We start from the raw sequence: 129304 nt of genomic DNA on the forward strand, positions 1-129304 counted from the left end.
TTTTTCTTTCTTTCAAATACAATTTTAACTTAATCTAACCTGCAATTTTTCAGGGTTGAGATTTTTAATATAATAAAAAATCAGGCTTAACTTATCTCATTTTTAAACTGATTGAGAACGAATTAGGTTGAATTAACTTTTTCAACACTCTAATCAGAATTGATTTAGTTTGTGATTGATATAAATAAAAAAAAATTAACAAAATTCTAATTCATTAATTCTGTCTTAAAATAAACTAAATGTTTTTTTTTAAATTAAACTCAACCCAATCAGTTTACATCCGTGATTAATAATATCTTCGATTTTTGTTTAAAGATTTCTAAATCATAGTTTGGACAAAATTATAAGAGATAGGTTTCACCCAAATCATATTTGGAACATTTGAAACAAAAAAACCAAACTTACAATAAGTCTTGTAAAAAAAACAAAGTAAAATTATAGCATTATCCTATGAGCGAATCAAGCTACACTGTCTGATTGTGATTGTTTAATTTATTAAAAATTATTCTATGGATTCGATCTTACAACTCATTAATATTTTGAACAGAAACCACATCACAAAAGTAATGGGTGGATGCTTCCGTGAAGAAAGAAAAATCTTCTCCATGAAGAAAGGTTCTCTTTGAATTTGTGTTTAAACAATTTTAAAATGACATGTGTCAACTAAATAAACATTTTACGCGCACTAATAAATGATATATTCCCACAAAAAGAAACAATTAAAAGGAACACATCTTCTTTATTATTATACTATAATATTCATATTCATGTTGCTAACCAACTTTAATTTTATGATTTCACTTGAATTATTGGAGTTACTTAGCACTAAGGCAACGTAATTATTTTTTTTTTTTCCAATGTAAAAGCTCTTAGTGTAGATGTGTTAAGAGATGAAAAATAGTAACTTAATTAACATGTGGGACTCACATTAATAATTATCCTAAAACACTAATTAACAAGGAAAATTAATATTTGGATAGACCTTATCCATATGTCTCTTTCAAAAGAATTATGGTATCTTAAAAATAGTAATTAAAAACTAAAATGATAAAAAGACACGTATAATGGTGTTCTAATATATGGTTTATTTTATTAAATAATTAAGTAATATGAGATATTCTTCAAAAGATGCATGCGTGGTTGTAAAGTAGAGGACCAGTTTTATTTTATTTTTCATATTAATCACATATTGTTTTTGTTAGAAGTAATTTGGTTATTAGAGTAAGGTAAAATCTCATGAATAATATTTTTTTCGGTATTTAATATAATTATATATTTAAAATTTAAATTTAAGATCATAAATTAATTCAGAATAATCTTGTATTATTGTTTCACGTGTTCAATGAATCAGTGGTCCAATACTGCTTTATTATATGAAAAAATTTATTATCTTTTATAAAATTAATTATTAATAACTAAAAAAGTAGTATATTTGATATTATAATTTTAATTCAGTTATAAAGTGGCTGATGAGAAAGAAAAGATATAAAATAAGTATGTTTGAATATAAATTATAAGTATTTTTAAAATTTTTTTACTAAAATAAAAAACAATTTTTTAAAAAACTCTAAAAATATTTATAAATTTATAAGTATAAAAAAATTAATATTCAACACATTATTGGTACTTTCTTGTGCGCAGACGGAACAGTAAAGAAAAACACGTGGGTGGTCGTGCATCAGATACGGCGTCGTTTCAAGGCTGCTGCGCGTTTCTTTCTATTTTATTCAACATTTCAATAATTTTTATCAATTTTAATTTGATTCCCGTTTTACAAAAATTAACATAACATTAAATCATCTATATTTTTTATTATACTCTTAATCATTATTAATAAAATTTTTAATTAATATTTTAAATATTTATTTAATCTTATAACACAAACTTGAGTCAAAAAAATAAATATAATGAGTTAAATTAAATATAGTTCCCTGCAAGTTCAGTTATTGTTCAGTGTCTCTGTCACACACGCACCTAAAACACGCTTTTCTTTATTCCAAACTCCTATTTATATATGCACATCATATTCCAATGCTTCCCACACTTTTCTCTTTGTTTCATATCACAAAAAGATTCAACACCCATTTCATCTAACTATGAATCACCAACAACAAACTCCTGGTAGGTCTTCAATATTTTGTTTCTTTTATACTCAATGATTCAATTATCATCAATATTCTTCCATCACAGTTGATCCATGATTGTTTCTCACTTTCTTGCACCAAATATGCATAATTAATGGATGGTTAATTAAAGATGCATGTTTTATGTTCAAAGGTAGAATAATTGTTAAGTTGTAGATGGAAAACTATTGATGATTTAAATTATATTTAACTGGGATTTTTATTTTTTTTATTTTTTATTTTTTAACAGTGACTGCATATCCAGCAGTTGATCGGAGCAACCTAACAGCACCACCACCTCCGGTGGGTTACCCCACAAAGGATGATGTTTCTGTCAAACAAACTGTTCCAATCAAAACCACTAGTAGGGGTGATGGCTTCTGGAAGGGATGGTTAGTTTATACCCTAATTCTCTTCTCTTAACTACTATAATTTGATTTAAACTAATAATTTGTTAATAAAATTGGTTAATTATACGTACACTAAATTTGTAATTCAAAACTATCTTTAATATTGGATTAAGATTAAATAATTTTTAATTAAGAATATATTTTATAAAAAAAATAAATAATACAAGAGATATTATATAAACAAACACTTAATTAAGAAAAATAGGAGGAAGTATGATATTAATGTTTTTATGTATATAAAAAACAAATGAACTTTAACTCCTTGATGAGTAGTATATTTTGGCATGCTTTGGTTTCTCAAAGTAATTACTTTTTTTTTTTATTTAATTTTTTTACTTGCAGCTGTGCTGGATTGTGTTGTTGCTGTGCCCTGGATTGTTGTCTCTGATCTAATATGTGGAATTGGCCTTCTCCTCTCTTTCTTTTGTGATTTTCTTTACCAAATTAATTTTGTATTTGTCTAATAAGGATATTTGTGGGACAGCAACAAATTATTTATGTGGAGGAATTTGCATCTTGTTGATCTTTTTGTAATTTGGAGAGGGAATTAATTACTTGGATCAATATTGCAGTTGAAGACCAAAATGTCTAGTTTGAGATCCTTAAACTATATATTCAATCAAAATGACATGTTGTTGTGAGATTTTGACCAACATCTTATCAAAGTCGCGTGGCCATTAGATAAATTCTTTTTAGGAATTTAAAGGATTTGAAATTTTTAAAATTTGAGTTCTTTTGATTTTAATTTTTATTAATTATTAAATGTTTTGTTTGAATAAATTAATTTAAATATTAAAATTTTAATTTAGATAAGATAATTTAATTTACATTTAAGAGAAATTGATTTAAATAAATAAATAAATAAATATATATATATATATATATTAAAATTTTAAAAAATTAGTTAATTTTTAAATATTTAATAATTAAAAATTAATATTAAAAATATTTAATAAATAATAAAAATTAAAATTCATTAAAAAATTACCTTATTAAAATCTCTCATCCAAACACACTAATATAGTTATAGATTAGGTGGTTTCATAGTTAAATGGGAACCACAATATTGGGTGTAACGACCAGCTATGACTATTACACTTATGAATTACAATTACTAGTAGCAAAACTAACTCATACAGAAGGATTTATACTCAAAATAACTGGATATGCAAACTAATACTTATATATAAATATAATCAACTAAAACAACTCTACAAATATATACAATACATATATAGTCATCCAGTTTAAAACATTACAAAATCCTAAGTGTTAGTCAAGCACAACTAATATATATAAATATAAGCAACTAAAACAACTCTACAAATGTTGGGATGCAAGCAAAGTCCCACATCGTTCAAACAAGAGGATGGACATGGGTTTATATACACACAATTGTCTCCATTGGTTGAGAGACCTTTTGAGTGATGTCCAAAAGTAAAACCGTGAGGATTGGACCCAAAGCAGACAATATCTCACCAATGTGGAGACATGTGTATGTGTGTGGTAACCCTCAGTGCTCAACAAGTGGTATCAGAGCCGATGGTTTGATTAGGTCACCGGCTCGACGAGTATGATGGCTGGCAGGTGGATCTAAGTTTGAGATCCCTTGTGTTGAAAATCTTCCTAAATAGTGGAGGGTTAGGAGGCGTGTCCCGCTGTCATGAGGTCATGATGGAGTGGCGGTACAAGTACTTAAAGCGTGAGTGAGCTCTATGGACCACAATAAGATAAATACTCGTGGATTAATAGTTTCCGCTGCAGGGGGTAAACTGTGGTCCTTTGTTTGAGGGGAGGATTGTTGGAATGCAAGCAAAGTCCCACATCGTTCAAACAAGAGGATGGACATGAGTTTATATACACACAATTGTCTCCATTGGTTGAAATGTCTTTTGGGTGATGCCCAAAAGCAAAACCGTGAGGGCTGGGCCCAAAGCGAACAATATCTCACCAATGTGGAGACATGTGTATGTGTGTGGTAACCCCCAGTGCTCAATAACAAATATATACAGTACATGTATCATCATTCAGTTTAAAAACAATACAAAATCCTTAAGTGTTATTCAAGCACAATTATATACAAGTACCACATGGGCTTGCCTAAAAAATCCATAAACACTACCATCCCCCCTAATAGCCTCCACTACTTGCCTTTGCCTACCTATCCCTACTCTACTCTCATACAAAATATGATCATCATAACTCACCCACATGGAAAACATGCAAGGGTAAGCTAGATTTAAAAAAAAAAGAGAATGAAACATGGAAACCAACATGGAAAGTATTGGAATGAAACATCTATAAACCTCACCAATATGCAAACCATAAAAAATTACCACTTGGTTTACAACATACAACAATCGACATGTTTGAAAACTAAGCACCCAAGCAATTAAAAAATTTTGCCATGATAATATAGCATAAAAATATGCCCATCCAATGCATATGAACAACAATAATAACACACCACATCATATGTATACTTAACAACTATTATACCATTACGCATTTACAAACAGATATCTCCTACCACACTAACACAGTCTAAGTAGCTTGATCCTATTAAACTAACATGATCACTTTCATGCCCAATGTGTCCGTTAGATTGACAGCTAAAATGGGATATCAATCCCTCCTTTGATTTCTCGAGTGTTTTCACTTACACTAGAAAAGTTCAGTTCCACCATTAGGACTGGTATAGCTGGGTATAGGCATATCATAACCTTGACATGCATTACCAAGTGACATATGAAATTAGCCCACTAACTATTTGCAAAGAACTACACAACCTTTCCAGTAATCAATTAAGGATTGTAGCCCTCGACTTCATACTTTACTCTACATTGACTAAGGACCTAGGAGACTCAACAAAATCTACTCCAAGAGTTTCACAACTACTTAAGGAAGGTTTTCAACAATTGGTATCCCAAAATGCCAAAACAAGATTCCTATTATGGGATCTTCAACTTTCAAACAACACCCTCTCCTCTAGTCCTAAGTCAATCAACATGCTTTAATGCCTACAACATTCTTAGCATCAATGACTCAACATACATCATCTATCTATACTACCCCAAGTCAATGCATATAAAGATCAAATCACACCAATCATAATTAGCATACCAATGTTATACACCTCATCCAAGACTAGCATACCAATGCTCAATTACTTATTCAATAATAACATACCGATGTTCAACTCATAGTTCAACCATACAAAAGGGTAGCATTCCAATGCTTATCAACATTTTAATTAGACAAGAAATAACATATCAATACTCATCATCGTAATACACCATGCAACATCTACATATATCGACATAGATTAACATATATAGACTCAATATTTATCATACATCATACAACATGCAATAGACTCTATAACTTTATTCATGATCATCAGTTCATCCATCAAATAACAGGTATCATCAACACAACTCGCGCTTGGCACAACTTACCTCGCACCCGATGCCACTGAGGCAGGGAGCTCTCTACCTCATCCACACCTGGTGCCACTCTACTCGTTCCCAATGTGAATGAGATAGGGATTCCTTAGGTCCTCATGCTTGGCGTGGAAAAATCCATGCCCGACCTCATATTAATTAAAGAGTCTTTGCTTGACTCATGCTTGACATCACCTCATTAGCGTCCGGTGTCGTCTAGGAAGGGAGCCTCTGTCTTGATCATGCTTAATGCCATCTAATTTGGGACACATCGTCACCAAGTCAAAAAAATTTTAATGCTCTCACGTTTGACGCCATTCAAATCACATCTGATGCCATCCCAACCTAAGATGAGTCTCTCCTCACACATGACACCACTGATCATGTGCCGATGTGAATGAGACAAAGACCCTTGGTTAGAATTGAAGGCTTGCCCAATGCGACATCAGAAATCTACAATTGTAGACTTCGAAAATTGCCTCAATCCACTTGAAACACAAGCCACTACAAAAAAAAGTCATTTTAGCCACCGAAATTAGCGACCGAATTATTTTCGTCGCTAATAGCGACTTAATTAGCGACCGAACTTGATTTGGTAGCAAATTTTATTTAGCAACCGAAATAGCGACCGAAATTTGTAGTGGCTAAAAATCGGTCGCTAAATCGGTCGCTAACATAACAAATGTTGGTTAAATTAGCGACGGAACGGTTTCAGTCGCTAACAAAATTAAAATAATATTATTTATGATAATTTTAGCGACCAACTAGAAAATCGGTCGCTAAAAAAATAAAATAATATTATTTTATAACAATTTTAGCGACCAACTAAAATCGGTGGCTAAAAAATGAAAAAAAAATTATTATTTATAATAAGTTTAGCGACTGAAATAGAATCGGTCGCTAATTATATAAAAAATAATATTATTTATAATAATTTTAGCGACCAAACTAAAATCGGTCGCTAAAAAAATAAAAAAAAAAATTATTTAAAATAGAGTTAGCGACCAACTCACAATCGGTCGCTAAAAAAAATATATTTATTATTTATAATAACTTTAGCGACCAAATTGCAATCGGTGGCTAAAAAATATTAATATTTTTGAAATAATTTTAGCGACCGAATTTATATCGGTCGCAAAAAAAAATAAAAAATTATTATTTATAATAATAGCGACGAAAATAGGATCGGTCGCTAAAGGAATAAAAAAATATTATTATTTTACAATAATTTTAGCGACCAAAGGTAAATCGGTCGCTAAGTGAATAAAAATATTATAATTTATAATAATTTTAGCGACCGAATTAAAATCGGTCGCAAAAAGAATAAAAATATTATTATTTATAATAATTTATAAAAAATGTTTTCATTTTAATTTCTTGTAAAATAATTATAATATTTAATTTTCATCATTAAAAAATTACCATTATAAGATTTATTTTTTTTAATTTAATCAGTTATTATAATACTCTTAGCCACCATATTGACACTACAACAAAATTTAGTATTATTGACAATCATTAAATTTTTTGATTTAATACTGGAATTCTTTTGATTATAATATTTTAATATATTTTATTTGAAATATCAGTTAAAATATTTTATTATCTTTTTATTTTAATTTATTGTAAAATAATTAGAATATTTAATTTATTATCAGTAAAAAAATAACTATTATAAGATTTAATTTATTTAATTTTATTATTTATTATAATACTTTTAGTCACTGTATTGATAAAAAAATATTTGTAATTAAAATATATTTTAAAATTTTAATTAATTCATTATCATTCACTCACTTTATTAAATATTGATAAAATATAATTAATTTTCAATTAATTTAATTTAATAAAAAATTTAAAATACATATGTAAAATTTGCAACAATTTCTTAAATACAAATATTTAATTAATTTTAATATAAACTAAATTTAATATTAAAAAATTTATTATGATTTTAGTTATCATTTTTATTATCTTATAATCAAATGTTGGATTTCTTTTGATTATAAAACATAGTAAATAAAATCTAAAATCTGTATTAGTTTCTCTGATAAACTTTTTTAATTAATTTTAATATAAAATAAATTTAATATCAAAATATTTATCAAGATTTGAGTTATAATTATTATAATCTTTTGATTTAATATTAGATATCTTTTGATTATAAAACATAATAAATAAAATCTAAAATGTGTAGCAATTTCTTTGATACAAATATTTATTATAATTTTAGTTATGACTTTTATAATCTTTTGATTTAATACTGGATTTCTTTTGATTATAATATTTTAATGTAGTTTATTTGAAATATCAGTTAGAATATTTTATTATATTTTCATTTTAATTTATTGTAAAATAATTAGAATATTTAATTTAGTATCAGTAAAAAAATAACTATTAATAGATTTAATATATTTAAATTTATTATTTATTATAATACTTTTAGTCACTGTATTGATAAAAAAATATTTGTAATTTAAATATATTTTAAAATTTTAGTTAATTCATTATCCTTCACTCACTTTATTAAAAATTGATAAAATATAATTAATTTTCAATTAATTTAATATAATAAAAAATTTAAAATACATATATAAAATTTGCAACAATTTCTTAAATACAAATATATAATTAATTTTAATATATACTAAATGTAATATTAGAAAATTTATTATGATTTTAGTTATCATTTTTATTATCTTGTAATCAAATATTGGATTTCTTTTGATTATAAAACATAGTAAATAAAATCTAAAATCTGTATTAGTTTCTTTGATAAATTTTTTTAATTAATTTTAATATATAATAAATTTAATATCAAAATATTTATCTGAATTTGAGTTATAATTATTATAATCTTTTGATTTAATATTAGATATCTTTTGATTATAAAACATAATAAATAAAATCTAAAATGTGTAGTAATATCTTTGATACAAATATTTATTATAATTTTAGTTATGACTTTTATAATCTTTTGATTTAATACTAGATTTCTTTTGATTATAATATTTTAATGTATTTTATTTGAAATATCGGTTAGAATATTTTATTATATTTTCATTTTAATTTATTGTAAAATAATTAGAATATTTAATTTAGTATCACTAAAAAAATAACTATTATTAGATTTAATTTATTTAATTTTATTATTTATTATAATACTTTAGTCACTGTTTTGATAAAAAAATATTTGTAATTAAAATATATTTTAAAATTTTAATTAATTCATTATCCTTCACTCACTTTATTAAAAATTGATAAAATATAATTAATTTTCAATTAATTTAATATAATAAAAAATTTAAAATACATATATAAAATTTGCAACAATTTCTTAAATACAAATATATAATTAATTTTAATATATACTAAATTTAATATTAGAAAATTTATTGTGATTTTAGTTATCATTTTTATTATCTTGTAATCAAATATTGGATTTCTTTTGATTATAAAACATAGTAAATAAAATCTAAAATCTGTATTAGTTTCTTTGATAAATTTTTTTAATTAATTTTAATATAAAATAAATTTAATATCAACATATTTATCTGGATTTGAGTTATAATTATTATAATCTTTTGATTTAATATTAGATATCTTTTGATTATAAAACATAATAAATAAAATCTAAAATGTGTAGCCATTTCTTTGATACAAATATTTATGATAATTTTAGTTATGACTTTTATAATCTTTTGATTTAATACTAGATTTCTTTTGATTATAATATTTTAATGTATTTTATTTGAAATATCAGTTAGAATATTTTATTATCTTTTCATTTTAATTTTTTGTAAAATAATTAGAATATTTAATTTAGTATCATTAAAAAAATAACTATTATAAGATTTAATTTATTTAATTTTATGATTTATTATAATTCTTTTAGTCACTGTATTGAGAAAAAAAATATTTTTAATTAAATTATATTTTAAAATTTTAATTAATTCATTATCATTGACTCACTTTATGAAAAAGTGATAAAATATAATTAATTTTCAATTAATTTAATATAATAAAAAGTTTAAAATATATATATAAAATTTGCAACAATTTCTTAAATACAAATATTTAATTAATTTTAATATATACTAAATTTAATATTAGAAAATTTATTATGATTTTAGTTATCATTTTTATTATCTTGGTAATTTAATATTGGATTTCATTTTATTATAAAACATAGTAAATAAAATCTAAAATCTGTATTAGTTTTTTTGATAAAAATATTTAATTAATTTTAATATATAATAAATTTAATATCAAAATATTTATCTGGATTTGAGTTATAATTATTATAATCTTTTGATTTAATGTTAGATATCTTTTGATTATAAAACATAATAAATAAAATCTAAAATGTGTAGCAATTTCTTTGATACAAATATTTATTATAATTTTAGTTATGAATTTTATAATCTTTTGATTTAATATTGAATTTATTTTGATTATAATATTTTAATATATTTTATTTGAAATATCAGTTCAAATATTTTATTATCTTTTTATTTTAATTTATTGTAAAATAATTATAATATTTAATTTAGTATCATTAAAAAAATAACTATTATAAGATTTAATTTTATTATTTATTATAATACTTTTAGTCATTATATTGTTAAAAAAATATTTTTAAATAAAATATGTTTTAGAATTTTAATTAATTCATTATTATTCACTCACTTTATTAAAAAGTGATAAAATATAATTAATTTTCAATATTATATTTTATTATGATTTTAGTTATAATTTTTATTATCTTTTGATATAATATTAAATTTTTTTTATTATAAAACATAGTAAATAAAATTTAAAATCTATAGTAATTTCTTTGATAAAAATATTTAATTAATTTTAAAATAAAATAAATTTAATATTAAAATATTTATTATAATTTGAGTTATAATGTTTTATAATTTTTTTTTACTTTCGGGCTCATAAACTCAGAGCAACCCAGGGCTAAGGGTTTTAAAACGCCACTCCCTCCTAATATTTCCCTTTCCTTATATTCGCGCCGCTAGGGTTTCAGCCATTGTCACTCATTTTCAACTCCAAACATTTCGGTCTGCTCCTGTAGATCCATGGCGGGATTCTGAGAACTTGGAATTCGGTGGCTGAGAAAGAAAAAGGGGTTCGACTCCAAACATTTTGCTCTGCTTTTTCTCCCAACATTTTTGCTCTGCTTTGAATTTTGATGTTGCTTTACTTAACTAAAGAAAGAAATTCTTGTTTATGCTACAGTCAGGCGGGTTGCTAAAGAAATTCTTAGTTCCAAATTATTTGTTTTAGGGCATAGAAAAGAAGACTGCCAAGTTACGAGGAAGTGAGAAGGCTGTAGTTGCACGACATGAGGCTGGTCATGCTGTGGTAGGTACTGCAGTTGCAAAGCTGCTTCCTGGACAGCCACGTGTTGAGGTAAACCATTGAAGATTCTCTATTACTGGAAACTAAAATATGTCACTGCCTTTACAGATATGCAGATTGAGCTTGTATTACGCATATTTGCCTATTTTAATTTTTGGAATTTGCTTGCTATGCTTTTGGGATTCTTAGTACATTAGCATGTGACTAGAAATTGTTTTGCTTACCTTTAGGTGGTTGGGGATGAGAGAGATGAGGTGGATGGGTTAATTTTCATATTCATGTTTGCATTGGTTATGTTTGGAAATTATATCTGTTTTGGTGAATAAAAACAAGGTGGAAATCTTAAATAGGAGGCTTCTGGAAGCAAAGTATTATACCACACTCCATTAAGTTTAGGTGGTTCATTTTGCTTATCGATCATCATATTATTGGTAAATGAATATCTTCACTTGTAGTTGTAGAAGTTACTCTTTAAAATTTGGTGCTTACTTGTGTATTAAGTTGTATTTATTCCATTTCACAGTAAGTGTTGTGTTGTGTAAGAAGGAAAAATAAGTTTCATTTTAGTTTATTTTAATGCAATATATATTACCTTACCTTCTAATAATATTTTTTAGAAAGCTATTGTGTTTCATTGTTTATTTAAAAAATGATTAATAAGGTTACTTAACTGAAGAAAGAAATTCTTGGTAATCTTTACTTAACTGGTTAAGCTCGTAGCTGAAAGATTGTTGTGCTACTCACAAGCTTAGTTGTGAGAAAAGAGCACACTGACTGGAGGGTAACGGAAACACTTTAGACATTTTCCCCTTAAACTTGGGCTTTCTTGATCCCAGTACAACTGGCATCAATGGCTTTATCATATACATACTTCATATTTGATTTGGTCTTTATATCATTCGTTTTGTTACTGCACTTTTTTTTATCTTGGACTTGCTTTATGCTTTGCAATTGTCTACTTGTTTTGATTTAATTGTTGTGAAGGTGTCAATGTGTACTTGATCTGCTTGTGCTGTTCATATGTATCTTTTCAGTAAATTTGTAATTTGTAACTTTACATGAGTCAGAATAAGTCAGAATGATAGGAAAAGAGAAAAATTGAGGTGATGATTGAGTATTTGCTTGTCATACTTTTCAATTTTAATATTTTTCACTTTTTTATACTGTATTTATCGTTGTTTCTTATGGATTGGATGCGTGCATAAACTAGTTAACAAGAAATAATTGGATGCTTTAACAGTAGATTCTGATCCAATTGTAGGGTAGTTTTTATTTGGTACAAATGGTCCACTTTACCTTTTTAACGTTTTAGATTTGTCTTCTTTTCATGAAGTTAACCTGATATCATTTGTTGGCGAAATACTATTAGCTAGGAGGAGTCTGCAAAAAGTTGTACAGGTTAGCAAATAGAAAACAGAATTCAAACAAATGAGATATGATTTAGGTGTTCAATCACCGAATTGCTTTATTCAACTTTCGTACTCTTCTTTTCATTAAGGTTATGCTTGTGGTTGTAGGTGGAATGGAAAATAAAGATGGAACGGAAAGACAAAAAAATATTAAAATAGAATGTTTTGGTTTTACTAATTGTTGCCTGGTGAAATCACTTTCATATCTCACTTTCAGCCTGTAAGAGTGGCCAACATTTTATATTGGGATGTGAATCATTTAAGCTTTTCCTCTCTTTCCTTCTTTTTTGTATCATTAAGTTTGAAGTATTTAAAATTTTCACGCCTCGATTTTCCATGTAGTCAAAAAAGCATAACCAAAAATTTCTAGTTTTGGGTTGTGTTTTGATTCCTAATTAGCTTTTATATTAAACGCTTTTGAGAAGAGAAGACCATACTTTTATGTGTTCTATATTCAAATTTCCCTTCTCTCTCTTTTTGGGTCCTGGGGTGGGTAGGGATTTTGAGGCTTATAATTTATCTAATAATAGATAGATTGTCGGGTCCATAAATGAGCTATGATCATAGAAAATATCTTCATATTCAACTTCAGCAAGGAATTAATTATTTACAAACTCTAGCCATCATCATAAGATTAAGAGAGTAAATCAGGGGATCTAATGTTAATCTTGCATCTGATGCCTGTTTTAATATGTTCCAGCTTGTGATTGAAGAAAATCTGATAATCTAATTGGAAAAATAAAAGGATTATTCAAGCAGTTAAACATGCACTAAAAACTTAGTCTTCCTTTATCAAATGCTTTAGATTCAATGATGTTTAAGTTTCTGCTATGTAATTAATATGGCTCAACATAATTCATTCCTATTCCTAACAAACAGGAACAAAATTAACATTGTGGAAGCCGGTGCATTAGAGCCGATAGTTAGTTTCCTCACATCACAAAATCCAAATCTGCAGGAGTATGCAACTGCATCATTGCTCACTCTATCAGCCTCTCCAACCAACAAACCAATCATCAGTGATTGTTTACTAATTAGACTTATTCTGACTCATGTAAACATTTACTTTAAGTAAAAATTTTCTGGTTGGTGGTACATTTGTTTTGTAGCTATGTTTCTCTTTTTCCATCTTGGATAGTTGGATTTTTTTTTTGTATCTTTGTTTCTTTGCTTTACTTTACCTTTACTGTGTACTCTTTCTAAATTATACTTTGGGCAACTTTTCAGGCACAAAAGGGATGTGAATTGATCAGCTTCTTAGAAGCTCAAGTAGGTTTAAGAAGGCACAAAAGGGATGTGTATATTTGAAGACTTATTTTGGATGTTTTATATTAATTCTGGTTTAGAATACTTTATTTGATTTTTACTATTAGTTATCAGTTAAATTTCATTTCTTTTTTGGATTCTTTTTATTAGTTGTGATTTTGTAGATTGTATTATATATTATATATTTTAATTACTTTTATTGTGATATTAGGACTATATATGCATTATCAATTTTAGTGTTATTGTTTGATTGTTAAACAGGTTCAAAATGAAAATTAAAATAAAATAAAATATATAGTATTTCTGTTATAAAATTAACGATCATGTCTAAAAATAAAGTAAGCTTAGCGACCAATATTTTGTCTCTAAAAATAAAAATATACTTAGCGACCACTTTAGCGACTGTAAAAAAGTTAGTTATTTTTTTTTTCAAAAATAAAAATATATTTAGCGACTGATTTAGCGACCGAAATTAAAATTATTTTTTAAAATAATAAAATTTAGCGACCAAACTTTAAATTATATAAAAAAGAAACAACACTTAGCGACCACTTTAGCGACCGAAATTAAAATTAAATTTTTATTAAAAAATATTTTTAGCGACCACTTTAGCGACCAAAATTAAAATCAATTTTTTTAAAAAAAACATTTTTAGCGACCGATTTTAGCGACCGAAATGAAAAATGATTTTTTAAAAAAAATGTTAACGACCGACTTAGCGACGGAAAGGAAAATCATTTTAAAAAAAATAAAAAATAAATTATACATTTAGCGACCGATTTAGCGACGTATAATTCAGTCACTAAATTGGTCCCATTATGGTATGGTGACCATAATCATAGTGACCACTTAGCGACCGAAAATTCAGTCGCTAATTAGCGACCAACCGTATTTCCGTCGCTAAAAAACTTTGCGACCAGGGTTTTTGCAACCACTTCAAATCGGTCGCTAATTCGGTCGCTAAATTAAATAGCGACCGATTTAAGCATTTTAGCGACCGATTTTGTTGGTCGCTAAAATCCTTTTTTTTTGTAGTGAGCATCTCCAACATGCAACATATAAACAAGTACATAATTGCTTCAAACAATCCAATTATATGTCCAAAACACACATGCAACCACCAAAAAGGATCAATTCATCAATTCACCATTTTTCCACTCTTGCACCAAAACTCATCTAACACAACATTCAATCCAAATCCATTCAAAATGGAAAAATTTGATAAATCAATCAACATCAACAAAACATTCATGGCTTCCCTTACCTCACAATCAAACCAAAAAAAGAGGAATAAGGAAGTAGAAAACTCTAAGCTTTGGGGAAGCTCTACACCAAACCACTTACTTGATTCTAAGCTTTAAGCTTTGCATCTACAACCCAACAATGATCCTTATGCACTAGAGGAACGAAGAAGAGAAGAAGAATGCTTCAGGTCAGAGCTCCTCTCTCTAGAATTTTCTTTCCTTAAGGTTCTAAAGGACATGAATTTATGAGACTCAATCCTAAACAAAAATCTTACATACCTTTCTCTTTCAGGATCAACTGGATCTCTGACCAAAGACCCTTAGAACTAATCAGACTCTTCAGAGTTCCTTAACTTTCAGAGTCCCACAACACACTTTAAACACTAGATACACAATTATTTCTAAAAGACCAATAATTAAAAACTTGTAGTGTTACATTGAGTACGAGTAAAATTTTGTAATCAACCATGTTCATTAGCCTCAAAATATTAATTGATTATATTTTATAATACATTTCTCGAGTTTTTTACTCAAATAATACTATTTTAAAAAATATTTACCCAAATAGTAACGGTGCAAATTTATTTTTCCAACTAGCACTTTTTACTGTTCACATTCCAGAACGGGCCGTTCCAGATTAAAAAATAACACATGATGAATGGATCAGAACGGGCCGTTTCGGATTCAAAAAATTCACATAAAAAATTGAACCAGAACGTGCCGTTCTGAATCCGGAAAGGGCCGTTCTAGCCTATAAATTAAGGTTTTTTGTTTTTTTTATTTTTTTTTTCCGATTTTCACTTATCAAATACCAAAACTCAGAGACTACCATCAAGTGATTAAATTTATTGAATATTAACATTATAAATATAACTATATAAATTTATTAAAATTCATTACAACAATAAAGATCAATGGTGGCGTGACCAGGAGTGTGACAATAGGAACAATTTTTTACACAATTATGTTATTCTCTAATTTCCATCTCTATTCTAATTCTGCTGGACTTTGGCCAACCCTTCAAAGTTCATATCCCTTGCTCGCATGTACTCGCTTCATACTTACATGCACATCACGACTATCAAACTTACATATCTCTCATATATACCTTACAATAAGTTGCAAAAGTATAAGAATGACAGTTTGGAGAGCTCCGACATGAAGATTATTGGCCTACTTACACTGGTCCAACTTTGTGGCCAGATCTAGAATTCAAGAGAACTTTCAAGGGTGGCCAAAGTCCAGCAGGATTAAAACAGATATGAACATTATAGAACAACATAATCAGTTTCTGCCACCATTGATCTTTATTGTTGTAATGAATTTTAATAAATTTATTTAGTTATATTTATAATGTTAATATTCAATAAATTTAATCACTTGATGGTAGTCTCTGAGTTTTGGTATTTGATAAGTGAAAATCGGGAAAAAAAACCTGAATCTGTAGGCCAGAACGGCCCGTTCGAAATTCAAAACGACCCATTCTAGTTCCACTTTTTATGTGCATTTTTTGAATTCGAAACGGCCTGTTCTGATCCATTCGTCATGTATTATTTTTTTAATCTAGAACGGCCTGTTCTAGAACGTGAACAGTAAAAAGTGCTAGTTGAGAAAATAAATTTGCATCTTTGCTATTTGGGTAAATATTTTTTAAAATAATATTATTTGAGTAAAAAACTTACATTTCTCATAAATTAATTATTTTATTTGTAAGTAAAAATACCAAAATATCTAATTTCAATATAGGTTACCGGTCGTAAATCTCAACTATTAATTTTTTAATATATTTTAACAGTTGAAATAATTGTTTCATAGGTGAATCACCTAATTAGATGCGAATTAGGTGCTTCATTTTATACTTATTCTAATTATAAATAAACATGATGATTAAATTCGAACTTGTAAAAACATCATTGAGTGTTGGAATGTAAACCCCTTCCAATCACGCCCCACTACCTTTCTGTCCACTATATCCTTCCTTTATTATTAATTAAAGATATTAATATCGGAGATTTTTTCTCTCCCAAAAAGTCTACCTAAATTATGAACAATTTAGTGAATTAAATTAAATTAAATTATCGATTCTTATCATATTTAATGACATTTAAAAAGAATACCAATAATTGGTTTTTTCTGTTTATGTGACACTAATAACAATTTAAATTGCATCAACTTTTTAATCACATTTTAAATAGAAATTAGAGTAGGAAGAATTTGTTTCTTCTTTCTCTATACTTAAACAACATTGTTTTGAAAAATAGGTTTGTAGCCATTGAAGGGCTGAATGCATTATATTAAACTATCTAGAAAAGAAATCCTTTTATTTCCTCTATTTAAAATTATAATTTTAAATTTTGGATCAATTGACTTAATAGAAGTACTCAATTAATAAATTATTAGTCAGATCAGTGAGTTATTAGTTAAATTGTACGAACCAATATAATAAAATACAACATCCGATCCTTTTTATAAAAAAAATTATAATATAAAATACAATACAATTTTATTTTATTTTTTTAAAAACTATGCATTAATTAGCGGTGATAGATCCAAAGATTTTAAGTTGTGTGGACAACTCAACCAAATGTATTTATTTGTAATACCAATAATTTAATATGAAATAGAAACTAAAACATGATATTACTTTATTATAGGTATAAATATATAACCAAAAAATTACTTAACTATTTATCTCTCATTCATTTTCTCATCCCATTTTTTATGATATTCATAAAGAAGATAACTCTTTTATGAAAATTAGAAAAAGAAAAAAAGGCATCGTGTGCCTCTCTCTTTAAAAGAAGAAAGAAAAAAAATAATGAATAGTTATTTAAAATGCGAGAGTTTAAATACTGCTAAATATCACAATCAAGTAAAAATAAGAGAAAATAAATAAATAAATAAAAGAAAAACTAATTAAAGGTAATTATAAGGATAAATTAGTTCAAAATTTGTATAAACCAAAAAGAGATATCTCATTTATTAATAATATAGATATTCAACAACAAAAGTGAGCACAAGTGAAACATGGACCTTAGAGTGAACAATTATTTTTTCTTAATTTTTAATTATATATTACTTTTGGTGTGATAATTATTATATATATATTTTTATTTTTTATACAATAACTAATTCGATAATTTTTTAAAACTAAAATATAAAATAGTAACAAAAACAAATATAGTAACAATTATAGCATACAAAATTAAAAAATTAAAATAAAAACAAAACAAAAAAAACTCAAAGCAACTTTTTCTTTTCTTTAATAAACTAAATCATGTTATCTTTAATTATTATAAAACCAATGAATAAAAAGTGAAAGGTAATTGTTTATTAGAATAAAAAGTGACTAAAATACTAATATATACAATATATTAAATGTATAATGTGGAAAATTAAAATATAATATTAATACATACATACAAAAATAAGAAAGTGTGAAATGTTAGTGGGGACTGTGTTTGTTGTAAATTCATCTTTATTAATTGGTGTAATGACTTAATAGGTCATTACACTTTGTATAGTATAATTACAATGCAAAGAAAAATATAAATATTCAACTACATTAAGGTTCTCATGCAACGATACCTAAATATTCATGTAAATGATATATGTATATGGTACATAAAACATAAAACAATTCCTGCCAATATAACTGAAAAACATAAAGTTTCTTAGGGGGTTACATATACACCATGTACATATATACAATATACATCAACTATACACAACTTCTAACTTGTCTTCTCTAGGTCAAGTATAGACAACTTTAGGTCACTCAAGCACCTATTTAAAAATTTATTTTGGTTTATCAGATTTTGTCACTTAAATTAGAAAAATTTAGTATTTTTGTTAGGGATAAAACAACTTGGGTGTGAGTTTACCACAACTTTAGCATGCATAATTAAACATATATGGAATTAGTTCTATGACTATCCTCCAAATATTACACACCCTTCCAGTATTTAGTTAGGAATTTTCGCCCCCGACCTTATACCTTATTCAATGGTCACTTATGACAAGTATGGTTCAGCTTCCACCATATTGTTCAACATAAAAACCTAGAGGAGACGACTTAAAAATAACTTTTTATTCAAGAGGCAACTTATCGCTAAAGGATTCTTAACTTTGAGCTTTCTAAGCACCATAACTTATATCCACACAATAGATATTTTAATTTCTAAAACACTTTCCTTCTCCTCTAGTTTTTATGCAACTTAACTTAAAACATGTGTCACATGTATAATGCAACTTAACAACTTAAGCAACTTACTTCATACAACTTAATCAACTTCCAACAATAAGCAACTTTCAAATTAAACAACTTAAAATACATTATATATCATCATAAATCAATACATAATGAACCAGAATCAATTATAAACACACACACACACACACACACACACACACACACACACACACACACACATATATATATATATATATATATATATATGATGAAAACCATCAACATACTTCAACATTTAATCAACTAAGTTACAGATTTCATTCAATATAACCATGCATGCCCAACGCCATTTTCTTTACATCCCAATGTGAGTGAAGCAAAGAACCTCTGGCTTGCATCACGCTCAATGTCATTCTACTTGCACTCGACATACATGAGATGAGGAGTCTTTGTGTACATATGCTCTACGCTACAAAATCTACGTTTATTGTTGTCTAGGGTTTAAGGTTTAGGATAGAGAGTGACTAACTTGATCCCAATTGACGCTACCAATCCTGTGCCCAACACCATTAATCCTATGGTCGGTGTCACCAAGTCAAATAATTCCTCAAGTAATCATGCCCAATGCCTCTAATTTCATGCACAACATCATCCAATCAGGGAGCTCTTAACTAATTGACGCTCAATGCTACTTATCTTGCGTCCAACGTCATTCAAGTAAAGAGTCCTTAACTTGCATTACACTCGGTGTCATAAAGTTGCACCCAATGTCATTTACGAAATAAAGATCTATTTAAATTTAATAATTTAATTTAATCACAATATATATTTATTATAGACATCTTTATTATTATAAGTAAATGTAATAATATATCTTTATTAATTATAAAAACAATAAAATTTAGGAAAAATGATATAATAATACTATGTGTGACATATGTCAACTGATGTGTGAAAAACCGCAAGTGTACGGTTGTCGTCAAGTAATAAATATCGAATCACAGGGACTACGTGTTTGACCTAGAATTACTAGTATTTTAATTTGAATTTTAAAACAGATGGAATTTCTGTTTTGAGATGATAAGATCAGATTTGATGGTAAAAGAGATAGTAATGCAATTAATGAATAAGATAAAACTTTAAGATAAGATAAGGAGATTTCCGGGAATCTAGGGTTCGCACAAAGAGTTCCAACATTATTGAATTATTATTTTCATTAATTAATTCTATTCCATCTTGAAGGTAGTCTTAACCTAATTTAATCCTTGCACCTTCTCAGGCTACGAGGACGTGTTTAATTAAAATTAATCCCTACTCTCGTGGTAATTGCGTTCAATTAAACCCGTTAAGATCTTTGTTAATCTATTGCTCCTCGAAAGCTTAAATCTACTCTCGTGATTTAACACTCAAGTCTATTCCTTTAGGTTCCGATAATTAGGTTCTCCTCTCAGTTCATCCCTAATTATCTATGATTATGAAAATTAAGATTAATTGTTTATCATAATTATAATCAAGTTCTCCTCTCAGTTCATCCTTAATTAATGTTATTATGAAAACAATAATATTAAAGTTCATATATAAAATATAAAAGAACAGATCAAGAATTGGAATAAAATTAAGAAACTGAATAATGCATTAATAAAGAGGTTCTCGGAGGCTAAGCCCTGATCCCAGAAAAAGGGAAACTACTCACAGGAGTTCATAGTAGTTCTCCAAGAAAAGAAGAATAAAAGAAAAGCAAACCTTAGAGTCGATGGCACAGGCGCCCAACCTTCTCTAAGTGTCAAAAACTAAAAAACTGTCTCCGAAAACAAAAGTGCTGTTCTAGGCTAACCTCATCTAATTTATAACCTAAAAGGGTAAAAAGGTAAAACTACCAAGATAAAAATTACAAAAATAAAAATAAAACATAAAACTTAAAAAGCTGGGACGCGAAGTGAATCACGGCCGTGACTGAGAATCACGATCGTGATCTTCTCTGGAGCACATCTATGAAGGGTCAGTGGCGTTCACGGGTGTGATTGGGAGTCACGGCCGTGATTTTCTCTGGTGAATCACGGGCGTGATTTAGAATCACGGCCGTGATTTTCCCTGTAGCTCAGCATTTCCTCTTTAATTCTTAAATCTTGATCCTGCTCAGAGAAAACACAACACATACCAAGAAAAGCATAAAATAGGAAAATGATATAAAAATTTATTAAAAACATGAAAGATATGCATGATTATGCTATGAATTCTTGTGAATTAAAGTGCTAAAATACGAGTAAAATACACAACATCAAATAACCCCAAACTTGAACTTTTGTTTGTCCTCAAACAATAATTAGCACTTTGAAATGTAATAATATATCTTTATTAATTATAAAAACAATAAAATTTAGGAAAAATGATATAATAATACTATGTGTGACATATGTCAACACAGTAAAATTTTCTATAATAATAAAAAATAAACTAGAATTTAGTATCACTTAAAAATTTTTATTATATTATTAGATTATTTAAATAGTAAGATTGTTTAAAAAATTATATTTAAAAATAGTTTTATTATTATGGCACAGGGAGATATTTAGCTATCTAAAGGACTGAATATAGAACAAAATCCAAAATCGATCTTGTAAGCACTTCTCCAAAACAAGATATGAGATACTCATCAAATCCATTACCATTTCTATATCGACCTACTGCATGATTGTCTTTATACTGCCAACTTCACTCATAGGAATCCATTGACTAAATTGGGATAAACTATCCATGAGGAAAGAGTATGGTGGCATAGGATTTTCCACCTACACGATTTCAACTTAGTCAAGTTAGGGTAGCAGGGTATTGGAAACTTACAACTGACAACGATGCTATTACTTCTCGCATCTTCAAAGCAAAATGCTATGCCAAACTATACCTCTCCCAAACTACACTGATGTAGATAAGTAAATATGAAACTTTAGCAAAAATGGGATGTATTCGATTAGATTTGCATACTACTATATTATGGAAAATCTCATAGACAATAAACCTTTATAGTGTGTTTGAATAGAGAATTTAAATGAAGTAATTCATTTATTTGAAGAATTTCAAATTCTTTGAGGTGAAATACCTTGTTTGGATGGATAATTTATAAGGAATTTGAAATTGAAGCATTTGTGAAATTTCTTGAAATAGTAGAATTTCAAATTCTCTCAAAAAAGTAAGAATTTGAAATTCCTCATATTTTCTTCTTCTTATTTCACTTATATATTTTATCTTATCTCTTATCTCTTCATGTTTTTAATTATTGAATATTCATAAATATTTTTAAAATTATTAAATATTATCTAATATTAATTTTTAAAATTAAATTTTTAAAAATTAACTAATATTTATTTTTATAAAATTTAATTTAAAAATCACAACATATAAATATATTTTTAAAATCAATTTTACCATGGTGGAATCAAATTATCATATCTAACCCAACAATTTAAAATTTGAGAAATTTGAATTGACTTATCCAAACAAAATATTTTAAAAATGATAGAAATTAAAATTAAAGTAATTCAAATACCAAAAATTTAAAATTTCTTGAGTTTGTAAAATTCCTCATCCAAGCACACCATTAGATTTTAAGGAAGTGGCTCTTGATCTAGAAATTGAAAGTCCCAAACAAAATAAAGCACTTCATGTGGAGGTTGACTAGAGGTTGCTTACCATCGAGACACAAACTTCAATCAAGAGGCATCACATTCCCCATCTCTTGCTCCTTGTGCATCTCGAATATTGAAAATGATTGACACATCTTCTTTGGCCGCAGTCACGCAACATGACTATAGAAACATGTTGGATTATGGAATATCATCAATAATAATGTTAAAATACCAAATGATATTACTTCTCTTATTTTCAAAATTTTGATAATAGGACAATATTTATTCATATATTTGTAGTATTAAAAATTTTATATATAACTTTTAAAAGTATAAATATATATCATAACTATTTTTTTTATAAACTTTTATATCTACTATTACAATTAAGGATGAAAATAAATTAGATCAGATTAGGTTAGAGCGGTGTAATAGTTAATAAAAGTTACAATGATGTCATTTAACCTTTCTTTATATATATATATATATATATATATATATATATATATATATATATATTATAATTCAACTTAAAAAAATGATTTGTTATTAAGGAATATTCTTTATTACATATGAGAACTAATATCTTTTGAAAATTTAACAAATATCAAATAAATTAACATCTCTTCCAAAAATTTATATTATATATATACGATAATTTAATTATATATGTTTATTTTATTACAATACAACTTATTTTTTTTTAAAATGTATTATTTTTTTTGGATAAAAAAACATGTATGTGTAAAATGGTAGTGAGGATAAATGCCTTTACTATCCTCCATGTAGATCGGTCCTTGCATTTACATAAGTAACATAACCAATACCGAACATGAACATAGTGACTGACAACATGTTAGAAATAAGAAAATTAGCATAAGAATCCACGCCTTTGATCAACAAAACCTTACTTGGAAGAAACCCAACAACAAGGAACTAAAATGCAACATTGCTGCCACCATTTTTATGAACCAAACATCTGTTGGACTAAGCATGTGCCTCTATAATGATCAAGGTGAATTCTTAAAAGCGAAAACAACATGGCAACCAGGAACTCCTTATGCACACGAAGTTGAAGCCCTTGGCTTATTATAAGCTATCAATCGGTTAGAAGAGCAAGGGATTGCCAAAGTATATATTGAACTAGACTATAAGCCAATAGTGAATGGTATTTTAAGTAGAGCTATCAAAACGGATTACAAACCATGAACTAACCTAACCCACCACAGGTTCGAATCGGGTTAGGTTCAAAAAAACTTGCAAATTTTAGTACTACTGGAAATTTAGCCTAAGTCACTAAGAATTTGACTCACCCGGATTGAATCCGTGATGAATCAGACTAACTCACCTATCCACTAACACAAAAAATTAAAATTAAAAATGAATCTATAAACCATAGCCCACTAACATAAAAAAAATCCACAACAAGCCCAACTGATGAAGATCACACACACGAGGAAGGGAGGGATGAACTTCATTCACATTCATTTAAGGTTTCCTTTCCACGTTAATGACTTAGCCACTTAGGGTTTTCTCTTTTGTCATTTTTTGCCTCTTCAACATCTTTATCGTGATTGCACAATCGCACAACCACCACCATGTGACCGCCACCTCACGACCACCACATGCCACACACACAGACCACGCACTAGGCCTGAGCACGGGAAGGGTTCGGACGGATTCAGGTCGAAAATATTCAACCCAACCCAAATTGACCAAAAAAAATTAACTCATTTTCGATTGCTATAGTGTTTCGGGTTTATCAGGTTCGGGTTGGTCGGGTCTCGGATCAGGTGGGTTAGTTTAATTAGGTTGGGCCATATTGGACCCAATATTTTGATTTGTTATTTTTTCAAAATCTAAACAACTATTTAATTAACTTGGGCTGGACCTAAATTTTTTCTCTCTCTTTTATTCTTAGCTATTTAAATCAGTGGAGGTTGGCCTTATTTTAGGGCATTATGGAGCATTTTTAAGGGATTATAGGCCTTTTCTATAGACTTTAGTACTTAATAAATATATTACAGAAAAAGTAAATAAATAAATCACATTTAAATTTTTTGTAAGTATAATTATAACAATTTTAAGCCAATTTTTTTTTATAATAATTGTTACAAAATTTAAATGCAAATCAATAAAAAAGATGACTGCAAATCACATACATATACATTGTCTTACTATTTTTAAGGTTTGTCTATAATCCTTCAAGTCTTGGATGATATTTCATCATAAAACAAGCAAATATGATCATTCTCTGGAACTTAATACTTATCAATCCTATCTGTTACTTCTTTTCTGCTCAAAGCTTCATCTTTTTGCCTTAACTATTTGTGCTTCAATGTTAGCCAATAGCTCAGAAGGATCAACCAGGCCTATACAAAAAATAGTAAGGTTCAATTATTCAATAATATTATACCAGAAAAAAGCGTTGAAAAATCAACCTATTTTAGAGACATGATCCCTTATTTTCATTAGCTTCCTAAGAGAGCGTTGAAAAATAAACAATTATTTCAAAAAAAAATGTTTTCAAACACATGCCAAGAGTTATTTATTAATGCAATGGAACATACCAGAATTTATTAAAGCACTAGCTTTCTCGGCAGTAGTACTTGTATCTGGTTCAATGTGAGTCAATCTACATATTTCTTCTAACTCTGACCTCTTCTTAAAAATAGGTTCTTTCATTCTGCTTGCTTTTAGTTTGGCAACCCTTTCCACTTCTACTGAAGCCTACAAAAGGACTTTTCAGTCTAGGAAGTCTATAAACAAAGATTCAAAAAAAAAATGGTGAGGGAAGTAGGGAAGCGAAAGAAGCTTTCCAGACCTTTTCTATCATCTTTGCTGAGAGAACACCTCATTTAGTGATTTGTCATTCCATGGTACCAATAATAGAAGTAATCCTTATAAAACAATTTTTCTCTTCTTTTAATGAATCCATCAAATTCCAAAGTTCAAATAGATTAGCTACAACATCCTTTACCTGCATTTATAAAAAAAGTATGTAAGTATTAGGGTAGAGTAAAGGAGGGGAATAAATTACAACAAAAAACTTTAGAAGCAATAAATTATGGTACAAACGAATCATCTTCTGGATTCTAGCTTTCTTTTCTATTTTTAACTTGACAATGGTCTATTGTAGACCTTCTAATGTGCTATTGCTAATATTAGTTGATTGTTCCACTTGAGTCCCATGCAAACTTGGATGTACATCACCCACAGTCTAGCCAAGATCCAACCTAAGCACACTATAGAGAAAATGTACCTCGTTCACACATTGCAAGACCTTTTGAAGGCAATCAGACTGAAACAAAAAGGATAGAAAAATACAAAAAAAAAAAGTTAAAAAAGGACAGAATTAGAAGATGAAGAAAAAAGAGAGGAAAGAGTAGGCATATTATAAACAAATCATCACAAGCAGACTCTTCATTAAGAAAGAGAAACAACCATTCTAGGTGCTCCAATGGATCCTTTTGGTTTGACTACCTCCCAAATTTTAGCTAATAACTCCCTATCATAAATCAAAAACCCAAAAGTTTACAAGAGAGATTCAAACAAAATACAAAACTAATATTTGATTGTAAATCTACAAGATCTTACCCCGTCAATTCTGAATACAAAACAACCAATACACAAAAAGAAGACAAAAGGGTTCTTCCAATCAGCAAGGCAATAAAACAAAAACTAGTACACAAAGATGTAACAACAAAATACCTATAAAAAAACATTTATATACACATCAACAAAATCATATTTATAAAATTTTGTCGCTATTTTTAAAAAACACAATTGAAAAATTATTTAAAAATTTACCCCAAAAAAGATCCAAGTTGCAAGTGATCAATAACATTGATAGCAAAATAAGTGTCATAGGGATCATTTAGGACAAATTCTCCAAAAGGAATACAATATCCATGTCTATAACAAATGGCTTCAAAATGGTAAAAAGGACAATCTGAAAAAAAAAATGAGAATAAATTAGCAAGAAACATAAACAACATAAATTATTAAATAAAATATAAAAAAAGGTTCATTTAAATTACAAACATCTTAAGTATGACCAATCACAACAATGGCTATGATTGAGATGATGGACCAACTGTGACACTTCATCCATCTCCTCCTTGAATTTCATTGACACTTGCTAAAATTACCTGAAATTCTACAATATATTTAAAAACAAGATAGTTAACTCATGTACAACACAAATATTAAATAATTTTCATAGCAAAAGAATATTGTGATACCTATAACAATCTTTTCTGAAATTTCAAACTCTTCATTGATATTAGGATCTTTGAATTGGATTATAGTTGACCTCAACTAGTTTTGAGCACAAATTAGTGTCTCTACCATTTATGGGTTTAAAGAGCTTCTAAAAATACCTAAAACTCTACCCCCTATACTAAATGCACTTTCCGAAGAAACTATGGAAACTAGGGTGGCTAGAACATCTCTAACCATTTTTTATAGTATAGGAAACCTTAAAGAGTTTTGTTTCCACCAAACAAGAATGTCAAATGTATCATCAACATCTATACAAGTTTCATTTAAATACCTTTCAAGTTCATTTTTTTTCTATCAATAGAATTTTTTCCCTCAAGTACTTCTTAAAAGCATCTTTCCTAGCCAAATATGATGGATTTTCAACAAAGACAGATGTTTCACTATGAGAAACACAAAATGTTGAATCATGAGAGGATTGTGCAGATTCATTTTGTTTCTAATAATCTATCTTGTACCAATTATACATGTGGAACAAATTTTCTTTCAAAGAAGTGGAAAATTTTTTAGCAAAATTTGCATCATCTAAATACATTTCTTTAAATGACCAATCCACAAATTCAAATTTGTAACGAGGGTCAAAAATAACTCCAAAATATGACAGTTGGTTGATGTTATTTATATTGCCCCAATACTTTTCATACTTTTTCTTTATATCAAAACCCATCATGGCAAAAATAGTATTTAGATTCATAGCTGATTGCTTAAGTTCAAAATAAATGGATGAAAGTTGATGAAATGCAACATGTAAGCTAACATGTGATGATGTAGAGAAAACCTTAGTGGCCTCATAGAAAATTTTCAAAAAATTTAAAAATGCTCGAACATTCTCCCAATCAACTATAGTTGGAGGACCAGTTATCCCAAAAACTTCCACATAACTTGAGTCTTCAAAGTCAAGCTTTTCAAAGGCAACTTGAAATTTTTCAGCAACATGTAACATCATATATGTGGAATTCCATCTGGTGGGAACATCAAGACATAACAATTTTTTACATTCAGTTTTTGAAAATTAAACACACTCTTTGTGTGACACCCTTATTACCCCCAACATATATATCGTAATAATGTAATTAAATTAAGGAAATAAATTTTTTCAACGTATTGGTAAAAGGTTTCACATAAAAACCTTCACAAATGATCTTCAATGTCCAACATGAATAAAATTTGGAAAATAAAATATAAGAGTTTACAACTTGTTTTTAAAAATAATAACTACAACTCCAAATTCATATAAAAATTCCATATCCTAGAAATTTTCTGCCCCGATGTCACAATACCAGAGCACACACACAATTCAATAGTTGACATTCTAGATGCCACTCAAAGCCGGATCTTCCTCACCTAAAACATCCACAAATTATACGGTGAGAAAAGAAAACATCTATATGTAAAGAACACAAGGAAAAACACAACATAATCTTATCATAACTCATCAATTAATGAAGTCTTTACAAGCATATCCATACATTCTAATTCTATCAATATTGCATCATATTCACATCACAATTTCACAATCACACCAATCTATCACAAATCTTGCAATTAACACTATGTCAATGGTCACGCCACCTCAAGGTCGTGCCACTCTAGACATAAGTGATACGTATTAATTGCCTCACTCATCCCATACTATGCCAAGGGCACGCCATCCATGTAGCATCACTTACCTAGGGTCGTCTCATCCCTGGTCATATGTGTGAGGAACCACAATCACATCACAATCACAATCATCACAAATCTTACTATGTTAAGGTCACGCTACCCTTTTACAGCCTAGGGTCGTGCTCACTCCTGACATAGCTACCCTTTTTAGCAGCCTAGGGCCGTGCTCACCCCTGGTCATCACTACGAGGATCCACAATCACATCTCATTCACATTCCACACATTTCATTTCATAACTCAAATTCCATATTACATACAGATAAGTCCACCCAATACAATGAGTCACATACCCATCAAGAAATTCACCATGAATAGACATCTATAACAATAATATAATAATATTTATAAATTAATATAAAATCTAATAAATTCACCAATTTAATACAATATTAAATCAAATAGTAAAATCTCCAATTTTTCCAAAACCTAATTCACTGACACTTTTCTACAATTTCATTCTCTCTCCCAGATCATCATTTTCACAAATTAAATATATATTTCTAATCCTCAATACATACAGAATCTAATGGGATCATCAATTCCTCAAATAGAAATAATTATAAAATTACCTTCCAAAATCTAATTCACAGACACTTTTCTACAATTTCGTTCTCTCTCCCAGATCATCATTTTCACAAATTAAATATATATTTCTAATCCTTAATACATACATAATCTAATGAGATCATCATTTTCACAAATTAAATATATATTTCTAATCCTTAATACATACATAATCTAATGAGATCATCAATTCCTCAAACAGAAACAATTATAAAATTACCCATAATTCTAAGGGACTCTTTCTCTACCCAATTCCCTCATGTAACTCTACATAAAAATAATCCATTTTTCCCCGTACCTCGATAAGCAGTAGCTGAAACTAGAGCAGGATATGGTTGGTCTCCTCCTCTGGGTTCCCCTCGGTCTTCAAAGAATGTAGAAGGAAAAGAAGTCAGAACAGAAAGGTGTGCTTTTTGTGAGTGTCAGAGCGCTCTATTTATAGGCATCAGGCATCGTCAAAACGACCCGTTTCAAATCCAGAACGACCCGTTCTGGACTCTGATGGCATGTGTAAAATTTCACATCCAGAACGGCCCGTTCTCAAACCAGAACGGCCCGTTCTGGGGTTGCATTTAACCTATAACGGCCATATCTGGAATGGCCCGTTCCCAACTAGGGTTATAGGCCTTTTTGGTGGTTTGGAACGACCCGTTCCAATTTAGGAATGCCCCGTTCCCATCTAAGATTTGTAGGCAATTTTAGTGTTTTGGAACGGCCCGTTCCAGTTTGGGAACGACCCGTTCTGGGCTACTAAATCACTCTCGTTTTACTAGTTTGGAACGGCCCGTTCCAATTTGGGAACGACGCGTTCTGGGCTACTAAATCACCCCTATTGGGCTTTGGGCCATCGTACAATCTGTGAAAATTGGGTTGTTACAATTTGAACTTAGTCAATCTTTAGGGTGAAAACCTTACAAATCTAACAGTTGTTTGGATACTTGCAATTGAATTATGCACATCTTTTAAACCATCATTCACTACTAGATTTAGTATATGGGCACAACACCTCATATGAAAAAATTGACCATCCATCACTAACTCTCCTATATTCTTGATCCTTTTTTTCAAATATGTTACAGCCACATCATTGGCTGAAGCATTGTCAACTGTAATTGTAAACACATTTCTCAAACCCCATTCCTTTAATACCCCCTACACTTTCTTTCCTATGGCTTCCCCTTTATGGTTAGGAACTATTGAGAAACTAATGATTCCTTTTTGATATTTCCAATCATTATCTATAAAATGTGTTGTGAGTGCCAAATAGTTTAAATTTTGAATAGAAGTCCAGTAGTTAGTAGTGAGAGCTAACCTAGCACAATTTGACTTAAAGAAAGCCATTAGCTTATGTTTTTCATCCATATAAAACTAAAAACAAAGCCTTGCTATTGTATGTCTTGATGGTACAATAAATTGTGGTTGTAATTGTCTACAAAAGTGCTTAAAACCCTCACCCTCAACCACCCTAAAAGGTTGTTCATCTAAAATAATAAAGACAATTAATGCCCTCCTACAAGCTTCAACATTGTATCTTTGGCTTACAGCTGTCAAACCACTAACATCTCTCTTCAAGGTAAGGGTTGTTTGGTTAGGGTCATTAATAATAACATTTGGATATTTAGGACATTTTCCTATGTGGTTAAATAAACTTGATGTGCCATGTATCTTTGGATCACACCTATATCATTTACCGCAATGATTACATTCAACCATTTTCTCCTTAGACTCATTTTCAAATAATGTTTTGAAATGTTCCCAAACTATAGAGATTTTTTAAGAACCATTTACATTTAATTTCCTCTTTTTTGTATTAATTGGGAGGGAAACAAACAATATAATCAATTCCTACAGCTTCAACTGTAGTTGTTGGTTGTCTAATAGGTTATGTACCACCACCATCACCTCTTGATGCTGCTGGTTCAATCATGGTGGGAGTTGCAACCTCTTCGGATTGACTAGACCACTCCATTATTGTATAATGAAGTCATAGATAATTTTTAAGTGCTTATGGTTTTTTAACAACTTTTAATTTGTTATTTTAGAATGGTTATAAACTTTAATTCATCATTTAAAATTTCATACAAAATTAGCAAAAAGAAAAAAAAATACAAAAATAGATATAAACTAATGTAAACAATCACAAAAATTTTAATTTAACTAAATAAGTGAAACACATATTTATAACTAAATAAGTTCAACACAAATAGCTATCATAAGAATTTGCAAAACAAAACACAAATCAATTATTAAAAAAATCATAAAATGATAAATGGTAAGTACCTAAATCCTTTTAAATTTAAGATTTTTGTCTTCTTTTTATGCTTTTCTTCCTTTTGTTCTTTCTTCTACCTCTCCTACATTTATCCAAAGTACACATTCAACATAGATTAAAAATTATACCAAATAAATATTATTTTTAATATAAAAATTAACTCAAAACATATTTTTTAATATCTATGTTAACCAGTGTTTTACATTATACTAGTAGAATTAGCTCCAATTCCACCAACTAAATTATTTATGTGAAAAACTTTTTTAAAATTAATGTAAAAAACTAATAAAAACTAAGGTTTTAGAATTATTTAATTTTATTTTTATTCTATTTCTTATCTTTTATTTAAATTTTTATATTTAAATATTTACAAATCCTCCTAAATATATATAAAAAAAATCATTCATACACACTCAACAAATACTAACTAAATAACACAAGTGATAAAAGTTACTACTCGTATCATTCCTTGTCATCTCTATCAATAACTTTTCAAAATTACGATAATATAAAATTAATATATTGATAACATAGGGTTAAAAAAACGCAAATAAACTAGCACTTATAAATTATAATCTAGTGAATATAACTTTTGGCACAAATATGTAAACATAAAACTATCAATATTCTCAAATAAATTGTAGAGATATTTTCTAGAGAATAGGTATTAATCATCCACATCCCCAAGTAGTAAAAAGGATAAATACTCACCAATACTACCAGTCCATCCAAGTATATACTTTTGACCTTTTTCTTTCCATTCTTCTTCAAAGCCAACAAGTTCATCTACAAAATCACAACCCAAAACTTTCAGGAATGTTAAAATATAAGGATACGGAACTTCAAAATTGGATATCAGATCAATTAATTGTTATCAATTCAGGATAGTGGTTCAAAACCACTATAGCAGGATAACAGATATTAGGATGACCATAATTACCAAATTTCTCCATATAAAATAAATAATTAAAGGTATATTCATAATTAATATTTAAGAGTTATAATTTTAGCAAAGCACAAGTTAATATCAATAAGGGTTAAATAAAATATAAGAGAAAACAAAACAAAGACATTTGAAATATGCACACACATATAAAACATAACATAAGTCCCAATGGATGAGAACAAAACAATGTTCCTGAGTTCCACAAAATGTGGGTTGGCAACAAATGCAGCTGAAAGCCTTGGGTCAGATAGAGATCGACTAATAAGAGTATTGCAATAGTTAGCCTTTGAAAGGAAAAGAGATGGAAAATGGGGTTCATAGGGGGAGGAAATCCTAACTTTTACCCACCACAAAAAGCAACAATAGACATTGTTCGATTGACCAAAATGCGGTTGTCACCTTTACAAGATAGGGATTCATGAAAGGATTCTTTTTATGGCAACATTGTACTTTAAAAGAGATTATTCATTTACAAAAGGAAATATCAATGCAAACAAAAACGCCATCTGAACTATTAAAGATTTAATAATGATGCAAGAGAAGAAGAAGATGAACAAACCTGTTCTTCGTGGTGTTAGAAGGAGACAAGCAAATCGCCTTTGTGGCAGTAGACAAAGAGGAGCAAACGATTACACGGTGGTAGACGAAGATGAATGAACTGTGCTAGGGTTCATACAACTACTCTCGTGGCGCTAGCGGCACTAGGGTTTCTAATTTCTACAACTATAAGAAATAAATGAACATACCTTTTAATTGTTATGTGTTGGTCGTGTTTGGATACCGACGGATACAAATATTTTAACCTGAACCCGACCGACAAAACCCATTTAAAACCGAATCAACCAACCCAGAGTCCCAAAAATCTGAGATTAACCATCCAAAGTAAAAAAATTGTACGCGATTACCTTCGATTTCGGTCGATTCGAAGAATTTTGATCACGCCTACCACGCACTACCACCACATGACTCCCATCATGCGACTGTCATTGTGCATCGCCATTGTTCCACACACGGCTCCTCCCACACCACGCATTACCCTCGCCCAATTATCCCCATTCCAACCCTTCCCACAGTTGGAGTGTTAACATTATAAAAAAAATAAGGTTTTTTTTATAATTTTTTTATTAAATGAGTCAATCCGCTTGACCTACAAGCTTGTGGTGGATCAGACCAGACTTATTTTTTTTTGTAAATTTACTAGAAGGTGAGCTAAATTAAGTTGAGTCACCTATTAACCAACTCGTGATGGATTGGAGGTCACCTGTTGTGATAACTCTAATTTTGAAAAATGCTTCATACCAAACATAATTTGATTTTATCATGTCCAAATATAAACTTGACTTAACTCTCTACAAAACTACTCGGTTAACTATATAAGAAATTAAGTCAATTTTATCACATAATTTAACAAAGGCGTCAAAATCCTTTGTTAGCCACCATACCTTTTGTTCTTACCGGAAATCTGCCGTAGAGGTGATTCGCCAGGTAAGATCGGTGAGCCTCCTTCACGGGTACGCTGGTGTTCCAAGATGGGGGTGGTACCTGCAAAAGAGACTCCGATGCTAAAGTTAGTGTTTGTGGGAGTATTAGTCTCGTATAAATAATGCACGAACCTTAGTATGAATTAGGGTTTTACTGGGCCTTGGGCCCGAGATCAGTTATGACCTATTTGGGTGACGAGCTGACGTCACATAGCGCGTGTCCGAGGTCGTCTTGCACTGTGATACTGAGCTGGGAGCTCGGCTTCACAGTACGGATAGTACACCTTTGATTTTTTATCCCCTTATATTGCTGAAACTATTTTGAAGGAAAAGCAATGAGTGTGTTTATTTCAAAAAAAAAAAAAAAAAAGAAAGAAGAGAAATTGAAAATTATCTTTTTATATATATATTGAGAACTAATTTTTCATTATTCTTTTCATACATAAAACTTCAGAAAGTAGACAGATACCATCACTTAAATCAAATGTTATGTTCCTTGCACCTTCTTCGTTCATTGTTCTGTTTCTGTCTGTCTCACCCAAAACGCGCTTTTCTTTATTCCATAAAAGTCGTCGCTGCCGTTCCGAAAATATATTTATATACACATTATCTACTCATGCTTCCCACAGTAACCTAATTCCTACACCCTCTTTTTTGATTTCTCTGCATACTACAAAAAAAATCTAGAGCATTTATATATTTATCCAACCATGAATCACCAACAACAAACTCCTGGTAAGTCTTTTATACATTTATATGTTACACTCAATGAATAAATTATCAATATTCTTTCGTCAAGATTGATCTCCATCATTAAGAAAATTGTTTTTTCTCACTTCTTTTTACATGGCTCGATCATATTTGGGTGCTTGATTAAAACCTCATGTTTTATATTTAAAACTAGAATTGTTAATTTTTTTTTAATTATATTAATAATATGAAGTATTTATTAACTTTATTAATAATTAATTTTTATCTAAAAATTGATTAATCATCTTTAATGAAATTTATCATCTTGATCATGATCGGTTTCAAGTTTCATTCTAACAGAAGTTGTTATTTGTACATAGGAAAGAATTGACCATTTAAGTTATGTTTAACCGGGATTGTATTTTTTTATTTTTATTTTTTACCAGTGACTGCATATCCAGCAGTGGATCGGAGCAACCTAGGAACTCCACCACCACCAGTGGGTTATCCCACAAAGGATGATGTTCCTGCCCAACAACATGTTCCAATCAAAACCACTAACAAGGGTGATGGTTTCTGGAAGGGATGGTTAGTTTATACCCTAATTCTTACTTTATCTAATTAGTTAGGGTACCCTTAGGGAGAACAAGTAACTTTTACATGAGGCCACAAGTTAATTAAAAGAATTAGAAAGTTGTGGTGAAAATCACAATTGAATTGTATTAGAATTTAGAAATAAAGTGAAATATGTTACTAATACTTTTTATATGTATAAAAATTCAATTTCAATTTATTAGCACTTTCCATCTAATTAATTATATATGTTTTGATTTCTCAAAGTATCTATTTTCTTTTCTTGCAGTTGTGCTGGACTGTGTTGTTGCTGTGCCCTGGATTGTTGTCTCTGATTGAATACCTGAGCTAGATTTGGGCTTCTCCTCTCTTTCTTTTATATTTTCTTTTCTTAAATATTTCTTCTAGTCTTTATTATAATACATAATTTGAAAGAGATTTGTAGTCTTTTTTATAAAATATTTTACAATTTCTATAAAATATTAATTTTAGTTTTTCTTTTATGTTCCTAATAAAATTTGTAAGAATATATGTTTGTCTTTCTTACTTCTTAAACTCTTTAATTATCATTTATTATTTTAATTGATATTGATTTTTTTTACTTCTTTGATAAAAATTTAATAATAAATAAGATGCGTAAAATTAATAATAAATCAAAGTTTTATTTTATAAATTTAATAAAATTAATTAACATAATTATTTATATTAATCGTTATAATTTGTTAAAAATATTTCATAATAAAGGCACCAGAAAGTAATAAATTTTTAATTTATAATAAGGATCTTTATGTCCTTTGGGACTGTAAAAATTTAATTGTGATGGAATTTGTTACTTGTTGATGATTTTGTAATTTGGAAAGGGAATTAATTAATCACATGGATGAAGGTATGTTAATGTTATAACTCATAAAATTAGTTGAGTTCCATAAAATTAATTAATCACATGGATAAATGTAAAGATTAGTTGAATAGGTACATATATATATATATATATTCGATGGATTAGCTCAACACTCGTAGTACAACTGTGACTAACTTATATCTTGACCATTGAGGCAATGACATTTTGGTCAACTTTTGGATAAGACTGCATTTTAGGAGTATTAGAAAAGTCACCTAACTAGCATTTTATTTTTAATTATTTTTTATGAAAATAGCAACTTCAATAATTGAAGTTTTGAATTTCAACAAAAAATAATTTCATACTCCATAGACTAAGATTGCGATATGAGTCACGTAGGCCAGTCCAAGTTAAATTAAAAATACTTTTTATAACAAAAAGAACTCATGTATGATTTCATTAAGTCATTTTTATATAATTCATTAATTCACCATCTTGTAAAAATATTAGAAACAAAATTAGGTCAGTGAATGAATGAAACAAAATAAATTTAATAATACATATATTTAAATAAACCATCTATACACAAGAAATTAGATATAGAGAACCTAAAACATGTACACTACACCACTAATTTGGTAGACTTTAACCGAAACACCAAATTTATAATTTTTAGATGATAAAAGTAAGTATAAATAATATGAGTTTCATTCATTAAGAAGCATAAAGATTAGGAAAAAAGTAGGTGAGCAAACTCATAAACCCAATACAATCAGAAGAGATAATTAAAATCATAAGATAAATTAAGAAAAATCACACAAATATGGGATAAAAAAAATCACCAACAAATAAATACGATGACACTATTAAGAAATCCTCCAAATATTGAAAATAAAACAAATAAATTTTTCGAGAGTAATAGCAAACAAAGAAAAGGGGATATCTCAATGTTAATCTTGCATTGCATTAAAGCATCTTTAATGGGAGATGTTTGTTGAGTTGCTTCAACAATGTTTTAGTTGCTTGAGACAACATTGAAGCAATTTTATTTAGTGATGAAAATTGTTTTTTTTTTTAACTGCTTCAATAACTGTTTCTTACAATTGAAAAATAATATTTTGGAGCCAATAAAAACCACCAAACATTAATTGTTACATAATCAAGTCAAAATCAAACAAATATGAAATTATGAGTTTCGTAAAATTTATTTCAATGAAATAAAATTGAGTATGAATTACTTAGCGATGAAATGACATAGCAGAGATCATTAATCATACTTTGTAATAATTAATTTATATGAGTTATTTTCATTAGAGTTGTCCAACCTTATTGATGTGCAAAAGATCAAAATTAAGTATATAATATTAATTATTGATTAACTAAAAAGTATTGAAATCACAATGACTACACATTTAACAAAGAAATTATTACTAATTAAAAGTAAAAGAATTAAAATTAATTTTGGGAATTAGATTTTGGAAATTCAAATGTTGAAGTTTGAATAAGAAAAACAGCAAACAATTTAGGAGATTGAAATTCAATTTATGAATACCTTCATGATTAAGGTTTCAGAACATGAAAATAAACAAATTAATTCAATTTTTCCCTTGTTGTTACAAGTTTCTATTTAAATGCAAATTAACCTTAATTTACTTCAATTCTCTCTTGATATACAAAAGGGGTATCTAATTATACTTTTGTGGTGATTATGTTTAATTAGACTTTTTACACTATTTTGATCTTAGGATTTAACTTACTATTGTGATTTTAAATCTAAGTCCATTTTTATGGTTTCAAAATTATAGGTGTTCTCGATTTATCTTTAAATTTATAAGATAACACCAATCATTAAACTAGTCAAGGTACTAAGGTACTTAAATTAATAGGTTAAAGGTTGAATTAATGAATTACTAATTAAATTATATGATTCAATTTTTATTAATTTTTTAAAAATAATATTCATACATATATATAAATTTTAATTATCACGCCTTAAAAAAGTTTTTTAAAAATATGTAGTCAACCAAAATATAGACCAATTGAAATATATAAATTAATATATAATTTTAAATTAAAATATATTATAAAAGTATTCAAACCATATAATTATCAATCAAATACTCTGGTTTAGAAGTTAGAATGAAATACAATTTGATATATATATATATATATATATATATATATATATATATATATATTATTTGTTAGACGTTTAATTTAACAAAACTTTATATGGAAAAGTGGTTTGGAATGTTATCTTTAACTTTTGTGGGCAAGATCCTTTATAAATATGTTTTTGGTATATTTTATCAAGTAAAGGCACTTCATCAATGCAGACTGACCTGTAGCATGTGGTTTATTGGCTTGACCAAAAAAGGCCGGTTCAAACCGAATCATATGCATATCTGATCGATTAAAGGCTTGGACCGGTTAGATATGACCCATTTTTGGTCAGACAGGTGCAAACCAATTTTTAAAATACTGGCTAAGATAATATCAAATGTTGCTCATCTCATTCAATTAAAACAAATAAAAGCAATATAAAGAAATCAATAAGAATTACATAAACTAATTCATTTAAAGTTCACAAGACTAATGTCGTCCGATCCTAAAAATAAAAAGGGACTACTCACAAATAATCATGGAACAGCTAAAACTAGAAAGGATATACATTTACATGCAACGAGAGAGTGGAGAAGATGATGCCAAGCTATCAATGCTATGAGATATTGGGAAAAATCCAAGTCTCACAGCAACTAGAGATTAGACAATTAAATAATATATAAGTGGAAAGCAACCCTTATCTTACAAGCCGATTTTGTAGGGTTGAGTTAGGGTTAATCCACTATTCTAAGATGGTATCAGAATTATCCTAGATTCTTAAATATGGGTCACCCACCATTGATACATGCACCATGGGCATGAGGGGGTGTATTGAAGTCCTGCCAATCCTAGATCGTTATAAAAAAAAGGTCACCTACCACCATTCATTGATACATCCACCATGGGCATGAAGGAGTGTATTCAAGTCCCGTCAATCCTAGATCATTAAAAAAAGGGTCACCTACCATTTATCCATGTATCAAGCCTAATAGTGCTGGACGTGAGGGGGGTGTATTGAAAAAAACTCAAGTCCTACATCAACTAGAGATTAGGCAATTAAATAGTATATAAGTGAAAAACAACCCTCACCTTACAAGCTAGTTTTGTAGGATTTAGGCTTAATCCACTATTCTAAGATGAGAATTGGGGTTTCTAATCTAATGAACAACTAAGTAGTTAAAGACTACAAGTTCAAAGCTTCATAACCAAAATTCATTAAAAAAAAAAAAAGAAAATTTGCAATTGTTGTTTGGAATTGTCTCACGGGCTTGAGATGAAACTCAATCATGAGATGCTGCCAAATAAATTAGCTCCAAATAGTGAAACTCACTTGAATGTTATTACAGCCATCTTCACAATTGGCTGAGTCACCTTAGCCTTGCAACAAACCTACCAGCTGTCCTTGCTAGCTGTCCTTATTCTGATTATTCCTTCCTGTACTGCATTTCTGTTATTTTTATTCTGCATTCTATTTTTTTCTCTTTCTTATTTTTATTCTCATTTTATGGTATCAGAGCTCTTGATTTTCAAGAGCTCTGTAGACCTCACTTCCAATGGTTCGAGGAAATTCTAGCAGCGGTAACAATGGTGGTGGTGGGAATCCTCCTAACCCCCCTCCATTAGACCCAGCCTTGAATCCACTCAGTGTCTATTACATTGCCCCCGGTGAAAATCCTTCTATGGCCTTAGTATCTCCATTGCTTACAGTCAAGAATTATCACAACTGGTCCATGGGGATGAAGCGCTCTTTAATCTCAAAAAATAAGTTCAAGTTTGTCAATGGCTCTTTACCAATGCCTCATGCCTTTGATCCATCTTTTAATGCCTGGGAACGTTGCAACAATCTGACCCTAAGATCACCACATCAAGTTCTTTATGGTGAGGTCCCTGACATTTCTCACTTAAGAATTTTTGGATGTTTGTGTTATTCTTCTACTCTTTCTTTAAACAGAAGCAAATTTGACCCTAGAGCTCATAAATGTGTTTTTGTTGGTTATAGATCAGGCACTAAAGGTTATTTAGTTTATAATTTGAATACAAAACAGTTACAGGTCTCTAGACATGTAATTTTTGAAGAACTTGTTTTTCCTTACCTATTAAATGCCACAAAGTCCACTAATTTTTCACCTCCACAATGCATCACATGTCCAAATTCCCAATTTCTCACACAACCCAATGTTGTACTTGAACCTATTGTACTTCAACCTGCCCCTCAATGCCAACCCAATGAAGAGCAGATTCCTTCTCATTCAGATTCTGCTCATTCCCCATCTTCTTCACCTGTACCTCTAAGGAGATCCATCAGACACAAACAAAGGCCTGCATACCTTAAGGATTACAATTGCCATACTACCTCTCAACAAGCTAATCAAGGTACTTCTTATCCTATTCATTCATTTGTGTCTTTTGCTCAATTATCTCCTGCTCATGCTGTTTATAGTGCTTCCATTTCTGATTGCAAAGAACCTAATTCCTTTTCTGAGGCTAACAAGTTAGAATGCTGGAAAAGGGCCATGGAAGCTGAGATCTCAGCTCTTGAAAATAACGGCACTTGGACTCTTGTTCACTTACCTCCTGGTATAATTTCCATTGGTAACAAATGGGTATACAAAATTAAGACGAGGTCAGATGGGACTATTGAGAGGTACAAGGCCAGATTGGTAGCTAAGGGATACACACAAATTGAGGGGCTAGACTATTTAGATACTTTTTCTCCTGTTGCAAAGTTAACTACTATCAGAGTTGTGTTGGCTTTGGCAGCAATGCAGAATTGGCATATCCACCAACTAGATGTCAACAATGCTTTCCTTCATGGAGACTTAAGGGAAGACATTTACATGACAATTCCTCAAGGAATGGTTGTCTCAGGTACCAACAGAGTCTGCAAGTTGAGTAAGTCATTATATAGATTGAAGCAAGCAAGTAGACAATGGTTTGAAAAGTTATCTACTTTCCTTTTAAGCCTTGGTTATTCACATTCTGCTGCTGATCATTCTCTCTTCCTCAAATTTTCAAATTCCTCTTTTACTGGGTTGCTTGTCTATGTTGATGATATTCTTCTTTTTGGAAACTGCCTTACAGAGTTTGTTTCTATTAAGAAGAATCTGCATACAGTGTTTGGAATTAAGGATCTAGGCATACTAAAGTATTTTCTTGGGTTAGAAATTGCTCATTCATCTGTTGGCATCTCAATTTCCCAAAGAAAATACTGCTTGGAGCTTTTAACAGATGCTTCCATGCTTGATTGTAAGCCAGCAAATACTCCTTTGGATCCTTCAGTACATCTTCATCAGGACACAGGACAATTATATGATGATGCTGCTTCTTATAGAAGACTAGTTGGTAGACTTCTCTATCTTACTGCCACACGCCCTGACATTACGTTTGCCACTCAGCAAGTGAGTCAGTTTATGAATTCTCTGACTCAAGCTCATTATAAAGCAGCCAACAGAATTCTTAGATATCTCAAGAAGGCTCCTGGACTTGGCCTTTTCTTTCTTAGGAAATCTCATATTCAAGTCAAGGGGTTCTCTGATGCAGATTGGGGTGGGTGCCTGGATACTCGCAGATCCATCTCAGGTTACTGTTTCTTTATAGGAGACGCCTTAGTCAATTGGCGTTCTAAAAAGCAAACCACTGTGGCTCGCTCTTCTGCAGAAGCTGAGTATAGAGCCCTGGCAGCAGCAACTTGTGAACTCCAATGGCTTCATTTTCTTTTGCAGGATCTGCACACTCCTTTGTCCAAGTCTCATGTTTTATTTTGTGATAATCAGAGTGCATTACACATTACACAAAACCCAGTTTTCCATGAACGCACCAAACATTTGGAGCTTGATTGTCACATAGTTCGTGAAAAACTTCAAAGTGGACTTATGCATCTTCTTCCTTTGCCCTCTAAAGATCAACTTGCAGATTTTTTTACCAAAGCTTTGCTGCCTAGACTTTTCCAATCATTCCTGTCCAAGCTTGGTGTGCTCAACATTTTTAGCCTTTCAGCTTGCGGGGGGTATTACAGCCATCTTCACAATTGGCTGAGTCACCTTAGCCTTGCAACAAACCTGCCAGCTGTCCCTGCTAGCTGTCCTTATTCTGATTATTCCTTCCTGTACTGCATTTCTGTTATTTTTATTCTGCATTCTATTTTTTTCTCTTTCTTGTTTTCAGCTGCTATATATATGCAGAGTATTGTATCTTTTCAATTCGCAATGAATTAGCTCACACAAGGCTATTACTCAGAGTCTTTTATCATGATGTTTCTCATTTTAAATGTACTTCAAAAGCTCTTGGCTACACTCCTTGATGACTTTTAATGCATTCTTCAATCAAAATGTGAGTGTTCCAAGAGATAAAAACACCTAAGCCAACAACAAAAGACAACCAAAGCATATCAAATTCTAAAAACAATGAAAATATGCCATGATTCAAACCGAAATGCAAAATATTGAGGGAAAACTAAAATTAAAATGCTAGTTATGAAGGTAGAAAATGTAATAAATCACCTATAGGAGTCATGACAATTAAAGCCTCTAAAAGAATCACATCCCACGCTTGATGAGTTCGTGATAGGGAATCCTTGGAGCTCTAGTGCTTAGCATGACCAAGCTCATGCCCAACATCAACAATGTTACAAGCATTTTATGGCTCTTACATCAGACATGTACCTCCCCATGTCCAATGTGATTGTCACGAAGTCCCTTTATTACTTTCGCGTTCGATGTCTGCTAGGTGGTGTCCGACACAATATCATTAAATTCTTCTTCTTTTTTTTTTTGCATATTTGTGAATTACTCTCATTTTAAATCTCACCACTTACATGGATTCATGTTAAAGAGAGGGTATCTAAATTTTAATAAATTCATTTTTATTAATAGAATTACTATATGAAATTGTTTCTCTAATATAATTTATTTATATTCATTCTTTGGGATTTCCCCCTAGAACCCACATACACTTATAAATTTACAACAAAGGAAACTCACAAATCAACAATACAATTACATGCATGCATATAGGAATCAAGAGACAATAAATACACATTGCAATTACAAAATAATAATTGAATCTTTGATTATCTACTATCCTTGGTCCTTTTCGTATCGAATATTCATTGTGATTTATAGTCTATTAATTACTAATTAATCAAAACCATTATAATAAAATAATGTGCAAAATGTTATAAATAATCTTATAAAGATCTGACAAATAAATCTCTAAAAAAATATAGGGAGAGCCAGGGACGAATCCACTTGTGATATTTTTTTTATAAAATTTATATTTCATTAGAATCATTATATTCTTTAATGACGGATTATTTTATTTTTAATGGAAGATTATTATTTTTGTGTCAAGGTCTAAACGTTTTAGTTGTGAAAATAAAAAAATTTAATTGTTATTTTTTAATATATTTTTAACAAATTAATTTACTTATATTTTTGTAGTGAAAATAATCAATAACATTCTTTTTAAAATAAATACTGTATTTTCCTTTTTGAAGCTTTTATTGTGAAATAATTTTATTTTTCTATATTAATTTAAGACAAATATTTTGTGTATAATTTATTTTAATTTTTATAAATTATTTTTACAATTTTAAAAGTTATAAATGATTTCATCTACATTAAAATAAATTTATTGAATTTCTCCTTTATTAATTTGATTATAAATCGATTTTAAAATTAAAAGTTAGTAGTATTTTATCATATATAATGCACAAACATATTTATTATATATTTAAAATTTAAAATAAATTATATATATATATATTATGTTTTATTATCTAAATTATATTTAAAATAAATATACATAAATATTTTTAAATATATAAATTATACTTTAAACTTATGATAAATAATTCATATTGTAATAAAAAAAATATTTTTATAGAATATTAATATTTAATATAAATAATTATGATAAATAAAAACATAATTAGATAAGTTTCTCATTGAAAAATACTTACAAACCCTATAAATCCTATAAATAAATTAAAAAAAAATTCTACAAATCCTCTCATTGAAAAAAAAACTCTTAAAAATACTCATTTTTTTAATTTAATATATAAGGTTGATTTATATATATATTTTTTGTCAATACGATATATTAACACTATATAAGAGATGGTATAAAAAAAAACACTATATAAAAGACTAACATCTTAAATTTTGCATCTTGCATCAATTATTTTCTCATTTTTTTTTCACAATATTTTTAATATTCTCTTTGTGTTTCTCATATATGTCGTATTAGGCAAATTTATCAAAAAACGTATTTTCCCATTTCCTAACAATCAAAGGTAAATTCTTGTTCAATGATTATTAACTATTATTGTCCCAAAATATAATTCAACGAATAATATAATTTATTTCGATCTAGTAGATTTTATAACATAATTAATAGAATTCTTTTAACAAATTAGGATTAATGTGCATACCCATTTTTATTATAAATTGATTAGTCGAGTTCTTAATGACCTGGAACTAATGATTGAGAGTTGTAATTTAGAGTCTCTAAAATGTTTTCTTTTTTAATTTGTTGTACAAGTAAATATCTTTCCTATTACATATTCTAAAATTATTTTAAAGACATATAATTATAAATATTGTTTATAAATTTTATACTTAAATATTTATTTTTTTTTATTATTATTTTGGCCTTGTCGGGGGAGGTAGTATATGGTACAAAATCATATAACAAATCGATGACGACGCAGCCTAGAAAGACCAAATTAATGTGTCCAAATTAACTACGCGTTGAAGTTGGGAATTTGGAATGAAAAAGACTTGTGACACGTGGCAAGCCACAAGTGGACCCCATTTAGGCTAAAAATGAAAACGCTGTCTTAGTTTTCTTAACTATAATATACTAACGTGTTTGTGTTTGTGTTTGTCCCACACGCCATTCAAATTTCGATTGCATTAAGGAGCATATCTCCCAATTACTATATATACTACACATGCATGCATATTCAAATTTCATATTCTCTTATCGTTAAACCCTTAGAGCAACTTCACCATCACCATCACCATGAGTCACTTCAACAATCACCAAGAGGCCCCTGGTGAGTTTAATTACATCATTCACATAATGACACAAAACTGTTCTTGTTTTGCCACAACAAAACATGGTTTCCTATATTAATTTTTTATTTTATCTAAGTCCATTTACCCCAATTAAAGATGGATTAGCCATGTTTGCATGCTCAAATCAATAGTATTTACTTTCTTTTTCCTCAAATATAATAAATTTATTGACTTTCATAATAACTATGTTAAAAATTATATTAACCTTGTGATTTCTAATTAATAGACAATATATTAAATCCAAATTAATTAGTTAATTTTCATTTAAATTGTAAAAATCTTTCTAAATAGGATTAATGAGATGATATTATATATGCTGCAGAAGTTTCATATCCACCATCAGGTCAAGCTTATCCTGTAGCTCCAAATGTTAGTGCCCCACCTCCTATGGGTTATCCTTCGAAGGATGATCCTGCAGTTGTAGGGTACCCCCAACAAAGGGTTCGACAGGAAACTAAAAGCAGGGGTGAGGGGTTTTGGGAGGGATGGTAAGTTCATTGCCAAAATCAAGATCACTACACCTTATTTTTAGGTATAATTTTTTATAAACATGCACCAAATTATTGTTTTGACTTTTTTTTCTTCTTTATTTTGTTGCAGTTGTGCTGCTTTATGTTGCTGCTGTGTCCTGGATTGTTGCCTCTGATAGAATCATGGCACATATTTGCATGTGTTTTTCACATTGTTACCTTTCTATTGTATTCTCTGCACTATGCAGAAGAATAAGGATCTTTGTCACCTTGGACAGAGTGAATTGTTGATTTTTCCTTGTACTTTGAAATTTTTATGATGTATTATTTAGTCACTATATTGTACGATTTTTTTTATCATAAGTTATTTGTTTGAGAACTTTCTAATGGTTAACCTAACTGGTATTTCAATCTCAAAACACATTTGCCAACATTATAAGTATGTTTTTATACACTTCTTTATAAACACTTCTAAAAAAAATTCATAAATTAAAACTAACTTTTACATGAATTAAAAGACAAGTTTTTTTAAAAAATTAATAAAAAAAATTTATAAATTAATTTAAATTATAAGAAAACTTATTTTATTTTTTCTTCTAAAAATATTTTCAAAGAAATTTATCCAAACAAACGTGATATAATTAACCAATGGATTCAAATTCAAGAAGTAACTTAAATAAATACTACCGTCATAAAAATGACACGAAGAAAATAACATCTCTAAGTCTAAATTAGGCCCTTATTTTTTAAATTAAAATACTAAATTGAACATTGACTAAATTAAATAATAAAAACAAAAAATAATTTAATTTAACATATGATGGAACGAGGTAAGTGAAGTGATTGATGATCTTCCTTTTCCTTCTCCAATGTCACGATCTTCTTCCTTAAGGATCAATTCTGGATTTGAATATCCAGAATTGGACACCAAACAAGTTTTCCTAAGCTAAAGAAGGAAAGCAAACACAAAGGAATGCTCACGAAAGTTTAGAAGCTCTCGAATTTCCTAGATCTAACCAAGGGATTTTGGTGACTTTAGAGGGAGACTTTGCTGAAGCAATGTGTTGAAAATCTCTCATATATCAAAAGTCATTACAATGTGAGAGAATGGCTTGATTTATAGGCAAAGGATTAGCCCAAAATAGCGCCAAATACATGTATAAGCTTGGCGTGGAATTTGAATTCAAATAGCATTTGAATTTCAAATTCTCGGCCATTTCCATGTGCTTACCCATGTGCTTGATTCCAATTTGAGTTAAGGTTGCATTTGGACTTCATTTGAAGTGTATTTGCCTAATCAAGTTTTCTCTATATTTTTCTATTTTAATGACCTAAATACGATGACCTATCAAATACAAACAATAGAAAATAATAAAAGAAGCAAAATGAGCCCAATATTGGGTATCAAAATACCCAAAGTCCATTAAGCTCGAAAACAAACCCAATAAGCTTATGGCCTAAAAATCCTAATCTATGTAATCCAAAATACAAAACTAAAATATATGAAACCTAAACTAATATTATATATACAAATAAAGGACAATGGGAATCTCATGGTATGACCCATGTAAGGAATAATTTGGGTCCACCGAGTTCTGAATAGCTCAAATTTTCATGTCTAACACATTTTTCTTGGGTCCTTTAAGATGTCACTTCATGACTTCCTTAACATGATTTCATCATATTATTAGACTTATACTCCTATAACACATTTAGTTGACTAAAATGTCAGTGATTAATCTAAATATGGCTACCTATAAAAGATATTATGCAATTTTTGAAACTAAGTTTTTTTGAACTAAAATTATAGGAAAAATCTTATAATATCCTATTCAAAAGTTCTCTATTTAATTAAATGAGTTAATTGGAAAGTAATTTCTAACTTTTATCTAATAGAAGTGAGAAGTTATAACTTTGCATCAAACATTCCATTACATCGTCCTGTGTGTTGGATGAGTTTCCAAACACACATCAAGTATCATTACTAGTATTAAAAATAAAAATTGGATAATGAAAAGCTATATATATAGTTTTAAAGTAATAATTAAAAATAAATACTAAAAAAATATATTATATACAATGACATACAAAAAGTGTTATTATAGATTATTATTACATTTATCATCTTTAATAATATTTACTTACAATTATTAAAATATTATTATAAATAAAGTTAATAGGTTATTATAACATTTTTTTTTCAAAAAATGTTACTATAGATAAAGTAATATTTTTATCTTAATATTATTTTTCTAATTAATTGCTTCTCAAAATTAAGTCTCACATCGAGTAAAAAAATGACATATAAAGAGTATACTTCTCCAATTTTAATTATATTCCAAAATTAAAGTCTCTCAACAAGTAAAAGAATAATGCATAAATAATATTTATAATTATAGAGTGAAACTTAAAATGAATAAATTTTGATATGTGATTTAGATTTAATAATGACTAATTTATGATATCTTTATCCTTACAAGACTTATAGCCAAGACTCATACAGTATAAGTGATAAATTGATAATACAATCTACATTAATACTAATTATTATTTTATAAAGTTTACAAAAATATAGCAACAATATTAAAATGTTGCTAAATATCACATTGGTAACAATTTTTAAAATGTCGCCATTAATATGTAAAAATATTGTAAAAAATCTTTGATAACATAAACTTTATCTTATATTTGATAAAATGTCATAAGAGAAAATTAACAACATTTGCTCTTAATTTAACAACATTTTTCTAATGTTGTTAATATACAATATGTAGATATAAATCTATTTAATATATATTTGCATACAATTTTAATGTTTTTTGAATGAGATTAGATAACATATATTATGTGATACTATAACTTTTATCTATACATTTTAACAATTATAAGAATATAATTATAAGTAAAAATGATTTTTAGTGACAAATATTATGTCACTTCAGATAATTTTATTTTGTAAAAATTGATAATCTTACTGTACATACCAATTTATCTTCATGGAGGATTAATCCAAGCTACCAGAAAAGAAGGTCCTGGCGAGTTGTAGAATCTGATTTATAACAAACCACTCTGGCCAGAATTTAGCTTTGAAGATCTATGAGTTCCTTGTTCTCCAAATCCACTAGCAAGTGCAAGCAAAGATATCACTACGTGATCATTTCTCAAATGATGCCTAAACCAAAAATATGCATCCATTGTGTTAAAGCTGCTATCAAGCAGAATACCAATGTTATTTCAAATAATTTAAGGTTTAGCTAGGACTGGCCCGAAGTAAATGAATCCAAGATTTGACTCCCATTTTACACCTGTTACAAAAGGGATCAAAGGAAACATGCCTAATAAATGAAACAAGCTACAAGGAAGGTTATTATGAAGCACAAGCCAAACAAGATGCTTAATCATTTATGGCAATTGGAGTCATAGGTGGGAATTAAAGTAGTATTCACAAAATTTTAAATTTAAACTTTGTTGTTGTTACTGCAATTTTTATAAATAAAAATAAAATCAAGTATAATTTTAGAATGTTGCATAAAAAAAAAAGAGAAAATCTTCGATTCTTGGAAACATAAATAATCATCAACTAATATATAATTTTTAATTTGGAAGTATTTAGTATATGTTAATAAAAATCAGTTTGAATTGCTAAAATTATTGTACTAGATAGGATAGATATAGTTTTTTTTATATTTTGATTTATAAAAAAAGTCATAAGATAAAATAAATTAGATAAAGATAGGGTAAACTTAATTTTTTGTTATGCAGAGATAACTTTTTAAATCAAATTATAAAATATTATTCAAAAGATAAAAGCACTCACCATCAATATTATTATTATTGCACCACCACCACTTTGTCCTATATTATGATCGTTAGTACCTACAACCACCCTACATTGTATTACTACTCCCTCAGTTTTTTTTCATAGTCGTTTAAGGTTTTGCACGGGAATTAAGGAAATCATTGATATTTTAGTTTTCAAAAAATATATATTACTTATTTTCCTATTTTACCCTTTTTTTTTGCATTTTTTAGACTGTTGAACTACTTCATTAAATAGTTGTCCCCTTTTTTTGTTTTTTTATAGTATTTTGTTGGGAACATATTGCTCTTATAAATGCACATTAACTTTATATGAGTAGTTAGAGAAAAATTAGGTAGACATTAAAAATAAATACACACATTGTTCAGGAAACATGTATTAATTATCAAGGGTAAAAATGGAAGAAAAAAATTAATAACTCATTGATTTTAGTAATATGAAAATGAAAAAAAAAATAACAAACTCTGACAAAACGACTATGAAAAAAAAAACGGAGGGAGTATTGTATTTGTCATCAATATCGTCAACATTATAATTATTGTTGTCATCAATATTATTATTTTATTAATATTATCATTGTTATTATCATTATTATCATCATTATCACTACCATCATCACTAGTATTAAGATAATTAATTAGAACTAATTAAGATAACAAATATTTAATAAAAAGTAGTGTAGTAAGTATAATATTATTTTATTTATATTGTCCATTTTTCATCAAATAATATATTAAGTAAAAAAATCGTTTAGTAAGCTAAGCTTTTATTGTATTTATAAATGAAACTTTTTTCAATCAATTATTTTTTCCTCTTAAAAAAATCATTTTCTAATTGTCCTTGCATTAATTATTTTTCTATGAATAACCTTAATTAATTAACAATTTTAGGCAAAAAAATTAATTATGAAAATTAATTAAATAAAAAAATATTTCATATTATAATTGAAGAAGATGAGTAGACATTCTTAGAAATTTTATTTTTAATAATTATTATGAGCTACATATATTATTTATAGTATTTATATTAGTTATTTACATTTAGTTAGGCTCTATAAAGTGATCTAATTTTAGAGAACCTTTAGACTGCCAACAGGAAAAATTGATATGGGCCCAAATAAGTGGAAACCAGATTTGGCCCGTTAGGGGTTAATGGGAACCTTAATAGGTTTAAAATCGTAAAGATGGTCATGGTCCCCAATATGCAAAATCAGAAACACACGTCTCTCTGTCTCCCCATCAGAAGAGTAACATCAAGTCCCGTTAAGGAATCCAGTGATTTGGCAGAGGAAGATCATTGCACCAAAAGACTATTCCGCTGCAACCTTTTGATCAACATCAATGGATACAGGTTCGTGTTATTAACATTAACTTTGTAATCTGAGACAACGGTTCTTAATATTGATTAATGGAAAATATTTATTTGACTTAAGAAATTTATCCCAACAAGTGGTATCAGAGTCACCGTTGTCATTAGGTTATAGGGTTCTAAAGTGTATTATTATAATTTTTATTTTCATTGATAGTACATGTATTTGAATGCGTTGGTCGTATGATAGTTTCTATTTGGTTTAATTGGTCGTATGGATATGAGGATTGATTAAAAAAATTGAATTTTTATTAACGGGATTGATTAAAGTTTTTTTTTTTTTAAAATATTGTGAAATTGTATAATTTTCCATGAATGTTATATATATATATTTATATATAACAATTTTGCAATGATCCAGAAGACATTGTCAAATGAAGAATTTTTAAGCATTTTAATTTTCTCACTAGAAGTGAGATAATTGTGCAACAATGAAATAAAGGAATATTTTCTCACCAGAAGTGAGTTAATTGTGCAATAATAAAATAAAAGAATATTTTTCTCACCGGAAGTGGGAAAATAATATGAACAGTGAAAAGGAAAAGGGTAGATATAAAGACACAAATATAATATGAATATTATGTTTGATCCTTTGAGTGCCACCAGAAGTGAAATAATTTTGTCAAAGTCACTGTTATAATATTAAATGATATTTGGGAAAATTATATGATCAATATATTAAATTTCACATTATCGAAATTTTAATGGCATTCTCGTAAGAATTATTTTCTTGAAATTTAAATGATATTATGTTCAAATTTAAATTGATATTCTTTTTAATATCAAATTTGAGTGCGAATGTTGGCAGAATATAGACCCTCTTTATTAATTAATTTGTCTGGTAATTTTTAATTAAATAAATTTATGTAATATATGTCCAAAGCAATCCCTATTATAGAAATTAATTTGATTAAAATTACAATAGATGTTAATATGAGATTATTTATGCAATTTGTGCTCATCCCAAAGGAAGACACAATTTGGCCAAATAATAACATGTTTGTGATGATAAATATGTGACAATTATAAAGTTACAATCATGTGAATAATAGTCGGTCCAAAGAAAGACTATTATTTGACAGAATTAATTGTCAATATTTGATCGTTGCATTGAGAGTATCACTAACAAGTTAATTTGTATGTCTATAGACGAAGAATTAATGTTGTGTTCGGTCTCTTGTAATGAGTCTATTATGTAAATAGTCTGCATGTTTTATTTATTTTATTTTACTTTGTGAGCATGTAATTAAATTTTTAAAAAAATATGTTCTATTACAATTGTTGTTGCTAGTGCTGTTAACTTATCTACTAAAATTAATTGTATACCCATGCTTAATGGGACAAACTTTAAGGCCTGGAAGGAAGTAGTTGAAATAATTCTTGACTGCATGGATCTTGATCTTGCACTTCGGGCTGAGAAACCAACTCCAACTCCTGAAAACCCGGATGAGGATAAGGTTGAAAAGTGGGAACGCTCAAACCGAATGTGTCTGATGATCATGAAGCGATCTGTTCCAGAAGTTTTTCAGGGCTCTATTTCTGAGAGCCACAATGCTAAAGGTTTCCTTGATGCTGTTGAGCAGTATTTCACCAGTTATGAGAAAATTGATGCAAGTAGTTTGTCTTCTAAACTTATCTCTATGAGATACAAAGGTAAAGGAAACATAAAGGAGTATATTATGGAAATGTCTAATCTCGTGTCAAAACTAAAAGCATTAAAGTTAGAGCTGTCTAATGACTTGCTCGTGCATCTAGTTTTGATTTCCCTTCCTACACACTTTGGACAATTCAAGGTGAGTTATAATACTCAGAAAGATAAATGGACCTTGAATGAATTGATTTCTCACTGTGTGCAAGAGGAGGAAAGGCAGCAAAGAGAAAAGACTGAAAGTGCTCATTTAGCCTCAAGCTCTCAAAATAGGAAGAGAAAGAATAATAAGGATGTTGTAAAAAAGACTTCTCAGCAAAAGAAAGTTAAAAAGGATGAGAACACACCTACTTGCTTCTTCTACAAAAAGTCTGGGCACATGAAGAAAGAGTGTCCCAAGTACGCCTCTTGGCGTGTAAAGAAAGGTAATATTCTCTCTTTTGTTTGTTCTGAAGTTAATTTAGCTTTTGTACCACATGATACTTGGTGGGTAGATTCTGGTGCTACTACTCACATTAGTGTATCCATGTAGGGTTGTCTTTGGAGCCGACTGCCAAGTGATAATGAAAGATTTATCTATGTGGGTGATGGCAACACGGTCACAGTGGAGACTATTGGAATAATTAGATTACAGTTAAAAACTGGATTTCATTTAGATTTATTTGAGACTTTTATTGTACCGTCTTTTAGGCGAAATTTAATTTCTATTTCTAGTTTGGACAAATTTGGTTTTTCTTGTTCATTTGGAAATAATAAATTTAGCCTCTATCAAAATTTAAATGTTGTTGGTTCTGGTTCTTTAATTGATAATTTATACTTACTAGATGTAGTTAATTCCAATAAAGAAAATTTTTATATTGATTCTCGTGGTACAAAACATAAAATAAATGAGAAATCAGCCACCTTATGGCATAAGCGTTTAGGCCATATCTCTAAACAGAGAATTCAGAGGCTTGTGTCGGATGAGATTCTTGAACCCTTTGACTTGTCAGACTTTGAGGTTTGCGTTGAATGTATTAAGGGTGAACAAACAAATTCTAGAAAATTAGGTGCCGAAAGGGCTAAGGACGTTTTGGAATTAACTCACACAGATATTTGTGGACCATTCCCTACGGCATCTTGGAATGGGCAACAATATTTCATTACGTTCATAGATGATTATTCAAGGTACGGCTACCTATTTTTAATTCATGAGAAGTCTCAATCCCTAGATGTTTTCAAATCTTTTAAAGCTGAAGTTGAGCTTCAACTTGGAAAGAAATTAAGGCCATCAAATCTGATCGTGGTGGTGAATATTACGGTAGATATGATGGATCAGGTGAACAACGTCCAGGGTCTTTTGCGCTTTTCCTAAGGGAATGTGGCATCGTTCCCCAGTATACTATGCCTGGGAAACCAAGCATGAACCGTGTTGCAAAACGTAGAAACAGGACTCTTAAGGATATGGTGAGAAGTATGATTAGTCATTCTTCCTTACTAGAGTCACTGTGGGGAGAAGTGCTTAAGACTGTAGTTTACATCCTAAATAGGGTACCAAGTAAAGTAGTTAACAAAACTCCTTATGAGCTATGGACGGGTAAAAGGCCAAGTCTAAAGCATTTACACATTTGGGGTTGTCCGGCTGAAGCGCATCCTTATAGGTAGCATGAAAGCAAGCTGGAGTCAATGACTGTTAGCTGTTATTTGTTAGTTATCCTGAACGCTCTCGGGGTTATAAATTTTACAATCCCACTACTAGATCATTCTTTGGGACGGGGAATGTGAGATTCCTTGAGGATGTTGAGTTTGGGAAGGAAGAGAACATAAGAAATGTTGTCTTTGAGGAAGAACCTGTCATTGACAGTGATCAAGTCCTCGTGCCTATTACTATTGCAGTACCTACCCTAGTAATAGGTGAAAATCATGGAGTTATTCCTGACATTGTCCCAACACAAGACAATATTGAGGTTCTCCCTCAAATACCTATAGAGCAAGCTCAACAACCTCAAGAAGTGTCATTAAGGAGATCCACTAGAGAAAAGAAAAGTGCAATTCCAGATGATTACATTATGTTTCTCCAAGAACATGAGGACTGCGTTGGTTTAACAGAGGATGATCCAATCAACTTCTTTCAAGCTATGCGCAGTTCTAACTCTCAAAAGTGGATTGATGCCATGAAGGATGAGATGAAATCTATGCAAGACAACAATGTTTGGGATCTCGTTGAATTACCTGAAGGTGTGAAACCTATTGGTTGTAAATGGATATTTAAAACCAAGAGGGATTCAAAAAGGTAATATAGAGAGAGATATAAGGCTCGTTTAGTTGCTAAAGGTTTCACTCAAAAGGAAGGCATTGATTACAGTGAAACCTTTTCTCCGGTTTCTTCAAAGGATTCTTTTAGAATAATGATGGCATTCGTAGCTCATTATGATTTAGAGCTCCATCAGATGGATGTTAAAACTGCATTTCTAAATGGTGACATTGAAGAAACGATTTATATGATGCAACCAGAAAATTTTGTGTCTGGTAACTCAAAGTCTATGGTATGCAAACTAAATAAATCCATCTATGGTCTCAAACAAGCTTCCCGTCAATGGTATCACAAGTTCCATCAAGTTATTACCTCATATGATTTTGAGGCAAATATAATTGATGATTATGTTTATCATAAGTTTAGTGGGAGTAAATATATATTCTTGGTGTTATATGTCGATGATATACTGCTTGCCAGTAGCGATATAGGCTTATTGCACGAAACCAAGAGATTTCTAACAAAGAATTTTGAAATGAAAGATCTTGGTGAAGCCTCTTTTGTATTAGGTATTAAGATACTAAGAGATCGTTCTCATGGTATCATAAAGTTATTACAAGAGAACTATATCGATAAAGTTTTAGATAGATTCGGCATGAAAGATAGTAAACCAAGAGATACCCCTATAGCCAAGGGAGACAAATTTAGCCTCAAACAGTGCCCTAATAATGACCTTGAAAGAAATGAGATGCAAAAGATTCCCTATGCTTCAGCTGTGGGAAGTCTAATGTATGCTCAATTTGTACTCGTCCCGATATTGTATTTATAGTGGGAGTTTTGGGAAGATACTTAAGTAATCCTGGGATGTAGCATTGGAAGGAAGTAAAACATGTAATGCGCTATTTGAAGAGGACAAAAGGATATATGTTCACTTATCAGAAGTCTGACAGTTTAGAGATCATTGGATACTCAGACTCTGATTTTGTCGGATGTTAAGACAGTAAATGTTCCACATCTGGATACATCTTTATATTAGTTGGAGGAGCTATCTCTTGAAAGTCTATTAAACAGACTATTATAGCTTCTTCAACCATGGCTGCGGAGTTCATTACTTGTTTTGAGGCATCCAATCATGGGATATGGCTGCGAAATTTTATCACTAATTTACGTGTGGTTAATGGCATTGAAAGGCCATTGAAAATCTATTGTGATAATAACTCTACAGTTCTTTATTCCAATAACAATAGGAGTACAACCAAGTCAAAATTCATTGATATAAAGTTTCTGGTTGTTAAGGAAAGAGTTCAGAATAAGCAAATTTCTATAGAACATATAGGGACTAATTTTATGCTAGTTGATCCACTTATTAAGGGTTTGGTGCCTAAAGTTTTTCATGAGCACACTGCTCATATAGGTGTAATCCCTTATAGTACCCTAGTTTAGTGGGAGTCTCATTTATGTTTTATGTCTTCTTTATTTTTTAATTTTTCTAGATATTTGTATTATTTGGATTTTCTACAGAAATAAAGTTGATGTTCATAATTTTATTCTGAGCTTGTTTGTGTGCAATATATATATGTTGCGTTTTGAATGGATCTCTATAAAGAATAAAGTTTGGACCAGTTGGAAATAGACATGATTGAGATCACGTTGCATGTAATTTCCATGCCACTTATCCATATTTGATCTATGTCATTGAGTGCATACAATTATGGTGATCATTGTGGTTTAGTCACATTAGATAATGATGAAAGCTGTAGTGGTTCCCTGTTGTTGTATGAGATGGACCAGATTGTTTAATGGGAGTCTAAAAGTAAATAGCATACGGTTGCGTGCCTAAAGAATTTTGTGATATAAATACTTAAATGAATATGAAACTCAAGTGGGAGATTGTTAGAAATTTTATTTCTAATAATTATTGTGGGCTGCATATATTATTTGTAGTATTTATATTAGTTATTTACATTTAGTTGAGCTCTATAAAAGTGATCTAATTTTAGTGAGCCTTTAGACTACCAACAGGAAAAATTGATATGGGCCCAAATAAGTAAAAACCAGATTTGGCCCGTTAGGGGTTAATGGGAACCCTAATAAGTTTAAAATCGTAAAAATGGTCATGGTCCCCAATATGCCAAATCAGAAATACACGTCTCTCTGTCTCCCCATCAGAAGAGTAACATCAAGTCTTGTTAAGGAATCTAGTGATTTGGCTGAGAAAGATCATTGCACCAAAAGATTATTCCGCTGCAACCTTTTGATCAACGTCAATGGATATAGGTATGTGTTATTAACATTAACTCTGTAATCTGAGACAACAATTTTTAATATTGATTAATAGAAAATTTCTATTTGCCTTAAGAAATTTATCCCAACAGACACAATATACATGTGATAAATATTTTCTTTCCAAATATTAATTAATTAAGTGAGAAATAATTAAGTGAAAAAACATTTAACTTGAAAATGTTAAGAAAATTATTGATAATTTCATGTTATTAATTATATTGACCTATTTTCTTAAAAGATATGAATTAATTGAAAAAGTTTTAGATATAAAGACAAAGTAGTAATAATAGAAAATTTAAAAGAAAAAATAATCATACTTATTATTATTATTAATATATATATATATATATATATATATATATATATATATACTTGTAACAATTTATACATCAATTTTTATATTTACTTTTCTTCATCATATTATCTATATATTTTAAAATTTTCTTTCTTTTTTTCTCTTGAACTCTCTTAATTTAATAAATTATTATACAACGTATTATTATATAAATATCATTTTCAATAGAAAATACACTTAATATGTTTTCTAACGTGTTAAATCTTTGTCAGATTACTCTAAGATGGAATCTTATAACACTGTTTGCGAAAGAAGAAAAAAATGCTACAAGAGGGAAACAAGGAATTTAGCATTAAATTAAATAATCAATATAATATAATTATATATATGAAAAATCAATAATAGTATTAATTTATTATATTAAATTGTATATTAAAAGCTATTAATTAATATTAATATTAGTTCATATTATTGTTAATATTAATATATCAATTAACATTAATTTATATAATATAAATATTAGTGTTATACATACATTTCACTTTCCAATTTATACTCTGAAAATTTGAATCATCCATCCAATTTCATTTTCACTACATTTTCTCTTTTCTTTTTTAATCGTATTATCCATTCCCTCCCTACTTTTTTTTACTAGCTCTCTCCTGATTTTGGAATGTCCACGTATGTTGAAATGTGAAAACGAACTAGTCGGTCCACGTATTCATGAATTTTCTTGGGCTAGCTAAAAACATTTTGTTCAGTTGTTCTCATTTAATCAATTTTTAGAAGAACCCCAATCAATCATAGGGTTACGTGGTGCAAAACCATATAAAGAATGTGAATTAATTGCATAAAAAAATATCAACGACAACGTAGTCTAGAAGGGTCAAATGTTTCAAAACTACGCGTGGAAGTTGCGAATTTCGAAGGATTACTAATGAAAGAGATTGCAACACGTGGCAGCCACATATAACATGGGAACACCGACATTGTTTTCTTATCTATAAGTCTATAACTGTAACGCGTTTGTAATGTAATTGTCCCACACGACATTAGAATTTCGATTGCTTTAAGGAACCTTCCCACAGCCCCTAATAAACCTATATATATACTACACAACCGTATATTCATTTTCATCATTTCCAACTTCAGATTCTCTTACAGTTGAATCAAAACCATTTTGCTTTGTAAGAAAAACACAACTTCTTCATCATCATCATCACCATGAGTCACTTCAACAATCACCAAGAAGCCCCTGGTGAGTTTTTATCATTCATCATAATGTTCCCTTTTGGGACAACAAAATTTGGTTTCCATTGTGATTTTTTTTTCTTCAAATAAAGATGAATTGACCATGCTTGCATTGTCAATGTTCGTTATCTTAAAATTCTTTTTTTTTTTTCTTCCTTAAATTAATGTCATGTTTAGATTTTGCACAAAGCTTAAGCTAAAATTGATATGTTAATATTTCCATGTGAATGATGAATATGTTTCTAATGAGATGATATTGTGATGCAGCTGTATCATACCCTCCAGCTCCATATATCAGTGCCCCACCACCTATGGGTTACCCTTCGAAGGATGGTCCTACAGCTGTAGGGTACCCCCAACAAAGAGTTCCAGAGGAAACCAAAAGCAGGGGTGATGGGTTTTGGAAGGGATGGTAAGTTCATAGTCAAAATCAATCACTACACCTTATATTGAGTTTTAGTTTTTCATAAGCATGCAGCAAATTAAATCTTTTTTTTGACTCTTTTTTTTTTTTGTTTTCTTGCAGTTGTGCTGCTTTATGTTGCTGCTGGGTCTTGGATTGTTGCTTCTGATTGAATCATTGAATCATAGCACAGATTGTGTTTATCATCATTTGTTTTGCTTCACATTACTAGCTTCCTATTGTATTCTTTGTAGTTTGTAGAAGAATAAGGATCTTTGTCCTCTTGGACAGCGTGTATTATATCCCTTTTGTGGATGCTGTTTTTTATTCCCTATACTTTATGATGTATTTAATCAGTGTATTATTTGATTTTTGTTAATAAAAAAAGTTATGATAAGTTAGTTATCGCGTTTGAGAACATTCTAATGGTTGACATAGCTTGGTGTTTCAATCTCAAACACCTTGATAATTGCATCCAAATTCCGTAAATAATTGTATTGTCTGATTCGCTTTATACCCATATATTATAAATTATATTAATATGGAAAACAAATATTACACAATTGGTCCTACAACTTTGTCTGTATAAAGATGCGCGCAAGTGGCAATGTTGTGAAGTTGTTCTTTAAGTTTGCTAGTTGAGAAACATTGATATCCTTTTATATGGAGGAACATTGATTTTAGTTATTTAATGATTATATTTATAATTAAGAAATAAAATAACAGTTTGGATTTATTAAGTAATAGGTATCAATCTCGATGCAATCATTGTAAAAAAAACAAAAAAAAAACAAAACAAAAGTCATTGACAGGTGTTTAGGTGTAATTGGTATTATTTTATGCTTCAAAATAAAGTTTTGTTTTGATATTATGTGTTTAATGCATGTTTTTATTAATATATATTTATGAATACTATCAAAATAAAACTCTTTATCCAAAAAATTGTATACATGTGTTTTCCTAAAAAAAATTACTAATACTAGAGAGAAAATTTTCAAATGCTAGACTGTACGTGCACAAAAACTCAAGTCTGGATGCATCGACATTGAAAACATCAAACAACAATTCTTTAAGGTCTGCGTTCAAAATTCAAAATTACTCTTCGGTGATGAATGAATGCACTAGAAGTAGAAACAAAATCTAAAAGCGGTGAGAGAATTACAACACTCTTACAGTCTTATTAACATTTACAAATCAAGCAAAATCTTATTCAAATATTTCCCTAAAGGTAACCTTTAAACCTTTTTTTTTAATTCCTTGATTAGAACTATATCATCCAAAAACGTATATGGATTTTGGATATAACCTTTCAAGTATTGTCAATAATTAAATTCCTTTATAAGCATTTCTTAAAAAAAAATTTCTATAAAAAAAAATTATACATGATTTCCCTCAGTTTAGAATTCTCAATCTAGAAGTATATGTCTCAGGCTCACAGCATCAACAAAACATCAATTTAATTACAGGAACAGTTTTGAGATAATAATAATCATAAATCCATTATCGATTATTAAAGCTCAGTATTTTCAATCAATGATTCGATATAAATATAGATCATTTCTATGAAAATCTTTAAAAAATAATAAGAAAATTAAGCTCTTTATAAACATAAACTTCATAAATTAAAAAGTTAAACTTCTAAAGATGTTACTACTATAAAACTTTTACAAATTTACTTAATTTTAACTCCTGAAAAATTTTATTATTTTCACATTTTTTATTTTCTTCTAAGAAAGTGCTTAAGAAAATATTTAACCACCGCAAAACAAAATGCTTCATGGTACACACCAAACCAATAATGCATATTGGTAAGATGGCATGGATTGAAACAAGTGCTTGCTGAGATGCTCACTCCCAGCCTGAACTCAATCAGCATAAGATACACAACTTCAATAATAGGTACAGTGGGGAAAATAAACCAATAACGATGTGAAAACAAAAATAGACAACAATCAAAACGTTTTCTTCTCCACCTCACAAAAATGGTTCCCAACAAGTGTCTCCCTTCCCACATATCTAGATTCATCTCAGATTTTTATAATAACTGATCTTTTACTTCTGGTCTGTCTCTTATCTGTATTCAACTCAAATGGGGAGCAGGAGGGACATCAAGAGTGATTCCTGCTTGAATTTGGCCCCACCCAATAAGACGCCAATGCTTCTCCACACGTCGACTAAGTGCAATCTTCTCACCCTTGCTGGTGCACACAGGGGAAGTAAGTTGTAACTTCGCCAAATCATTCTTCACAGCAATAACTCTAGCCCCCGTTGACATTGATCCTATGTTCAACATTAACATCTCTCCTTTGGCAAGCTTAGATACCTTTCCCTGTCTCTCTGAGCCTTTTGTCCGGACACCAAGAAGCCGTCGAAGCAAGAAAAAGTTAACCTGCAAGACCAACAGGGAGAGGCAGAACTGAATTTCCATCTTTCATGAGTTGTGACAAAATAAAAGTTGACACATGAGACTGAATTAGGAAACATGTAGAGTTTAGAGTAGTGCACACCACTGACCAAATGCCCCCAGATTTTTTGCAAGCAAAAGAAATGAATGAAGATATTATATAAAGTAAGATCTTTATTCACAGTCCTCACTCATCTCATGAATAACAAAATTAGTAAAGTTGATTGATAACTCATTCAATTCATGGCAGGTTGGTATAAATGGATAATTAGACATAGGTTACGTAGCCACCTACCTCAAGTTCAACAAAAACCTCAGGCAGTGATCCAACCTCTCCTAGAACTTGACCTACCAACCTATCAGCACGTGTCAAAGTGGGATCCATTGTTGTCCCAACACCAATTAGGCCTCCAGGCACAGCAAATTGAAGCTCATTTTGTTCAGCATACAATGAAACTATTCTCGAGTATATAGGTGTGCATCTGATATTTCCACTCTCATCTTTAACAACAATTCCAGGTCGAACTTCAATGAATTGATTGACCTTCAAAACACCCTGTAATGAACAAATTGTTAGATGAGTCTGAAAAGAACAGATCAATACATTTGATCCCAAGACTCAGCCTAGAATGTACATGGTCTTTAAGCCACTTGAAAATTTATCATAACAAATTCAATAGATTTACCCACAACAATACCAAAGTTGATTCCCTTATTTTAGTTTGGAAATAAAATGGTATTCCAAGGAATATTGGAAAATTATAGACAAAGATTCCAAAAGAAAAAACAATGCAAATATGAAACAAAACATGGCACTTGTCTAGTGTTCATAATATAGAGCTTGGCATTATTTATAATATCACTTTTGAAATTATAGCATAGATTAAACATTTTAAAAATTATGCATTGAAAACACTAATGGGGATAATAATTTCTGCAAGTCGGTGCAAATCAAACATGATATATGGGGAATTGACCAGAAGGCTTACCCTGAGGATGCTTCCACCAGCCACACCTCCTTTTATCTCATCAACCTCAAAACCAGGCTTATTGACATCAAATGACCGAATTACTATCATATTAGGTGGAGAAATAAAGTTCCTTTCAGGAATTGGAATCTTCTTCACAATATACTCACACACAACATCAATATTATACTTCAACTGTGCTGAAATAGGCACTACTGGTGCACCATCAGCAACAGTTCCCTGGCAAGTCACAAAAGGGAACAATTATTTTGTAAGTTAATGAAAAAAAATTTAACTTGTGTAAAAGAAATCACTCTAAAGAAAACTTACTTGTATAAACTTTGAAATTGCTTCATGCTGATTGATTGCCACATTTTCTTGAATCAAGTCTACCTTATTCTGAAGGATTATTATGTGCTGTAGACGCATAATTTCCACAGCAGCTAAATGCTCAGAGGTTTGTGGTTGTGGGCAGCTTTCATTGGCAGCTATGAGTAGCAAAGCTCCATCCATGATAGCTGCTCCATTAAGCATTGTAGCCATGAGAATATCATGTCCCTAGAGAAATTGGAACAGTAAAAATAAATATCATACAGATGTAAAAGCAAACAAACAAAACATATATTAAATGATTTAGCATTTGATTCAAGACCTGTAATTACCTGACTTATAAAAAGGATACCCATAGAAATATTTTAATGCCACATCATACATAAAAGAGTAAAAGCAAAAAATACGTGAGAAAATCTTGGGTGCTCCATTAAGTAGGCCCACTGGTTGGAATAGTTAGTCAATCAGCTAGTTAGAGATGTGCAAGGATCAGCTATAAATAAGAGAAAGAAGGATTAACACGGGTTACCCCCTAATGTAATAGTTTTCTATCAATACCATAACAATAATAATTTTTCCCCATTAGGTAAGATCAGTTACCTATATCTCATGATCCTGTTGGGCTATGTTAAATATCAAATCCGCAAGGATATTATTCACCACAAGATCCCTCTTAATAATTTCTTCAATGTCTTTGACTCCTTGGTCTCCCTCTACCCCTTTTCACATAACTAAAAAGCATGCAATCTACTTTCCTTACTAGTACTTTGAGTTACTTTCCTTGCACATATCCAAACTACTTTATAACTAATTTTCTGTCATTTTCCTAGATGAGTCATATCAATGTACTCTTATGCACAAGGATTTCATATACTGTACTTTATTGTATGGTCACATTCATCTTTATTCAATAAACACAATTTTTGTTCAGTATTTTGAACCAGTAAATATCATGATCCTAGAGCTTCATATTTTTCTTACTTAATACCATTGAATGTATACAACTTCTATAGCATTATATGAGTGTGTTTGGTCCAACTTATTTTTTACTTTTCCTTAGATAGAGAAATTGGGTCAAAAACTCTTCATATAAAAATACTTCAATAGCTTTTAAAAGAAAAAATACTAAAATGAGTAGCTTTGATAAATATATAATATTATAAATTGGTTAGTGTGTGTTGTGCTGAGGCAATCAGATTAAATATCTTTGATAAATATTATATATTATTTGCAAATTATCATTAAATAAAACTATCAATTAAAGTAATTTTTGACATATTCAAAAATTAAAAGTTTTAAATGCCTATATTTTAATATTTTTATTATCACTTGTAAATATGCTATTTTATTGGACAAGAGAACAAATCTTAAATAACATGTGAAATATTTTACTAAACTTTTAACTTACAAAGAGCTCGAGTTAAAAAACACAAAGTTGACAAGCAGCTTCTAATTTTAAGTTCTTATTTTCAGCATTAATTTAAAAGTAATATTTAAATAAAAAAGCTGGGCTAAATACCCTAAGTGTAATCACAGACAGTAAAGACTAACATAGCTGAGAGAATATATATTTATTGGTACAGAACAAGGGATATCTCATGCTCAGGAACACCGAAGAAATTTTCAATGTGTATATTCATGCATATATCATGCATATATGCACACAATACCCATATCTTCTTGCCATTTAAATTGGGAGCAAATGTGACAAGGAGAGGAGAGATTATGTATATTTTATAAAAGTAAATATGTATTAATATAATGGTTTTGATTTATTTGTCTAAACATTTTTTAAAATAAAACAGTTTTCTTTTTATATCAAAAACGCAACTCCTTCCTGTTTTTTAAAAAATTGTTTATTTTAAGAATCATTTTTTTAAAAAACATTTTTCTATTTAAAAAAAAAATGGCCCTATAACTAACCAGATGTACAGGCATATGAAAGTAAAGTCATTATTATATCTAAAATGTAACAAAATATGCGTAAAACAGCCCTAGATAACAAATGTAAGTTCAGGACATTACTGGGCAATCCACAAATGAAACATGTCTCAGCAATTTCATCTTAGAGTTTTCAAACCCTGGCACATCACACATAGGGTTATCTTCCTTTCCACTTCCATAAGCCCTGTAGAAAAAAAAAATTGATCAGCTCACCAAAAGTTAAAATAACCTGATCATATTGACAAATGCGAAAATACCCACTTGTAGCACATAGGCCTAGAACACCGTTCATCTTCACACTTGTATATTTTTGCATTTGCATAGCCAAGCTTGATTGTAATGTTACGCTCCAACTCATTTTTGAAACGGACAGTCTACATAACATTCATGGATACAACACATGTCAACAGTTTAAAAATCCTTTTGCTAAAAGAAAATGTGTATTAAAAATAAAATATGTCATACTTATGTGTAACCCTTTCTTTTAAAATAGAAAATGGAGAAAAAAATAGTAGCATAGAAAATTTATCTAAATTTTCTCAAACAATATAGCCACTAGAGAATAAGATAACTACTACTTAGAAAAAGGCTTCCATCACCAGAGTTAATCAAGAGAACCTAAGTCCTAAATATACAATTTATAACCCACTAGCTGGATTTCACAAGTTGCATGAAACCATCTACTTATTAGATTGAATAAAATATTTAAATAAGGTCTGTTTGAATAAGTTTCTCCAAAACACTTTCAAAAGAATTAAAAATAAAATAAGTTTCTCCATAAACTAAAATTAGTTTAAACATAAAGTTTAAAAAAAAATTGGAGAAACTTATTTAATTTTTCTTCTAATTTTTCTTCTCCTATAAGTGCTTGTAGATAAATTTATCCAAACAAACATAAGTTAAACACCTACACCCTCACCTCTACAGCCCAAAAGAAGTAAAGAAAAATTTTGAGAAAAAAGAATACCTGCACGCCTGATATTGCTTTCACAACTGTTGACTTGCCATGTGCCACATGACCTATAGTACCTGTTAGAGTGTAATTCATTACATCAGTATCAACAGTGACAAATGGAAAAGGTTACATAATATTTTCAATAAAATAATTATACAGTTCTAGAGTTTAATTTTAATACACTATCAATGTAATGATTTTTACACTGTCAACTAATTAGATATCACACTAGTATGACATCAAAAATAATAATTACAAAAGTCAACAGTTTTACAATATAAGGTAATCTATAATAGGATAATAGTGTAAAAAACTTTTACATTGTCAGTGCATTTTAATTAAATTCCAAGTTCTAATATGAATATAACAAAATTGATATAAATAAATCATAAAACATGGGATAAAATATTACCGATATTAATAGTAGCCTGACGTGATATGACTTCTGGAGAAAGTGGATGCAATTTTGTAACATCCAACTTACTCAGATCTTGTTCCATCAAACCCTTCCGCGACATTTTGACTGCTTTGAATAGAAACTCAAGGGATGAAACTGATTTATGACTTAACAACTAAACTATCTGCATTTACATATCACAGGACAAGAAAAAACTTGCATCAAAATCTACAATCACTTTTCTTTTTTTTGTAAATTAATGTATATAGGCATACAAGACAGAAATCTAATTCTCTATTGTCTTATCATATCATGATGCCTCATCAGGTATAATGTGTATGCTTCACAGATTCATTATTACCATTCTCCATTTTTTTTTTATAATTTTCTAATATAAGAAAAGGGTGGTGCACAGATTTGAAACATTTATAAATAGATTATTCAACTTTCAGTTTAGGCAGTAAAACCCTAGAAGTATAGAAAGCTTGAGAAATAGATAATATACATGTACTAACTTTTCCAAACACAATTTTTGCAAAAGAAGATTGCTAGTTGAAAAACTTAAGCTTGAGAGTAAGAGTAAAGATGAGTTTTTTTAAACAAAATTAAAGTTTCAAAATAGACAATCAATATATTTCTCCATTCACCCTTAACCCATTTCATAATTTCAATTACCAACAGCAATTAACACAATGAGCAACAAAAGAATTGATCATTATATTAAATTTCTGACAAAACCATCATAAAAAAAATTTAATAAGCTATACTAAATCTACCATATTATCTATTTGGTTTCACTGACCGAAGAAGATATCATCATAGTCTAAATCTTACCTATTCCAACTCCCATTACCAAAAGGCATTTTAGATATAGAATGAGCCGCATAATAAATAACAAATATGTTAATGAAATTGAGTTTGAGAAATAGTTTAAATAGTACCATTGGGAATTGCACATGCTAGGAAAGAAAAATATAATACATACAAAATGTTTTATAAGAATCCTTAGACTAAATTGCATAGCAATTAATAACATTCTTTTCATATTCATCCATAACCTCCATACCAGGCATATAAGCCCCATTGTTAACAACTCATACTACATAGTACTAACTCTCCACCACTAACCCAAACCTACCAGCATATGGATACCACGTCAATTAGCAGCAGTTTCTTAGGTAAATCTTCAGAAGGCAGAATCATTTGTAGTATAAAAATGTTGAAATAAAAATAAATAAATTTTTTTTAAAAAAAGTGTAGAGAGGGAAAAGGCAGGTCATGGCAACCAAAAACTGAAAATCACAGAGATAACATCAAATGGCCAATCAAAACTTCAAAAATCAAAACTAATAAATAAAAAAAGGGTGCATCTGTGGACAAAGCTATCAACTAAAGCAGCAACCATATCATCCCATAGCTTTAATTCAGAAAAATATATATTAGGGAAAAGATGCAGAATGCAGTTCTACCACTGGAAAGTAAGTAATGCAGAATAGAGAATCATGTTATCAGTATCTTTATCTTTATCTAGGGTTTTATATTAGATTAGAATTATGCATTGAATTATCTAGAATTTTTCTTATGCTTGGGTTATAAGCGTATTGACACTCTTTAGATGTCTTACGCTGTTAAGACCTATTGCATAATTAAAAAAATATTGTCATCATCATTTTATTTTCTGCAGCATCTAAACACTATTACTGAAACCTTACTGTCAAAAATTGACACTCTTTACAGCACCCATCTCTGGGACTCATACCCAAATCCCTCACATAACATACATACAGACCCCCGCAACGAATCATTACCACACCTCTAAGAGCTAAACCCTATCCAAAGGACACTTTCACAAGACGCTAATTGACATAATTTATAATTTATACCTCACAATTGAAACAAACCACCAGAAAACTCGAATTACAATCACTAACAAATCCATTGATCTCAACACAAACCTAACTTTTCCTTCAAAACACAATGACTTCAAAGGAAAAACGCATTAAAAAAAAGTGTTCGATACGAATTGACAGAGATAAAACAATTTAAAAAAGATAGAAACAAATAAAAGATTACCGATTGGTTCCGAGTGATGCACAGTGCAACTAGAGTGACGAATTTTGCTCGAGCAAAGCACGTTCCTCTCCGGTAAATTGAAGCTCGAACAAATCTTGCTTCGTGGCGTCCTCTTCTTATTTATGGATTCGGAGTAGCTAGGTTTTTCCTTTGCGTTCAGAATCAAGTGGGCCAGTGGATATTGGGCTTGGAATTATTTTGGGCTGTTAATGGGCTTTATTTATAGAGGATAACGGTGGAGAATTTGTTTGGGCTAGATTTTGGACCATGACGCAATGTTTTTTTTGTTGGATACAGAGATTTAAATTAGTTTTTGTTACCTAAATAAAATTAGGTGTCTGAAATTACAAAATTAAGGTAGCTAAGAATAAAGAATGCTTAAAAAAAATATTTATGATTGTTTTAAACAAATTTATTCTAAAAAGTATTTAAAGGATATACAGAGTTTAATTTACCAGTTATACTTATATACTTATATTTATGTCAAATTGTTATTTGTTTTGTAGTGGATATTTCAATTTAATATACTTATTTGTTATAATTATTATCTAAATGTTCAATAATTTTTAGTTTTATAAAATTTTAAAATAATAGATAAATATATTAAAACTCATAATAAAAAATTATATGTTGTAAATCTACTACTAATGGAGATATGTTTATCCGTTGAACATTGAATCAATAATTGAAAATAAAGTAGACTATATATAACAATATAAAAAAATGATGCTTACATGTTGGTGTTTAAGTGAATGTTATTGTTACTATGAAAAAAATTACATATTATTAGTACAAGTTCTTAAAATATATTTGTCAATATAGTATTACCAATCTAATGCAGATATTATCTATAATGTAGTTGATTAGATAAGTTTATTTTAAAATAAAATCAAATAATTTAATTATATGTTTTTTTATAAATTTTCTCAATTTATTTTTATATTTGGAATTATTATACAAACTAAAAAATATATTTTAAAAAATTTATCTTCGTTTTTTTTTTCATTTTATTATAATAATATTAAAATCATCTAATTTAAATATCACAATTCAGTTATATTTAATTGAATATTATTTATGTAAAAAAATCAATTATAAGATATTTATAATACAAATTTTAAATACAATTCAGTATCATTATTTGATTAAATAAGTTTATTTAAATAAATTAAATAAAATTTGTATATTAATTTAGTCCAAATCTAAATTATTTTACATAGTATATATTTTAAATAAGAATGCATATTATTCCTTTTTTGCTACAATAAATATTAAAAACATTTACATTTATATATTATATTGGTATCGAATCCTTACTATTAATAATAAAAATAAATGATGAATAATTTTTATAATGTATTTTTGTATTTCATTTATATTTATTTTTATAAAAAAATAGTTGTTATTTATAATATAGTTGGTTAAATAAGTTTATTTTAGAGAAATCAAAATATATATTTGTATATTTATTTTTTTATAAAATTTCTCTATTTGTAAATATAGTTTTACCAATCCAAATACACATGTTATCTGTAATAAAGTTGATTAAATAAGTTTATTTTTGGAAAATAAAAAAAATCTATATATTTTTATAAGTTTCTCTGTTTATTTAGACTTTTGGATTTACTATACAGAATAAAACATGTATTTTTAAAAATTCTAATGTTCTTGTCTTTCCATTTTATATATTACGATAAATATTAAAATCATCTAATTTTAATATTACAATTCAACAAGTTTATTTTGGATGAATCAAATAAAATTTATTTTATTTAATTGAATATCATTTTCATAAAATATTATAATTCAGTTATATTTAATTAAATATTATTTCATATAAAAAATAATTATTAAATACTTATAATATATATCCTAGAATACAATTCAATATCATTATTCGATTTAATAAGTTTATTTGAATAAATCAAATAAAATTTCTAAATTAATTTTTATCAAATATAAATTATTTTACATTATATATAATATACTGGGGCGATTTGTTAAAATCAGCTAAAGAAATGACGCACATTTGATAATATTTTTTAAATAATTGAATAGAATAGATGTTCCGTGTGAATTTGCAAAAGATATGAATAATATTTACACGACCAAATTGGGTTGTGTTAGGCTACTGGATAGAAAGAAATCAAAATCTAAGGAATGCTAAACAAGAATTGCAATCCAAATTCATCATGCCATTTTCAAAAGAAGTCTGAACAATATAACAAGACTAATATGGGCTTTACATAAGGCTCAACACATGAAAATCCAAATATTTATTGCATTAAGAAGTCTCGGGTCCATTCTGGCAACTTTGTTTTACGCTTCAATCCAGCCTGTTTCCTATCATTACTCTCCGGCCCAACGTGGACCTTGTCTTCAAGGTCAGTCATAGGAACCCCGTGATTGGTTGCTTGGGTAGAGCCATGGATTGACGCGGACGTGGCTGCGGGTGATGCATTTGTGTTTCCTTGTGATGCATCTAATGGTGCTCCCACAATGCACGGGTGAGGCAAACACGTGGTAACAACAACACGTGAGTCATTAGAAAGTGCCACAGACGAGGTTGTCTTGGGAAGAGTTTAAGTACGCGTGGCAAGTGTATTGGAAGACGGAATGTGAGAAGTCCATGTAAATGAAGGGGTCCCCTCTTTGAATTCATTTGAACGAACTAGAAATGGAGGAGATATCGTATCATCAACGTTGTTCTCCCCCTGAAATCCAATCTCTTTATCTAATGGCAAAGGTGTGTGATGGAGCATCGGATCGTCACCCACATATGGTTTCAATCAAGAAACGTGGAACACGGGGTGGAGTCACGAAGTCGTCGGTAGATCTAACTCATAAGCCACAGTTCCGATTCGATGACGGACTTGAAACGGCCCATAAAATCGACGAGCCAACTTCTGACCTTTACGGTGGCAAACAGAGCCTTGGCGGTACGGCTGGAGTCGCAGCAGCACCCAATCCCCTTCGATAAAGGTATGATCCCTCCGCTTTTGGTCAGCCATCGTTTTCATTCTTTGTCTTGTTGCCTGCAAGGCATGTTTGATGTCAGATAACACTTGCTGGTGAAGATGTAGGAGCTCAGCCACCGATGGCGAAGAGTGGTTGTCTGTAAGGAAATCCACCGTGGTAGGCGGACGGCGCCCATACATAACATGAAACGGCGAAGTCCGGATGCTTGAATGGAAGGTCGTATTATACCAGAGCTCCGCTAAGTGAAGATAAGCAAACCACGAACGTGGATTGTCAGCTACAAAACAGCGGAGAAAACCTTGCAATGTACGATTGGTCACCTCGGTTTGGCCATCTGTTTGTGGATGGTATGCAGAGCTAAAGCAAAGTTTAGTCCCACCAGCTTTGAAGAGGGTCTTCCAGAAAGTGCTCAAAGAAATAGGATCTCTATCGGATACAATAGAGCGAGGGAAACCATGAAGTCGAAAAATTTCCTGCATAAAGCGGTGGGCTAGCTGGTTGGCGTTGAAGTGAGTGGGCATGGCAACAAAATGAGCCGCCTTGCTTAAACGGTCACACACAACCCAAATGACAGTATAACCATGAGAACACGGGAGACAGGTAATGAAATTCATACTAAGATCTTCCCAAATTTTGTGAGGTATAGCTAAAGGTTAGAGTAACCCCATCTGTTTCTGTGTAGGGCTCTTCATGTGCTGACAAACTGTGCATCTACGGACAAACTCTTGAAGGTCTTTAGCCATGGTCGGCCAGTAAAATGAAGCTGCTAGACGATACAAGGTGGGCTTGTATCCGGAGTGTCCTGCCATTGGAGAACTATGGAATTCCTCCATAAGCCTTGTTCGACAATCAGCGTGGTCAGGCACATATAAACGATGATGAAAATAGAGTAAGTGATTTTGAACTCTGTAGATATCACTGTTGTCGGTTGACTCCAAACACCGTTTAACTAAATCTTTGCCTGCCTCGTCCTGTGTAAAATACTCGCGCCATTGTTGGAGGTATTAAGGAATGACCGAGGAAATGGCCAACAACATCACATTCGAAAATGGAGGTGGAGGTCAGGACAATGCATCAGCAGCAAGGTTATGTCTGCCAGGCCTATACAGAACCTCAAAATCAAAACCAAGTAACTTGTATAGCCAACGCTGTTGTTCTGGTGTGTGTAGATCTTGAGTGAGCAAATGTTGGAGACTCTGCTGATCCATGATTATCTTAAACTTTCGTCCCAAAAGGTACTGTCTCCATTTCTTTACTGATTCAATAATAGCATACATTTCTCTCACGTAAACTGATTCTGTTTGCATTTTCTTCCCCAACTTCTTGCTAAAAAACGCCACTGGATGATGGTTTTGGGATAATACGACACTGATGGCGACGGCTGAAGCATCAGTTTCGAGGACAAAGGCTTGGTTGAAATCTGGAAGAATTAGAGTAGGACTATTTGTGATTTGTTGTTTAAGCTCTGTAAAAGCCTTTTGGGATGCCTCATTCCATTTGTATATAATAGCCTTTAGGAGGTCGGTGAGAGGAGAGGCTAACGATGCATAACTGCGAATAAATCACCGGTAAAACCCAGTAAGCCCCAAAAATCCACGCAAAGCAGTTAACTTGTGTGGCACGGGCCAGTCTTGAATGGCCTTGATCTTCTCAGGGTCAGGGAGGACCCCTGTCCCAGTGATAATGTGACCTAGGTAAGCAACAGACTGCACTCCAAAAACACACTTAGATAATTTGGCCTGATAATGATTTTCTGATAGTAACTGCAAAACAGAACGTAAGTGAAATAAATGGACCGTAAATGATTCACTATAGACCAATATATCATCAAAAAAGACTAAAACAAATTTTCGTAAAAATGGTCTAAGTAAATCATTCATGGCCGACTGAAAAGTGGAAGGAGCATTTGACAGACCAAATGGCATTACTAAAAATTCATAGTGGCCGTCAAATGTTCTAAAAGCTATTTTTGGAATATCTGGTGGGTAGAGACGAATTTGATGATACCCAAATTGCAAGTCGAGCTTAGTAAACACCTTAGCATGGCCTAACTCATCCAGTAGCTCATCAATAGTTGGGATAGGAAATCTATCTTTAATGGTCAATGCATTAAGAGCTTTGTAATCAACGCAAAAATTCCAAGTGCCATCTTTATTTTTAATAAGTAGGACTGGGGAGGAAAATGGGCTATTGCTGGGTTGAATGATCCCATCTGTGAGCATGTCTGAAATAAGTTGAGTCATAATGTCTTTTTGATAATGAGGATAACGGTAGGGTTTAACATTAACAGGATTAGAGTTAGGGGTGAGGGGAATATGATGATCATGAGGTCGAGTAGGTGGTAAACCGGAAGGTTTGGCAAACACAGAGGCGTAGGAGTGGAGTAAGTGGGAAATGTCGGGGTGAGGATGGTCCAAGGTCGTAGAATCTGTCAAGGTGGAAACGGAGGAGATAGATAACAAATGGAATTGGGATATTGATTGTTGATGAACCAGAGCACAAAATTGGTGAAATGAGGCGGGGCTGAGACTGGTAGAGTCTCCAATGATGGTGAGTTGTTGGTTTTGGTGGGTAAAGGAGAATGAAGGAATGGAAAAATCAGCAGTTACCAGGCCTAGGGTCCGCAACCAGGACAGGCCCAAAACTATATCAACACCTTCAATGGGTAAAACATACAGTGAAACAGCAAACTCATGTGTTTGAATCATAATAGGTACTGAAGGGCAAACATGAGAACAAGAAATATGTTCTCCATTTCCAACCATAACTTTGAATGGAGTTGTAGGAATAGTAACTGTAACGACCCACCCTAGGTCGTCACATTAATAACCAGCCAAAATAAAATAATATAAAATAAAGAAAATAGAGCAAAAGCCAGCTACGATAGAGTGAAAAAATTATTTCATAATATCAAACATAATTATATCAGAGTCATTCTTGGTAAAATTATACAGTAATCCAATAGTAACATCATGAAATATAAGTTAGACACCCTAGGTGCTGGTCAAGCTCTACGTCTAGCCACTTCTCAAAGCAGCTACCCCAAAAGACTCCTTGCTATCCCAAGGCCTCACACCTGATCTGCTCCCCCACATAGTGAGATCATCACAGTCCAAACCACATGGAAACACAAGGGTTAGCACATATAAAACCAACCATAGTATATCATAATAAAATATCATTAAACAAATATTTATCCACAGCATTTATCCAGACCAACAAGTCATTTTCCATTCTAAATATAGACCAACCCAAAATATAATGTATACACGTCCATGCCAATATATACATATTTTATGATAATAAAATAATCCATAACCAATGTATACAATCCATACCATATGTATACAGATTCCATATCCAAAACAAAGTCACACCACTGTATAATCCATGATGTAACCAACACATCCAAACCAAATGTTGGCCTCAACACCATCCAAACCAAGTGTTGATACGGTGAAACATGTCAGCAACCCATATCCCACACCTAACCTCTCATGGAAAATATACAGTTGGATTACGTCGTCACGTAACCCTGGTGATCATGGCCACTTCATCCATCGGTATGACTCGGCCTTGCCCCCATACCGGTAGCAAATAGAATACTTAGAGGAGTACTTCAGAATCCACCTAACATCTGAAGTGGTTTATCATATAACCTTTGGAAAAGTTCCACATTGGAATCCTCACCATGGGATTCCCAAATTTCATATTTTTCCAAAGATTATATCCTGATCTCACCAAAAGATCTAATCCATACCATAACCTTACTCCTTTAAGTCCTATTTACTTTTCCAAACCACATACATAGCATATTCCATAATTAAACATAACCATAACCATGCCAATTTGTCAATATAATAATAATATAAATATCCAAAACAACCATCAATTGATCCAAATTATACTATATGAAATGAAAATCTCCACATAAAATAGCATATTAAAATTATACTATTCCTATCATGCTCATATATACTAGATTAATTTTATAAGCACTACCCTTACTTGGATAAACCTGAACTGAAACTCGGGCAGAATCTCCTCCTCTCTCCTTAAACAAGAACCGAAACTCGGGCAGAACCTCCACCTCTCTCCTTAAGCAAGGGCCGAAACTCGGGCAGAATCTCCTCTTCTCTCCTCTTTTCTCTCCCCTAGCAGAACCTCCTCTACTAGATTCCTCTTTCTCTCTCCTCTTTTCTTTTCTCCTCCCCTCTTTTTCTTTCTCTCTCTCTCCTCTTTCTCTCTCTAGGATTCTCTTTTCTCAGTATATTTTTTTTTCACCCCCCTGGCCCCTATTTATAGGCAACCAGAGTCACCCGGAACGGCCCGTATTGAATTCGGAACGGCCCGTTCCGAATCTTTCAAATGTACGCAAATTTTTAAACTGGAACGGCCCGTTCCAAAATCGGAACGGCCGTTCCCAAAAAGCAGAACGGCCCGTTCTAAAATCAGAACGGCCCGTTCCGAGACTCATCCAGAACGGCCCGTTCTCCTTCCGGAACGACCCGTTCTCCTAGTTGGAACGGCCCGTTCTGGGCCCGTTCTCACTAAAAAAATTTAGTATAATTTTTAAGCTTGGAACGGCCCGTTTTGCTTTTGGAACGGCCCGTTCCAAGTTACCAAAACACCCCTTAAATTTTTTTAAAATTGCGAAAATGCCATCAGTAATAAAATTACAAGAATACCCCTATACCTTTATAAAATTTACGAAAATGCCATTGATAATTAATAATAATAAAAAAAATGGGTATTACAATTCTCTCCAACAACAAAAATTTTCGTCCTCGAAAATTCACTTACTCTAAAAGAGATATGGGTATTGATCCTTCATCCTTTCCTCCAACTCCCAAGTAGCTTCATTAGTAATCTCATCCCAAATAACTTTCACCAAATTGATAGATTTACCTCGCAACTGTTTAACTTTCTTATCTGCCACTGAAACTGGCTGTTTCTCAAAAGTTAAATTCTCCTTAACTTGTACTGCCTCTGATTCCAATACATGATTTGGATCGTGAATATATTTCCTCAGTTGTGAAACATGGAACACATCATGCAGATTAGAAAGGAATGGAGGTAATGCAATCTGATATGCCACTGGTCCAATCCTCTTGAGAATTTGATACGGCCCAATAAACTTAGGATTCAACTTCTTAGCTTTGATAGCTCTTCCCACACCTGTGGTAGGAGTTACTTTCAAAAACACATGTTCTCCTTCTGAAAACTCCAAAAGTTTCCTCCTTTTGTCTGCATAAGACTTTTGCCGACTCTGAGCAGCTCTCATTCTTTCCTGAATTTGTTTCACCTTTTCAGTAGTCTGTAAGATGATCTCTGGCCCCACCATCACTGATTCTCCCTCTTTAAACCAACACAAAGGTGTTCGACATTTCCTCCCATACAGAGCCTCAAATGGTGCCATTCCTATACTTGCATGAAAACTGTTATTATAAGTGAACTCGACCAAAGGCAACATCTCTTCCCAATTCCCTAGATGATCCAAAATACAAGCTCTCAACAAGTCCTCCAAAGATTGGATAGTCCTCTCAGATTGCCCATCAGTTTGTGGGTGATAAGCAGAACTGAGCCTCAACTTAGTCCCTAACGCTTGATGCAAACTTTGCCAAAATCGGGATGTAAAACGAGGATCCCTATCAGAGATGATACTGGAGGGTACACCATGTAATCTAACAATCTCCTTAATATACAATTGAGTTAACTTTTCCAAGGACCACTTTATATTCATTGGAAGGAAATGAGCACACTTAGTTAATCTATCCACGATCACCCAAATAGAATCACAATTCTTAGCAGATCTTGGTAATCCAACAACAAAATCCATGGTTATACTATCCCATTTCCATTCTGGCACTTCCATCATTTGTAACAAACCTCCTGGTTTTTGATGTTCTACTTTAGCTTTTTGACACACAATGCAAGATGCAACATACTCAGCTATCTCCCTCTTCATACCATTCCACCAGAACATTTTCTTCAAATCTTGATACATTTTTGTCATACCCGGATGTACACTCAACTTACTTTTATGACCTTCCTCAAGTATCAACTTCTTCAACTCTTTATCTTGTGGAATACAAATTCTACCCTTGTACCTCAAGATTCCATCCATATCTTGTTCAAATCCTTCAGCTTTCTCAGAACCCAACAACTCTCTAACCTTATTCAATCTCATATCCTGAACTTGTTTTTGTTTCACCATCTCCAAGAAATCACTAGTAATGGTAGTCATACCACAACTAATAAAATCTGAGGCAATCACAACATTAAGATTCATATCCCTGAATTTCTCTACTAACTCCATCTCTTTAACCATCAGGTAAGACATATGAAGAGATTTTCTACTCAAAGCATCTGCCACCACATTTGTTTTACCTGGATGGTACATTAACTGAAAGTCATAATCTTTCAAAAACTCAATCCACCTCCTTTGCCTCATATTTAACTCTTTCTGATCAAACAAATATTTCAAACTCTTATGATCACTAAACACATCAAACTTTGCTCCATAGAGATAATGTCTCCAAATCTTCAAAGCAAAAACCACCGCAGCCAACTCTAGATCATGCGTAGGATAATTTCGTTCATGAGTCTTTAACTGCCTAGATGCATAAGCCACAACCTGTCTATCTTGCATAAGAACACATCCTAAACCTTGATGAGATGCATCACAATAAACCTCAAAAGATTTATTAGGATCTGGCAGAATCAACACTGGAGACGAAGTCAACTTTTCCTTTAACTCTTGAAAACTCCTTTCACACTCCTCCGTCCATATAAAAGGATGATCCTTCCTGGTCAGCTGTGTCAAAGGCATAACTATTTTAGAAAATCCTTCTATGAATCTTCTATAATAGCCAGCCAATCCCACAAAACCTCTAATTTCAGTAACTGATTTTGGACGCTCCCACCTCAAAATCGCTTCCACCTTAGTAGGATCAACTGCAATTCCTTGTGCAGAAATCACATGACCCAAGAACTTAACTTCAGATAACCAAAACTCACATTTTGACAACTTTGCAAATAATTGTTTCTCCTTCAATACCTGCAAAACTATCCTCAGATGTTCTCTATGTTCTTCCATAGATTTAGAATAAACCAGAATATCATCAATGAACACCACCACAAACTTATCCAGAAAGGGTCTGAAAATCCTGTTCATATAATCCATGAAAATAGCTGGAGCATTCGTCACTCCAAAAGGCATGACAACATACTCATAATGGCCATACCGAGTCCTGAAAGCAGTCTTTGGTATGTCCTCTTCCTTTACCCGAATTTGGTGATATCCAGATCTCAAATCAATCTTGGAGAAACTAGTAGCTCCCCTTAACTGATCCATCAAATCATCTATTCTTGGCAATGGATATTTATTCTTGATTGTCAATTTATTTAACTGCCTGTAATCCACACATAACCTCACACCACCATCCTTCTTCTTTACCAATAACACTGGTGCTCCCCACGGAGATACACTAGGTCTGATCATCTGCTTCTCCAAAAGTTCTTCAACCTGCTTCTTCAATTCAGATAACTCCGTTGGTGCCATTCTATAAGGAGAAATGGACACTGGTCCCGCCCCTGGTATAAGATCAATACTAAACTCTAACTCTCGCTTTGGTGGTAATCCCGGAACATCATCCGGAAAAACCTCTGGAAATTCTCTAACAACATCAATACTATTCAACAACTTTTCATTCTCTACACTAATAAAAGATAAGATCATAAACCCAAGAGCTCCATCCTTCAACAATCCATCTACCTGTCTATTAGAAATAAATCTCTCCTGTTCATCAGTAGGAAAGATTAATTTCTTCTCTGAACAATCTATCAAAATCCTATTGGCAGAAAGCCAATCCATCCCTAAAATCACATCCAAATCGGATAGAGGTAAACAAAATAAATTCACTTTATAACAACGCCCTTCCACCTCCACTGGACATCTCAAACAAACCTCAGAAGTCAAAACAGACCCTGAAGCTGGGGTAGAAACAACTAGATCCACACACAAAGAACTCACAACTAAATTTAACCTTGCCACGCATTCATAAGAAATAAAAGAATGTGAAGCACCAGAATCAAATAAAATAGAAATATCATTACCATCAGCTTTGCCCTTTCCTTTTACCAGCTCAGATGTCGTTTCAGCTTCAGCACCTGTTAAAGCAAAGACACGACCTGCTGCAGTAGGCCGATCCACTTTCTGGTTCTCTCTAGCTGGAATATTTTTGACAATGCAATCTTTAGCCATGTGACCCACCTTGCCACATTTAAAACACGTATAGTTCTTTGTAGGACAGTCCTTCATCATATGTGGGCCTCCACAGATATAACATCTAATACTCTGAACATCTCTTGTGGTAGTAGTCCCCATCGGTTTCTTATTAGCATTTCCAATTTGAAACTGAGATGGTCTCTTTTGAGGATGTTTCCCCCTCCCAAATCCAGATGATCCCTCTAGACCCTTTGCCACTCTATTTCCTCCTTCAAATCTCTCAACTATTTTTGCCTTTTCAACTAGAACTGGGAATTCCACAATCCCCATAGGGACAATAGTCTTTTTCAGCTCAAATCTTAGACCCTCACTAAACTTCCTGCATCTCCAGGCTTCAGTGATAGCTTGAGAATAATACCTAGCCAAGTGTTCAAACTTGACCACATACTCTTGTACTGACATATTTCCTTGTTGCAATCTCAAAAATTCAGCTTCCTTAGCATATCTGGCGCTATCTGGAAAATATTTCTCTAGGAATACCTTTTTGAAATTTTCCCAATTTATCACCTCCCCTCTAGCTTCCATCATAGCTTGAGCACCTTTCCACCAGAAACTAGCCTCACCCACCAACATATAAACAGCATAAACTAGCTTCCTTTCCTCAGGACAATGCATCACCATAAAGATTTTCTCCATCTCTTCAATCCATTGATCAGCAATTTCAGGTCCATTAACACCTGTAAATTGAGGAGGATTCCCTTTTCTGAACTCTGACAAGCCCCTATATTCATCAGATACTTCAGTCCTAGCTGCTTCAGCTGCAGCCCGGTTGGTCTCCATCTGAGCCAACAAAGTATTCTGTTGTCCAATAGCAGCAGCAATTAGCTCCATAGCCTGAGCAATCTGCCGCTCATCTACACCTGAAGAAGGATGAGAATGGTTTCCCCTACCAACCATCCTAATAAAGATAAAAGATCAAGGAACCCATGAGTTTACACTAAAACACATAAGAAATTCCTTTCAAAAAAAAAATCTATTTCCACTCAACAGAAACATAATAAGACCATTTCCCACAAACCCTAAAGAGACTCGACCAGCTCTGATACCAAAATTGTAACGACCCACCCTAGGTCGTCACATTAATAACCAGCCAAAATAAAATAATATAAAATAAAGAAAATAGAGCAAAAGCCAGCTACGATAGAGTGAAAAAATTATTTCATAATATCAAACATAATTATATCAGAGTCATTCTTGGTAAAATTATACAGTAATCCAATAGTAACATCATGAAATATAAGTTAGACACCCTAGGTGCTGGTCAAGCTCTACGTCTAGCCACTTCTCAAAGCAGCTACCCCAAAAGACTCCTTGCTATCCCAAGGCCTCACACCTGATCTGCTCCCCCACATAGTGAGATCATCACAGTCCAAACCACATGGAAACACAAGGGTTAGCACATATAAAACCAACCATAGTATATCATAATAAAATATCATTAAACAAATATTTATCCACAGTATTTATCCAGACCAACAAGTCATTTTCCATTCTAAATATAGACCAACCCAAAATATAATGTATACACGTCCATGCCAATATATACATATTTTATGATAATAAAATAATCCATAACCAATGTATACAATCCATACCATATGTATACAGATTCCATATCCAAAACAAAGTCACACCACTGTATAATCCATGATGTAACCAACACATCCAAACCAAATGTTGGCCTCAACACCATCCAAACCAAGTGTTGATACGGTGAAACATGTCAGCAACCCATATCCCACACCTAACCTCTCATGGAAAATATACAGTTGGATTACGTCGTCACGTAACCCTGGTGATCATGGCCACTTCATCCATCGGTATGACTCGGCCTTGCCCCCATACCGGTAGCAAATAGAATACTTAGAGGAGTACTTCAGGATCCACCTAACATCTGAAGTGGTTTATCATATAACCTTTGGAAAAGTTCCACATTGGAATCCTCACCATGGGATTCCCAAATTTCATATTTTTCCAAAGATTATATCCTGATCTCACCAAGAGATCTAATCCATACCATAACCTTACTCCTTTAAGTCCTATTTACTTTTCCAAACCACATACATAGCATATTCCATAATTAAACATAACCATAACCATGCCAATTTGTCAATATAATAATAATATAAATATCCAAAACAACCATCAATTGATCCAAATTATACTATATGAAATGAAAATCTCCACATAAAATAGCATATTAAAATTATACTATTCCTATCATGCTCATATATACTAGATTAATTTTATAAGCACTACCCTTACTTGGATAAACCTGAACTGAAACTCGGGCAGAATCTCCTCCTCTCTCCTTAAACAAGAACCGAAACTCGGGCAGAACCTCCACCTCTCTCCTTAAGCAAGGGCCGAAACTCGGGCAGAATCTCCTCTTCTCTCCTCTTTTCTCTCCCCTAGCAGAACCTCCTCTACTGGATTCCTCTTTCTCTCTCCTCTTTTCTTTTCTCCTCCCCTCTTTTTCTTTCTCTCTCTCTCCTCTTTCTCTCTCTAGGATTCTCTTTTCTCAGTATATTTTTTTTTCACCCCCCCTGGCCCCTATTTATAGGCAACCAGAGTCACCCGGAACGGCCCGTATTGAATTCGGAACGGCCCGTTCCGAATCTTTCAAATGTACGCAAATTTTTAAACTGGAACGGCCCGTTCCAAAATCGGAACGGCCGTTCCCAAAAAGCAGAACGGCCCGTTCTAAAATCAGAACGGCCCGTTCCGAGACTCATCCAGAACGGCCCGTTCTCCTTCTGGAACGACCCGTTCTCCCTCCAGAATGGCCCGTTCCAAAGTCAGAACGGCCCGTTCTCCTAGTTGGAACGGCCCGTTCTGGGCCCGTTCTCACTAAAAAAATTTAGTATAATTTTTAAGCTTGGAACGGCCCGTTTTGCTTTTGGAACGGCCCGTTCCAAGTTACCAAAACACCCCTTAAATTTTTTTAAAATTGCGAAAATGCCATCAGTAATAAAATTACAAGAATACCCCTATACCTTTATAAAATTTACGAAAATGCCATTGATAATTAATAATAATAATAAAAATGGGTATTACAGTAACCAAATTCAAGAACTTAGCAACGCGAGGTTGCACAATGTTGTGCGTGCTGTCGGTGTCAATGAGGATATGAATCTTGTGGCCATGAACTTCACCTTGAAACTTCAGATTCTGGGATGTTAGTTGACCTGTAAGAGCATAGGTAGATAATTGAAAATGAATGCCGGGGTCAGAGGGGATGGAATCCTCTATGATTTCCTCAACATTTCCAGGTTCCTCATGAATGGGAATAGAAGAATCTTCATCATCCAATAACAGCAAAAACTTTGGAGTAGCACATTTATGGCCAAAAAATTTTTTTTCGTCACAATGAAAACACAAACCAGCGGCACGCTGTTCATGGAGCTGTTGTGGGGACAATTTTTTTATTGGTATAGGGGAGGAAGTGGGTAAGGGAGTGGTTGGAGGAGTAGGCTTATGTGATTGTATTAGGGTGGGTGAGTTGGAAATTGTAGAAGGTGAATTGGATGAAGTTTGGTAACAAGAGAAACGAGGTTTAGAATCTTGCAATTTATCCTCAATTAATTTTGCTAACCCCATGGCTTGAGTAATAGATTGCGGTTGTAAAATAGCCAGTTCACGTTTGATGGCAGTGCTTAACCCCGATATGAAACAATTCAGTAAGGATGTTGAAGATAAACCATAAACCTGATTAGACAATTTTTCAAAAGCAGCCTGATAGTCCGCAACAGAACCCACCTAACGTAACTTATACAGATCTTGCTCATGATTGGCATAGATTGACGGCCCAAAACGCAACTGCAAAGCATTAGCAAAGTGTGACCAATCGCGCAATTGTTGGTTACCATGCATCCATTTAAACCAACTCAGGGATTCCCCCCGCATATAAAAACCTGCAATGGAAACACGTTGCTCCCAAGGAACTTGATAAAACAAGAAATATTAATCAGCCTGAAATAACCAATCAACAGGCTCGGATCCAGTAAACTCACTAAGCTGCAATTTTGGAGGGCGTATAGATAACCCCAAAGGAGGACTAGCAAAATGCATCTGTGGGGGTACAAAATTAGGTGGGGGTAGGTAACCTGGACCAGGGATGGCAATAGGTATAGAAGTCGGAGATGACATGCTTGATGTAATTGTGGATGGAAGTGTAGAGTGCAAAGTCGATGAGGGTAACTGAACAGGCTGGGTAAGATTAGACGAAGATGAGGGACAATGGGTGGGTGGGGTAGGGCCAGAAGTTGAAAGTTGTGGTAATTGAGTTAAAACAACAGATAAAATGGAGGTGAGGGTTTCGTGATTGGTGGCATGTAATTGCGATTGAGAATCAAATTGGGATTGTAAGGAAGCTACCTGTGCAGTGAGAATGGAAATGGGATCTTCCTCATCCTTATGAGGTTTAGGGTCAGGGTCTTTGGAAGATAGGGGAGGCATGAAGACTAGATGAAAGCACCAATTGTTACGCTACTAGATAGAAAGAAACCAAAACCTAAGGGAATGCTAAACAAGAATTGCAATCCAAATTCATCATGCCATTTCCAAAAGAAGTCTGAACAATATAACAAGACTAATATGGGCTTTACATAAGGCCCAACACATAAAAATCCAAATATTTATTGCATTAAAAAGTCTCGGGTCCACTCTAACAACTTTGTTTTACGCTTCAGTCCAGCCCGCTTCCTATCAGGTTTCCTAGTTATTTTTAAATTTGTATATTTATAATAACTTTTTTTTACAACTACATTGTTAATAACCTAATCATTATAATTTGTCATGTCTATAAATCAATTATTTCTAAATTAAAATGTATATTGTTAAACTATATAATATCAATTATTTTCTTAATAGTCTAATTTGTCATAATACCTTAATTTATTACGCAATAAATTTTTTATTTGGTAAATTTTTTTAATTTAAATATATTAATTGTACATTTTTGAAATTTTAGGGAATGTGACCAATGTTTTAAAATCGAATTAGTCATCAAATCGTTTAAAATATTAAGTCAATGGATCAAAGATCAATCCATGTGATATTAATTGAATCACATGGTCTGGTCTTTATTAAAAAAAGTATTTATTTCATATATTTCATACTTATAAATTTCAATAAAATTTATATCATTCCAAATATAGGAAAAAAAATGTTGTCAACATAATATTGACATAACAACCAAATTATTGATTGTTGATGTTATATCTTAGATTTTCTAAAATTATTAAAAAGGATATTTTGATTAATTAAATGAGTTTTAGAAAATATTTTAGAAACTTTTAATAATTGTAAGTGCTTTTAATTAAATAATAATTATTTGTGAAAATTATTTTGTATATTATTTATTATAAAAATATATGTTTTATGATATTTTATTATAATAAGTATTTAGAGAAAAATAAGTGTTTTTATTATAATTGTTTTATAAATTTTATTTTAATTATAATTATATTAAGATAAATATGCTTATTTTATATATTATTTATGTTTTAATATTTGAGAGAAGGAAATTGTGACCATGCTTAAAGTGTTTTACTAAAGGATAAACGTAAGTCAAGAAGTTTTTAAAAGAGAGGTTTTAAGAGTGGGGAGTCAGATTACATTTATACTTTTCCTTTTCTCTCCTTATGCCCATGCTTTGAAGAATTGAAAGAATCAAAATTTAACAGGATTCGAAGATTCACATCCTTCATCTAGCATTTACCGAGGTAAAGAAGCTTGAGTTATTTTGCTTTAAACATGGAGTATAAGTAAAATAGCAGGATTGGTCCCTAATCCCTTATTTATTGCTTGTATATTGTATTGTATGAAGAAGATTTCTCAATTAATTGCATTATGTGTTTTTTGTCTTCTTTATGATCCCTCGTTGTTCTAATTGATACCGTTAACATACGTATGCATTTAATTTTGTGTTTTGGACTAATCTTATGAAATTTGAATTGTCTATGGGTTCTTGTGGGATCTCTAAGAAAATGTATTTTGGTGTTTGATTAAGGAGTTGACATAAGCATGTAAATATATGTAATTGATGGCTTAATAATGTGATTTTAGGTTTTTTATCTATGATTTTAAAATTGTTAGTCAATTTTGATAATGAGATGAGTTATGAGGTCCAAATTATCGAAGTTTATATCTATCAGATTTCATCACGGGTGTAACCAATGAGTCACTGTGACGTCTATTATAATCCTTAACTTATTAATAAAATAATATCTTTCTTATAAATTATTAATTCAATTATAAAATTAATAATATTTATCATAAGAACAAAAGAAAATTTCATGAACTAATGTACATATAGTTAGATCATATACATCACATATTATTCTAAAGTATATATAATCACGTACTTATTTTAGCTTGATCAACTACATGAAGGAAATGAGTCTTATTTACAAACTATTTTTTTTCCTCCACACTTCTACTAGAATAATTACATATCAGGTTGAAATAAATTTACTATTAGATTAGTATGATTGGCTGGAGGTAGATAAAAAGTAACTACCATAGGGTCATCTATAATAATAGGAGTTTCTTGGTTTGGAGAAAATACAAAAGTTGATTATTCTATGCCTTGAAAAGTTACTGAATTTGCAACTACATCAACGCTCCATTTTGTGTCAGAGAATACAACCGAGATAACCGTAGTAAAAGGGCTTGATATAACTGAAAGATCTATCTATTTTGTATTATAATTAATTTAATTTTATAACAAAGAAAAATAAGAAGTGAAAACAATTATTCAATAAATACAAATAAATAAATAAATAGAATGTACAGAATTATTTGTAACCAATATTAATTATGTACTTTAGATTTTTCTTGCCGTAGTGAAATTTGAATTATCCTTGTAATGACTAGTCAAGCTAAATGAGATTTATCATAATTTCAAATAGCAAAAGGATATTTCACCTTAAGCTTTTTCTTATTTAAATTCTCAAGGTCAAATCTCCAATTACAAATTAATTTAAATCTTTATTTTTCTTATGATCATAAATTAACATTTATCTTTAAAAGGAATGATGCTATAATAATAAGATGAGCTTAAGATGATTAACTAAATTAGATTATAGTTAGAAATAATATAAAATAATTAAACTAAACGATTTAGAATATTTTAAATTATTTAGAGTTTAGTACAACATAGTTTACAAAAATAAGATGTGTTTAAGAATATTAAACTAGTTAATGACAGTTATAAATATCATAAAACAACATAAATTAAGAACACCTCAATGACTATTTAGAGTTAAAAGTATAATAGATTAAACAAGTGGATGAGGCTAGGGACACCTCATTAAATAAATATACATAGATATAACATAAAATAAACAAATATAATAAGATAGAAAATTTAAAAGGGACAAAAGTCTCCTCCCCTTATCTTAATACTTAAAAGTAGACTTTAAGAGACAAAATGAGCTCTTACGATTGGTATTCCTCTTCTCGCAAACCTCTCCCGCTTCTATTCTTCAATTCCTCCCCTCATTGTACACATCTCTATCTCTGTTTATAGCCAACCTTTGTAATCATTACCTAGTTTGTATGTCATGAATTTTTTTTCTTTTCATTTGGTTCCTGTTCCTACTGTAAGTCCGTTGTCATCGTTAGGGTCACCACATCCGAGGTATTGTCCACTTTGGCGCTCGTTTGGCCGTCATGATTTTTGTCCTTTAAAAGACGCATCGGCGTGTTAAGGAGGGAGGGTCCACCAGATGATGCTAAAGGCCAAGAGTGGCTTAGGCCCTCCTTCTAGCGCCAATGTTCCTACCGTAAGTCTGCTGTCATCATTAGAATCACTACATCCGAGGTATTTTCCGCTTTGGCGCTTGTTGGATCTTCACGGTTTTGTCCTTTAAAAGGCACATCGGTGGATTAAGGAGGGAAAGTGTTTATAAACTACCATTAGTCTCGACTCCTAAATGATGTGGGACTTTTTAGGCATACTAGAACAGTTCCTAATCATTATTTTCTTACAGATAAATTTTTTCTTTACCAGCAGATAAGTTTCACTACAGAGCTTATCCGTGCATTCAATGCATTTTTTTTAAGCTAGAAATTTACCATTTTTTCATCATATTAAAATATGATACTAAAAATTTAAAAATATTAAAATTTAAAAATTTGTACTAAAAATTTAAAATATTACAACAAGAAATTTAGTATTATTTTATAAATTCATTTTATTTACTAAAATATTAAAAATAAATTAAAAACAATTATAATATTATAATTAAACATTGTCTACATTTTTTTTTGGAATATTACAGTCACGGTTGTAATTGGTCAATCACGAATGTGACGGATAAGTCACAGACGTGACTAGTGAGTCCGTGACACGTTTTGATCTTGACCCCTCTTTCATATATGTCAAGTCAATCACGAGCATAATTGGCGTCATGATTGTAACTCATGTTGTTTCTTTTTTCTCATTATTTTTTTGTCTTTTCTTTCTCCCTTTTATCACTTTTATTATTTAAGATGAATTATATTTATGAGCATGAGATAACTTGAGAATAGTTAGCTTAAGAATGTGATTTAAATATTAGTAATGATAAGGAAATAATTGAGTTAATGTGTAAAAGATATAGTGGTAACAAATGTTCTTATAATAACTATAATTGGAGTGTTTTAATATGTGACTTGAGATTATGATTCATAGTGATTAAAATGATTTTCCCTTCAAAAAAAGGATTAAAATTATTTTTTTTAATAAAGTTTCTTCTTATTTCCTTATTTTCATTTCTTGTATATGTGACACTTATTCTACCCCAACACATAACATAAAATATTATAAATAAATAAATAAATAATTCTACAATAAAGGTAAAATGGTTCACATAATACTTCTAAAATGTACTTCAATATCCAAATGATTCAAAACAAAGTTCAGGAAAATAAAAGTTCATAAAATGTTCTAAAGAAATAAATGTAAACTCCAAATTCAATAAAGTTCATGTCCTAGAAGCTCCTTGCCCCGATATCACACTATCAAAGCACACCCATGACATAGTTATTGGCATCTTGAATGTTACTCATGTTTGGATATTCCTCACCTAAAGACAACCACAAGATGTACAGTGAGAAAAGAAAATATTTATATGTGAAACACATTAGGAATCTCCACAAATAGTTTCAATGCCACATATTATACAATCACAGTTTTCTCAACATCCATACATGTTAAATTTCACCAATATTAAGTCAATATATTATATCATCACATCCTAAATCACACAACCAGCACCATGTCATGCTCATGCAACTGCTGTTGCATCACACATCCAATGTCGTGCCACGCATACATCTATGTTAATTGCCACACATCCTGCACTATGTCATGCTTACACCACCATTGTCGGATCACATATCCAGCGTCATACCAGAAATACATTTGTGCCAAGACATCACACCACAGTCCACAATTCAATTCCACATCACATATACAATATAGATAAATCCACACAAAATAATGGTTCACATATCCCTCACGCAAATTACCATGAATCCACATCACATCATCATACATATATGAACTAACTCTACAACATAGTATCATACAAATTTAAACCACTTTTCAATCCACATGATAACATCTTAGAACATCAAAACAACATGCATCTCCATTTGACAACTGTTAGAGAAAACAACACACAAAGAGTTATGTTCATCCAAATAAGCTCAAACCTATCTCAAAAGAAATATAATAGGATAATCTACAACTCTTACGAAGACATGAAATTCTAAAAAAAAAATCATCTACTTAGCTAAAAATTTCAAAAAAAAAAATGAAAAAGATGTAATCCATGTTGACAACTTGACCTATGTTCACTAAAACAGTCATAACTTGAGTTATACACATAATTTTTAGTGATTCCAAAGCCATTAGAAAGCTAACCCCTAAAACTACAACTTTTTTGAAGAACATGAAGCCTAAAAATGTTGTTAAGGTCATCTCGCAGGCTAACAACACAAAACTTACTATTTCACGCACTAGAATGGAGACTGAACTTATAACTCTTATAACTCAATCAATTCTTAACATTTTTACACGATTCTAGAGTCTAAATTATAGCCCCAAGTGTCTACTTTCTAACTCAACAAACGAAAATTGATTTGGTTAATCACATAGAAAGATATTGCAAAAATACTAAGGTACATCCATAAGTAAAATCTCTCAATTACTCATTAATTCATATAATTCAGGGTGTTCATCAATCTACAAGAACCCTAACTTACATAGCACATCCCAATGAACTCAATTATCATTTAGATCATCAAATTTACCAAATAATAAGACAAACACATTCATAAATCAATATAAAACCCTATTGAATTATCAATTTCAGGGTCAAAACAAAAAATGGACAATCTTAGGAATTTTAGGGTTTCTCCCACTACCCATTCTCTCTTGTAATTCCACAAATATAAAATCTAATTGAATCATCAATTTCACAAAACAATGTACCAATTGACAAAAGCCCAATTCCTCATGAACCCTAACTCATAAACACATTTCAATTAATTCAATCTCTCCCCTAGAACATTGATTTTTAACCTCTAATACCATAAATACAATCACCAATACAAGTAGAATTTATCCGAATTACCAAATATACAAATAGAAAACATTATAAAATTACTAAGAATCCTAAGGAACTTTCTCCCTCTACCCATTCCCTCATATGACTTCACATACAAAATCCTGTTTTCACCTGGTTACGTTAATCAAAATACTTTTGATGTAGTGGAAATCGTTCCTGATCTCTTTTTGGGCATTCATCCTCAAAGCTCTTGTTTTTCCATTTTCTTTTTCTTACTCTTTCAGAAAATGTCAAATAAGACTAATGAAGGCTAATCTGCTAACCCGTTCTTTACATTCCCTCGAGCCGGGTCAACTTAACTCATTACCTTTTTTAGCCCGCTTTTCTTTTTTCTCAAATTGATTTAACAAAATACATATAAATAATAAATAAAAAAATTTTTTCCTTGAATAATAATAATAATTAAATATTTATAATCCCAAAAATATAATAAAAAAATATTAATAATATTATTATTTTCTAAACAATAGGGTGCTATGATATATTTCTATTATTTGGAGTGTATAAAAGATAAGTCATGATAAATCATTCTCTTTATCCTTTTGATACTATTTTTAAAATCATATCATCACACAAATTTTTAAATATATTTTAAAAAAAATGAATTTTAAAAGCTATTTTACAAAATAGTTTAGAAGAACAAAAATACAACCAAACACACCTTCGTAATATCTTTTCTCTCGTTCTAAATTACAACATTTCATGCTGCTCTTGATGTTTAAAAATTGCAATTTCAAAACTTAGAATAACTTTTCAAAACTTCTCTTAAAATAAAGAGTCTTTATTTTTTTAAATTACTAAAACTCTCAAAATTTATTTTAAATCTGTATTCAAATGAATTCCAAATTTACAGTTGGATTTTAGTTAGATTATTATCCAAAGTGTAGCTAGTAGTTTCATTTCAGTAGGGTTTTTTTTTTAAATGGTTTAGATCAACCTAATGAAATGAAAAAATCATATCAATTTAGTTGTTTCACATGATCTAAATTGAATTAAACTAATTAAATCATACCATCTTTATTTTTGTTATTGGGTCTGTGATTTGGAATCAATAATGACTTGTTACCCGAAGCCCCTCTTATAAAACACAACTAGAACAGAGACACATTATGATTGTCAAATATAAATTAATCAAATTAGAGCCACACTTCCCCCATAGCTGTCTCAATTCGATTTATTAAGTTAATTTCAATTAGTGTCAAAAAAGAAAGTTACATTTACAAGTATTTTTTTATGAAACTTAACACTTAGTCATCAATTTAAACTTGAAGCATATGAGATATCCTACCCAACATTCGAAGGACAAATTTGGTTTCAACAAATCATCATCCAAGTCAATGTTAGCATACTGATTTTCCTTGGATTGGTGTTGTATTCCTCGTTTTATTACTTGTTACGTGTAGTACTCAATTTTAATAGGAAAAATGGGAAACGATGAAGATCAAATTAATGATTGAATGGTCAAACGTTGACCGTTGTGGGTTCTTGCTCATGGCAACGCCGCCAACGTTGTTCCTCACATATTATGGAATTTGAACCATATTATATGGTTTCCAATCATATTCCATTCCTTCTCATCTTTAATTTACATTTTGTTATTAGAAAAGAGCAACTTCAATCTTCATAGTCACCATGGGTCACCTTGATACTCAGCAAGAATCCCCAGGTGAGCTTTGAATTCTATAATTATCTTCAAATAAAATGTAAGCAATATTTGGTTCGTGTCTATACAAAAACTCCTATTACATAAAATTAATTGCCACAAATGAAGATGGATTTGAGCATGATTTTTTTTTCTTCAGATTTTCTAATTAATTTTTATACTAGTTGGAAATATTTCGAGTTTATCTCTTGTAAACTTGAGTAAATCTTCCTCTTAGAATACTGAAAATTATTTTAATTAATTTTTATTTTATATATCTAAAAGTGTCATGCCGTTTAGAAATAAAAATTAAGAATAGTTTATAAATATCTTTTTTCCTTAACCTACTGATATGTCATTTTAAGAGAAAAATCATCACAGTCTAATAAATATCAAACGGACAATATGTTGGATGTGATGACCTTAACAATGTCAATAAACTTATGATCAAAATCCTAGAAGAAGAGTTTAAGTCGCTCTTACCTCTTAACCTAATAATATCAGCTGACTTACAATCAGAATAGTTTTATTACTAATTAATATTATTTATGGATATCATTAATTAGAGTCAACTTAGTAATGAATGATTATATACAAAGTTCAAAGTTTGATTTGTATCATTGATACTATAATCTCACCATTTAAAAAACTAAAAAAACAATACCTATCACTTACATGATACATTGTGTACATATAGGATTATATTCTTCAAAAATGAGTGTTCCACCACCAGTGAGTGTGGAGTATCGAGGCAACAATGGACATGAAGAGGGCCCTCAACAAGCAGGGGTGATGGCTTTTGGAAGGGATGGTAAGTTCATAGCTAAAACAAAACCTAAACTTTGTTCATAACTTTCTATTTTACTTAATTTCTCTTAATTTGCAACCTAATTCAATATTTGTCTCTGTGTTCTTTCAGCTGTGCCACTGTCTTTTGCTGTTGTTTTCTGGATTGTTGTTACATTGAATCAGAAAACATATGTGGGCTTGTTCTCAAATTTTGTTGCTCTGGTCCAATTTATTGTTAGAAAGGTTCCATGAGATGAGACTTACGTACGAAATACGAAGACATGCATATTTCAAAATGTGTGATTAACGGAACTTGTGAAGGGCAAGTTAAATTTTGTTGCTATGTATCCTATTTTTTGGTTTCTTTCCAAATTGAGTGAATCAATGTTAAGTTTTTGAAACGAGTTTGCTTTGCATGTGAATTCCATCTTTTATTTATTCATATATGTATAGTTCAGTTGGACAATAATCATAAATCTAGTGATGGGTGAACTAAAATTAAGTAAAATGATGTGATATGAAATAAAATAAAATTACTTAAAATCATTTGAATATTTTTTTGACTAAATTAAGTGACTTTTAAATTTCAAAATATGAAAGTAAATGAAACATTTTTTTTTCATTTTATTATTTAGACAACAGATGAAATGTTAAGAACAGTAGTGAATAATAATTTCGTTGCAATGTTCCTTTTTTTTATATATCCACGTCAATATATGAAATATTAATATTTTTATTTTTTTTTAACAATCTACGCAATAGTAATTGATTGAGTTCCTATTTTTCTAAAGTTTCAAACAAATTTTTTTACTCATAACTTAAATTTTTTTTATATACCTTTTAAATTTTTATCGTTAATTTGTGTGTAACATCATATCTGTTGTCTTAATATGACATAGGTTTTCAATTTTGTGAATGTGACATGAAAATTATTTTGTGGTTAAAATATTTCTTAATCCGTATAATTTTATGTGTTTTACATTTTAATTTCTTCAATTTTATTTACTTTATTTTTTATTTTTATAGTTTAAAATAAATTTTTGAGTCCCTATACTTTTTTAATCTCTTTAAGTTTCTACCATATTTTTTGACCAAGTTAATTTAAGCAAACTAATTATCTTTTGCATTGACATTTTTTCCTTTATAACAAAATTTTTAGCAAACTAGTAAGAATGTTTTATTTTTCGACCAAATTAAATTCAACAAACACAGTGTCACATCCTTTATAATCTTTTTTTTTTCTTAAAAAAACTAGTCATCTCTTGAATTGACTACTCATCTAGATCATATTTAATCATTGTAAATATACTCCTCATGATTTTAACCAATCACCTTGTAACTACTTTGACTTCTTCAACAATTGACCTCCGTGAAATACATCAAAAGTGAAATGGTGCAAATATATTAATTTGGTCAAAAAGTAAAACATTTTTCTTATTGTGAATTCAGAGGAAATAATGAGATGAAAAAAAATTAAAACCACCTACCTTTATAATGATCCGATATGTCATTACACTTAGTATAATACAACATTATGCATTATAGAATATAAAGAATTCAACTATATTAGGGTTCTCATACAACAATACCCGAACATTTATGTAATAAATATAAGTATAGGAAGCAAAAAACATAAAATAATTCTTGCTAATTTGACTTGAAAACATAAAGCCCCTTGTGAGGTTACAATAAAATATTGTTCATATATACAAATATACGTCAAAAGTACAAAATACTAAAAGCATAATCAAACATCTTTTTACAGCTAATCTATCAAAAAAAAAACTCAACAAAAGAATAAGATCATCTCCAATATTGTCATTCACCAAATGGACCCTTCAATTTAATCATACTTTGTTCACATACTAAGTATGATCATTGTAGTTCGATCACATGGAAACATGGAAAAGCAAGGATAAGCTTGTGAGGAAAACAATATAACAGTAAGTAAGGAAGTAACAACTTTAGCAAACATAAACAACTTAAAACAATATGTTAGCTTTCCAACTTAAAAGCATAACACAACTTCAATGTCATCTCACAACTTAACAACTAAGGAAAATGAACATAACAACTCTATATCATTTAACAACTGAAAATCAATAAGGCAATTGAATAAACAATTGGTATTCAATTGGGCATTAGATAGACAACTAATAAACAACCGAACAACTCCAACCACAACTAAGTAACTTAAACAATTGATATGCAACTTACGAAGGTCTCCTACAACTAAGGTGAGTAGTATAAGTGACTTGATCACAGTGAATCATAATGTTTGACCTGCCTTCTCTAGGTCAACTATAGGCAACTTTAGGCATGGTGACATATGTAATTACATTATGATTTCTCAGGTTTCGTCACTTATACTAGGAAAGTTCAGTACTACTATCAAGAATAGAACAACTTGTGTGTTAGCCTACCAAGACCTTAGCAAGCATAACCAAACCTATATGGAATTAGCTTGCTGACTATCATCTAAATAATGTGCACCTTTTCAGTACTTAATTATGAATTTTTGCCTCCGACCTTATAGCTTAATCAATGGCCACTTATGACAAGTATGATTTGGCCTTCACCATATTGTTTCAATTGAAAAACCTAGAGGAGACAATTTAAAACAACTTCTCATTCAGGAGGCAACTTACTCACTAAAGAGTTTTTAACTTTGGTCTTTTTAAACATCACAACTTATATTCACACAATGTGATATTATAATTTTCGAAAACAATTTTTCTCTCCTTTAATTTTTATGCAACTTTAACTTTGAAATGTGCAACACATGTCTATACAACTTACAACATATAACTTTACTTCATACAACTTCAAATAATAGACAACTTACTTCATCAAATTTAAAAATATACAACCTTCAACTTAATTTATTTCAAACAAGATTTAACTTCCAACTTAATCAGCTTAAAACATCATCATATATTATCATAGATCAATATACAATGAACTAGAATCAATTATCATATTATATAATCAACATAAACAACCAACTCAATTAACATGTTTCCAACATTAAGCAACTTATTCAATAATTTCTCACTAACCATAGTCATGCTCGACGTCATTCACCCTGCACCAATGCTAGTGAGGCAAAAAGCCTCTAGCTCACTCACACCCGACGCCAATCCTCCTGTGTTTGACGTCATCCAGGCATAGAGCCTCTGCCTTACCCATGTTCGGTGCTACTAAACTTGTGTCTGATGTCGTTAAGACAAAGAGTCATTTACTTGTTCACGTTTGGCACCACTCATCTTGTGTTTGATGTCACCAAGCCAAAGAACTTCTAATACAATTATGCTTGATGCCTCTTCTCCCATGCTCAACATGACCAAGTTAGATAACCCTTAACCAACTCGCGCCTGACGCTACATATCATGCAGCTAGCGTGACCAAGGCAATTTTTAGACCTAGTAGGATTGCAATTTTGGCTCAAGCCTGAAATCTTCTAACTTCAAACCAACATGCAACTTGTAATATAACACATACTTGCATCATACAACTCTTAAATCGAAGAAAATGTAACACGCAACCACAATACACTTACAAGATCATCAATTCCCTCATTCTTCACCAAGAACAAAGAACACCCAGATTTTTATTCTTCAATTCCAACTCAAATGCTTATCAAAACACAAATCAACATGATAAAATAAAAAAATCACAACTTAAGAAATTAAACAACAAGCTTCCCTTACCTTAATTGCTATAGAATCAAGGAAATGGAGGAAGAAAAGAGCAACCCAAAACCCTTTGTACAACGACTTTTCTCTAAGATTTCTAACTCCTTAGTTTGAATCTCAATTTCTACCATATCAACTATCAATTAGGGGGAAAAAATAGATCTTCCAGTGGAATCAAATTGAAGATCAGATTCCATTGACTTCAAAGCATCTTTCTCTAACTTCTCTATGAGATTCTAGAGTAATGAACTTATGAAGTTCATTTATTAGAATTCACTTTATATATCTCAACCCTCCTTGAGTCAACTCTCACACACTTAAACTATATCTCTTATAACTTAAGCTTAGAGTTATCTCAACTCTAACTTTCACACCACAAAGGCTAAAACAATACAACAATATAAAATATCATTCTTAATTACATCATAATTAAGAAAAAAACATGATGTTACAACCTTCACCAATGTTCTTTGCCTCGGAAGTTCACCAAACGACAATATGATTTGTCACAAAAGTCCACGAAACTTCTTGCACAAGACACTCAACATTGCCAAAAAAAAAAAAAAAACCACTACACTGCACCAAAAATAGCAATACCATCACACTCCACAAAAAATAGCAACACCACCTCGCTCCACTAAAAACAATAAAGCATGCACCAGGAACCATAACAACATCACATATTTACTTGCACAAGAACCGTAAAACCACCGTAATAAAAGAAAGATCGAAATTAGGTTTTTCCTCTCTTGTTTCACGAGCACGTCAACAAACATAGAAATAAACCTTATCAAACAAATTAAGTGATATATCACTGTTCACCAAATCAAGCAAATTACCATCATGGATTTAATAAACCTATGTCACTAACATAAATGACGTTATATACAAATTAACGGTAAGAACTTAAAGAGATAAAAAAAAAGGTAAGTATATGACTAAAAGTTTTTATTTTAAAATATAAGAACTAAAAGATAAAATCAGTAGAATTATAAGAGTTAAAAAGATATAACTATAAAATAATTTTCAAGTCACGAACACAAAATTTAAGATCTCTGTTAGATTATCATAAAAGAGACGTTGTTACACACAAATTAATGATAGATACTTAAAGAGATTAAAAAAAAAGTTAAGTATAATAAAAACTAAAGTTACCTTTTTAATTTCAAAATTATAAGGACTGTTGTATATGTCATTATAAAAGAGACGGTGTTACACACAAATTAATTGATACTTAAAAGGATTAAAAAAAATTAAGTATAAAGAATAAAAATACCCTTTTTAAAATTATAAGGACTAAAAGATAAAATAAGTAAAATTTTAGAAAAAAATATTTTAATAAGATTGTATAGTTAAATTTGAAATGCACGCCTAGGATGCCAAAAATATCGGAATATTCTACGTTTGAAGAATAGTTAATTACAAGCATGCGTGTATTAAAGTTTCAAGCTAGATTGAATTACTATTTGATATTTATTTTGTAAATACTTACATGTATTATACATTCAATGTCACCAAGAAAATAAATTCCAAAAACATTGGTATTCTTTAACATAGAGAAGAATGCATTGTAATATTTTGTATCTATTAAAAAATTGAGTATAATTTACTCTAAACTTAATTATATTAGTAATATTATAATTACTTAATATACAAACATTTAAGTAAAGTAAAATTTATCGATAAGATCTGATATGATTTTGAGAGGTTTTTTTTAAATATTTTTTATAAAAGATTAATATAATATTTTAAAATTAATAATTAAAGATTAATTTATACTTGTAAGTATCTTTTGCTAACAAATCTAGAATTCCTTTATATATTCTGGAAGGGATGGTAAGTTCGTTCATCACCAAACTCACCACATCTATTCAATTCCTTTTTTTTTTCTTTCTTTCATAACATTTGAATTAATCTTTGTTTTAACTTTTTTTCTTCTTCTTCTTCTTGTAGTTGTGCTGCTTTATGTTGCTGTTGGGTCCTGGATTGTTGCTTCTGATTGAATCACAACATAGATTTGTGCTATTGTCCTCAGCACATTTTTTTCTCCTTCATTTGTATTGTATTCTTTGTAGTGATAGAATAATAATCATAAGGATCTTCATCCTCTTGTGACAGCATGTATTTATCCATTAATTTGACGGAAGCTGTTTTCTTTTTTAATTTGTACTTTGAATTTTTCGTCATGTATTAGTTATTCATAATCATATTATTAATTATTAACATTATTACATAATTTTTATGTAGAAAACATTCGAATGCTTAATATATTACTCATGTCAATACCTTTTGTTATCTAAACTCTAAACTTTAAACAACTTTATCATATATATAGAGTGACGGATCTAGAAATTTTAGATAGTGTGGACAATACTTATTTATATATTTGTAGTATTATTATTTTTTACAAGTTTTTATATCTAGGATTACAATTAAAGATGAAAATAAATTAAGTCAGACTAGATTTTATTATAATTTAATAAGTTTGGACCTAACTTTTTTAAAAAATATATATTCTAAGTATGACTTATTTATCTATCAGGCATTTTTTAAATGTTTCTGTACAATCCTAAAGTCCTATTTTATAATAATTTAATATTATTAAAAATATAAAATAAATATGTTAAATTTTATAAAAATCAAGTTTAATTTATTTATGATATAAACATGTTTTTAATATCTAATATATATTTTTAGATGATAATTTATTTTAAAATATATTTTATAATAACAATTCTAAATGAAACATAAATCTTTCAATTTTTTTATTTTGATTTTTTTAATCAACATATACAATTTTACTATTTTGATTTTTTTAATCAACTTACACGATAAATAGAAAACACAAAAAGTAAATATGCATATTACAAATTTTATTTTATTAAAAAATTTTATTTTTAATATATCATATTATATATGTGAGTATTAATATATATATATATATATATATACATATATTATAATTAATTTTTTTTAAAATTGATTCATTATTAAAGAGTATTCATTATCACATAAAAGAATTAATCTCCTTTAAAAGTTTGGCAGACATTAAATAAATAAATAAATATTTTCTTCGAATCTATATTTTATACATATAATAATTTAAACATATATATTTATTTTATTAAAATATAATTTTTATTTTTTAAAATATATTATTTTTTAAAATAAAAAATTATGTATGTATCAAATAGTAGTGAGGGCAAGTACCCCCACTCTCCAACAAGGGGATCCGTCCCAGTATATATATATATATATATATATATATATATATATATATATATATATATATATATATATATATATATATATATATATATATATATATATATATATATATATATATATATATATATATATGAGAGCATATCAAATGAGAGGAAATTTATTATGAGAGGTGAGAGGGTTAAAATATAACCCTTAGATTAATCAAGTGAGAAAAAATTTGGGATTTAATCAAGTGAGAGAAAATTAATTTAAGGATTATATTTTAACCCTCTCATCTCTCATAATAATATATATATTAAATATATATATTTAATGCCTTAAAAATTAAAAATATATATTCAAAACTTTCTTAAATATTAAGTAAAAGGATTAATTGATAAAAAAAGATTTTGTTAGAGAATTTAGAATTATCCAAATTATATGATAAATTCTGTTGCTGCAAAGTTAATAACAACCACCAAACAAAGCTGACGAAATTCTGAATCCAAAACATGCGGGTCGATCGAGTTTAAGCAAGCGTTATAGACATAAGAGAGAAACATTTTAATTTAGTCCTCCATTTTTTTATTTTTAAAAAATATTATAAAATATTTTTTCGTGCCTCTTTATAGTTTCTTTTTTAATCTCTTTAAATGTGAATTTCCTTTTTCCTTTCTCCAAATATTATGATATTTTTTTTATTAATTCCTTATCCCTAAGAAAAATATGATTTATTTTTTCATTTAATCTTCCATTTTAAAAATTGTAATATTTATAAATATCAAAAGATAAAACAAATAAAAAAGGAGTAAATGGATGGATCATTTGGAAACCAAAAAAGTTACGTAAAAAACTTATTCGAAAAAAATTAGGCTAATATAGAAGATGTTCTGCTATTAAATTTTAATTAAATAATTTTAATCTTTTGCATATTATAATTATATAAATTTTTACTTATTTAAGTCGGATATATTACCAATTTTAATATTAATAAATATATATCATAAATTCATAAATTGGTGATTGGTACAATAGAATTGGGACACGAAACAAATGAACAGAAAAGTAACATATTAAAATCCTTTTTTTAAAAGATAAAATCATAAAAAAAAAGGTAGGAACGAAAATGAAATTACAATAATATGGCGACCCGATTTCGCATTTCATTTCCCTATCTATTTTGTTTCGTAAATATCTCTTTTGCCGCTACAAATGCTACCATCATCCACTGTCCTATCCCTCGCCGGCGCCGGCGTGCCGGCGACGTTTTCCGGCAAACTGGGTCACCGCGAATCCAAGTTTGCCGCCAGACCCAGAAAGGTTCTCAAATGTTCGTGCATAAAGGGGTTTCCTTTACATCAACACACCATCTATGGTTTGAGTTCGAAGAAGAGAAACTCACTTTCCAGCTTCGCATTCGGTAAAAAAGCAGAGGATAGCTTTTTCTCGGTAATTTCCTTTTTTTTTTTATAAAAAAAATATTATGTTGGTTAATTTAATTTAGCTGTCAAATAGCATGTTTAAAATTGTACCAAAAAAAATATAGAACGTTTAAAGTTTAAAGTTCGGTTGCAGTTTGGATAACGTTGCAACTCTTTATTTATTTATTTATTTATTATCATATATGAAATCTTCTGGGTTGAGTTTAAAATCTGCATTCCAAGGGAGGAAAAAACTTGTGCTTCTTATACCAGAATTGGAGTGTTACCTCTCTAACATTTGCTAATTACCAACATTGAATGTAAGCCTTTATTACGAGGATTATCGATGTGAAACTTGAATTTTGATTGTAGAACATCAAAAGTACCTAAGGAACTGGAGCTAAGTTTTGTCATGTAAGAAAAGTGAGGTGTTGAACATTTGAAATCTTACTTTTATGAAATATTAACTTAAGGAGCCCTTCTTTTTCTCATATAGTTTTCTTCTTTGGTAAATTTTGATTTTTTTATATTCATATTTTAACTAGTGTGTGTAGATACATAATGACAGGTTTAAGGTTTTTTGCTTTGGTACATATCTACAGATAATGATAAGGTTTATAACTTATTATGGAACTAATTATAAAAGAGTGTAACAGGATGTAAAATACTTACAACAACAACAAATGCCTCATCTCATTATATAAAATACTTACTTTGAAGTTTTAAATCATACAAATATAGTTCCCCTATTTCACCCCATCTTTGGTGAGAACAACAACAACTTTTTGAGGGAATGACAGAGAGAGAGAGAGAGAATTGATCCCCATGTTCTTTATCTTGCTGTCAACAAGTGAACCTTGTCATGGTCCCCATGGTTCTTTTCAAATGCCTTCATCTCCTGTCATCCAAAGATTCCAAACATTGTGTTAAGGGGCTTATCTAGGAACTTTGTTCTTTTGTTGTTATTCTGTTTTTCTTGGGTGTTTTGACTCTTAAAGACTATTATTCATCATTATATTTTCTGTTAATGTACCTTATGAACACACCTGGATGTTAACTGCTAGAATTGACTCAATTGAGAGGATCTGGTGTCTTTTATAGAACTGCTTTTGCCCAATTTATTTATTTGTGTGCCGAATGAATTTATAACCATGATGGTTCATGCTTGCATCAAATTTCAGCTGGCTGCTCCCTTTCTATGTAAACTTAGATACTTCTGTAAATTTTGTCATTTGAATTGTGATTGATGATCATTATTAAGCATACATAAGTAACATAAATTGTATACTTTGCAGGATGTAAATGAAGACACTGATGAAATGTATGACGACTTAATTAATAATTATGGAAAAGTGGTATTTAGTAGAAAAGACAAAAAGCCTGCTAGTGCAGAGATTGATGATGATGCTGAAAGCCTGTCATGTAAGCTAAAATGCAGTTTTGTCAAAAAATTTGCTTTCACCTTAATGCTTATGTACAATCTGCCTTTCTCAACATTTTGGATTATATCAGGTTTCTTCTTTAAGAAGAATCATATGTCATATCTACACAAAAATCTTCTAAAGGAATTTAGGAATAAACAGCTTTCTTAAGAATTATTTTGAACAGAACACGATGGTGTCATTTGATTCATGTACCCTACACTACCTAGTGTGAAAAGGTTTTGGTGGTTGTTGTAAAAAGACTCACTGCTTGAAGCTGTCTTCTGCTGCTTCTAGTTAATGCTACTATCTTATAAACCTCTGATCTTTGTCGGTGCTGAATGTCTCCTGAAGCAGGATACAGGGTGGTTTTCTAAGAACAAACACTAGTACAGTTTTTTCAAACAACAGTTTATAAGGTTACAGATATGCATCTACTGTTCAATTCTATAGTTTATAACTAGTCATATTACTCGAATTGGAAAAAATATATAAGGTTTAGCCTTAGGAGGTAACGGGAAGTGTATACTCATGAATAGCTTGACCTGCCTGCAATTTTGGGTGGGGGATTGGAGTCTCATTTATATAAACAATCTATGCTATAGCTTTGTAACTAGACTCATAGCTTGTTTGATATTTTTAATTTGTATTCCATACCTGTATGTTGATAAAAGATTTTTATTAATATGGTTTTTTAACTATGCAATTGTTATCATGCGTGTTTCTAAACAAATCATGCTACTTAACATGCCTCCGTCTGAGTTTGGATGGCCTTTATAAGAATATTTGATTATTCATTCAGAGGAAATAGAAAAAAAATGTAAATTATGCATACTTCACATGGAGGTTCCTTTACCTGAGTACTGAACTTAGCTCAATTGATGGCAAACCTTAAAGATAGTGTGTAATAGATGAAATTTTTTGGTGAAATTATTGTCAATTTTCAATTGGGTCAGTATCTCTTTTAAGCAAAACTAGCATGTTTCCCTTTAAAAGTTGAGCATCACAAAACATTAAGAGAAAATATCCAATTGTCATAGCAAAATACTTCAAGCAAAATAACAAGAACAATGAGCTTACTGTATCCCAACAACATATTATTTTGTTAATCACATGTGGTTCAACAGCTGCATACTATCTGATTATCACATAGACAAACCTATTCAAAATTGTGAAGTTAAATAGTCTTAAATATGTGGCAATTCAAAATCAAGTCTTGCTGGTATACTTGAGAATTCTTTAGGATCTACTGTTGTTACTGCATGCCTCCTTTACATGTAAACTCTCATATTCTGGATGTTTCTTCTGAACAACAATTAAAATAATTGGATCCTACTTTGAATCAGAGGTGCGAATCTGGAATTCCTTTTCTAAACTGTAGGATAGGATTTTGAAGCTTGGAATTTGCAATAGAAAAATGCTATTATGTTCAGTCCATTAGACCTTTTCAGAATCAAGCACCGTAACTGGTTGTTACTTTCTTTTTTGAATTGTATTTTCATTTGAGAAATTTATTTTGAATGAGTCTATAAAATTAGGAGAAAATATATAAAACATTTGAATGATATGATATAAAATCTATCAAGGACGGAACTTTTAAAATAAGCTGTTCCCTTAGTTGTTAGAATATATACAATGAAATTTTACTATGACAATTTAAATTTTATCATGTATTTGTGTCAATCTCCTTTGCCTGTGCTTCTCAGTAGAAAATCCTCTCTGCTGAAGACCTTTGTTAATATCTTCTCTGTTGGGGTGCTTTCTCGTTGGTTTATACTTTTCTGTTTATTACCCTGTACCATGGAATCCTTCTTCTGAAAGAGCATGTTATTTTCCTCTGAATACAAACATACCATCTAGGTTGGCCCTTGTTGTCATACTTGAGTGTTCCAACAGTTAGAAAAACTAGTTCAGTAACTTTTTGTTTACTTATGAATCTATTTTAGAGAGAAATATACTGCTGTGTCTCAAGTATTATCTAATTGTTAACGGTTATGTTTGTAGTTGCTGTGGAATTAGCCACGGTTGCAAGTGAGGTTAAGGCAGGAGATATAAAGGTCTTGTTTGTGAAGCCACTTGTTTACTGGACTCGATTTTTTATCATAGCTACTGCATTTTCTCGTCCCCAGATTGATGCTATCGGGTATAAGGCTTTGTCTTTGATCTTTTTATTTAGCTGGCGATTCTTGAGGGTTAGTCTTTGCTTTGCTGAAAGCAGCATATATTCATTTATGTTCATGTTGCATTTTAGGTCCAGAATTAGAGATCGAGCTGAGAAGAAATATGGAAAAATTCCAACTGGAGACACAAAACCCAACTCGTGGACCCTGTTGGACTTTGGTAAGTGATTTTGCACCATAATAGCATGACCTACTAATAGAAATTCTTTTATCACTTAAGGATAAAGTTTTAGGCGCCATCACATTCAAACCTCCCTTCAAACAGGTGTGCAACCTAAGTTGACCTTGATGGTAGGGGTGTTCAAATTGCTAAACTAAACTAAACTAAAAGAAAACTAAACTAAACTATAATAAATAGTTCACTAAACTAAATTGAACTAAAATAAATATTGACTAAACTAAACTAAACTATTATCTAGATTAGTGCACTATAGTTCTAGGAGTTTGAATTAAACTATAATATCAATCAAATTAAATTATTATTAATTATAAATTAAACTATTATTAATTACAAACTAAATTAAACTACATTAAAAAAATAAATTTAAAATCAATATTTTTAAATTGAACTACCAAATCATTGATATTAATTATAAATTAAATTTTAAATAATTTATAGATGCTTTTATAGATGTATTGCTGCTTTTATAGATGTCCAGTAAAACAATTTAAACACAAATCTAAAAATAATAGGCCACTACTGTAGGGAAAGAATAACTACAGAATTAAAATATTCTTACGTTTCCGCAAGTCCGAACACCTTACGTTTTCGCGAGTCTGAACAACAAACGTGATAGTCTCCGTGAATGTGATGCAGTGCTTGTATTTGATTTTAGTGAATTGAACTATTAATTTTAATAGTTTAGCTTTATAAACTACACTAAAAGTAATAGTTTGGTTTAAACTATTAAAAAATAATTTAGTTTATTTTAGTTTAGTTTAGTTTAGTTATTTAAAAAGTTTAGTTTTAAATAGTTTTGTGAACACCCCTACTTGATGGATACTTGTCCTTATTTTACTATAGAACATTACTAAGTTCTCAGTTGCTGCTTTCAACATAGTTTCTTTTATCATGAAAAGAAAATTTTATTATTAAGGGGGGCTTTTATTTTCTTGAAGGATAAAATATCCTGAAACGTAACGAAGAATATAACATGCAGAAAGCAGGAGTATATCAGTACAGTAAAACCCTTTAATTCTCTGCATTTTACCAAAGAAATCCCTTGAAGTTGGTCTTTGCACTTCTACAAGATGTATTAAAGATACACCTTCAAAGACATAACCTGTAAAATTACTCACTGTACTCCAAAAGATGCATAATCAGCAGCCTAAACACATCATACCTCAAAAAGATTCTGCCCTGAAAAAAAACATTTTAAGCAATCAACAAAAATTTGTTTCCAATTCCAAAAGCCAGTATGATATATTAACATTTGTTAATGCACAAGTCAAGAGTTGTCCAATGGGTGTCGTTCAGTCAATTAATGGAAACAGTGGCCTCATTAGTTCTGCATTAGGCTCTAATATTCAGAATGTAAGGTTTGGTAACCATGTTTAGTACTGTCTGATCCTGGTTAGCCTTGTGATTGTTTTTCTTAATCACAGGTGATGTAGTTGTCCACATCTTCCTTCCTTCACAGAGAGCTTTCTACAATTTGGAAGAGTTTTATGGTAATGCAACACCAGTAGAGCTTCCTTTTGAAAATCAACCACCACCATTTCGCAGTTGACAGCACCTTTGGTTTGTCGGTAAATGAAAAAACTCGAGATGATGTAGACAGTTGATGAACAGCTTTGAAGGCCATTAATCACTGCCAGCTATGGTTTGTTTGCATGACTATGATGTAAACATTCCAATGTGCTTATCAGCACTTGTCTTTGAGCTTTCATTCAGCTGGGATGGGAGTGGAGAATCATTCAATGGGGGAGCAAAAAGGGTACAACATCATTGCATTCAGTAGTTCTTTTCTGGATGAATTTGTACATTAGGGTGGTAATTCCTCTCAAAAAACTGTAACAAATGGGAATAGAGATAATTTTTTATTGTCATAAATTTGGTTTCAACTAGTTTAATATCAGGTAGTGTTTGTGAAATCTTGTATATTTTTTTCTTCTACATTTACAACAAAAGAGAAAAGGGGACACAAGAAAACTTTTGATTCAAAGGAACTTTTTACAGTTTTTTTTTCTTTTTCTATTTGGTTTGGACTAAAAAATCAAAACTAACAAGAATGAAGAAGCTGAAGATGAACCATGTTTTGCCAGCCAATCTGGACAAAAATTTGCCTCCCCATAGATGTGCATTAATCCAAGGTAAAGACTTGAAACTCTTAACCATGTTAATCATGGAAACTGGATGCTTAGAATTATCACTATGCTGCAATAACTGAAGAGCTACCAAAGAATCCGATTCACGTATCAATTTTGTAATGCCTTTATTCCAATAGTCATTAGGGTTGGCAAACAAGCTGAAAGGTTTATATATGTGACGAATTATGTTAAATTTGAAATTTGATTTATATATATAACATTGGTCTGTAAGTTTTTATTTTGTTAGCACTTCACTTCAAGTCTCATACGTTATTATTTGTATGTATTTTGTTTCATTTTGTTGTGGGTTATTCTTGCTTTTTATTTTATTTTGTTGTGAGTTATTCTTGTTCTCTATTTTTTTTGTGTTTAATTGTGTTTTTGATTCCTCTAGTATTACAATTGTGTAATTTTAGTCTTTAAGGTTCTAATTAATAAGTTTAGTCCCTTAAATAGCAAATAATTTAACTTGTTTTGGAATGTTTCTTAAGTAAGATTTGAGAGTTTTTTTTTTTTTTTTAAATGTTATCTTGCCTTTCTTTTTTGTATGCTCAAGCTGATATAGCCTCAATGAATTTGGATCCTCTCCTGCAATATTCTCTCTCCAGCCTCTCTCCTGCAACATTAATAACCATTGAATATATCTAATAGCTCAAATTTAATCTTATAATTAATGTAACTTCTTAAATGATTTTTATAAGATTAAATTTGAGCCATTAGATATATCCAATGGTTATTAATGTTGCAGGAGAAAGGCTGGAGAGAAAATATTACAGGAGAGGATCCAAATTCCAATTTCATACCCTTGTGATTTTTAACCGATCTTTGATGGGGATTTTAAGCCTTACAATTCAACAAAAAAAAAATATAACGACATGAAATGTTTATTAATTTATTGAGTATTTGAACATATATAATATTTTTAATGTAAAATTGTATTATATATATACTAGAGGAGTTGAGATCAAGGTTGTCAAACTCGAGAGTCTACACAAACTCGTGGAGCTCTGGTAGACTCGACTCGTAGACTCGTAAGAGTCTACCTAATATTAAAATATATTAAAAAACATGAACACACAATATGATATTACTATTTCAACATTTTAAGTCTGAAATAAGTCAAATAACAACAATAAAATGTCATAATACAAATCTTAACCATACATAAACAACCAAAAGTCGAAAACACATAAGTCCACAAATCAAAAACATAAAACAAGATCTAAATTAATCAATCAAAGTCCAATCCTCCAACAAATGCATGTGCATCATCATCATCTTCATTTTCTTCAAGCTCATCATCCTCTTCATTTGATGATAAGGGTTCTTCAATATTCACATCATCAAAGACCAAATCCTCAAGGTCATTTAAAGTTGGATTGGTTGAATCTCCAACTAGTTCAACATTTCCACCTTCATCCACATTTTCATTTTCATCCCCAAGTGGTGGTTGGACATTCTCTCCATTAAAAATAGCATCTCCTTCCTCAGTTATCCACTCATCATCAGAATGAAGTTCATCAAAAGGAATAACAAGATTTCTTTTCACTTGTTTACTCTTTAGCTTCAAGTTATACATCACATAAACCAAATCATTCATCTTCCTTTGATGCAAGCGATTTCTTCTCTTTGTATGAACCTAGAAAATAGAACACAAAAACCAAAATTTCAAGATTACCTATAAGGCTAAAACTCTAATTTCTAAACATTAAAAATTAACAACTAAAAACAAAGACATTAATTCAATTACCATTTCAAATGAACTCCAGTTACGCTCACATCCAGAAGAGCTACAAGTTAAGCTTAGTACACGGATTGCAAACTTCTTTAACTCTGGACATCCATCCCCATAGAAGTCCCACCATTCTGCAGGAAGCATAATCTTCCTACTAGCCACTGCAGTATCAAGACCAAACAACCCTCTAGCATAATGAAATTCAGCAAGTTGCGTACCAATCTTGCTCCTCTCATTCAAGTCACTCACCAACCTTGTCATACAATTGTATAACCCTTGTTTAACCTCAACATCATCATCTCTAAAATTAGGGTCATAATGGAAATGGGGATTGAGGTAATATGCAGCTGCATGTAAGGGTCTATGGAGTTGTTTATCCCACCTTTCATCAATAATATTCCATACAGGTTCATAACTATAAATATGAGATAAATGCAAGTTAGGAATATTGCCATTATCATATACTAGAAACATGAGTACATAACTATACTAATTTACTAAATAAGATCATTAAATTTCAATAGAAATATAGTTTAGAATTAAGAAAAGTTTACCTTTTCTTAACATTGCCGAAGTTGATTTTTATCTTTTCCTTGGCACAATCCATCCCATCATATATAAAACCCATGGCAGGTTTTTCATCAGAATCCACCAAGCGAAGGACAGTCATAAGAGGAACAACGGCTTTGAGACATATGATTATGTTCTTCCATAGACGACTATCTAAAGCCATGCCTTCCACCTTTCTTCCCTCCGGTGTAGAGGAAAACTTACTTGATTTCCACTCATTTGAACTAAACATACACATCAATGATGCTTTATTATCATTGAGACAAGATAGAGTTAAATAAGCAGTAGCAAATCTAGTTATATCGGGCCTAACCAAGTCCCTCCCCTTAGTGAACTTCTTCAACATGCTAATGAGCATTGTTCTAGAGTATATGTAGGTGGTAATCTTTCTTCCTTTCTTGATAGTCACTTCATGAACCTTTAGCTTCTTCTCAAAATCCTCAAAAATCAAATCAATACAGTGAGCAGCACATGGAGTCCAATACAAATTCTTCCGTGTCTGCATTAACATTTCACCTGCTGCCTTGTAATTTGCAGCATTGTCTATGACAACTTGGACCACATTCTCTTCTCTTACATAATTGACAACATCATCCAACATTTTAAAAACTTTATCAGCTGTTTTAGAGATGTCAGATGTGTCTAATGAATATAGGAAGACTGTCCCCTTAGGACTATTGATCAAAAAGTTACAAATTGATCGCCTCTTCTTATCTGTCCATCCATCAGACATGATTGAACAACCAGTCCTCCTCCATTCCTTCTTAAACTCTTCAAGCATTGAATCAGTTTCAATCACAGCTTGTTTCAAAAGCTTCTCCCTCACATCATGATAAGAAGGGGGTTTATAACCAATTCCATATCTCCCTATCATCTCACACATCTTTATAAACTCTACATTTTTAATGGAATTGAAGGGAATGACACTTGTGTAAAAATACCTTGCAACTTGTTGATCAACTTGGTCCTTATAGTCTTTTTTCATCATTTGGTTTAATGTTATTTGAACTCCAGCACCACCAACTCCTTTTCCTTTTGTCAAAGCCCTCATCTCCATCTCATTCTCTATGTCATCTTCCTCATCAATATCAACCAATCTCTTTTTCCTCATTGATGTCTCTTTAGCCTCCGCAACAATTTTCATCATTAGAATTTTAACTTCTTCCGGTACCATTGCACATGGTTCAGAATCTTCTCTAGTACCAGCAAGGTGACGCTTAAATATGAAAATCCCCCCACTGACAGTTTTTGTGCAATAGTTGCACTTCACCTTTTTTCCATTGCCTAGAACATCTGTCCCATGCTTCCAACCCATGTCAGTCCTATTTCCAGGGGCATTTTTCCTTCCTCTGGAAGAAGAAACTACATTGCTTGAAGACTTTGAGCCACCACCGGTTTCAGACATCTTGCAATTATAGGAGTAACCGAGTAAGAGACTAAGTATATGTAAATTGTGAATAACACCAACAAACCAAAAAATCAAAAAATGTTAGAGTGAGAACTGAGAAGTAACACTCACGACGCTGGAAGAGTGGAAGCTGCAATGACGGAAAGCGATTTTGGCGGCGGCAGAGATGCGGCGGAGATGCGGCGGAGGGAGACTCGCGTCCGTCCCAGCAAGATGCGGCGCCGTTCGTAGCGGCGGAGAGGCGCCCTCGTAGTGGCGGAGACGCGCGTTTCGTAGAGGGGCGATTAGAGTTCGTAGCTGCGGCGGAGATGGCTGTTTAGGGTTTAGCTACGGAGGGAGACTCAAAAACGTGCAAATGGTGGAGCAGCTAGCACGCAGGGCAAAAACATTTTCTCACTTACTGACCTAGGCAAAACGGCGTCGTTTTTGGGCCATTTAGGGGTCAAAAAAAAAACGTCACCAGACTCGTGGACTCGGGCTCAGACTCGCGATTCTGACCGAGTCTACCCGAGTCTACCCGAGTCTACCCAAAAACGATTCTACAAGCGAGTTAACCCGTTTTGCTCCCCTAGACTCGTAAACTCGTCCGATTCTACGAGTTGACTCGCGAGTTTGACAACCATGGTTGAGATACTTTGTGTCTTTAATAGTTATGTACACAAATATTAAAAGTTTGCAAATAGTTATTTATAGAGAATATAATTTTTTTTACATCCGAGGGATATAATGGTTTATTAAAAAGTGGAGACCAAAAGTAGTTATATATATATATATATATATATATATATATATATATATATATCGTAATATCCTCTTTATAATTGATATAGATTATTTGCAAATCATCATTAGAATAAAATTTTATTAATTAATTTTTTAATTTTAAAATTAAACTTTCAATATTCAATAAAATATACTTTTTTTAATTCGATGAAATAACTAATTTCATATAAATTTTAAGTTTCTTTTAAAAAAAAATACTAAATAACTTTTAGCTTAAAAGGAACTTCTAAGTTAAACAAATGAAATTTAACAAACAATTTATACTTATTTTAAGTTCTTATTTTTAACACAAACTTAAAAGTTAATTTTAAGTAGAAAAAAAACTAGACCAAACATGCTTTGATTATGCTTTTAGAATTGAGCCAATGTGTTTATGTTACAACTCTAAAATGTAGATAGATTGTTGTGAATAAATGATTTTTCATCAGCAATATTAATATTTTAGTTTCATTACATGTGTTTGTAACGATTTCATAGACCACTACACTTAATATAATTCAATTACTATATAGTGGTAAACAACATTCAACTATCTTAGGATTCTCATGCAGTAGTTACCTAATTATTTATGTAATCTACACATGTATAGGACAGTAAACAAAAGCAATTGCAATCATAAATCTCTTTATGGGGTTATAATACCCTGTACACATATATAATCTACATCAACTATATAATCATACACAAAATGACCTTATTCAACGATCAAGCGACTATACAATAATTTTGCTATATTAGCATAACAAATACAAAATGGGTTGCTATTGGTGTGACCATCTACCATCATCTAAGCCATTCAGCTAATCTTGTTCTACTCTTATACAAAGTATGATCATTATAGTTCCAACTATAAGAAAAAGAAAAAGTAAGATTATGAAAAGAATCAACATTATATTCACAACAACTTACAACAATACAACATAGACATCTTAATCAATATTATATACAACTCAACATAACAACTTTCAACTTATTAACAACATCATCATCATACCAACATTACAACAAAACTTACAATACAAATAACAATATCATTATAACAACTTTAAACAACTGAATGTGTCGTTATACATATTAACTACGAAGATCTCCAACAAAAGAGATGAGTAACCTAAATAGTTAGACCTTATCAAATCAAAGTGTTTGACCTATCACAACTAGGTTAAGTATAAACAAGGTTAGGCCTCTTAAAGTGCCAGTATATAACTTAAAATTGATTTCTTAGGTTTCACCATTTAAATTAAGAAGTCTAGTATTCCTTTCAGGGTAGAACAATTTGAGTATGAGCTTACCATGACATTAACTTGCATCAATAAGCCTCCTATGAAATTAGTTCATTGACTATTCTCTAAATATTATGCCTTTTCAATACTCAGTTAGAGACTAATCCCTCGACTTTATACCTTATATTGTTCCACATAAATTCTAGAGGGAACAACTTAAAACAACATAACTCTCCTCTAGTCTTTATGTATCTCAACTAAAACATGTTTCTTCACCACATGCCTAACGACTTAACAACTTATTCAACTATAACATCATACAAATTTATAACTTAATCATCCATCAACTTACATCTTAACAATATAAACATCATTATGCAATATATCAACTTCATGGATAATGAGTTATCATCATTCTACATTCATCATATAATTTATTCATCATTCTTCAACCATTAATCAACTTAAAACATCACGTTTTATCAAGCAACTCATGCCCGACACCATCCCAGTGCGTCCAACGCTATTGAGATAGGGGTTTCATGTCTCATCCATGACCAATGCCAATCCACTCGTGTCCAATATGGATGAGGCAAAGAACCTTTAAACCTCTCATGTCTGGCGTGATAAAACTCCACATCTAGCCTTAATCAAGCAAAGAGTCTTTGTTTGAGTCACGTCCGACGTCACTTCATTGACATTTAGTGCTAACTTAAGCAAAGACGATTCTTGTTAAGTCAAACGAAGCAATTCCCAGTAAGTTTTTGAATGAGACAAACATAATACATGTTACTGCTAACAAGTGTGTTAGTGTTTTAGAAAAATATAAGTACATGCAAGTTGAAGAATAGAGCATGTCAAGTATTAGATGAAGATAAGTCAAGGCAAAGCAAAGCTTCAAGGATCAAACGAAGCAAAAGCCAAATAATAGACGAGACAAATGACTGAGGAAATTGAGTGTTAACAAATGATAGACGGAATACAACATGTGCGCCAGACGATGAATCAAATATCAGACGAAGGTGTGTCAAGGACAACCTAGAGCGCAACAAGAGAACTTAGATGAAAGTTGGTCAAAGATCAGAAGAAAGTCAACTACACATCAAACAAAAGACAACACAGACTGAAAGATATTCCAGACGAAAACAAAGTCTATCCATCTATAATGTTGACCAGACCAAAAGAGATTCAAAGCATTAATGTCAAATGCTCAGACGATAATCAAGACTTGAGATGCACATGGACTAACAGACACAAACAAAGACTGCCACACAAGCATTTAAAGAATCAAGTCTCAAAGGACAAATCAGGCATTGTCTACTATCATATAAAAGCTCTCAACATGATCACGTGATTAAAGGAAGAGAAGAAGAAGAAGAAAATCACGAAAAATCATGCATGTGTCAGAAAAAGTACATTACTTTTTCAGATAAGGACAATGCTCTATAGCTATGCGACCAGAAAAAGGACAAAAAGGGTCCTAGGTCTTAGCTAAAGTCAGACACAGTAGCTAACAAACGTAGAAGACTTCACACAATGTCTACAAACAGGAAGTAACATGTAATGCAAAATCTTAAGCATTAAATGAGAATATCGAACTAGTCATGAACGACTATATTCTGCTTCAATGGACATTTGTAACAGACAAATTTTACAAGACTATATGTCACTACTTCAAACATTGAAAGGTTGGCTTTTGCGAAGATAAGCAAAGAGTGATATCAAGCCCATGAAGCAATGAAACCAGAGAAAGAGCTTTAAGAGTCGAATGTACCATAATGTATTTATCTCTGTAGACTAAGGGGTTCTAAGTATAACTTAGGAACATGAACCTTAGTGAGTGTAGAAATATATTTGTATCCTCTATGTGAGAGTAAACCACACACTCAATCCTTGTAAAACTAAGGTTGCATACCTTAGTGAGTGTACAAACATATGCATCCTCTCTGTGAAAGTAAACCAAACACTCAAACCAAACCATATATTCATCATTTGTAAAGCCTGAAAAGGCTAGGGAAAGAATACTTGTAAAGCCTGGAGAGGCTTATCAAAGAATACTCACTACAAGCTAGAAGTGGCTGATTAAAGAATACTTGCGCTAATGGTGAAGTTAGCGGGCCAGGAGTTGGTCGACAATACTCACTAAGAGTCAGAAATGGTTGAACAAAGAATACTAGCGCTAATGGTGAAGTTAGCGGGCTAGGAGTTGGTCGACAATACTTAATAAGAGCCAGAAGTGGCTGAACAAAGAATACTAGCGTCGACGAGTGAAGTTGACGAACCAAGAGTGGTTGAGAATACTCAAGACCAGGAGTGGTTGTGACCTGGGTGGTCTAGAATACCCACTGCTAGCCTGAAAAGGCTGATTAAAGAATACTAGAGCTAATGAGTGAAGTTGGCCGACCAGGAGTGGTCGTGACCTGGGTGCTCTAGAATACTCACTACAAGCCTGAAGAGGTTGATTAAAGAATACTAGCGCTGATGAGTGAAGTTGGCGGGCCAGAAGTGGTCGATAATACTATATGTACTTCATTGAATATCTAGTGGAACCCTTCTATTGAAGGATACTAGACATAGCTCAGTCTGTGCGAACCAGTATAAAACACCTTGCATTTCCCATCTACTTAATAGACACAAATTTTGTTTAGCTAATTTATTATACTAAAAGCTTCATCTACTGCTTATTTCTTAATGAAACTATCTTCAGAGGAAAACCACACATGTTTAATTTATTATCTTAGAACGGTTTTCGTTTAAGAAACATTTTTTCTGTGCAGACGATAAACTCCAGGACGCAAAAGTCTTTTGTTGAAACTGACCCTGCACAGTTCTAGTTTAGCATTCAAAATTATATTTCATTAGACGAAGAAGAAATCCCTTGCGAAAACGTTTTTAAAATTCCTTTGTTCATACACACACATATTCAACCCCCCTTCTATGTGTTTTTCCACTAACCTCAATTCTTTCTCCTAACTTTCGATGCCATTTAAACTCATGCCTGATGTGACCAAGTCATAGGCAATTCTCTCTTCTCATACCTAGTACCACCAATCTTGCGCTCAACATCATCAAAGTTGAGAACCCCTAAATTGAGCCACGCCCGACGTGATTGTGAGTTCTACACTTGGTAGAAACTCATTTTGCCCCAAATCCACCTAAAACTCATAAAATACCAACATGCAACTCAATACACAACATATAAACCTATTTCCATCATCAGAGGAAACATGCATCCGTTCTAAATCATGAATCATCAAATTCTACTCAAATATGTCCAAGGAACCCAAAGCCCAATCAACTCATCATATCCTTTTCATTTAGTCAAAACAACCAATAATTAGATGAATTCCAATAGCAACAACCAACACAATCCAACAATGATTAAACACATAACTTCCCTTACCTCTAGAAGCTCAAAAATCAAAGGAAGAGGAAGAAACTCAAAGTATCTAAGGTTGTCGTATGACTTCCACCAAACTCAAATTCTCAACTCCAAAATTTTTGCACCCTCAAGTTCGTCACCTTGATTCAACTTTAGGAAACAGTGAAGAAGGGTTTTCATTGAAAAAGAGGAGGAAGAAAGATTTGGGTTCCATAGAACTACGCTTTAACTTCTCTTTAAATTTTCTTAAAATATTAACTTATGAAATTCACGTCTTAAGAAAGCCTTATATATTTTTTCTTAAGTTGAACCAATATAACTTAATGTAAGACTATTTTAGAAACAACTTAACTCTCAAGGTCCCTTGTCCACTAAAATTCTAAATGACACACTAACAACTAATAACAATCAATCATACAATTAATCATATAATTAACCAAATAAGTAAAAAAATAACAATATTATAGTGTCAGTGTGGAATTTTTTTGGGTAGGATAAGTCATTAAATTGGCCAAATACCAATGGTTGATTCACCCGTGCAGGTTCGAGCCTCGTCAATCCTGATGGATACAAATCCAATAAAAAAGACATTCATTCATTTTTTTTTGTGAAAGAGAATCAAAAAAATAAACAAAATCTTATTCCTAATAGGAATATCTTCTACTTTTTTTCTTTTTTCATGTAAGGTAAAGGTTTCGACAAAAAAAGAAAAGGAAATTTTGGATTGCATCAAAAAGAAAGTTTTTTTTAATTTTATTTAGTATGGATAATAAATCTTCCTATGTTATACTATTTAATTCTCGACAATGAGTTGATTTGATAGCTCATAAATATTTAAATTGAGACAAATTTTGTCTATTGATTAAGTTCTTAGTGTATTTTAAAAGTTTCCTAATAATTAAGAAATTGAGGTTTTATGATACTTTATTCCAAATGTTTAAAAAATAGTATGTCATTCAATCAATCTAATTATTAGTTCAAAGTTTAATGATTCAATTGTAATCTAATTTATATTAATAAAATATTAATAATAATTAATAATATATAAAATAATATTAAATAAATGTAATATTATAATTTTACAAAATCAAAAATTAAAAGTAAACAACATTAATAAATTATTAACATTTAATGTACATAGTTCTGATTAAAAAAAATTAATGTATACATAAAAATCTAAACTAAATGATAAAATATTTAATTCATCATAATATGTACGACAAACATAACCATATAGTTCATATTCCTTGTAACATTTGACTATGCTATCAACATCTGCATGCGTTTCATCACTTATATCATTTATATATTCATTTCAAAGTTTGAGTCCATGATTTTGGTTAGATTCGAGACTTTTCTTCATATTTTGGATACTAAATATATTATTTTATATTTTTTTATATGTTATCATATTAGTCAGCATGTAAGTGAAATTGAGTGATAATTTATAATCTAAGAGAGTAGTCAAACTATGTCATAACATACTTTTTTTTATAACTTTATTTTTATAATCCCCTATATAACTTTCAACAGTAGTTACCACTGCACTTACATATGCTACACACAAAATTTATTTTTGTAGGGCACTTTAAAGTATGAATTGAAGTAGCGAAAAGCTATGACACTCACAAATGCAACACAAAATGGTGGTGGAAAACTATAAACAAAGGTGTCTCTGAATTCATTTTTCCCAAGAGGTGATGTACCAATCCCTGGTGCTGGTTGTTTTACAACGGATGAGCAACTTCGATTTAGTGGAGGTCCACAAAGAAGAGTGTTACCTTCATAACTACTTGCTTCAAACGTTGCAAATTGGTTTACCCTCTCTAGGGTCCTTCCAGAGAAGTCATTATGAGCCACAGAGAAAACAGACAAGTGGTACAAATCTGTCAATTGTGAGGGAATGTGACCACTCAATCTATTGCATGAAAGATCCAAGCTCTCAATTTGCTTTAGGCTGGAAAATGTTTCTGGCATTGGTCCTGTGAGATGATTGTTGGACAAGTTTAGTGTGTGTATGCTATTCAAGTATCCCATTTGTGAAGGAATCTGGCCTGTCAACTTATTGCTTGAGAGATCCAAACCAGACATCAAATCCAAGATATTTCCTTTGTATGTTTCATACCTACTTTTTGACATGAAGACCACGTCTTGTTCATCGTATTCTGCAAAGTCTTGTATATTTTCACCTTCAATAAGAGTATTTGTGTCTGACCAAAAGACATATTCAGTGGATCTTGTAACCCATGGTACAACAAATTTTCCTAATACCTTAGCAGCCAATGAATCAAGTCTTCCGAATGATATATTATTCAAGCAAGGTGGTATGCTTCTAGAAAAGTTATTTTGAGATAGATCCATAATACTAATGTTCTTTAGTTGACATACATCAATTGGAATAAGACCATCTAGTTTGTTTTTCTTTAAAAGAAGAATCCTTAGATTCAACAATGAACTTATCCACCAAGGAATTTGGCCTGAAAATTTGTTATCCACCAAATTCATAGTCAACAAGAAAGAAGAATTGGTCAGAAAGGTAGGTATGGGTCCACTGAACTTGTTGTTCTGCAAATACAAGTACCTCAAGTCTGGCATGTTGACACACTTAGGCAATGTTCCATTTAAACTGTTTTGAGAAATGTCCACATATGCTAGATTAGTTAACTTGCAAAATCCCATTGGAATTGGACCCTCCAATAAATTTTGGGACAAGATGAGGAAAGTCAAATATTGAAAACTTCCAATCCAACTAGGTATTTCTCCATGGAGTTGGTTGTTGCTTAAATCCAACATTCTTAACTCAGTGTTGTTCATGATTCCATCTGGTATGCTTCCCTTGAAGTTATTGTTGGCTTGATGTAGTGATAACAATTTGGTGAAATTTGATCCAAAAGGCAAGAAGGGGCCATGCAGGTTGTTGTTAGACAACCTCAAAAACCTCAAGTCATTGCTACCTTTACCAAACTCCTGTGGTATGTGTCCAAACAAATTGTTGTGTGACAAGTCTAAATTATTCAATTGTCTCATGTCACCCAATGAAGCTGGAAAACTACCATGCAATGAACTAGAGGACATATTCAAGGTTACCAAGTTTGGAAATAGTGAACCAATGTTTGGTGGAATCTCTCCAATAGGGTTACAAGAGACATCCAAGATATGCATATTTGAGAATTTTGTGGTGGCATTAAGCTCAATAGGACCAATTAAGTGGTTATTGCTAAGATTAAGGAAATCCAACTTGGTGTTATTTTCCAATAGCCAGTTTGGAAACCTTCCTTTCATGCTATTGGGGCCAATATCTAACATTCTTAACTCATGTTGATTATAAAGGAATGTGGGAATCATGTGGCTTGGTTCATTGAGTGTGCAATTTATCACTCGAAGAATCTTCAATTGAAAGGATGGAACAAATGGGGGATTCTCAGTATCAATCTTGAAATCCTGTTGGTTATAGCTTCCAATATCAAGAACTTGAAGGTCAGAATGGTTAGCAAGCAAGCTGAATGAAAGTGTGCCCTTAAAATGGTTATCATTGAGAGAGACATAGGCGAGCGACTTGAGATTATATATGAGAGAAAAGGGGAAGGTTCCTTCAAAATTGTTCTGTGAAACATCAAATACACGAAATGAAGAAAAATTGGCGAGACACGATGGAAGATGTCCCACAAAATGGTTTGTCCCGAGATTCAAGGCTTGGGGACTCTTTAGCTTGCATAACCCTCTTGTCATATGTTACATTTCTTTATTAACATAGTTTCAATTCAAAAACAAATTTCCCACAGAAAAAATGAATGAAAAAAGTTTTATAAGTTAAAATTAGTTTATATAACCAAAGAGTTGAACATAAGAAATAAAATTTTCGAGAAAGGAGTGATAAAATTCTATGACAGTTTTGCTAGGGTTTATGCTAATCCTTCCAAAGAATAGGAAGATCTTCTTCATAGTAGTATAAGGAAAGTGAAACGTAAGGCTAGTGGGCGGTGGCTAAGGGTGGTGTAGTTAAAGAGTTGGAAAAGTAGATGACTTTGGAGGATAATTCCTATATGGGAAAACTTCTGCAACATGGCGGGCTTGTTCCTTTCTCCCCGTTTGATAGTAGATGTTTTGGCCAACTGGATGAGGATATTCCCTCCTATTTCTAATGAAGATAAAGTTAAATTTCCATAGATTCCAATTTTTGATGATGAATTTACAAACTGTTGTAAACCATGGAAGGGTTCTTTAATGGTCATTGTTCTAGGAACAAAAGTAGGTGTTAGACAACTTGAAGCCTAACTTACCCGTTCATGGGTGTGGAAAGGTGCTATAAAAATTATTGATGTTCCTTTTGATTACTATCAAGTTTTATTTACATTGGATGATGACTATAATCATGTTCTGATGGAAGGACCGTGGATGGTGACAGATTATTATATTCTAGTATAACGTTGGAGGCCTTTTTTCTTAGCAAATCCTACTATTGCTCGTAAAGTTGTTGTATGGATTAGAATTCCAAAGCTTCCTATTAAACTGTTTAATGATCAATTCCTTTGGCATTTGGGTTTGACATTGGGTTCCATGTTGAAGATTGATATAGTTATTGCTATTCAAGCGAGAGGTTAATTTTCACAGATTTGTGTGGAGATGGACTTAGATAAACCCCTTCTTCCTAAGGTCAATGCTACAGGTTATTTCCTTAACATTTAGTATGAGGGTATGCACTCTATATGTTTCTTTTGAAAAAATATGGCCATAAGGAACATTCTTGTCGAGCAAGAAATGTAGAGGTACCTAAGGAGCATTTGGATACAAATATAGTTGTCTCTACACCAAGGACGAATGCCATGGTAGAGGAGGCTGGTGGTGCTGGTGCCACTGTGGTTGTTGCTGTAGTGCCTAAAAATTTGAATGACGCAAAACCATCGTCTAATGTTGAGGAAATAGTTTTGAAGGCCCTTAATGATAATGATTATGGCTCGTGGATGTTGGTGAAATGCCAATCAAATAGATTCTCTCAAAAGGCTCCATTTAAAGCTCTTAATAATATGGTATATTATAATATAGCCAGGTCGTCACATGATGCAGGTTTTGTTGCTAGAGGTGAGTCTCGTTTTAAGAGTCTCACGGATTATTCGAAAGAGGATTTGGTTTTTAAGGCTAAGGAGTCTTCTAGTGGGTCACTGGTTAGTGGGCCTAGTACTTCCCTCAAGAGTGTGGCCCAACAAAAAAAAGCCCATTCTTATAGCGAGAAACACCCCTAAGCATTCTTATTTGGCTTTCGCGAATGATTTATGTCTCTTTGCTGAAGCAAGTGAAGAGTAAGCTGGTATCATCACTAGGATCCTTGAGTGTTTCTGTAGAAGCTCAGGTCAGAAGGTTAATAGGGATAAGACTCATGTATTTTTCTCAAACAATGTAAGTTGGAATCGAAGACAACATATCAGCCATGCTTTAGGTTTTCAACTTACGAGAGACTTAGGGAAATATTTGGGGATCCCAATTCTTTATAAGAGAATTTATATAGAATCTTGTAACTTTATTATGAACAAAGTCAATCAGAAGTTGTCCAACTAAAAAACAACAAAGCTATCTTTTGTGGGTAGACTAATGTTGGTTAAATTGGTGTTGCTGGAAATTCCTTCCCATGCAAGCTACCAATCTACCTCTATTTATTTATGATGAGGTGGATAAGAAGTGTAAGAGTTTTTTATGGGGGGACTCGAAGTCAAATAGGAAGATTCACACAATGGCCTAGAGGAACATATGTAAGCTTAAGTCTATAGGTGGTTTGGGGTTAAGAAAAGTTAGGAAGGCTAATTAGGCATTTCTAATGAAGTGTAGCTAGGATTTGTGCTTGAGTCATGATTCTTTATGGGTTTAAGTAGTCTGAGCAAAGTATCATTGTGGAGATTCTATTCTCACCTTAGTGAATGAAAATCAACAAGGATCAAATTTTTGGAAGGGAATCTGTAATTGTTGGACTCATGTAAAATAGTTTTTGGTTTGGAATATTGGTAATGATGAGTTGGTGGATTTGATAAATGGATTCATGGAATAGGATCTTTGAGTACTAAAGTCATTTGTCCTATCCCTTCCAATATGTGTTCAAATAAAGTGAATGATCTTGTACCAAGTGACTGTGATTTTTCCATTTTGCAGAATTTCCTTGAGCGGAATTTCTTTGAGAATTCTATTTTGGACTGTATTTGTGTTATTCTGCCCCCTAATATTGCGAGAGGTCTTGATACTATTTCTTGGAAAAATGCACTAAATGATAATTTTTATGTTTCTTATGTTTATGCTTGCCCTCTTACGGCACTGGCCTTGATAAGGATCTACTGTTTGTGGTTGTCTAGTGTTGGCCTGGTTCGAAAAGGGTGCGTATGTTCTTATGGAAGGTTGTCAATAATGCTTTGTTGAAGAATGTAGTAAGACTTGACAAACATTTGACAGATGATTCTACTTGTTTGAAGTGTGGTGATATCGTTGAGAATGCGGATCATTTGTTAAGATTTTGTCCTCCTACTAGGGCCCTTTGGTACTTAGTCCTTGTTGGGAGGCAGTATTCTTTGTTTTTTAATCAAGATTATTCAAATTGACTCCTCTTTAATTTGACTGATGATTCTATTGTGCAAAATAGACGGTGGATGTTAGTTTTTGGAATGACCTTATATATTCTTTGGCATTGTAGAATTGATTTTATTTTTCAAGGTGTTTCTTTTGAGCCTCTTACACTTAAATTACGTATTTTGGCTAGAGTGGATGCTATTGATATTAATTGTTTACTGGTTTCAGGTTGCAAAATCTCAACTAGACATGTGATTCAGAAGCACATTAGGTGGGAGCCTCTCCACCTAGCAGCTTTAAAATTAATTGTGATGCTTCAATTTGTGATTTGAAAGCATCAATGGATGGTACATTCTGAAATCATTCAGGACATATTTTGTTTTTATTTGCAACAAATATTGGTTATTGTTTAGTGTTACTTGTTGAGTTATGGACAATTCATATTGGTATCACTATTGCTTGGAATAGAGGTTTCAAAAGTTCATTGTGGAGTTAGACATGACTACAACTTTCTCACTGTTGAAGGAGGGATATGCTTCTTACCACTCTTATTTTAGGTTTGTGTAAAGTATCACTTCTTCTAATCAGGTTGGTGGAGGACTTTCTTGGTCTCATGTTCTTTGTGAAGCAAAGTAAGTCACAGACAAGTTAGTTATGTTTGGTTTATCTTTAAATGTTGATAGTTGTATTTTTGATGTTACCTTTCTTTACTTTGGTTGCTCAAGTTGATGTAGTTGGTATTCTTTACCTATGTGGTTTCTAATTATTTTATGTTGAGGTTTGTGTCCCTTCAATTAAAAAAAAATTGGACACAAATGCTTAATTTGTTGAACTCAAAGTCGTAGACAGTGTTCGAGTTTGATTCTTGATCAAGTTTTATTTACTTCTCGACTGAATTAGATTAGTCTAAAATGAAATCTTAGAATATTAATAAAAAATATATATATAAATAAATTTAATTCTTCTTAGGAATTATTTTAGAAAAATTTATCTAAATACACCTCGTACAAAACAACAGTGAGACCTCCTAATTAGTGATGATATAAAATTTAGTAATAAAAAATGATTGAGTTTCACAATAATGAAAAGAAAACTTATGAAAACAATATTCAACTAATATTTAATTATCAAATTACCTTTCCATGGTAACGGGCCATTCAATTGATTGACGTAAAAGTTCAAGTATGTCAAAGAGGTAAGAGCCCCAATTGATTCTGGAAGACTTCCCGTCAAGGAATTAAAATGAAAATACAACTTCTCTAATTTTCTTGAAGCAGAAGGATCTGTTGAGTGCCAAACAAAAAAATAGTAATAAAATCAGTATAAAAGGAGTCCTTTTTAGCTTTTTGATCTAAACTAGTTGCATATTGCAATGCACGAAAATCAAAAGACAATAACCAGAGGAATGAAATAAAATCAAAAGTGCAATTTCTCATTTTGAGATTTAATAAAAAAAAATAACAAATTTACTTTATATATGATTTGTGAAAAAAAAAAAAAAAAAAAAGACGATTAGTCGGTTGACACATCTAAATATTTTTAGTTTCTTAAGAATTCGAAGTTGACAACATTAAGATCTCCTTGGTTTAAGAAAATCTATTTTCATTTTCCTAAACCAGCTTTTATTTTTAAATTTTTAACATTTAAAAATATATTTATTTTATTTTCATATTTTCTTTCATTTAACTAATTTTAATGATAAGGATATCCATGATGACGTATTAGTTGTTTAATATATTTATGTTGATAACATTGTTGGTGTTGAAAATTGTTAAATTGTGTGATATTGAATGTTATGATGTTCATGTTTTATAATTGTAAACTTATGTTATTAAATGATTTATTAATTCTTTCATAAGCTTACTCTCTTTTGTGGTTAAAATTATAATGATCATATTTAGTATGGAAGTATGACAGAATTAACAAGATAGTTTGGTTAGTTGGTTGAAGGTCACGTTAGTGGTAGCCTAGTTTTGGTGATGTTATTATAATGTAACATGTTTGAGTATAGACAATTGATCAATGACCAGAATCGTTTGTATATAGTTGTATAATTTAAGTATATATATATATATATATGAACCCATAAAGGGAGTTATCTTTTTGGTCATATATGTAGGAATTTTTTTTTTGCCCCTATACATGTATAAAGTTGTATTAATTACTTAGAACTATTGTATGATAACTTTAGAACGGTTGAACATTGTTAGTTTTTTCATTGCATATATAATTGTGTTATACTAAGTATAGTAACCTACTGGATTGTTATAATATAACAAAATATTAAATAAGTTTTTAAATATTTAAAAAAAATTATAAATTTGATTTATACATTAAGTAGGTGTCTATTTTCTCATTCCATGCTCGAGGAGCTTGCTTCAAACCGTACAAAGCCTTTTTGAGCTTCAACACTTTCTTCTCTTCACCTCTCCTCATGTACCCTAGAGGTTGCTCCACGTAGACTTCTTCCTCCAACACCCCATTCAAGAATGCTGACTTCACGTCCATTTGTTGTATCTTCCATCCATGCTGAGCTGCTAAGGACAGTAGTAATCGAATCGTTTCCATCCTTGTCACGGGTGCAAAAACTTCATCATAGTCAATGCCTTTCTGCTGTTTATAACCCCTCGCCACAAGACGAGCTTTGTAGCACTCCACTTCGCCATTTGCATTTGTCTTCCTTTTGTATACCCACTTCAAACCAATTGGCCGAGCTCCTGTGGGTAAATCTGTCAGCTTCCACGTCTCACTCTTCTCAATTGATTCGATCTCCTCATCCATTGCTTTCTTCCATCTCTCATCAAGTACCGCCTCTTCAAACTTTATATCTTCTGTTCCTGTCAATAGACACACTACATGTAACTCGTCAGTGGAGTTGTAGATGTCTTGCTCCTTTGCTTTGTACTCGGACGAGCTCGGAAAACTTGTTCTTGAATGCTTTCCGAGTACACACGCTTCACAAAACTTCTTGTCAAACTCATCACCACGCAGTCCGTGCACCAACTCCTTCCTTGATAGCTCGACCAAACCTCCAAAGTTTAAATGCCCAAGACGAGAATGCCTCATTATTGCTTCATCCTTCACGTCCAGCTTTAAACACTTATTTTGAATGATGTTCAGCTTTAGTTTATACATCCGATTCTTTTTCATCTCCACTCGGGCTATTAAACGATCATGTTTGTCCTTCAAATAAAGCACTCGATCCTTCATCAGAACCGAGTTGCCTTTCTCCATCATCTGCCCCATGCTTAAGATGTTGCTCTTAAGTTCGGGAACGTAGTAGACATTTCTTATTTCTCCAACTCGTCCACCCTTCTGCATAAACTTGATGGTTCCATGCCCTTTTACCGCAACCTTGGAATCATCTCCAAATGACACGAATCCAGCCATCACCTTGATGAGTTCGTTGAAAAAACTCTCTTCTCCACACATATGATTGCTCGCCCCAGTGTCCAAATACCAGACCGAGTTGTTTAAGCAACTCGAATCAAGCTCGGCTTCTGACTTCTCATCTGAGCTTGGAAGCTCAACTACTGATCTCTCCACGCAACTCAAGTTTAGCTCATCCTCGGAGGCACAACTCGAACGTAGCTTGGTCTCCGAGCTCTGCGTCATCATCAAAATTCTTGCTTCCTCGTCCTCTTCTTCTGTGAGAAGATTCTTCTCTTTCTCTTCACTTCGGCTTTTAGCTCGGCAATACTTTGCTATGTGACCGTATTTGCCACAGTTGTAGCAATTTGCCGATCTGCATTCTTTTGCGTAGTGGCCGAGTTTGCCACACTTATAACATTCCACCTCGGACCTCGGCTGACTTCCTTAGCTACGATCACCTCGTCCTTGTCCACCTCCATGATCACCTCATCCTCTACCTCGTCCTTGATCACCTTCATTATCACCTCGTCCTTTGCCTCGTCCTCCATGATCACCTCGTCCTTTGCCTCCTAATGTTCGGCCCTGGGTGTTCCGAGTTTCATTCAAATTAAGTTGCGCCTATAATGCTTGATCAAATGTATTCTTCATCTTCCTCCTCCTTTGTTCGTGGGCTTCGAGTGACCCAGCGAGCTCTTCCACTGAGAGGACTAACAAGTCCTTTGACTCCTCAATTACGCATGCGATACTCTCGAAATCATCTGTTAATGATCTCAAGATTTTCTCCACAATTCTACTTGCTGGCATTGACTCCCCATTCCTTCCGAGTTGGTTAGCCACCTTCTCCACCCGACTTATGTACTCGGATACTTGTTACTCGGAATGAAAGAAGAAGGAGAAATTTAAGATTATGGGGGAGTTTTGTTGGAAAATCTTAAATTTCTAGAGATTCCGAGATATCCGAGATATCCGATTTAAGTTATCTGGAATTATTTGATTTATCTTTTGAGTTATTTTGTTTCAGATTAGATAAGATAGTTTCTTGATAAGTTTTGATTTGATAAGATATTTTATTATCTTCTTGTTAGTTCAGTACGTTGTAAAATGGCTATTTAAAGGCCATCTCTTATTCAATAAAAAAATACAGTGAGTTGCTACGTTCACCCACAACATTAGTATTACCTCGTCTCTCTTATTTTTTTTTCTACAAGGAAAAGATAATTGTCCCACCATGGTCACGGCATACACCTCCAGCTGCAACACTCTTGTCTTTAAGGCTAACCAAGGCATCACAATTCAGCTTATATATCCCAACAGGTGGAGGTACCCAAGATACTACCTGTTGATCCCTCCTATTAGTTGTTGCAATGGTTTGACACCTAAACAAGGGTATACTATCATGTAAGATATCCACCTGGGCAAGAATTCGGGAAACCAGTTCCTAAGGCTGAGAAGAAGAGCCTTGAAAGGTGACCCTATTCCTATACTGCCATAGGATATCCAAAGTAACAGCAAAGATCAAGCACCATTCACGACCAGCAAATAGAGCCTTATCATTGAGATTTGACAGCAACCAATGTTTAGTATCCATACAAAAGAAATCCCAATGTTTTGATCCAGGTAGCAACAAATACCATATAGCCCTGGAAATTGCACACGTTCGAAACACGGGATCCACAGATTCCACATCATCCCCGCATCTCATGCATGAAACATCTGTTGTCATGTGCCTAGCTCGCCTGATATCATTAGTGAGTAATGCATTAGCATCAATTTTCCATAGTAATAAACGGACCCTTTCTGGCCCAGGCCAGCACCGAATCCTTTCAAATAACAAATCATTTCCACCTACACACTCTTGAGTAATATTACCATATGCTGAACTAATATAAAATTCATCGGTGCTTGCTCCTCTCCAAGTCAAAGAATCAACTCCTCGAGATGCAAGAGGAGGGGGAATAGCTCGAATAACATTCAACACTTCCGTGGAAAGGTAAGGCCTAAGGGCTATAAAAATCTGATCATCATTACTGTTGATATGCCTTGAATTTATATTTTGTCCGTTACTATTTCTATCTTTATTTGAGTTGTAATGAGGTTATTATATTTTATCCCTGTTATAAGGTTAAAAGAGATCTGTATCATCTCTATTCATTCAGAAATAAGAAACTCTTGAACTGCCCGTGGACGTAGGTCACACTGACTGAACCACGTAATTTGTGTGTCGTCTTCTTTCTCTTGATCTCTTTCTTTTACATATTGTCATAACAATTGGTATCAGAGCTCTAGGTTACGCTAGGGCCTGATCTGAAGAATCGCAATGTCTTCGTACAAATTCGATATTGATAAATTCAATGGATCAAATGATTTCACTCTGTGGAAATTGAAGATGAAAGCACTTCTTGTGCATCAGGGTTGCGTTGCAGCACTGGAGGGTGCAGATAAATTACCACTACTATAAAAAAAACTGTTTAACATCGCCATATTTACATCGGTTCTAGTAGAACCGATATAAATCATAAATACGGTGGCAAACTTGTAAATAAATAAAAAATATAAACATATTTACATCGATTTTTCTTATGACCGATGTAAAAATGAAATCTGGGAGTTGTTCTACATCGGTTTTGCTTATGACCGATGTAGAAATGAGAGCCTAATTTTCACTGATCAACAACCCCCTCCCCCTTTCTTCAAATCTCCAAACCCTCTTCCTCTTCGATTCCATCGCCACCTCCCTCTCCTCCTCCTCCGACCCCCGTTTCCCCAACTCCCTCCTCTCCTACGCCGCCGTCGCCGCCTCCCCCTCCGACTCCCTCGCCTTCCTCCGCCACATCACCCAAACCCTCCCCTCCTTCTCCCCCGACCGCTCCACCTTCCACATCCTCCTCTCCCACCAATCCCACTCCCAATCCCTCTCCCCCATCCACCAAACCCTAAACCTCATGCTCTCCTCCGGCCTCGCCCCCGACGCCGCCACCGCCGACATCGCCATCAGCGTCCTCTGCTCCGCCTCCTGCCTCGACCACGCCTCAGCTGGGGGAGCAAGGCCATCAAGGTTTACAACAAGATGAAGGAGCAAGGCGTGGGACCTGACCTCGTCACCTACAACACCTTGATCTTCGCCCTGTCCAAGTCCGGGAGGGTTTCCGAGGGCAAGAAGCTTTTGCGTGTCATGGCGGAGAAGGGCTTCTTCCCCGACAAGGTCACCTACACTTCGCTCATGACGAGGTCACTTGTTAGCCTAAGAATATTGAATGTGGAAACCAATGATATCGATGAGCAGAAGAGAATCCTCTTGAAGTTCCGCC

At 31.3% G+C, this 129304-nt stretch overlaps 7 protein-coding genes and 3 long non-coding RNA genes across 17 annotated transcripts; 5 read left to right on the forward strand and 5 right to left on the reverse strand.

The window, feature by feature from the left end:
- The first annotated feature begins 2917 nt into the window (after window positions 1–2917).
- LOC145952578 (uncharacterized) lies at window positions 2918–14103 on the forward strand. 6 transcript variants are annotated; one of them, XR_014430021.1, is made up of 4 exons: window positions 2918–11113; window positions 11224–11397; window positions 12680–13809; window positions 13983–14103. It is a non-coding gene; the product is annotated as an uncharacterized LOC145952578 (long non-coding RNA). The 6 variants fall into 6 exon arrangements; XR_014430020.1 differs by having other exon boundaries at window positions 12680–12744; window positions 12864–14103; XR_014430022.1 differs by having other exon boundaries at window positions 12680–12744; window positions 13635–14103.
- Window positions 14104–25159: 11056 nt separating this feature from the next.
- On the reverse strand, window positions 25160–34032 carry LOC114916864 (uncharacterized). 2 transcript variants are annotated; one of them, XR_014430169.1, is made up of 8 exons: window positions 33715–34032; window positions 33556–33612; window positions 33369–33406; window positions 32575–32649; window positions 31872–31945; window positions 26525–28705; window positions 25651–26381; window positions 25160–25452 (listed from the first exon to the last, which is right to left on the reverse strand). It is a non-coding gene; the product is annotated as an uncharacterized LOC114916864 (long non-coding RNA). The 2 variants fall into 2 exon arrangements; XR_003805513.2 differs by lacking the exon at window positions 31872–31945.
- Window positions 34033–45397: 11365 nt separating this feature from the next.
- On the forward strand, window positions 45398–46409 carry LOC109813620 (protein CYSTEINE-RICH TRANSMEMBRANE MODULE 9). Its single transcript, XM_020377842.3, has 3 exons — window positions 45398–45554; window positions 45899–46064; window positions 46177–46409. The coding sequence occupies exons 1-3, from the start codon at window positions 45521–45523 to the stop codon at window positions 46220–46222; spliced, it is 246 nt and encodes an 81-aa protein (XP_020233431.1). The 5' UTR covers window positions 45398–45520; the 3' UTR covers window positions 46223–46409.
- A 12384-nt stretch (window positions 46410–58793) lies between these two features.
- Window positions 58794–59751, forward strand: LOC109813614 (protein CYSTEINE-RICH TRANSMEMBRANE MODULE 9). Its single transcript, XM_020377838.3, has 3 exons — window positions 58794–58954; window positions 59215–59359; window positions 59474–59751. Exons 1-3 carry the CDS (start codon window positions 58921–58923, stop codon window positions 59517–59519), a joined length of 225 nt encoding a protein of 74 aa, XP_020233427.1. The 5' UTR covers window positions 58794–58920; the 3' UTR covers window positions 59520–59751.
- Window positions 59752–61100: 1349 nt separating this feature from the next.
- Window positions 61101–68581, reverse strand: LOC109813608 (eukaryotic translation initiation factor 2 subunit gamma). Of its 2 annotated transcripts, none has more exons than XM_020377826.3 (9): window positions 68422–68581; window positions 66364–66532; window positions 65964–66025; window positions 65258–65370; window positions 65078–65180; window positions 63053–63280; window positions 62744–62962; window positions 62050–62310; window positions 61101–61739 (listed from the first exon to the last, which is right to left on the reverse strand). In XM_020377826.3, exons 2-9 carry the CDS (start codon window positions 66467–66469, stop codon window positions 61431–61433), a joined length of 1401 nt encoding a protein of 466 aa, XP_020233415.1. In that variant the 5' UTR covers window positions 66470–66532; window positions 68422–68581; the 3' UTR covers window positions 61101–61430. The 2 variants fall into 2 exon arrangements, with proteins under 2 accessions (XP_020233415.1, XP_020233416.1); XM_020377827.3 differs by having other exon boundaries at window positions 66364–66474; window positions 68422–68533.
- A 3880-nt stretch (window positions 68582–72461) lies between these two features.
- On the reverse strand, window positions 72462–84148 carry LOC145952440 (uncharacterized). Its single transcript, XM_083064803.1, has 5 exons — window positions 83681–84148; window positions 83074–83449; window positions 82846–82989; window positions 73012–74116; window positions 72462–72951 (listed from the first exon to the last, which is right to left on the reverse strand). The coding sequence occupies exons 1-5, from the start codon at window positions 84146–84148 to the stop codon at window positions 72462–72464; spliced, it is 2583 nt and encodes an 860-aa protein (XP_082920929.1).
- Window positions 84149–90236: 6088 nt separating this feature from the next.
- LOC145952798 (uncharacterized) lies at window positions 90237–94503 on the forward strand. Its single transcript, XR_014430292.1, has 3 exons — window positions 90237–91978; window positions 92652–92765; window positions 92874–94503. It is a non-coding gene; the product is annotated as an uncharacterized LOC145952798 (long non-coding RNA).
- A 6303-nt stretch (window positions 94504–100806) lies between these two features.
- Window positions 100807–106832, forward strand: LOC109813594 (Lojap-related protein). The gene is made up of 5 exons (XM_020377806.3): window positions 100807–101094; window positions 102362–102488; window positions 104492–104630; window positions 104739–104827; window positions 106273–106832. Exons 1-5 carry the CDS (start codon window positions 100858–100860, stop codon window positions 106395–106397), a joined length of 717 nt encoding a protein of 238 aa, XP_020233395.1. The 5' UTR covers window positions 100807–100857; the 3' UTR covers window positions 106398–106832.
- Window positions 106833–108078: 1246 nt separating this feature from the next.
- LOC109787912 (uncharacterized) lies at window positions 108079–110702 on the reverse strand. The gene is made up of 3 exons (XM_020346509.3): window positions 109267–110702; window positions 108728–109127; window positions 108079–108616 (listed from the first exon to the last, which is right to left on the reverse strand). Exons 1-3 carry the CDS (start codon window positions 110685–110687, stop codon window positions 108209–108211), a joined length of 2229 nt encoding a protein of 742 aa, XP_020202098.3. The 5' UTR covers window positions 110688–110702; the 3' UTR covers window positions 108079–108208.
- A 69-nt stretch (window positions 110703–110771) lies between these two features.
- Window positions 110772–119807, reverse strand: LOC109813605 (receptor like protein 21). The gene is made up of 2 exons (XM_083064804.1): window positions 117708–119807; window positions 110772–111017 (listed from the first exon to the last, which is right to left on the reverse strand). Exons 1-2 carry the CDS (start codon window positions 119805–119807, stop codon window positions 110772–110774), a joined length of 2346 nt encoding a protein of 781 aa, XP_082920930.1.
- Window positions 119808–129304: the final 9497 nt, after the last annotated feature.

Source organism: Cajanus cajan, chromosome 10 (genome assembly GCF_000230855.2).
Source record: "Cajanus cajan strain Asha chromosome 10, NIPB_CcT2T_4, whole genome shotgun sequence".
Classification (NCBI taxonomy): Eukaryota; Viridiplantae; Streptophyta; class Magnoliopsida; order Fabales; family Fabaceae; genus Cajanus; species Cajanus cajan.

Coding starts and splice junctions, on each gene's coding strand:
- LOC109813605 (XM_083064804.1), bottom strand. CDS start 119,807: ATGACAAGAGGGTTATGCAAGCTAAAGAGTCCCCAAGCCTTGAATCTC. Junction 111,018..117,707: donor CACCATTTTGTGTTGCATTT/GTGAGTGTCATA, acceptor CTCCCTCCGTAG/CTAAACCCTAAACAGCCATC.
- LOC109787912 (XM_020346509.3), bottom strand. CDS start 110,687: ATGTCTGAAACCGGTGGTGGCTCAAAGTCTTCAAGCAATGTAGTTTCT. Junction 109,128..109,266: donor TTCGGCAATGTTAAGAAAAG/GTAAACTTTTCT, acceptor TCATATTTATAG/TTATGAACCTGTATGGAATA. Junction 108,617..108,727: donor ACTGGAGTTCATTTGAAATG/GTAATTGAATTA, acceptor TCTATTTTCTAG/GTTCATACAAAGAGAAGAAA.
- LOC109813614 (XM_020377838.3), top strand. CDS start 58,921: ATGAGTCACTTCAACAATCACCAAGAAGCCCCTG. Junction 58,955..59,214: donor CAATCACCAAGAAGCCCCTG/GTGAGTTTTTAT, acceptor ATTGTGATGCAG/CTGTATCATACCCTCCAGCT. Junction 59,360..59,473: donor GATGGGTTTTGGAAGGGATG/GTAAGTTCATAG, acceptor GTTTTCTTGCAG/TTGTGCTGCTTTATGTTGCT.
- LOC109813620 (XM_020377842.3), top strand. CDS start 45,521: ATGAGTCACTTCAACAATCACCAAGAGGCCCCTG. Junction 45,555..45,898: donor CAATCACCAAGAGGCCCCTG/GTGAGTTTAATT, acceptor TATATGCTGCAG/AAGTTTCATATCCACCATCA. Junction 46,065..46,176: donor GAGGGGTTTTGGGAGGGATG/GTAAGTTCATTG, acceptor ATTTTGTTGCAG/TTGTGCTGCTTTATGTTGCT.
- LOC145952440 (XM_083064803.1), bottom strand. CDS start 84,148: ATGCCTCCCCTATCTTCCAAAGACCCTGACCCTAAACCTCATAAGGAT. Junction 74,117..82,845: donor CCAGAATCTGAAGTTTCAAG/GTGAAGTTCATG, acceptor TTTGCCCTTCAG/TACCTATTATGATTCAAACA. Junction 72,952..73,011: donor GACTGGCCCGTGCCACACAA/GTTAACTGCTTT, acceptor ATTTATTCGCAG/TTATGCATCGTTAGCCTCTC.
- LOC109813608 (XM_020377826.3), bottom strand. CDS start 66,469: ATGTCGCGGAAGGGTTTGATGGAACAAGATCTGAGTAAGTTGGATGTT. Junction 65,371..65,963: donor AAGCAATATCAGGCGTGCAG/GTATTCTTTTTT, acceptor AATGTTATGTAG/ACTGTCCGTTTCAAAAATGA. Junction 65,181..65,257: donor TCTAGGCCTATGTGCTACAA/GTGGGTATTTTC, acceptor TTTTTTCTACAG/GGCTTATGGAAGTGGAAAGG.
- LOC109813594 (XM_020377806.3), top strand. CDS start 100,858: ATGCTACCATCATCCACTGTCCTATCCCTCGCCGGCGCCGGCGTGCCG. Junction 102,489..104,491: donor TGATGCTGAAAGCCTGTCAT/GTAAGCTAAAAT, acceptor TTATGTTTGTAG/TTGCTGTGGAATTAGCCACG. Junction 104,631..104,738: donor CCCCAGATTGATGCTATCGG/GTATAAGGCTTT, acceptor GTTGCATTTTAG/GTCCAGAATTAGAGATCGAG.